This window comes from Lynx canadensis, chromosome D1, assembly GCF_007474595.2.
Source record: "Lynx canadensis isolate LIC74 chromosome D1, mLynCan4.pri.v2, whole genome shotgun sequence".
In the NCBI taxonomy this organism is placed as follows: Eukaryota; Metazoa; Chordata; class Mammalia; order Carnivora; family Felidae; genus Lynx; species Lynx canadensis.
In genome coordinates this window covers 65,110,017-65,225,016 of record NC_044312.2, presented here as the reverse complement: position 1 = coordinate 65,225,016, position 115,000 = coordinate 65,110,017, and the positions used below count along the sequence as shown (strand labels likewise).

Here is a 115,000-nt window from a genome sequence, read left to right as displayed (position 1 = left end):
ATCTTATCGCTTCAGCCACCAAAGAGGGACGAATTCAACTCTCTTGGCCCCCAAGTCCAAAACTCTAAGGAGGAGACCCATCAGCCTAGCTTGGATCAGGCACTCATTCCAAGGGTCCACTGGGCCATCGGGGTGGGATTATGTAGGAACTGGATAGCTTTCGCAGGAGATATATGAATAGAATGATGGATAGGGGGAAGTATTCAGAAGTTGGAAGGAGGGAGGATGCTAAGCAGACATCCCACAATTGTCTACTACAGTGACCATGAATTCTAACGCGCAGCGTGGAGCCTGCCCATTGGGGCACAAGACATAATTGTCTGTAGACGGGGGAACAGGAGACAGGATGGGAGGCTTTTTTTTTTTTTTTTTTAATTTTTTTTTCCAACGTTTTTTTTAATTTATTTTTGGGACAGAGAGAGACAGAGCATGAACGGGGGAGGGGCAGAGAGAGAGGGAGACACAGAATCGGAAACAGGCTCCAGGCTCCGAGCCATCAGCCCAGAGCCTGACGCGGGGCTCGGACCGCGAGATCGTGACCTGGCTGAAGTCGGACGCTTAACCGACTGCGCCACCCAGGCGCCCCTGGGAGGCTTTTAGTTCAAACTTAACAGGCAGAAGTCTCAGCCCCACCTGTACCCCTTGGCAGTGTTCTGCTGGTCTAAACAGGTCTGGGCTTATCCTAGGCCGTTTGGTTCTAGGACAGAAGCTTGAAGCTCCTGAGCTTCTGTCAGGATCATCTCTAGGCAAATGCTCAAGGTCAGATTGAGCTGAATTGGACTAGGGGGCTACCCTCTGGGGCACAAGTTTGTGTGTTATCACATGACCCTAAGAATTGCTAAACCAAGTGGCTGGAGCCCCCAGGCAAGGTATAAGATAGGAGAGCGCCACCTTAGCCAGGGACCGTCTGGGGTCCTTTTGAGATGGAGTTTGGGAAAAGCAGCCCCTGACCTTTTTGTGTCCACAGGCCTGGACCACATCTTCGAGTTCAGAGAGTCTGACCTGTAACTAGCAGAGAGTTGGGGTGGGGGTGAATCCTGCCAGAGGCCATACAATTAGAGCAGCTGGTTGGGCTAAAATGACCAAGGGTAGGGTCAGGGTTAATACCTGACTCAGTTCATACCAGGGAGGTCCTGAAATGTTAGGCAGCCTTCAAGACAGGCAGCCGCCTATCCTAATTTCCCTGCCTTTGGCTTCTTCTCCAGCTGTTCCCTCAGCCAAAAAAGGAGAGGCTTTAGATGCTTTTGCATATCCTTTCCCTCATCTCTCCCAGCATCAGGCCCTCAGGTGAATGTCAGGAAACCTCCAGAAGTAAGAAAGCAGGGGGTACAGCAAGGCTTAGCCTTGGCTTCAGGGCAAGGGCCAGAGATCCCCATCCTGGGCGGCAGGTTTCTCAGAAACCAGCAGCCTGGCAAAGCAAAGCCTGGAATTGGAAATTTGTAACTTGAAGAAACCGTAGAGACTATTGTATTGATGGGGAATCAGGCTCAGTGTATTCATCAGGGGGAAACACTAAGCTGCTATAACAAAGACACCCCAAACTACAATGGCTTAAACAAAATAGAACTTTATTTTTCTCTCTTGTTAACAGGTAATAAAGAGTCCAGATTGTCAGGGATGTCCCACAATGTCACTCAGGGAACCAGCTTCTTTTCATCTCGTTTTCCTGCATTCCTTAGCATTTTGTTCTTTTTGGCATAGTCAAATCCGAGTGTCAGAATGTCCACACTCTAGCTCGTAGGAAGACTGGAAAACAGAAAATTTCCTTTTAAGCAAGAGAGGCAAAAGTAGCTTCTATCTCTCCTGCCTACAGATGAGAATAGTAGCTTGTCTACACCCGCTTGCAAGGGAAGCTGGGAAAGATAGTTTCCACTAAGGCAGCCATGTGACCCATACAGAGGGGAGAGCAGAAAACGGGGACACCACCAGTGGTCTGCCACACTCCAGAAGGAAAAGTTGCTTGTGATCTGCGAGAAATGAAGTCAGAACTAAAATCAAGATCCAGACCTGAGCAGTCACCACCAAGTCTGAGAGGCCCCAGGGCTTCACTGTAGGCTCTGAGGGTTTGAACTGGCAGCCTGTCCCTAGCCAATACACCCCCAGGCTTTGCATGACTCATTTTGCCGGGTTTGAGCACATCTAGTAAAGGCCCTGAGTGATGGCTTGCTGTGACCTCCAGCCCTGACAAGACTCAAATATTTTTATGGCTCACTACAAAGAGTGGCCTGAGTGCTGGGGCTCAAAGCCTGGCTTGGAGAAGCCCAGTCAGGCCTCAGGTAACAGTAGCTGTGGAGGATTATGTGTTTCAGGGGGGCTTTTTTCTCCAACTTCGTATCATTTGGGAGTTGGCAGGCCCTCTCAGACAGGTTGGGCACGGGGTGAGGAGGAACTCCTCAGGCCTCTTGGATCTAGAGGCAGAGGTAGGACAGGAGGGCCCTACTAGAGACTGGGGGGAAGCAAACCAGGAGGGCTCCCCCGTCAGCACCACATACCTCAGCCCCAGCTTGTAGCATCCAGGACTGCTTCTGAGATGTGTGTGCTGTTGGGACATGTGGTTGTAGCTCCAAGGGGACCACCTGCATGTGGGTGTGTTCACTCTGGTAAGTTTGTTGGGAAACAGTCTGCTATCTGGGAGTGAGTCACGGTGCTCAGCCCCACAGGCCCATCGGTCAGACTCCATGAAGCTCATGAACCAGCACCAGCCTCAGAAGCGGGTGGAAACACCTGGCCTCTGAGACCCAGCCCAGGATCGCTCCAGGTGTCCATTCCTCAGTGGGAAGGTGATCAGTAGGAAGGGAAAGGGTACAGATGACCCCTAATTGTGCAGAATGAGGACGCAGATTGAGATTCTGAAGCCACCGGTCAGACTGTGGTTGCTGGAGTGTTTGTACCCTCAGAGGAACCTGTGGGCTCCGGGAGTTCATTTCGTGAGGGTCTCTGAAGGGTAGGATGTGCGAAGTAAAGCCATTTGGAGATTCGGAGAGTCCCATACTCTAGCTGTGCCTCACTCTAGCTGGCTGGGGAAGCCTGAAAGCTCACCAGCACCTCCAAGGGCTTTGTCACAGCCAATTCTTGAGACAAGCTAGCTGACTAGATAAATAAGAGAGTATAGGGAGATATTTGAGCCAGACAAATTCTCCCAGTTGGAGGTAGGATGATGGGTTGAGGAGGGCAAGAGCAAGTTCAGAATCTCAGAGTTGAGTTAGACCCTGAGAGCCTTCTTGTCTGACCTGTTTCTCTCCCAAAGCAGGGGGTTGGAGGAGAAGATGCAAACACTTATAGCTTAATAGTTTTCCTTTTATCCCTGTCATACAAATAATTATACAAATGACTATGTAATTAACTAGATCATTGTGATAAGAGCTATGGAGGAAAAGCACAGAGGGCCATGCCAGGCTGTAACAGGGAGGTCTAACCTAGTCTTGAGGGGAGAGGCCACCCTGAGAAAGGAAGTGACATTAAATCCTGGACCCAAGAGGTGAGCAAGAGGAGGTCCAAATGAAGAGGAGAAGAACATTCCATGAAGAAGAAACAGTGCGTCTGCAGGCCCTGAGGCAGGTGTTGGTTCAGGCAATGTCAAGGGCAATCTGCTGCAGTGTGGGAGCAAGTGGTGGGTGTCAGTAATGGGAGAAGCTTCAGGAAAGCCTGTGCATGCAGAGCCAAGGGACAGGCAGAAAATGGGGGCTTTCTGCAGAGAGCAAGGGGAAGCCATTACATGTTTGAGGGTGGGTTGACAAAATCGGATTTGCATTTTTAAAATATCTCCTGGCTGCATCTGGAGTATGAAGGCTGAATTAGTGGGGCTGAGGGTAGATGCACGGAGGCCAAAAAGCTCTTGAAGCAGTGTGCGAAAGATAATGATCACTTGGATACGGCAGTAGCGGTGACTATGTGATTGGAGGGAGTGTCTAAAAGTGACTCTGACTTAGTTCCAAAATTTTTTTTAAATCACAGATTAATGAAAAGACTCTAAATGTGTATAATAAAGAAAAGTAATACTTTGCCCTTAATTCCCACCTTCCATACTCACCTGCTAAGGTCACCATACTGACAGCCTGAACAAGGGCAGCCTTGAACATCTTTTCCTTATGTTCTCATCAGAAAGAGGTTTTCTTTGAAATGGGTGATATTACTTGCTACTCCGCAACCTACTTTTCTCACTTAACAGTGATCACAGACACCCTTTGCAAGTCAGTAGCTTTAGCTCCAACTCATGTTTTAACAGTTGCATGATATTCTATATGAAGCTGTAAGACTATTTAGTCGACCATTGATTGATATTGATATTCAGATAGTTTCGTTTTCTGCCATCTCAAACAATGAGAAATTACGGGGTTATCCTTATATACAGATGATTTCTCCCCCCCCCCCATAAGATACATTCCCAGATGGAGAGGATTTCTGGGTCAAAAGGTACATGCGTTTTTAATTTTAATAGATAGTGCCAGGTTGCTTGCTCCAAATTGTGATAGATAGTGCCAGATTCCTTGCTCAGCAACAAATGAGATTACCCGTTTTCTCAAATTTTTAGCAGACCCGAACATTTTACTCTAAACAAATTTTGGCAACCTGATGAATTAAGGTAATGAAAACTGATTTTGCTTTATTTATTTTATTTTATTTTTTTATTGTATGAAATTTATTGTCAAATTAGTTTCCATACAACACCCAGTGCTCATCCCAAAAGATGCCCTCTTCAATGCCCATCACTGACTCTCCCCTTCCTCTCACCCCCCATCAACCCTCAGTTTGTTCTCAGTTTTTAAGAGTCTCTGATTTTGCTTTAATTTGTGTTTTCCCTCATAATAATGAGGGAAAGCACTTTGTTGGCCAATTAGATTTCCTTCTCCCAGAATGGCCTCTTCATACCGTTTTTCTGTTTTTCTCTTGGGCATTTGTCTCTTTCTTTCAATTTAGAGAAACTCTTTGTATATACAGCATATTTTCCCTTTTCCTGTGAGATATTTTGCAGATATTTTTCCAGTAAATCATTGGTCTTATCTCTTGCCATTGAAGTTTTAAAACTCAAATTAAGTATTTCTTTTTTAAATTTAATTTAATTTAATTATTTTGAGGGTAGGGGAGAGGGGCAGAAGGAGAAAGAGAGAGATTCTTAAGCAGTCTCCATGCTCAGTGCAGAGCCTGAGGCAGGGGTCAATCCCGCGACCCTTGCATCATGACCTGAACTGAAATCAAGAGTTAGACACTCAATGGACTGAGCCTCCCAGGTGCCCCTCAAATCAAGTGATTGTTTTCTTTCGTTACTCTCACAAGTATCCATCAAATTTATTCATATTATCCAAATCTATTTTTCTCCTAATATCTCTAATATTTTCACTGTTCCATTTTTATTTCAAAATCTCTAACACCTATTAAACATAATCTTTATATTTGGGGGGTAGGGACCCCTTTTGTTTCTTCCAGATAGATAACCAATTATGGCAGCACCATTTTTTATAAATTTTTAAAAAATATTTTATTTATTTTTGATAGAGACAGAGCACAAGTGGGGGAGGGGCAGAGAGAGAAGGAGACACAGAATCCGAAGCAGGCTCCAGGCTCTCAGCTGTCAGCACGGAGCCCGACATGGGGCTAGAACTCACAAATTGTGAGATCATGACCTGTGCCAAAGTCAGATGCCCAATCGACTGAGCCACCCAGGCGCCCCAGGCAGCACCATTTTTAAGACAACTTTGTTGAGATATAATTCCCATACCATAAAGTTCACCCATTTAAAGTGCACAATTCAACACATGTTAGTATACTCACAGATATGTTATTAACCACAATCAATTTCAGATCATTTTCACCACCTCTAAAAAGGAACCCCAAACCCTTTAGCTGTCATACTTCTAGAACTCCCAGCCCCTGGCAACCACTCATCTTCTTTTTGTCTCTATAGACTTGCCTACTCTTGGCATTTCATATGAATGGAATTGTATAATATGTGGACTTTTGTGACTGCCTTCTTTCACTCAGCATAATGTTTTCAAGGTTCATCAATTTTGTGACATGTATCAGTACTTTATTCCTTTGCATGGCTGAATAATACCCATTTTCTAGACATTTGCTTTTTTCCTCATCTTTTGACTATTATGAATAATGCTGCCATAAACAGTAGTGTACAAATTTTTGTATAGATGTGTGTTTTCAGTTCCCTTGGCTATAAACTTAGGAGTGGAATTGATGGGTCATACAGTGATTCTGTTTTTAAATTTTGAGGAACTATCAGACTGTTTTCCAAAGTGGCTGCACCATTTCACATTCCCACCTGCAGTGTGTGAGTTCCGATTTCTCTACATATTCACCAACATTTATTATCCAACTTTCTGATTCTAGCTTCCTAGTGGGTGTGAAGTGCTATCTTACTGTGATTTGATATGTATTTCCAATGATGTTGAGTGTCTTTTCAGGTGTTTATTGGCTTATTTGTATATCTTCCTTAGAAAAATGTCTATTTGGATGGTAGTGCCATTTATTAATTTTTTTCTGATGAACTGAAATGCAACTTTTATCATATACGAAAGTCCTTTCTGGATTTGGACCTACTTATTCACTTTCTGTTGCTCTGATCTGCTGATCTCTCCCGGTTTACACCATGCTGCTCAGATTCTGGTGGCTTTGTAGTGTGGTTTATTATCTAATAACACATGTTCTCTCCAACTAGTCTTTCTTTTCATGTTTTCTTAACTAGCTTCAGATATTTATTTTTCAAATGCACTTCAAATTGAATTTTTTACAGTTCTAAAAAAGCCTTTTTTATTTGGGATTCTAAGAGAAATTGCATTAAATCTATATATTAATTTTGAAAGGATTCACTTTTTATGAGAATAAATCTTTGAAACCTGGCTGTGTTATACATTCAGGTCTTCTTATATGTCCTTCAATATGGTTTCATGATTTTCTTCAAAGCAGATCTTTAACTTTGGGATGGTTGCTGTTGTTATAATTATTCCTGAGTATTTCATAGTTTTGTCACTGCTGCAAATTATCTTCATTTCTATTTCTAATATGTCATTGCACTTAGGAAAAAACACATATTTCTATTTACCTTGTTTTTAGCTACCTTCCCAATGATCTAATTAACCTACTAGCTTTTGAACTAAATTTTATTGGATTTTCTCAATAGATAATCACATCAGTTGTAAACAAACATATTTCTGTCCTCTTTATAACAGGCTATTTATTCTGATTAGTTCATTTTCTTGTTATTGAATTAGTTAGGTTCCAAAATATGTTGAATAATAATGATGATAATAAGCGTCCCTTCTTGTTCCCAATTTCTGGAAATACCTTCCGAATATCATTGTTTATATGTTTACCATTGGGTTTTAGTAAACAGTCTTTGTCAAATTGAAGAAGTTTTCTTCTATTTCTGTTTTACTATTTGATTAGCAATATTTGCTGATTTTTTCAAGTGACTTTTTGGCATCTATTCCTGTAACCATACTTTATTCCCCTTATTTATTGATGCAATGACTTATATTGATAGATCTTCTGATGCCAAATGATGTTTTCAGTGTTAAAATAAACTCTCCCTTGTATAGGGTATTATTCTTTTGATATTTTCCCATATCCAGTTAGCTAACATCTTACATCAGATTTTGCATTTAAACTGCCCCGTGATTTATTTTCTTTCTTTTTAAATTCAATCTTTAGAAGCTTTGGGAATTAAGAAAATGCTAATTCATAAAACAAACTAGGAAGGTTTCTAACTTTTTCTCTTTTCTGGAATAGTTAAATAACATTAAAGATCATCTGCCTTTAAAGATTATATAAAACTCACTTTCAATATAATCTGTGCCTTGTGACATTTTTTATTTTATTTTTAATTCTGGTAAAATACATGTGACATAAAATTTGTCAGCTCAACCATTTTTAAGTGTAAAGTTCAGCAGTGTTAAGCATATTCACATTGCTGTGTAACCAATCTCCAGAATTGTTTTCATTTCGTCAAACTGAAACCCCACCCATTAAGCAAAAACTCCCCATGTCTCCCTCCCCCAGCCCCTGGTAATCACCATTCTATTTTCTGTCTCTATGAATTTGACTAATCTAGGTACCTCATATAAGCAGAATCATGCCAAATTTGTCTTTTTGTGACTGGCTTTTCTCACTTAGCTTATTGTCTTCATGGTTCATGTTGTAGCATGTGTCAAAATTTCCTTCCTTCTTAAGACCGAATAATATCTCATTGTGTAAATATATACATTTTGATTATTCGTTCACCCATTGACAGATACCTGAGTTGCTTCTACCTTTTGGCTATTGTGAATAATTCTGCTCTGAACATGGCTGTACAAATATCTCTTAAAAACCTTGCTTTCAATTCTCTTGGGTATATGCCCAGAAGTGGAATTGCTGGATCATATGGTGTCTTGTGATATTTTAATGGCAGAGTTTTCATTTCTTTTTAAATCTCTTCTGTTTATTGGCCTATTCAGAATTTCAACTTCTACACTCAATTTTATTAATTTTGTACTTTGCCTGGAAATCATCCACTTCCTCTTGGTTCACATTTATTTTCATAGGCTTACACACGTTACTGTTATAATTCTTTAATCTTTTCTGTACCTGTGATATATCTCTTTTCTTTTTAAAAAATTTTAATTTAAATTCCAATTAGTTAACGTACAGTGTAATATTAGTTTCAGGTGTATAATATAGTGATTCAGCACTTCCATACATCACCGGTTCTCCTCACAACAAGTGCACTCCTTAATCCCCATCACCTAATTTACCCAATCTTCCCCATCCCCCTCTGGTGACCATCAGTTTGTTCTCTATAATTAAGAGTCTGTTTCTAGGTTTGCCTCTCTCTTTTTTTTTCCTCTTTGCTCAATTGTTTTGTTTCTTGAATTCCATATATGAGTGAAACCATATGGTATTTGTCTTTCTCTGACTTACTTATTTGACTTAGCATCATACACGCTAGCTCCATCCACATTGTTGCAAATGACCTGATTTCCTTCTTTTTTATGGCTGAGTAATATTGTATATTTTTGTTTTTGTTTTTGTTTTCCAACCAGGTTTGCCTGGAAGGGTTTATCTATTTTGTTGGTCGTTTCAAGGAACCAGGTTTGGGTTTTAATTTTTCTTTTAATTATTTTTTTCTATTATCATTTGTTATTTTGTTAATTCCTGATTTTGACTTTATTAATATCCTTCTACATTCTTTGGGCTTAGTTTGTACTCTTTTGGATTTCTTAGATTAAATACCAAGTTCATTTGCTTTAGTCTTTTTTTGTTTGTTTAATATTAAAAGCATGTAAGGCTATATTTTTTCCTCTAAGTACAGCTGTGTCCGACAAGTTCTGTATGGTACTCTGTGTTCTCCTTTTCATGACTAGACGATTTGCAATTTTAGTTTTGATCTTATTTTTGATCTAGTAGTAATTCCAAGGGAGTGTTTCTTCATTTCCGAGCAGCTCATGTTTTGGCCCTCGAGGTTAGCTTTGTTTGCTATGAATATTGCTGTTTCTGTTCCCTCCCTGCTTGCATTTGAGAGGTGTATCTTTGCTTGGTATATCTTTGCCCATTGGCTTTATTTTTACTCTTCTTTGTCACCTTGTTTGGGAGTATTTCTTATAAATAGCATTTGACTGTATTTTATTTTTCAACTTAGACAATCTGTTTTTTGATAGAAGAACTCAGCCTCTTCACATTAGTGTAATAAACTAATATACTTAGTTTTACTTTTTGTCTTTTTTTTCTTTTCTTTCATTCTTTTTTTTTGTACTTTTTAAAAAATTTTTTTAATGTTTATTTTTGAGAGACAGAGAGAGATAGTATGAGCAGGAGAGGGCAGAGAGAGAGAGAGAGAGGGAGACCCAGAATTGGAAGCAGGCTCCAGGCTCTGAGCTGTCAGCACAGAGCCTGACGCGGGGCTCGAACCCACAAGCCATGAGATCATGACCTGAGCCGAAGTCAGATGCTCAACCGACTGAGCCACCCAGGTGCCCTTTTTTTTTTTTTTACTTTTGCTGCCTTGAGGGAAATTCTGGTATTAAGAACTGAGTGGCTAGTTTACTAAAACAAGATGAACAGAGATTTGGAAGAAATATCAAGAGTTCAATTCGAATTTCAAAATTTAAGACACCTTTGAGACATCCAAGTGGAGATGTCAAGAGGGCCTTTGGAAATACTGGAGTAGGAGTCAAGGGAGAGATCCTGAGTGCAGGTGACACACAAGGACAACCGTGGATGGCACCCCACAGGAAGGTGTCATAAGAAGGCCTTGGACCCACGCCTCAGGAAGGCCAACAGTTGGATGAAAGAGGAGAACTGGCAATAAGTATGATGAAAGGGAATGTCCACGGGGGAATGTGGAAAACTCAGAGAACATGTTGGTTTATGGAAAAGGCATGCTCAAATCACAAAGCTGTGGGCCCGGAATGACTCGGTTCCTCATTTGTACTACTGTTCTCTTCTTCCTGGGGCGCGGGTTGGGAGTGCGCCAGGCCCAGCTTAGCACTGTACCTGGAACTACGAGGTCCCACCAAACTCCGGGCCTTGCAGTTCAGTCTGGTCCCTCATGACGATCTCCTCTCAGAAACCTCATCCTGTCCCCTCCAACATGGCCCCTGTTAGGGACCTCGGTCCTTATGGTGGGTTTGTCCATGTCCGAATCTCGCTGTGGACTGATTTCAGTGTCTTTCACCAGGGCTTAGGGCCCATATACATTCAGAAGTGGGGCTGGACTTGTGTTTCAGTATCCCTGACCACTCCGTGATGATTAAGTTCTCTGAACACTCTCTTTCTCTATGAAAACCAGAGGACTGGGCTTCTAAGAGCTCACCAGATCCTTGGTTCAAGGGAGGGTGGCTGCAGGGGTGGCTGGGTGACCTCTCAGGCTGGCATCTGTGGGTGTGAACTCCAGCCAGGCAGAGATTCCCAACTGCAGGGCCACGCTAGCCCACATGGTGCCTTTGCACAAATTAGAAAAAGTGCTTTCTCTGGTGAGTGTGGCTTACACCAGGCACATGGCTTATAAAGCAGAGAGAGGGCAGAAGTTCAGCCCCCTCTTGCCCCCTTGGCCAGATGCCCTAGTGTAGGGAACAGCCAGCACTGATGTAGGCAGTGGCCATGTCTTGCTACACAGAGAACTAAACAGTATGGCGCTCTAAATATGGGGCCTCCAGAAGAAGCATGTGCCTGGGTTCTGGCCCCATGCAATCTGAGACCCTGGGGGGAAAAACATGATGCCCAAGTGTCTCTCTTTCTGAGCCACCATTCTTGTATCTAAAGTTCAGGAAAGCAGAGTTCCTTCCCCTGACTCTGCAGCTCCCATTTTCTCTAGTGACCCGGTGTCTTGATTCCATATCTCTCCTCCTGCTCCAGGGGAGGGCTGAAACACCCCCCTCAAGGGCTGATCTTATCCCCCAGGCCTCAACTAAATAATCCACATACCCCTCAGCAATCCAGCCTTCACACAGTGACACCCACTCAGAAGAACATAGAGGGGCTGTTTCCTTAGAGGATTTGGAGGAACGGATAAGGGCTTTCTAAGCACAGGGATCCCATGAGAGGAGTCACAGGGGCCAGAACCTGCAATTCAGGGTGTGTTCAATCACGGCAAAGCAGTCCAGAGGTGGGGCAGGGGTGTAAAGACTGTTGCTGGAGATCAATAAATATCAGTTGAGGCAAGGGGTAGTGGTGGTCGCAAAGGCTTCTTCAGATCTTGTGAAAGACCTGAAATGATGAGTAGTTAGGGTTTTGCCACGGGGACATTGGAAATCCATGGAAGATTTTTGAGAAGGAGTGAGGCAGGGTCAGATCCTGGCAACAGGAAGGTGACTCTATGGCTACTACAGGACAGTGAAGAGGAGGATTTGCCAACCCTGGGCGTAGCGTGGTTACATTCAGCCCTGGTGGGAGACTGCAAGTAGCAGATTTGGAAGATGATTCTGAAGAGCATCTCTACACACCCCTTTCCTTCACCAAATTGAGTATAATGCAATCATTTCACAAACTTTTCCAGATACTGTGTGGGTCCACATGCAAGGACGGATGAGGGCAGGGAGAATCAGGATGAGCCTCCCCTTCCCCCCCTACCCCTACTCAGCCTTCTCTCCGCCCCTCAGTCAGAATGTGTTTTGATAAGTGGTGGCTTGGGAACCGCATAAGGGTGACAAACTGTGCCCCCCCACACCAATTAAATTTTTTAAAAAGCTGCTATGGAAGGAGCGAATATTAGTTTCCTGATTTATAAAGCCAAATGGATTAAGCTCATTCATTGCCTGAGGAAACAAAAAGGAAATCTTCAATACCTCTGTGCACATTGAGAACAGGAACAATACTGGTCTTTAGAAAGCAGAAACCTAATTTGGGGGAATCAATTACCCTCTGTGTCCCTGCCTCTGTGGGCTCTCATACCGGCTCTCTCTCAATAGAGATTTCCTGGGAGGTAAAATGTGAAGTTGGTCAACCACACAGACACACCCTCGGTTCAGCCTTGCAGACAGGAGGGAAGAACTAGGCAAAGGGTGGGTGGAGTTCGGTGGGGGTGTGCCTGGGTGTCAGGCACCTGTGGAAATAGGGGCAGAGGCTGGGAGGGCTGTGGAATAAAAGCGGGGGTGAGGAGGAGGCAGTACTGAGATGCGTCAAGGACGGGGGCAATGGGAACCTGGGGTTCAAAACAGGGGCGGAGTGGGGGGGGGTAGTTGGGGTTGGCGGGGGAGGGGGGAGCATAGCCCAACCACAAACAGCACCCACCGCTTCCTGATCCTCTCGTTTTCTCTTCAGTGTTCTGCACTCACACCCCATGGGCTTGAGTGTGCAGCGGGCAATGCTGGGGCAGTTATGAAAACAGAAAGGAGATGGGGCGCTCACCACAGTAGCCACCGAGTCACGTTCACAAAGTCACGCACAGAAACACCCACAATCTCACCATTCCTGTGCTGGATCTCAACCCCGAACCCTCAGTCCCCAGACCCAGAGCCACACCCAGCCCGATGCACTCATGCAGTCCCTCACCATCACACGCACGGATCCCCCATTCACACCCGCGCGGCCACAGACTCAAAACTCCCACCCGCGATCGCAACACATTCCGCCACCCCCAGGCTCGTCTTCGGCTCGCACAGCGGCTCATCACCCCGCGCAGCCCTCACTCTGGCATGCGGTCACACACACACACACGCACACACGCACACACACGCACACGGTCGCTCACACGCACACACTCTGGCTGTGCTTTTGTGTTTTGTCAGAATTAATGAGAAAAGTTCCCGTGCCCTGCGGGTAATTAGTGTCCTTGGAGTTAAATAAGCTAATGGCGGGCACCTCTGGCCCAAGCAATTATGTTTGTGTATTGAATAATTGATTCAAAGGGGGGAAGGGCCGCTAATCAGATCTGAGCATAATGAATTGATTTAATTAACAGGGGAACTGAGGGGCCCTGGGAAACGCAGGCTGCACTCAGCTGAGGCGAGCGCGGCCCGCGCGGACGGAGAACGGGCGCGCGGCGGCTGCGGCGGCGGCTCCGGCCCGGCCCGGGCAGCGGCTGCTCGCGCGGCTCCGGCGACCCCGCGGCGGACCGACGCGCCCCCGCCCCCGGGACGCGCACGCCCTCCCGCGCTCCCTGCCCGCGGGGCTAAGCTGCCGGCGCCGGTCCGCCCGCCCCCGTCCCCGGCCGCCGCTCGCGGGGCGCGGAGCCCGCGCGGGGCCGGCGGGAGCAGCGCAGGCGGACGGCCGCGGAGTCCGAGCCGCGCGCCCCTCCGCGTCCTCGGCCCACGCCGGGCTGGAGCCATCGCGGGACCATGGTGTTGGACCAGGAGGACGGTAGGTGCCCGGGGCCGAGGGCCGCGGCGGGCGCGGGGCGGGGGCGGCGGCGCGGGCCCTGCGGAGGCCACCCCGCTCGCCTCGCGGAGGCAGCGTCCCCCCGCGCCGGCCTCGGCCGGCTCGGGCCGCCTGGCCGCTTCCCGGAAGCGCGGCCCTGGGTGTGCGCGCGGGAGAGTGTGCCGGGGTGCCGGGCTCAGCCCCCGGCGTTCCTCAGCGGGGTTGGGAAGTCCCCCGGGCCGCCCCGGACTCGCCAGCCCCGCACGCTCTGGCCCGGAACTTTCTCTCTGGCTCTTGCTGCCTCGCAGACACAGGGAGCGCCTCTGCGACCCGCGCCGCGGGCTTCCCCGCAGTGCCCACTGCCCCCAGGTCTCCCAGGCTCCCTGGGTGGGTGTCTGCACGTCCCCCCTTCCGCACCCGACTGCGGAACGGCTCCCCCAGGGGGATGTCCTGAGAACCTACAGTCAAACCGGCATGCTCCTGGGGTCGCTCAGATCTGGAACTTCATAGCTGCGGGATGGGTGACATTGCTTCACCCCTGGCAGGGTTCCCCCAGCCAAGCGTGTCGGGAGGTGCCCTGCTGGCTAGGGTAGGGCTCCAGATCCAGAATATCAGGGGCGGATTTACCTTGAAGCTAACGAAGTTTAAGCTTCATAGTCCTTCAGTGGTCATTTGGCGTTAGTAATCTTGTATTCCTTTTCTTAAAGAGCACCCCAGCCCCCAAATTGCATAAGTAAGCTTGGCTCTCAAAAGATCTGGATCCACCCCTGAGTCCAACTCACAGCTTTCCCATTGTAGCTGCCAGTCTGGCAGGAGCACGCACAGCCACGCTGCCAGGCTGCCCCCATGGGATCATTCCCCAGGGGCTAGGGCAGTTCCTTAGTGCCTGGGAGATGAAGCTCTGAAGCGTGAGGCAGGGAAATTTGAGGCTGGGAGGCAGCTGCTGGTCTGCAGGGAAGGGTCTGGCTGCCTGGCCTTTCTCTCTGGCCTCACTAGTCCCTTGTCCCAGCCTACCATCTTACCCTGGGGTAATCAACTGTCCTGGTTTACCCAGAACCATCTGGTTTTAGCACTGAAAGCCCTGTATCCTGGAAACCCCTCAGTCCTGGGACAAACCAAGACAGTTGGTCAGCCTACATCCACAACCTTCTCAGTGCTGTTGTGCAGGGGTGGATTGGCCTTCATTAAGAGGGTGGGAGAGACCTGCTTTCTGGTGTGCAAAATTGGCCTAGGCTTCCACAAGGCCTAACAAATTATAACTGCAGCTTCCTAGAGGGGTTTCCAGAAACCAAAAGAGGAAAGTTTGTCAACTGTGTACTTCTCCACTCTAGCTGGTTGCAAATTCCTGTGTTTGGACTGCTTTTTAGGGGGCAGGGCAGGGCATCTGAACTTGGCCAATAGGCATCCTGATTGTGCTGCAAAATCTGTAGGGTCACTCTGTCCTGTCAGCTGTGGCGGCCACAGGGAAGGGGCCCTTCTCACTCCAAATACCTTTCTGAGCGCCACCTGTGAAGCCAGCTTGTAACCCCACCTTGGAGACAGCTGCACTGTGTTGGAAGCAGGGCCCTTGGGCTGAGGCACATCTGACAGCCTCCACTGAGTTCTGGAATATCTGGTCTGCCCAGGCCCTCAGGCAGAGAGTCTCCTCCACTGCTACCTACACACACACACACACACACACACACACACACACACACACACACCACCCCCCCCCCCCCGACCCAGTGCACGAACCCTTCCTTAGGACTTTCATTCCAGGTGCAGTGACAAACTGCTAGGACCTGCCCAAAACTTTGAAAGGCAGCCAGTAGAAACCCCTTTCTCCTCACCATAACCTGGGGGTTAATCAACTGGTCTCCCTCTGCTGCCCTCAGAGGCATTTCAAGGACATTCTGGAACACTCTTGGCAATGTTGGCTTGAGAGTACATGCTCATCAGCTGTGGACTGTGTTGGATTCCCACTACCTCCCCCAAGGGATTGAGGATTCCACTCTGGTGTTGCAGGTGTGCCTCTGGACCTGGGGGCGGCTTAGGTGGGGGAGGCCTGGGCACAGGAGTTACCTGTGCACCCAGCAATTCCCCATGCGCTGAGAGGGTGGCTGGCTGCTGGATGAGGGTGAGGCTCATGTCTGACTATGTCAGCCCAGCAGGCCCCTTCCTGGCTAGAAGCTCAAGTCACCTAAACCTTACTCCAAGGCTTGCTGGGTAGCTCTATAAAGTGGGAAGGTCTCTGCAGAGGCCCTTCTCCAGATCACTGTGGAAGCTCAGTGCTGACAACAGAGCGTGCAGAGAGAGCTGTGTATGGACATGAGCCGCCCTTCACACACAGCACCGATCTGCTGATCTATCCTACCTGCTTCTTTAGCTCAGCACCCCAGGCCTGCTCCAGTCCCTGAGTTGGGGCACAGGGTCCCTGACTCCCCAGAGGGATGCTGGTTGGGTGGCTGCTAATTGGGCACGTTGGAGTCTTGGGGGAGCTGTGTTGGGACACAGTCGCCAGCACACCACATGAACAAGAGTGGGAAAGTGCCTCCAGCTAGTCAAGTCCTGGTTTGTGGGTCAGGGCCAGACCCTGAGAGTGAGGAGAAGCGGGCCCTGGAACTGGAGAGTAAAGCCACGGCCTTGGTGGAGCGAATGCCTCCAGGTAGCACAGAGGCATCTACAGCAAGAACCTAGCCCTTGCCGGCCTGTCAGGCCCATTGCTTGTGACACTGTCTGGCCCCCAGCTCAGGCTGGGGTGAGGGGTTGTTACTAAATGGGCCAGTGGCAGCAGTGCCAAAGCCTCCCTCAGACCCTCGGGATATAGCTCTGGCTGCGGTGGCAGGGGAGAGATCAAGCTCGCAGTCCTGAGGGACAGTGAGGCTGAGCAAAATGATATATTTAACATCAAATATACTCAAGGACTATTAGGATTAAGTATTCAAGATGAAGGGGAAAGTGAAACCCTCGGAGCTGTGGATGAGGCATCTCATTAGAAGCAGCCTCTTCTGTTTTCTCAAAGCCTGACTTCCCTGCCTAGGATGGAGGAAGATGGGCCTCTGTACTGCTCCCGCATTCCCCACCCCGGTCAAGCACCTTGCATTGCGGTCTGCCAAGGCTTAAGGGGCACAGCCTGGCCTCCAGGTCTCATTTATACCCAATGAGTCCCCCCACTGTTGGGGCGCCACAGTTTACAAAGCACATTCACATGCATTAACTCATCCCCACAGCAACGTGGGATAGCAGAACATGTCTCCCACTACACAAACAGGGAAACTGAGGCCCAGATAAAGTGATTTTCTAAGATCCACCATTTGCAATAGGCAGAGATGGGATGAAATCCCAACTGGCGGTCCTTTGATCCTCCAGGGACTTCGGCTTCCTTCTCCTTGGCTGGGTCTAGTCCTCAGAAGTGTCTGCCAGGGATGAGCCTCTGACACATCTATCCGAAGCCATCTTTGGGTTAGAAAAAAATCCATTAAGATTTCCATCCCCTCCTGGAATTTGGTACTGTCGAGACAAAAAAAAAAAAAAAAAAAAAAACAAAAAACCCCTCTTGGTATTTAAGAGTGGCCTTCCTAGAGTAGGCAGTCTGGACACTAGCAGAGAAGAAGGGTTCAGGAGAGAGGAGATGGGCACTGTATTCCCTCCTGCCTCCTGAATTACAGAGGAAGAATTTTCAATTCCTAAATAGCAGGAATCTTTTGTTCACTGCTGTATCACCAGTGTCTTATAATAATACATGCTCAATAAATAGTTGTGCAATGAGAAAAACCTTCAAGGCCGTGCTCCGCTTGTTCAGAGAGAAGCTGAGACAGGATCCCACTTCCTATGGAATTAGGATGCTCTTGCTGGTAGGGGAGGGGGGTGCTGGGGTCAGGGTGGTGCCCTAAGACTCAAAGTGGGAGAATTTGTACCCTGCAGAGGGTTAACTTTGCCAAAAATCCGGGAAGCAACCAGAAGCCTCTGGCAGAGCAGGTAGGAAGCGAGGGCACGAGGTCAGAGAAAGATCTGCCCGGGGCAGAAACCAAGGCTGAGGGGGTGTGAGTGACAGACCAGAGTGGTACACCTGACCAAGGGTCTGGGATGAGGACCCTGGGTGCTGCGCGGAGCCACGCGCCGAGCTGGGGCCGAGCTACCTCCAGGTGGCGCTGCGGAGCCGGGCACCCGCGCGTCTCCACTCCCCATTAACCCAGGAGGGAGGGGGGCCTCGGGAAATGTGTGCATTTATTCAGTAGCAGGAGTGCAAACCTCATACATTGAGGGAGAAAGGCAGCGGGAGACGGCCGCCGAGATTCCCCCATCTCTTTGAATATAATTTTAGATTGAGATTCAGATTAAATCCGAGGGGAAAACACTTTATGAGGCTGAAAGCTGTGTCGTTGCCAGAGCCAGGGTTATGAGCTATCAAATGCAATTACATTAAGACAGATTATACTGGGCAAATTGAGCCATTTAGAAGGTGAGAATCAAAGAAACGGCTCTGATCCTCTCTTCCCTGTTCTCTCTCCCTCTCCCCCCCTCTTTAAATTGCAGTTCGTAGTTCCTTGCAATTCTGAGGCACAAAAGTAGGTGAGACTGCTTTTGTATCTGCGAAGTGCTTCACTCCTGAATGTAATTCTAGCTGAGTGCAATCTAGGTTAAGAGCCGGACAAGCGGGTAATTAGAGCCCGCTCGCTGCCCGAGGACCGGCCGCCCCGCCGAAGCGCGCCCGGAGTCGGCGCCCTTCTCCCGGCCGAGCCGAGCTGCGGCTGGACACGGAGCGCCCGAGATGATGGTGCTGGACAAGGAGGACGGTAGGTGGCGGGCGGGGGGCCGACGCCCCGCACCCCTTGGCCCCCCGCCGCGGCGCGCGGGAGCACACGCCGGGACGCTGGCTCACACACGCCGGGCGGTGCAGGGCTTCCCGGGCGGGCGGCGCGCGGGGGGGAGAGGGGCGGGGGCGGCCAGGTGGGGCCGGGGGAGGGGTGAGTGAGCCCGGGGCGGGCGGGCTGTGCGCCGGCCGCGTGCTGCTCTGCGGGGCCGCGTGCAGGCTCGGGTCCCCTCGGATCTCGGCGCAGTGGCGCTCCGCGCGCGGCGTTTCGTCTTTGCGGCCGCTCCTCTCACCGCAGCCATCTCCCTCGCGCCGGCCGCATAACCCGAGAGGGGAGAAGCGGCGGGCAAATCAGGGGCTTCGGGAGAATCGGACGCCAGAGCTTGCGGCCAGCGGGCGCGCGGGAAGACCCTGCTTGCCCCTGGGTGCCCGGCGGGCGAAGGGAAGGCCGGCTGGACCCTCGGGGAGACAGACGTCTCAAGTAGTGGCCCACTATCTCCCCATCCCCGGGCGCGGAGGCGGGAGTTTGGCCCAGAGGAAGCAAGTGTCCCGCCACCGGCCAGTAGCACTCTTGCAGGAGCGGCCCGCAACAGTGCCATGACCTGCTGTGGTCGAGAGTCCCAGTGCGCCCTAGAGGTCAGAACAGAGGGGGCCAGGGTTGCTGGAAGCCTCTAGAAGGTGGTCCCACATACCCCAAAGCCTTCCTGACTGGTAGTGCCCTGCAGGGTGTGTTCTGGTATGTTTAGGAGAGGTTGGGGAACCCGTTGCGCTTGAGGGTAAAACCAAGCGGGTGCCCTGTGACCCAAACGGAGTACCCAGTGTCCAAAGAGTAGCAGTTCCCCGGCTGGCCCAGGCCCCCCTGCCCTATAGGTGAGGGTTGCCTGGTGTGTTGGTGTTGTAGGGAGATTAGTATGTAATTGTTGGCACCCCTGCTGTCACCTGACTTCTGGTAAGGAACTGAGAAGGTGGCTTTGCTGTGTGTCAGCAGGAATCCTCTTTGATTGACCATGGTGGCCATTCTCTGACCTTCTGCTAGTGAGTCTTTACTGGCCTGGGCCCTCTGCCCACCAGGTCAGTGGTGGTGTTGACATGGTCACTTAGTAAAAATTCCAAGTTCAGTGACTTGCTCAAGGTCACACTCACACAGGGTGTGCCCTTTGCTGCTACCACATGCTGATGCTCCTAGCCTCCCCACCGCCTCTAAGACCTTCATCAGGGAGGGGCATTTAAAGGGTCTGGTCTGGGAGTCGCGTGTGGAGGAGCCTTGTGGCCAGTAAGCCCACGAAGGCTATTTCTCAGCATGTATGTAGTAAGAGAGGCAAGGGGGAACTAAGTGTTTCTGGCCAAAAGAATGTATTTGCCAGGGTCTGGCTGGGATGGATGTAACCTCCATCTCTAGTATGCTCTACTTCTCTCCAGGATCCCCATGTGGGCCGTCATAGGACTAGGCTTCTACAGGTCTGTGTAACGAAATGGAGGAGGGACCGGGTCAGGGCAGGCCAGGAGGGAGGAGGCTTTTTGTCGTGCCCATATCTAGCCTTCACTTTCCCTCTTGGTAAAATGAGGGGCTTGCAGAAGATAGTGCAGAGGGTCATTCCTTGGTGTCTGGAGGTACTCTCATGATGGAAAGCATGTGGAAATCAAGGTATGTCTTCAGCCATGGTTATTTGGCATGCTTGGCTCCTCAGGCCCAAGCCAGAAATTGAAAACACCCAGGCCCTATCCTTGGGAGGCCTTAGGGAGATTGTTCTCGTGGGACAAGATGACCTCCACCACTGCCACCTAGGTAGTGTCCTGTGCAGGCATCCCAGATTTCCTTTGAGCTCTGTGATACTCAAGATTTTCAGATGAGCCCTGAATGGGAATAGATATCTGGAGGTCATTTTAGCCAGTTTCCTGCCTCCAGACTGCAGTGCACCTCAACCACCTTGGGCATATGTGTTTCCCCTAGTCTCCACCAGATCTGCAGAGGGGAGCTCAGGATGCCCCTTGGTCCCCTTCTCTGTCCAGTCTAAGCAGTGTGGTGCCCACTACAGTTCATACCACTGAGCTCTGGGGGCCCATAACAGCACAAGGAAAGTAGACAGCTGGGGCCCTGAGGAGCCATTTGATTCTTGTCCTGCCCAGCCCAGAGGTGTCCTCCAAAAGCAATCTTCCTGCTCGTAAATCTCCCCTCCACTTCATATTAGAGTCTGGCTTCCTCCAATTCCAAGAACCCCTGCGGGTGGCACCGTCAGTAGGGGAAGGGAGAAAGACTCTAGATCCGCTCACCTGCTGCCTAATTTCTTCCTGGCACTTACCCCTTTCAGCAGGTGGCCCTGTGAGCTGGGTGGCAGCATTGGCCCCCAGGGCCCCCAAGAAGCATGTCCCTCAGGGATGCAGCACTGCACCCTTTGTCTGGCTGCAGCAGGGACTCGGGCCCTTATTAACCACCCCCAATGCCTTTTCTCCACCTGACAGCATCTTGTTGGAAGGGGCTGGGGCTCCTCTGGTTGAAGTCAGGTCTGCCAGCTACCGAGGACCAAAGCTCTTGCTCTGCTGGGCTGCGGGGCTTTCATGTTGCACTTCTGAAAGATAATAAAATATCAATCGCTTTGCCGTAGCAACGGGTTTAAGAGACTTTCTGAAGTATTGAATCGTCAGAAAAAAAAAATTTTTTTTTTTTTTTTGCTTTTAAGCACAGTGCATTATTAATAAAGTAATCCATTAGGTCGAGCAGTGAAGGGCCACCACAGAGAGGAAAGATCTGTTTTGCAAATGGTTAAACTTCTGGTTTTAAGATTAATTGCTTTCATTTGGACGCTTGCTCTTGGCCTAGCCATCTCCACTTTACTGGAACTCAGGGTCCAGGCTTTCTAAATGCCGTCGGGCCTGCCTGTCAGCAAAGGAAGCCCTGCTCCAACTTTCCCGGAGAAACAGCCCTTCTTTCCCTGGCACCTGTGCCTGAGCTGGCACTAGGCTGCGGGCCTTCCGGAGAGGCTTGCAATCTAGGAGAGCAAAGGGAGCTCTGAGCACAGAGAGTCAGATTAGCCCTCAGGCCATTGGAGAAGAGACCCTTGAGTAGAGGCAGGCAGCAGAGGGTCCAGCAGCCCCAGGAGCAGTGAGAGCCTTGGGTTGTGGGGGACTGGGCAGGAGAGGATGCAGAGGGCACCCTCTCGGGGGTGTTGGACCAAGTACATGCTAGAGAAGGGCAGGTAAGCTGCCTCTGCAAAGGCCCAGCCGGAAGACTGGAGTGACCACAGGGCACAGCAGACAAATTGGAGAACTAAACACCAGACATGATCCTTAGAGCATTTTTAATAAGTGAAATTGCCTAAGGACAGTGGAGCTGGACTGAGGAGGGCCAGACAGCGAGTCTTCAATTGTTAATAACCACTATGAGTGTGACCTCCACAGTGGACCTGGTTGATCCACCAGGGCAGGCTCTTGGCTATTCTTGGGTACTGACCAGCTTTTGCTCAGCCATTGGCAAGGCCTCCTGGGATAGCCCATCACGCTCTGGACTGAGAAGAGTCCTTGGGGGTCTCTCCTAGCAGAGTATGGCCAGGACCTTTCTGGCCCCAGAGATGGAGGCAGGGAGTGGGCCCTGGTGCTGTTCCATGCCAGAGACCCCAGTGGGTCAGCAGGAAGTCAGAGTCCAGGAGATACTGGTGCCTACTGAGGACTGGTAAAGGCCTTGTAAGGCCAGTAGCATGGGGCCCAGGCCTGACACTTGCCTGGTGCCTAGAAGAGAAGGGTCTCCATCTGTAGCTCCCATGCCAGCTCTGGCCGCAGCTACCTCCTCGCTGCTGAAAACAAGGCTTCACAGATCTTGAGCAGCATGTACAGCTGCTTACCCTTCCTGCCCCAATTCAGCCAGGCAGAGAGCCTGTAAAGATGGGTCTCCCTCACCCCCTCCCAGAGCCTTGGGTAAAGAAGCAGGTGCATTTCTCTGTTCCCTGCTCTTCCGTTCATTTGCCCACATGGAGCACTAAGGGGGGGGGGGGGGGGGCCAGGGAAACAACATAAATTGGTCTGTCGTCCAGAATCCATGTCTCGCTAATGTACCCAGATTAACTCAACTGTAAATTGTCTCCTTGGATGGCAGTGTCTTGCTAAAAGTTTCCCATATGATTCATGATTTGGATTGCTTTTAACGGCTATTGGCTAAGCAAGCCGGTGACTGTACAAGGTGATGCAATTGGCATTAGTGAGGGGAGGCACGGGAGCGTGTAATGCAGTCAATACTGCATTAACTACTGATGCCCAATTACAGGGAGTGGGAGAGAGCCTTTCAGGAGCATTAGGACTGGGGGAAGCTGAGATCACTGGCCGCTGCTCGCCTAAAAGCTTCACCCTTTGCGTGCCGGGGCTTGGCGCTGACGTGGCCGCTCACTTGGCCTCTGTCGCTGCAGGAGCTGCCTGTCTCTCTTACGGTCTCTCTCTCTCCCTTTCTGAACATGTCCCACAAAGATGCTTTTAGCACATGGAAGTGCGCATTTTCCTAGAACCTGGGCCTGCCTTTCATCCCTCAGAGAATTGATTCCCCACCCCAGCCAGTGTCCCAGAGTCAGACCAGGTGGCTGCCCCACCCACTTCCATTTAAGGAGCCTCCCAGCAGGCCCCATTTGTGAGCAGGACCAAGAGGAGATCTATTTTGGTCTCTCTCCCTTGGAACAGATGAATGATTGCCAGCAAGCATTGGCGGCTACCCCTCTGTGGTCGTGGGCAGAGGAACATGAGGTTCGGCCTCAGAGCAGTGGGCCGCGGGCACCTGGCTGCCAGAGTTGAGAAGTGGCCACGGTTGGACAGACCAGGCCTTCTCTGAGCAGGAGACGGAGCTGGAGAGCCTCCCAGGGACACGACCCAAGCCATGTTGGGGTCCCCACCAAATGCGGGCCCCCTCCAGAGCTATATCCACCCAGGGCAGACCTGCCCATAAGTAGCCAGCAGGCCAACGCTCTTGTTCAGATCCACCTCCAGGGACCAGAGGAACTCCTGATCAGGGGTGCTAGGAGATTGGAAGGAATTAGGGAGGAAGGTAGAGGAAAAGGGCATTGGTTCCCCAGTGTGCCAGGCACCACTGGGCTCATTGCTGCCTCCACCATTCTGCTAAGCTGTGCAGGTCCAACGTGCCCACTGTGGTTTTGTGTTCCATGCCCACCTGATGTTGAGGTTACTTTGCCTCCATACCATCTCATCTCCACAATGAGAACAACCATGTCTAAATGGTTGGGTTGTTAATGAGGATTAAATAAGATAATATCCGTGTATACAGTTGATAAACCAGGAGGCCTCATGCCTGTGGGAAGTGTTCTCCACACAGCTGGAGTATGATCAAATAATCTGGCACCCGATTTGGTGCCTTGTTCACTCACTCTCCCTCTTCCAGTTTACCCATCATGGCCATTGATCACTGCCATCCAGGAGGCAGGCTGTCTTCACTACTTACCACTGTCCAGATCTCCAAGGCAGGTAGCATTGTAGGAAGAAGCCTTCAAGACCACTCTTTGCAAGCCCATCCATTTATAGGGGGACAGTTGAAAATGGGCAGGAGAGTTGCCCAGGGCTCTGTAGGGAGCGCAGAGCTTCAGCACCTTTCTGAGCTCTGTGCCCAGCTTCCATGACCTCTGACCCTCTCTCCAAGGCATGATGAGGTGGTAGAAAACTCTGACTAGGTGAGACATCAGCTATACTGGCACCGGGTGCCTGAGCATCCCAGTCGTGGCCCCAGCCAGCCTGCCGACAGCCCACAGGACACGATTCTGTCCTCAAATGGAAGTCCTCCTGGCATGTGCTGATGGGCTCTAACCTGGCCTGGGCCTTCATGGACCAGAGCACCCCAAAGGTGCATATGGCATGTACCCCATCCTACCTGCCCTGTCTATAATTGAAGGACACGGAGGCATGCAGGACATCCTCCCACCCTCACGCTTAACTCTTCATGGTATTATTGCTAGGGTGAGTTTTCCTGACAGGTCTGCACTCAGGATAGGACCACACCAGTGGAGCCAACTTGCACTGGCCTACACATCTCTTCCCAACTCTGAGTTCCGTGGCATCAGGTTGATAGCTTGAAATCAGCCATGGTGGGAGTACTAACACCGTGGAAATCGGCAAACCGTACAAATAAGGGCTTTTTCTCAGAGAGCCAATTGTTAAGTATTTATCAGCACACCCCTGGATTGCATTCATTTGGGGCTCTGGACCCACCTGTTTCTTTTCTGCCACTGCCATTCTCCCATCCCACCTAGCATCCTTCTCCTGGTTCTTGCTACAACCAGGAACCCAGCCTCTGCTATCCTGACATGATGCCTGAGACCCTCCGCCACGCTAGCTGTCCAATGCGGGGCTAACGTATTCGCTCTGCTTTTGTGTTGCAGGAGGACTCCGGCATTTACCACTGTGTTCTTGTTCATGTTGTTCCCCTCGCCTGGCATGCCCTTTCCCCTGTAGATGAACTTGCAGGAGCCTACAGGTGGTCAGAGCCTCTTACAGACCATTCCAAGCCATGCTCAGAGTCGCATCCACCCTACCTAGCAACAAGCTGGTCTCTTGTTGGAGTGTGTTCATTTTGTGTTTTGTCTAAGGTAGGAGTCCACGGTGGCTGACACAACTTGAGGCAAATTAAAGGCAGGTGATGTGACAGGAGTGAGCAGGCTGGTCTAGGTTGCAGGGGCAGATGCCTCAGAGTGCAGGCCTGCCGGGTCAGAGTGGGTCACTGGCTCCTAACTCCAGCCTCTTCCCGAATGAGCTGTCTTGAGTGGCCTGCTGTCTTCGAGTACAGCCTGATTCGGGAGACCTGCGTGCTAGGTCCCAGCTGACTGCCATGTGACTTCAGACAATTTACTGGGCTTCAGTTTTCACGTCTCTAGAATGGGAACAATAACATCCATGTACACACTTGATAAACCAGAAAGCCTCATGCCTCTGGAGCAACATTGCTTTGTGCAGAGCTTACAGTCTGATCTCTTTGGCTGCAGCTTCTCAGTCTTCAGGAGTCCTAGAAACACACTTGCTATTGTTTTACTGAACCCTTACTTGAAAGTGAGGCATTGTGCACTGTGTGTGTGTTAGTAAGTCATTGCTATGTAACCAACCACCCCCAACTCAGAGGTTCAAAACAACAAGTATCCATTTGGCTCTTGAATCTGTAGGTCAGTGATTTGGGCTGGGCTTGGCTGAGCAGTTTCTCGGGTCTCAACTGAACTCTCTCATGCCTGGCAGATGGCCGATCCAGTGGACACCAGGGATACAAGTCCCTCATCATCCAGCAAGCCCTTCCAGCCTGTTTTCATGGCAGAGACAGGTCAGGAGGTAGAGTGGAAGTCTACAAGGTTTCTTGAGGCCGAGGTTTGGTTCCAACAGGTTTCGCTTTTGCCACATTCTGTCGGCCAAAATAAATCACAAGGCCAGCCCAAGTTCAGGGACTGGGTGGGGGTGGTCAGATTCTGCCCTTAAAGGAAAGAGGTAGAGACTCACATTACAAAGGGTGTGCATACATACCAGCAGGAGGAGTAGAGAATTGGGGTCATTTCTGTACTCAGTCCACCAAAGCATCTCCCATGTAAGATCTCACATAATACCCTGAACCACCCTAGAAAGAGCTGCTCGTATTATCCTCATTTCACAGATGAGAAAACCGCCATCCAAAGAGGCTGTGTAGCTGGTCGCAGGTCCCCCACCTGCAAGTGCCTAAGTTCAGGCCATCTGACTACAGAGTGTGTCGTCCTTCTCTGCGCTCAGCTGCCTCCCTGTTCCAACTGACAGACTTGGAGCTGGGGGAGAAGGACACCCAGGGAGGGTTCACGGGAGAAGAGGTGGAGCCAGCTGGTGTTCCAGCCAGCCAGGATGCCTGGGGACAAGGTGAGGGAAGCTGGCTGTCTGGGTGGTTTTTCGGGGCTGCCATTGGAGGCGGCAAGCCTGGAGGGGAACCACAATGAGGTCAGCCCCCCGCTGCCTTCTCTGGCTTTTCCACTCTGCCCTGCAGTGCCCCTGGATGGTTGGAAGGGGTGAGAAGCTCCGTGGTTACCAGGGCTGACTCCAGCCTGGGCGTGTATGCAGATGCAGTCAGGCAGGAATCAATTCATTGGTTAGCCCCTCACCTCAAAACGGGGCAGTAAGTGGGCTGGTGAGAGGCCTGTGTACATTCATAAACCAGCTGATTGAAAAGCAATATTTCAGATAAATACAAGCCAGCGATCTATCAGTGGTTGTAATAAAACCCAGGCTTCAGGCTGTGATTTTATTTTGAAATAATAAGAATTGCTTGATTCTTTTTACTTGAGTTACCATGGTAATTCCGGCGTGGAGCAGTGTTATATTGATTTAGAAAGTGGACAGTAATATTTCTTTTGTGTTATTCTGTTTCTAGGCCTTGATTTCTAATTTCCACTTGGAGATTACTTTTATAAATTTCTTAAGTCCTTCCACTTTTTTTCCTCTCACAGTATAATTTTCCTCTCACATGCCACTATGTTCTGAGCTTATTGGTTTGCTCTTATTTTAAATTAAACTTGCTGGTTTCAAATATTGAAATGACATCTTTGTCTGTGTCTGTACTTTGGTTTAGCAAAATATTACAGTCTGACGCTTTCTGCTTAATAATTTAAGGGAGGCATTCTGTCGGCCCTCACTGGGTGCTGATAACTTATGACTCAACCAGCGCAGGCCTTAAACTCCTGACATTTTAATATTGTGTGGCGGGAGCAGCCACCCCTCCGCTCTGAGTCTCAGTGGAGAAAACCTGTGTGGCACCCCAGAAGGGAGGTTTAATAACTCAGCCTCACCCGTTGGTGTGATGACTTGATAGAGAGGGGACGGAGACCCAGTCTTCCCACGTAAGTGGCCGCCGCTCGGGCCCAAGCACCTGCTTTGTCCTGTCTCTCCCTTCCCTGAATCTTTACAAGGCCCAATTCCTGATCCCTGGTGTCTGGGAAGGACCATGCAGGGGACTGCCTGCGGGTGCCATCCGGATGCTGGAGCGCCCTGTTTCTCAGCTTTCCCTTTTGTAAAACAAGGGGAGCTCACGTGGGCTTTGAGTCACACAGACTGGGTTCAGATCCTGCCTCTGCCGCGTAGTGATTCTGAATGATAAATGGTAATCGTAATTCTGACTAGTCAAACAGGTGTGATTAAGACCGTCTGCTAGGTCCGTCGAGGCTTCAGTTGGCCAGACTCCTGATGGTCTTGTAGATGACTGGTACGGTTCCCTAACCTTCCTTAGGTTTTAGTGAGGAACAGGGGAGAAAGTGGAAGTGGTTGTGCTTTGAAATACTGACTCTGCTCCAGACATGCGTGGGGTTCAGAGACCCAGGAGAATTGCTGTTCGGAAAGGACCTAGGGCTATAGCGTGGTGAGGTGGGTCAGCTCCGCCCGCTTTCCTGGTCGGCCCAGCAGAAAGCAAGCGGGCTCTGTCCTCTGGGCTCCCCCGAGTACTCCACAGCAAGGACTGGACTCCATAGGGAAACTCACAGCAACGTGGATTATAGGGCTGGGATGGATCTTCAGGGTCCCCTCTCTCTGGCCTGAGGAGAGGTCCCTGCCCTGTGTGGTACGCCAGTGAGGTAGTGTATTAGCTACCTATTGCTGCGTAACAAATTATTTCACAATTTACCGTCTTAAAACAACACCCATTTTTTAATCTCATGGTTTCCATGGGTCAGGGGCCCAGGTGCAGCTTAGCGGGGTCCTCTGCTCAGGGTCTTTTTTACAGACGATAATTACGGTGTTGGCCGGGGCTGTGGTCTCATGTCGGGATTCATCTGGGGATTGAGCTTTCCCATTCACTTATTTGGTTGTTGGCAGGATTCAGTTCCTCATGGGCTGTTGGACTGGGGGGGGGCCCATTCCTAACTGACTGTGGATCAGAGACAGCCCTCATTTCCATGCCACGTGGGCCTCTCCAACATGGCAGCTTGTTTCCTTAAAGCCGTCAAGAGAGAGTGTCTGCTAGCAAGCAGTAGCTCACAGTCTTTTATAAGATGTGACACGTCTAATCACAGATGTGACATTCCATCACTTTGGCTGCATTTTCTTCCTTGGGAGCAAGTCCCTAGGTCCAGCTCATACTCAAGGAAGTGGGAGGATTACACAAGGGCATGGATATCAGAAAATGGGATCATTGGGACCATGTTAGAAATCAGCCTACTGTGAGAGGTGAGCCTCTGGCACAGCATCTCAGGCCTCAGGTGTCCAACAGTTTAGCCGCCCCCAGAAAGAATGAAATATCAGCTCCATCCCCAGGAGGCCCATTGCCTCTGCCTCACACCCGGGAAAGCCACAGATGTCTCAAAGCCTTTCACTTAATCTTCACGGCTCCCTTGGGAGTCTGGAAGATCAAACACTAGACCCATTTTGCAGAGGAGGAGGTTGTGCTCAGAGAAGGAAAGACACTTGCCTAGGATAGCCCAGCAAGTTGGTATGTGGCAGACTTGAGATGAGAACCAGGCCTCTGCCCGCCATAAGCTTGGGGAGGTAGTGATAAAGACACTCCTAAGCCTCCCTGACCCGAGTGGTAAGAGGCAGTAGCACTGAATGTAAGCACACACAGGGACCAGGGCTAGGGATGGAAACCTCTGGATTCCTTGTTTGACAGATGGTAAGTTTGAGGACACTAGGAGCCTACAGAGCAGCTGTTCATTACCTAAGGGCCTCTCTTCTCATTCAGTGGTGACTCTGGGAGGAGGTGAGGGTGGTTCCTCCTGAGCCAGTCTTTCTGAGGCTATTGGACTGAGGGCCTCAACCTCCCCCTGGCTGTTGCCAGGCCAGGGGGGGCCAGCATCTTTGGGGCAGCCTGGGTGGAGACCACTTGAAGAGTTCTTCAATGGGAGCAGGACTAGAGGAGGCGCTCCTATGAGCTGGAGCACAGGGCCGAGCCAGGACTCCTGCACCCATAGCCTGGCTCTGTCCCCAACTCACAGTATGTCCACGGACTGGCCCCTTCCACCCTCTGGGTCTGTGCTTCACTATTTACATTGCAGGGGCTGCTGGCGGCTTGATGCCTAGTGGTACTGTGTATGGAGACATAACTGTGGGGAACGAATGTTTTGAGGCCAAGGCCAGGAGCAAGAAACCATCCTGACAAGGTTTCTTTTTCCTTGGTGTCCTGGGGTCAGAGAAGTAGAGATTCCAGGCGAGGACATCTCTGGCCTCCGGCCCTCCATACTTGGTCTTGCCACATTTGAATCCAGGTGGATGGTCTGGTTTCCAGCTGTTCCCAGGCAGATCCACAACTAAGAGGCAGAGGGGACCCCTGAAGCAAGCCCAGAGCCTGGAGGCCAGTGAACACAAGTCACAGCCTCAGGCCTGAAGGGATCCTGGTTAGTTACCTCCTTTTATGGCAGGGAAACTAAGGCACCAAGAAGCATCTATTCCCTCTCTCAGCTGAATGTCTCTAAGATACTTTCTGAGTAGAAAAGTCTGAGGCCCAGCAGAGGCTGCCTCCAGCCCACGATGGGATGCCGGGGCTATACCCCATCTCTTTGCTTGTCAGTTAGAGGCTGTCTCCAGCAGTCAACGGTTCTTACTCAAGCCAGAAGCTGTTTTCCATCTGTGAGGTGTCTTGGCAGGAGCTAGGGCTCTGGAGGAGCAAAAGGCAGTGGACAGGTCTCCCGCAGGTACAGGGTTCTGACCTGGTAGTCAGCCCAAGTACAGAGTGTCACCTGTCTTTTTGTCCCCTGGATGTTTTCACACTGCTCTTTGATCCCCAGAATTTTTTATCAGATCAGTGCCAAAATATGCCTTACATGTGAGAATAACATCTTATTAATATTATTGAAAATGTAACAACTAAAAAATATGATCCCGGGAAAAAAAAATTGGTTGAAATAATTAACACAAAGCAAAACTGGCAGCAGTTAAGATCGCACCTGGCAAAATATGTTATTGACTAAGATTTGATGGAGGAATCAAATCTTCCTGACAAAATTTAGATCTGCCAAAGTTGGCTCAGGAAACATTTTTTGGTAGAAGTAATTACCACAAAAGAAATCTCAACCATGTCAAAAGCTCTAGTTCATAAGATTTAATATGAGCCAAAAACTGATCATGAACCAAATAGTCACTTCAAACTTAAAAATAATCAATCCCAATAAAAATAATTCCAGTAAGGTTGTTGAAAAAATAATTTTTTAAGTGCTAGGAAAAAAAAAAAAAACAAAAAAGAATTCTAGTGAAATAAAAACAGGAAAGGGGGCAAATCTTGGTTTAACACTAGTGAATAGAAAATTGATCAAGGAATCAAATTGACTTAATAGAGCTCATTAAGAACTACTTTCTTGATGAAAAATCATTAATGTTAGTATAATTATTATCAAAATATATGTATTAGGGGCTAGTTCCTAGTAGCAGATGCTTAGCAAATACTTATTAAGTGAATAGTGAGTGAATGAATGAACGAATGAATGAACGAACGAACAGGTGAAAGAGGTTGGAGAGGAGCAGAGAAGATCACAAGGATTGCTGTGTTCTAGAGAGAGGATAGAGTTACACTTTATTAAGATTGTTTGTACTGCTCTGGTATGTTTTCCAACACCACCCAGCAGTTCTCCAGTTCTCAATGGACACCGACTAGGTGTCCTACAATTTAACTCAGTTCTGACATTCTCTGGCATCAGCTCCCACAGATTAAGGGCTCAGTCTCACAAGACTGTCCCCACTTCAGAGGCCAATCACAAATCCAGGATGTCATCTATACTTCTGGCAGGCCTGCTCTAAATCAGAGTTCCCATTATCCCCTCCTCAGGTTAGAGAATTTTCCAGGATGGCTCACAGAACTCAGAGAAACACTTTCTTATACTGACCAGTTTACTATAAAAGCTACAGATGAAGAGGTACATAAGGTGAGGTCTGGGGAGAGGGGTCCTGAGCACAGAAGCTTCTGTCCCTGGGGAACTGGGGTACATCACCCTTCTGGCACACGGATGCATTCCTCAACCTAGAGCTCATCAAGTTTTGTTCAAGAGTTTTTTTTGAAGCTTAATCTCCAGCCCCCTCCCTGTCTTTCCTGGAGGTCTGTCAGTACACAGGGCTGAAAGTCCCAGCCCTCTAATTGCTGGGTCTTTCTGGTGACCAGCCCCATCCTGAGGCTGGCTGACGTCCTCACCTTAAGTCACCTCAATAGCATAAACGCAGGTGGGCTCAGAAGGGGCTCCTCAGGAATAACAGAAGATATTCCTATCACTCAGGAAAATCAAGGGTTTTAGAAGCTCTGTGCCAAGAACCGGAGACAAAGACCAAATATATTATTAAACCACAGCTACTCTGGGGAAAATAAATCAGAGGGGTAGAAAAGACAATGCATAATGTGAGGGGGAAGCATTTTTCCTTTTGAGCTTCCCAGAGTATCTGCTCCCCACCCCTCCAGCATCAGACTGCTCCCTGCTCCCTCCTTCCTTCCTTCCTTCCTTCCTTCCTTCCTTCCTTCCTTCCTTCCTTCCTCCCTCCCTCCCTCCCTCCCTCCCTCCCTCTCTCCCTCTCTCCCTCTCTCTGTTTCCTCCCATTTCCTCCATTTCCTCCCAAGTCTGCAGTCTGCACATGTGAGGTGATGGGGTGCAAATGGGGGTCTGGATGGTTAAGAGAGGAGGCAGTCGAAGTCCAGGAAAAAAAGGGTAGAGGGCATGACTGGAAGTGTGGCCTTGGAATGTGATGGCTCATCTGAGGTCTCCCAGTGATGAAGATCCTGGCTAGAGCCTCTTGGTTGCCAGTAGCGGGGCCTGAACTTCTGGAGTTGAGCCCGAAGGAAGGCAGACTAGAGGACCTGGCTCCAAACCTGTCCTAACCTACCTCTGTCCCAGAGGCCCTTGCTTGTCTGCCTGTCTTTGGCCTGAGGCTTCCTTTGACCCTACCCTTGCTCTTCTATTGCTTCCTCATGACTGGACCAAGATCCTGACTTTCCAGGTTCCAAAGGAATGACCTGAAGCCCGTGGGCCTGAGGCAAGCAGGAGCATACCAGGATGGGGAAAAGCAGCCAGTCCAGACCTGCCCAGCCATCCATGGGCCATTTCCTAACCCCTCTGCCTCATGTGATCTTTCTGTAAAGAGTTTCTTGGCCTCCTAGCTCTGGGCCAGTTTTGTCTCTCTCAGACTGGCTTCCATGAAAGCTGATTCTGGGACAGAGCTAAGTATTTCTACCTTGCCTGCGTCTAATATAGTCTACTCCCCAATTATATATAGCTAAGGTAGGCCCTGAAAAGAACAGAATTCGTGTCTCAGGGCACCTCCATGTGGTACAAATAAAACAAGGTCTTGCCTGTGCAGTGAGCTGACTCTCAGGGGCATCTGTGGGTGGCACCGCTCCTGCCTGGCTGCCCAGGGGTGACTCAAACCACCCCCACCCACCCACTCCATCCTGTCTCCAGCCACACCCTCTTCTCTCCAGGGCCCACACTCCTAGGAGCTCTGCCTTCTCTTCCAGGGTGAAGGCTTTGGATTCCCTCCCCTAAGAGGAGAAAAACCCCAAGAGCATCAGCCCAGACACAGGCAGATGTGAAATCTGTCAAATTTTCTAAAAGCAACAGCAGCTGCGTGAGGGTGTGACAGCTTACCGCAGAGGTGGCTTTCTTTTGACTTCGGAGGGAGGTTATAAGCGTGGACTTTGGATTCCAGCCCTACTCTGCCTTCCTCTGACAGTGAGACCTCAGGCATGTCTAGTTCTTCTACCTGCTGCTGTGTGACCCTGTGCAAAAGCACGCATCCTTTCTAAGCCTGTTGCCTGACACGTAAATTAGGACCCACAGCATCCTCCTTGTCCTTTGCAGAGAACTCAGGTGGGAGAAAATGTTTTTGTGTGTTTTGCCCACTAGAAAGCACTGTGCCCACCTGCAGAGTTGTTAGTGAGAACATGGTGGCTGCGTAAGTGAAGGGTGCCTGCCACCCCTTACCCCTGAGACGTCCTGACCCGCAGGGCTTTGGAAGAGAAGTTTGGAGAAGCTAGGGGATAGTTTCCCTAAGGGGCAGCTTCCTGAGACAGCAGCCCATGATGCAGCCATGAAGACTCATGGAACCAGCCTCGTGCCTAGGAAATGGGCCTATGTCCTCTTGCCCCACGGCACAGGTACCCTTCTCTAGTGACCAGAGCTGTCCTGTCCCCTCTTGGGGGCTCTTTCCACATGTGGGAGACTTGGAGGCTGGTTTGTGCGCTCAGATGAAGCCTGAGGTGCCCTAACAACCTTCAGCCTAACCTTGGCCATCCTTCCAGACCCAGGAGGGGGGTGTGGCTGGGTGTGCCTGTCACAGTGCCAGCCTGGTGCCCCCTGTTGGCCAGGATGCTTCATCTTTTTGAGTCACCCTCTCAGATTAGCCACGAAGGGCGCTCTCTCCTTCCAGTGGTTTTCATTTGACCCAGAGGCAGCCTCTGTGGCCTGGATCCAAGCCTTCACACCCCTGTCCCAGCGGGAGAGGGCAGCACTCCTTAACTGAATCTGGGCTGGGGGGCCTGGAGGGCCTCACTGTGATCTTATTCGTTATGCACGTACCATAACTTGTGGTGCCTAATGTAGGACAGGCTCAAGGTCTGAGAGAGGCACCGTCCCCCCACGGGCACTCCCAGTTTTTGGGTCGGGCGTAGGCCTCAGAAGATGCAGAAATTCCAACAAAAGACAAAACATGAATGCAATAGTGGAAGCAAACAGGTCAGAGAAGAGTGGTAGATCCAGTAGTGTCTGAATTTCCTGGGAAGCAGGGCTGGAAAAGTGGGCACAGTCAGGTTTCCGGATGGGGAGGGCTGGGAGGAGGCAAGGGGGCACTCTGGAGCCCTGTCCTCCCTGGGGAGCATCCGACTGCAGATGGGGTGAGCAGGGCCAGACCTCCCTGTGAGGCCTGGCTGCTGGACCTCCCAGGCCTCGTCCCCTAACCCTAGGACTTGACTTTTGTCAGCTGGTTTCTCCTGTTCTCAAAGGGGTATTTGTTTTTGTTGTTGTTTGTTTTGTTTTCCTTTATAACAGCTTTATTGAGACATAATTTGCATGCCACACAATTAACCTTTTTAAAATGTATAATTCAGTGGTTTTTAGTATATTCACAGTTGTGCAACCCTCACCATTACCTAATTCAAGAACACTTCCATCACCCTAAAAAGAAACTCCATACCCATTAGCAGTCACTCCCCATTCCCCCCTCCTTGGCAACCACTAATCTACTTTCTGTCTCTGTGGATTTGCCTGTTCTGGACTTTTCATATAAATGGAATCATACAATATGTGGTCTTTGTGGTTGACTTTTTCCCTAGCCTGATGTTTTCAAGGCCCGTCCATGCTGTAGTGTGAATCGGTACTTCCCTTTATGGACCAATTAATACTCCACTGTATGTATGTATCACATTTATTTTTCTTCTCATCAGTGGATGGATGTTTGGGTTGTGTTTCGTTTATAGCTGTTGTGAATAATGCTGATATGAACATTCACATACAAGTTTTTGTGCAGGCACATGTTTTTGCTTTTCTTGGGTGTGTAGTTAGAAGTGGAAGTGCCAGGTCATGTGGGAACTCTGTGTTTAGGGATATTTGTAATTTCGAATAAGCAGTGCAGGAGAGTTTAGGAGAGAAATCCTTTGTTGTCTGGGCTTCCTTGCCTGGTCCTTTCTGGGCTCCTAAGGTTTGGAGGAACCTTGGGTAAGTCATTTCCCCTGCTGGCTTCAGTTTTCTGATCTGTGAAATGGGGTTCTCCTGGATCCCTGCTCACCCTGAGAGCTTTTGTTAACAATTACTGCTCACACAGTATGTCAGGGATTGCAAAGCACTCTGTGGGTTTAGCTGCTTTGGTTCCTTAGCCCTGTGAGATGGGTGCCACACTCCAGTTTTGCCGACGGGGAAGCTGAAGCTCAGAGAGCTTAAAGGACCTGACTGAGTTTACATTGTGGGTCAATGGCAGAACCTGACCTTGTACTGGACTCTAATGAGTCCAGGTCCCTTGCCTGAACTCCTCCCTCAAATGTGTCTCTGGGTAGGGCAGGGCTCTATACTCTGGAGGGGCCTGTCTGAGCCGCCATCATGTCGTCGGCCCCGTCCTGGGCACTGGGAAATCAGGGCCCAGACATGGCTGGGTATGGGCTCTGAGGTAGAATGGTGCTATAGGAATAAGGATTCTGCAAAAAGTCCACTTTTTAGCTGTGTGTCTTTGGATAAGTTGCTCCACCTCCGTGAGCCCCAGTTTCCCATCCATAAAACTGAAACAATAATTGCTACTCATAGCACTGGAGAACGTGGTAAGATGTTGGATGTGAAGCGGCAAGCATGAAGCCAGGGAAACAAAAAGTGTCACCTATACACCTAGCACGTGAGGAGAACTTGGAGAGGGCATGGGGTATTGTGGGCCCATTGAGAGGAGGCCATGCCAGTCGGGACCAATGTTAAGGAGGAGACATCACTTGGGCTGGCTGGGAAGGTGGGAGGTGGGCGGTCCCAGCGCTTTCCAGCCTGGGGCTGCCAGAAACCAGGAGGGGCTTCCGAGGTCTCCTGAAAGATCTCCCATCTCGAGGAGAGTTTGTGGACAGACCCCGCTGGTGCCCCCAATCCTCCCCCCAGCCTGGCCTGTAGATGCCTGAGAGGGGGCTTGCATGACTGCCTTACTTACCCCGAGTGGTAATAAAACACTTTAAATTTATTGTGACATTTGGATTTAATTAAAAAGTACACACTTAGGGAAGTAGAACATAATGGGGAGAGAGGCAGGGTGGCTTTTCCCCTCCTTTCTTCCCCAAACTAATTAGCGTTGTATTTTAAATTGTTTATGTGCCGCTAATCATCGTAATAAATCATTTATACTGAAAAAGACACACTCGGCTGTGCCCGCCGCGCGGGTTCCGCTCGCCGGGCTCTATCGCGAACAAATTGATCTGGAAGTGAATTTATTAACCACTGGGGAAGAAATCATTAGTGCTTTCTCTAAACATTCCCCAGGTACGCTTTATTGCCGCAGTTTATGCTGTAACTAAAAGGAGCATTACCCAGGCCCATGTTGTAATTTCCTTGCAGAGCTGACAGCCCACTCCCAAGCTGGGGGAGGGGGGGGGGGCCCTTGCCTCCCCTCCCATATGTGGTCCAGTAGCCCCAGCCCTTTCCCTTTGCTCCTCATTCCAAAAGGGGCTCCCTGTGAGGTCTCCGCAGGCCCAAGTCTTCGGCCACCCTTTCTGCCACCTCTCAGCTGAAGAGTCGTTCACAGTCACTCGTGTTTGTGTCTCAGGAGTGTGGCTTAAAGCAGCAGTGGTCTGAGAATTGGAGAACTGGGGAACGGGGGTTGTGAGGTCGCTGGGGCCAGAGTCTCGTCACGGACCCGCTTCCCCACAGAGATGGGGGGAAGGCATCAGTAGTGGGTTGATCCTATGCTCGGAGGAACAAATGTGGCTGAGCCGGGACCCAGGCAGGAGGGTGGGGACCATAGCTGAGGCTGCCAGGAGCATCGTCTGCCCTCCTGAGCTTCCCACGGCCTTCCCGCTCCTAGCCCTGGGGCCTTTTCTGGGGTTTGGCTGAGCAGGCGGTCCCACTCAGCTTCCTGAGGAGTCCCAATTTCCTGTGTGTCCCTGTCCACCTCACCATGCCAGGCCCAGAACTGTACTCAATACTCCACACACGGTCTGTCAGGTGACAGACAGCATGATTGTCAGCTCTTTGGCTGCAGCCACCATGCCTTGGATGATGCAGCCTGTGGCAGCCACACCAGCTCTCCCGGCAGCCAGCCTGTCCTGCTGACTCACACACAGGATACTTTCTTGTCCTTTGTACTGGGGGGACTTCGGACCACTCTGACTTCACAGGGCCTGCCCTCCAAGACACTCACCCTCACAGCAAGCTTTCTCCCACCAGGTTTCTGGGAGGGAAATTCACTCCTGAACCAAGATCTCTCTGGGAGACCGTGGCTGGTCTAAGATACAAACCCTGCCCGTCTGACTCCAAAGCTCTTATTCTAAATGGCTTCATCCACTGGTGCCCTGTGAGCCTCCTCAACCAGGTTGGGAGGTGAATAGGGATCTGGCCTTGCCTTGCAAGACCTTGCCTTCAGCTTCTCTCATCCAAGTCTATAGAGGAGGGTGGAGCAGGCCTCAAGGCCTCACCAGGGAGCTCCAGGAAGGACCCCAGACAGGCACCCCAGAGGTCATGCTGTGTCAGCAAGAGCCGAAGGGGCTCCTGTCCCTGTGGCTCCTGGGTACGGGGCACTGGAGTCTCCCTCCTAGTCCCCTTGTCCTCCTTTCCCTCATCCAGCCCAGTGGCTAGCAGATAGGTTCTGGATGCTTCGAGAAGGAAGCAGAACCCAGCATCTGGCTAGGCTGAGCTTGCCTGGAGGGTCCCCTCCTTATGTCTGGAGAACACATTTAAAAGTTTGAATTCAAAATTGATTTTGAAGGGCCCTAATCTCTGATCCCCTGGCGCTCACGGTGTGTCTGCAGCTCCTGCCAGACTCTCGTTTTCTGGTTCAGCGCGTTGGTGCTCACGTCCCTGATGCTGTGAAATTGAGACTCGTCTGAGAGTCCGTGCTCTCCTCCTCCTCTGCAGAGATTGCAGGCCCCTTGGGAGCCCTGTTTCATTAGATGGGTGACGTGGGCTTTGCGGGTGCCCAGGGAGCAGCTGAGTTGCTGTCTGGGGAACACAGCTTCCAGACGCTTCCCTGCTGATTTCCCATAGCTGTACAGCTCCAAGCAGCATTCTGTCAAAGGACCTGGGGGCTTGCTCCAGCAGCCCTGGATGGGAGGGGGCTTGGCAGAGGCTACAGTTAGAGAAAGGCTTGGGCCTAGGTTTCTTCTGTAGTAACCTTTGGGGGCTTTTTCCTCCCACTGTCCTCAAGAGGCTCAGACTTGGCTGGGAGGTAGGAGTGGTCATATCATAGCCAAGAGGACCCTCAGGTGGGGAGTAGGGGAGGCTAGGTCTGTGCCAGGCAGGGAAGGGTGCCCAGGCCACAGGCACAAAGGGAAAGATAGAGCTGATGAGATTTCACAGATGACTGAACTTTGGGGCTCTACCTCCACTCTCTGAGGGTTGGGATGGAGCATTTGTGTGCAAGGGGACATTCAAAGGGGGACTTCATTCCTCACAGGTCTGAGGGGTTGGAGAAGAGGATTGATGCCCCTTAATCTAAAGGGTAGAGGGTTTATATTTGCAAAAGAGCTGTCATTTTGCAGTTGGAGCCCTGGGTAGGCCTCTCAAAATTCCAGATTGAGGATGGCAGGACCTAGGCACTGCCACAGATCTGCTGTCTTAGGCCACATAGGTATAGGTGCCTAGCAGTGTGTGGCATGGGGCAGCAACAAGCCTGGTGGGAAGGCTCCCATCTCTGGGTAGCCTGCCTGTCTGCATTTAGCCCCCTCTGGCCTGAAGACTCTTACCAGTAATATCTGGATAGATTCTGCTTAGTCTTTTTATTCATTAACTGAACTGATGGTTAAAAAGTGCTATGAGGCTCAGTGCTGGAGACACAATGGTGAACAAGGCAGGACTAAAAAAATAGGCCTTCATGGGGCTTTCGTTCTTATGAGCGAGGCCAATCATTTGTCTTTAGTACAATCACAAAAAAGTAAAGCAATTACAAGTTGTGATTAAAAACTCAGAAGGAAATGACAAGGGAGTCATGTAAATAAGGAAATAAGGTAGTCAAGGAAAGCCTCTCTGACGAGGTGACATTTAAGCTGAAGCCTAAGGATGGGAAGGAGCCAGCCACACGAAGAGGCAGAGAAGGGTATTCTGGGAAGGAGACACAGCATGTGCAAAGGCCCTGAGGCAGGAGGGAGATCTGGAAGGAATGTGGCTGGTGCACAGTATTGGAGGGGGAGGCAGGAGCCAGACCACATGAGGATAACATAGGCTTGTTGAAGAGGGTGGATGTTATTCTCAACCCACTGGAAGTTATGGAAGGGTTTCAAGCTGAGCAGTGACCTGACCTACTTTGTTTTGAAAGATTTCTATAGCTGTTATGTGAAGAGTGGAATGTAGATAGTAGACATGGGAGGCTGGTCAGGAGCTCTGCTGATGGGATGTGAAAGATGGTGGTGGCTCTGGAAATGGGAAGAAGAGGCAGGATGGGAAGTGGGAATCAGCGGTGGGAGAGAGTGAGGATGATGGAGGGTCTGAGGGCGGCTCCCAGTCTCTGGCCTGAGCATCTGGGTGGATAATGGTGTTAGTGTGGTGAGGGGAAGCCTGGGACAAGGGTACAGGGACCAGGTTTTGGGGAGGACGTCCAGAGTCCTGTTTTCGACCTATTGCTTTTGAGATATGTGTGAAACTTCATGGAAACCGAGAACTGGAAGAGAATGCCTACACTTGTTCTGCGGATAGCTATGCAATTAACTGAAGCATCATTGCCCATGACAGACTCCAAAGAGCACATGCAGCTTCTGATGTTTCTAAGTCCCCTTCACTGAAGAACGGCAGAAAATTATGTGTCTCTGGAGAGCAGATTCCATTTGCACCTGCTCCAGTGTCTCTCAGTGCATCATCCAGGCCCCTGCAAGGTCTACGCTGGGTCCCCTAAAGCCATTGCCAGACACCAGGCTGGGCTGGGTCTGGCTTCTCTCAACCATGAGGGCCCATGAGATGTGTGTGGAAACTCCTCAGCCCCTTCATCTCCAAACACTCGAACGTCATTTGCGGGTTCAGGCTTTAGGACACACCATTCTAAGGAGGTTTGATCCACCAAAAACACACTGCAAAGATGCCTGCTGCTTCCTACACCTTCACAGGAAATGGCTCCTCTGGGAGGCACTGGGGACCAGAGGCTCGTCCTTCCCCTGCAAGGGATCTTTAGAGCTTTCTTCTTTTGGCAGGCATCAGATTGGGCCCGAGCAGAAGTTTGCTTTCCCCATTGCTTAGGAAAAAGATGATTCCATACTGCCTCTGGCCAGGACGTAGAACAGGAAGAGATGAGGCCAGCAGCCTGGGTCTGAAGCTTACCCTTAGGCAGGTTGTGTGATTTCTCTGACCTCAGGGATCATCATGAGGAGGACAGTTAATGCATGTAAAGCACTTGGCACATAGTAGGCATTGAATAAAGGATATTATTATCATGCAGTTGAACGTGACTGTACTGGCTGCAGGTATATGGGGACAGCACTGGGCAGTGCTTTCCTTCTGCCTTCCTGCGGTGGTGGACTGTGGAAACCTGGAGGGACTTAACACTTTAGAGAAGGCAAGAAATGCTGGACCTCCATTCTCTTTTCTTTTCTTTCCTTTCCTTCTCTTCTCTTCTCTTCTCTTTTTTTTATTATGAACTCTTTTTTTTAAATGTATATTTATTTTGAGAGAGAGCATGTGAGCAGGGAGAGGGGCAGAGAGAAAAGAGAGAGAGAATCCCAAGCAGGCTCTGCTGGAAGCACGGAGTTGGATGTGGGGCTCAAACTCATGAACTGTGAGATCATGACCTGAGCTGAAACCAAGAGTCGGATGCGTAACCGACTGAGCCACCCAGGTGCCTGGACCTCCTTTTAATTTCTTATCCTGAGTCTGGCCCCTCTTCTAGGACTCCCTCCCTCCCTCCCCCCCCCCTTCCCTCATTCACACACAAGCCCCTGGCTGTGATTGAGGCTCAGCCCAGCAATTAGGCTCTGGGCTAGAGCCCCCAGCCTGCCCCTCACAGCTTGGCTCAACCCCCTGAGGTCATGTGCCATCTCAAGGCTTCTATGTCTCTCTCAAGACTACAACGCAAACATCTTAGGTCTGCCTCTACACGGTTCTCCTGCTCCCTTTTTCATCCTTAGTTTCTGGTCCATGTCCCCTTTCTGGCCCTGCCTAGAAGCTCTTTCAAGGTTCCACAGCAGCTGTAGCTTCTGCAGGGCCACCAGGTGAGCAGAAATGGTCTATGACACACAAGAGCATGGAGACTGTGCCCTGTCTGGGCCATCATTTCTCCTGTTCTTCTTAACCTAGGCCCTGCTGTAAGCATGCCTCCTGGCATCATTCTGGCATCTAGGCTGCAAGGGAGAACCCAGATGCTACCCCAGTGAGCTTTCCTCAACCAGGCTGCGCAGAGAAGCCATGGGGCATGGGCTGGATGAGAATCTGAACTCTGGAGTCAGGCCGGTGGGGACTTCAGTCCCTGCCCTGCAGCCTTCTAGCTATGTGACCTTGGGTAAGAACTTGAACCTTCCTAAGCCTCTGCTTCCTCATCCGTTGAGTGGGTGTAATCATTTAGTACCTCAGAGTTAATATGAGGATTCACTGAGATAACAGGTGGAGTGAGTGCTGAGGAAATGGGAGGGGGCAGTTGATGAAGAGGTGTCCAAAGTCCTGACTGAGAGGTCTCCATTTTAGTTTATTTTTTTTTTAATGGAGGTATAACATCTATGCAGTAAAATGCAGAAGTCTCCAATGTTCAGTGCAATGAGTTTTTACATCTATGTGTGCCCCTCTAAACACCACCCAGATCAAAACCTAGGACACTTGCAGCTTCTCACCATGCTTCCTCACGCCTTCTGCCTCACGGTAATACACACCATCATTCGGACATTTCTCACCACAGATCAGTTCTGCCTGTTTGGGTGTTACGTACAAATAGAATTATACAGTGTGTACCTTTGCCTCTGGCTTCTTTCATTCAACATTCTGCTGTCTGATTCACCCTTGTTGTTATGTGTATCAGTGTATGTGATCAGTGATCAGTTGTTATGTGTATCAGTGTTATGTGTATTAGTCTTTTTCGTGGCTGCGTATTATTCCATTGCATGACTGCACAATAGTGGATCATCCGTTTTACTGTCCATGGCCATTTGTGTTGTTTTCATCTGTGGGCTGTTACGAAGAAAACTGCTCTGGAAATCCTTGTACGTCCCCTCTGGTGGACATAAGCTGCCATTTCTGTTGGGTGTATACCTAGGAAGAGAATTGTTGGATCATAAGACGTAATTTTTCATAGCTGATTTTCTTAAGCTACTGCATCAAATCCTTTTATAAATCATGTCCATTATCTCATTTAATCCTCGGAATAATTCTTTAAACTGGGCAGTCCTCATTTAGCAGGTAGGTAAATCGAGGCAGAGCTGGGCGGTGTTGGAGCCAGAATTCAAGCTGAGGCCGTCTGTCTGCAGGGCCCACAGTCTTCGCGTCTACACAGCCCCTCTTCTCCCAGACCCCCTTGAGGGGCAGTGCCAGAGTGAAAGGGGCCGGTCCTCTGGTGAGCTGGCCACCGCCGCCAGCCTCCCTCCCCTGGCCCAGTGGGGAGGTGGAGGCCACGGGAGCCCGGCTTCTCTCTCTCATCTCGCACGGTGAGTGCGCCACCTGCGAAGGGGTGCGCAGAGGGGTGGTAATGAACGTGCTCTAGGTGCTGTAGCCACGCGTTTCAACAGTTGTTCTCGTTGGCTTTTGATTCCAAATGAGTAGGAAATGCTATTAGTTCAGGCCTCGCCTGCCGCATGGCAAGGCCCTGGGATAGAAGTGCAGTGAGACGAGAAATTGTGGAGATAAAACTGGTGTGAAATGGAGGCCTTCTCACAAGGCTGGATGTGTCCGTGCGAAATGAAGTTACTTCTGAGAAAACGAGATTTAAAGAGATTCTGCAGAATTAGATTACACTTTCAAATTTCCTCATTAAACAGGGTTGGTGCCACGGAGGGGCCGCTGGCTGGCCCTGTGTGGAACCCAACTCTGTAGTTCCAGGCCCAGGTGCGGGCCCACGTGGGCACAAGCACCTTGCAGGTGGCAGGGACCCAGATCCCCAGAGACTGCAGACCCCTCCCCCCAGCAGCTGGAGTGGGTGTAAGAAGTGTGGGACTGACTTTCTGGATGTTCACCACCACTTCCGTGGGTCCCTGTGGGCGAAACCCAGGGGGCTCTCACTCTTCCATTTCCTTGGGAAGATGGAGTTGAGAACAGAGCACCAGGCCCCTTACTCATGGGTTTTGCTTATGTCAGAGCTTGATTTTGAGCTATGACCCATTTTTTGGAAATGTTTTTTAAAAGGCAGTAAATGCGCACGTGACTGCTTGTGCATGGATGTGTATATTTACATGTGCACACCCATCATGCGTGTGCTCAGATGTGTGATGTGTGTTTTCATAAAACTTCCTGAGTAGCTGCTGTATGCTAACACTGCTGGCTTCTGGAATAAAACTTGTGGAGAGAGTCAGTAGACCCAGTTCTGCCTCTTGCAGCCCCGGTGTACACGTATGTGATTATGTGTCAGGCACAAGTACTCGTGTGCCGTTGTGCACATTGGTAGCCGTGTCCTGCATCTGTGCACCCTCTCTGTAACGCCTCCCTCCTGGGTCTGCCAGCTCCTCAGAGCTTAGCAGTGCATGGCCTGGCAGCAGGGCAGATGAATCCAGTACTTGGGCCCAGAAGACAGACTGCCAGGATTCAAATCCCAGGTGTGTCCCATACTAACAGGGGCAAGCTGGAACCTTTCTCGGGCCTCGGTTTTCCCGCTGTTAAAGTGGGAATAATAATGGTATCCATCTCATAAGGCGGTTGTGAGCCAAGCGCTTAGAAGCCGAGCGCTGCCAGCAGCATCAGGCGTTACCTCCCTGCAAGTTGCCCTTGGCCCCGGGAAAGCCCAGCTTCCTTCCCAGAGGAGGAGAAGGGGGGCCCATGGTGAGGAAGAGAAGCCCCGGAACTGCACTGGGTCGCTGTGGTGTTCTGTGTGGACACAGATTCAGAAGCACTACTGAGACACATGCAGAGGTTATGAGCAATGCTGAGGCCACACCCATGGCCCCAGAGGAGCCCGCCCTGAGCTGCCACAGCAGTCCCCTCCAACTTGATGGGTCACCGAAGTAGCCTGTTGGACAGACGGGGCTGCTTCCTTCTGCACACCTCTGCAGTGACCACTGGACTGTCCTTTGGGTATCGCTGGACTCTAGCCAGCGCCTGTGTGATCTTAACCATGGTGGCACATTCAAATCCGTTTATTTGCCTCAAAGTGAGTGATCTTCGCTATCTGAGGGACCTGAGATGGAGCTGTAAGGTCACCCCTTCCCGTGTGCCAAATGGGGTGACACTGATCAGAGCTAACTTTTGACTGCCGGGTCCAGTTAGTCCTCAGCTTCACATAGATTTTCTCCCTTATTCCTTAACTGACCGAGCCACCCAGGCTCCAACTCCCTTATTCCTCCTGGAAACTCTATGGAATAGGTACTATTTTCATGTTCATTTTACAAGAAAGAAAACTGAGGCACAGAGGAATTAAAGTCACACAAAGGCATCAGACAAACCCAAATTGAAGGATGCTCTATAAAATAACTGGCCTGTGTTCTTCAAAAATGCTAGTATCTTGAAACACAAAGAAAGGCTTAGGAAGTCTTTCAGATTTAAGTGGACTAAACTGGACAAGTAAATACAATGCATGCTCCAGAATTTATTTTGCCGTAAAATATATTACTGGGGAAACGGGTAAAATCTGAGTGAGGTCTGTTGGTAATAGAAGCGATACATCAATGATCATTTCCTGGTTTTGTTAATCGTAATGTATGAGAATGTCCTTGCTTTTAGGAAACACACATCAAAGTATTGAGGATTATAAGGCTTCATGTCCGAAGCCAACTCTCAAATGAGTCGGAAAGAATATTATAGATATTATAGGGAGGTCTGTAGGGAAGGATAAAACAAACATGATAAAATGCCCATATTTAGGGAATCTACACAAAAGGTATACAGGAATTCTTTCTATTTTGCAACTTCTCTGAAGGTTTGAAATTACATCAAGATAAAAAGTTAAAGGAGAAAGGAAACAAGTGTCAGAACAGGGGGAGGGCATCCTGAGATGCATATTAGTAATACTATCCAGTTCTGGTGTGTCCCCCGCTGGATGCCAGACTCTCCTGTGGCTTCATATGTATGACCTATTCTGTCCTCACCGTCATCTGTGTGGAAAGAGACCTTTATTGGCTCCCATTTCACAACAGCAAGTCAGAAAGATGAGGGATTTGCTCCAGAACCTCCAGCTACTTGGAACAGTTCTCAGGCTGGAAAGTAGGCTCTCAGAGTTCAAGCTCAGTGCCCTGAGCCTCAGCCCCAGTGCTGACTCTGAGTTTTGGTCAAGGGTGGGATGGGCAGGACCAGGCCTTTCTTCTGGGAGCAGCGATGGAGGGAAGGTCCTGGGACAGAAGCAAACAAGGTCCATTTGCAGGATGGAGAGGGATGCTATTCCAGGATTCCGCAGGGAGCAGATCCAGAGGGCCAAGCAGGATGTGCTGGATGTGGGAGGGAGCCTCACATGCCAGGTGGAGCTGCCAGTGGTGGCTGCAGGGGCCCAAGGCATAGCTCAGAGTGACCCAGGGCTGGATGGGGTGGGCATTCCAGGACAGAGGACTGGCTTTGGAGGAGCTCAGCCTGCTGTCCACGCTGGAGGCATCAGTGGGACTGGGAGCAGCGGGCTTGGCAGTTTGGAGAGGTCCGCATGCCGAAGGTGAGGGGCAGCGTGGCCTGGGGTGGGTGGGCGGGGATTGCCTAGGACTTGGGTCTGACCTAGCAGACCACTTGGGGGGTCCCTGTGAAGAGGAGGGCTTCTCTCCTGGCTGGCGGGTGGGTGTGGAAAGAGCCAAATGACCTCTGGCAGTCCCTTCTGGTCACTGGGACTGTCTGGCTTGTCCTCAGATTAAAGAGCTAAGGGTAAGTGTCTGGCAGCCGGATGAGTCAGACTGGGAGGCTGCCTCCTTCCACTATCAGCCTGCCTGGTGTAGAGGCGGATAGGGGTTTGGCCGATCTCCCCTCAGATGTCATCCCCCAACACCCTGAGATTGAGGAGGAGCAAATAGGCTATGTGAACTGGTTTCTTTGGCTGGGTCCCCGCGTATGTCTGAGCTTGTGCCCGCGCGCGCGTGCAGGCAGGCTCAACATCATCCATTGTAAAATATCAGTGTTTTCATGGGTGAGTAGTAATTACTGGGTAATGCTTTAAAACCTTTCCTGAAGGAGCGCAAAGCTGTTTTTTTCCTAAAGTCAGGAGTACATTAAAAGGATTACCATGTAGATTTGATTTTTAGATAACACTAAAATGGATCCCAAATGGACTTCAGCAAAGGGATGCTATCTCCTTAATGGAAAGTGCATGGCCCGAGGCTCAGCTCCCAGAGCCAGGCAGGGGAGGGAGGGAAGAGGTGTCTGCGGGGCTGACTGGCAGGCTGGGTGGGGGCTGGGGAGGCAGGGCAGGGAGGGAGAGCCCTGACCCTCTGGGGAGCATTTCACTTCATTTAGGGAGCAGGAGACCAGAGATGCCCCCTTTAAACCTCCTTGCCTTTCCAGGAGTGTTTTCAAGTCTCCTGAACTAACTCAGTGAGAGCAAACAGTGTGGATGCTCCCTAAAGAAGGAAGGGGTGAGTCAGACTTCTCCCAGGACTTCAGCCTTCCTAGGCAGAGAAGGCTCAAGGTCCCTGTGCCCTGGGACCTCCTTAGGCAGGCTGGCCCTGCAGTTCTGTGTCTCAGTGGGTGTCAGAAACTGGCAGAAGCCGTATGGTTTCTTTTTTTGTTTTAATTTTTTTAAAGTTTTTATTTATTTTTATTTTTGAGAGACAGAGGGGGAGAGAGAGAGAGAGAGAGAGTGTGTGTGTGTGTGTGTGTGTGCGCACGCGCGCGTGTGGGCAAGAGGAGAGGCAGAGAAAGTGGGGGACAGAGGATCTGAAGCAGGCCCTGTGCGGACAGCAGAGAGCCCAACACAGAGCTCAGACTCGCTAACCGTGAGATCATGACCTGAGCTGAAGGCAGATGATTAACCAACTGAGCCATCCAGGCACCCCAAATCTGTTTGACTTCTTAAGAGTTCTCCAGGGCCCAGGAAGCAGAGTTCAGTACCCTAGAGCAGGGTTCCCAGGCCTCGCAGAGCACTGCTGAGTGCCAGGCCCAGCCCAACCACAGGCAGGGGACAAGGGACCTGGGGGCAGCTTGTGACTTCACGCCTCATGGCCTCCCTGGGTCCTGTAGGTTCAGGGTCCTGTAGGTTCAGGGTCCCACTCGCGCTGCAGCTCACAGCCCTGCAGGCTCTGGGGCCTGCTAGGCGTGCTGGGGCCTGAGCTTGGAAGGCCAGCCTGTCCAGAAGCCATGCCAGAGGGAGGATAGAGCAGGACAGACACTTTCAGTGCTGGAGTCCTTCCTTATTTGGGGGTATAACCTAGTGGATCAGGTGGATCCCCTGAGTGTGGCTTTTCCAGTTACTCACACACCCCCTGCTACTGAGAGCACAAGCGTAGAGCCCTGGGGGGCTCGGGCCTGCTGCCAGTCCAGGTGAGCAAGGGGCAAGCCAGCCTTAGTGGAGCTATCCTAGGGGCCTGGCCTGAGATTTCCAAGTTGGTGTGCGTGTACAGGTACAGCTGTGCTGGCTGGCTGCTGCTTCCACAGGCTCCGGGGACAATAGCCCCACCCTGGGACCCACACACCTCCTCACCTCCAGCTGTCCTGACCCCTCCCCCATTTGCCCACACCTGATTCCTCCCTGTAGGCCAGACCTTGGAAAAAACACTTCAGAGCCCCCTTAGCTCTCGGGGATGCCTGCTCCCCAGCTGGCTTCCACGGCCTCCTCAGAGCTCTGTGACCAGGCTGGACCCGGCCAGAGGAGACACAGGCAGGCCTGAGGACGTAGTCATCCTGGGCCTCATCACTCTCTCAGACCAATTAACCTTTAGAGCTGCATTAAGGAAATTAGTCAGCAAGCTTCCCAGCTAACAGCCAGGCCCTGCGGGGACTGCAGGAAGGAGGAAGGAGGAAGGCAGCCTGAGCTGCCTCTCCCCTGCCCTCACCTGTCCTGCTGCTTCTGGCGGGTCCCCTCCCCAAGAGAGACACAGGAGGCAGGGAGGACCCCCCAGGGCCAGATTGATTAGTGGCTTACACTAGATTTTACCTTCAGACCTTCTGTGCCTTGGTTTCTCCATCATTTCTCAGAACATTTGCCTGGAAGAATTCTGAGGGTCCTTCTGACCTGACATCTGTGGGTTTTGAGACTGGGGCCCTTTGGAGGCTGGTCCTCCTCTGAAGTCGGAGGAAGGGTCACGTGCCAGGAAGGGGGAAGAGAAAGGGGGCAGTGGGCCGGGGGTGGGGTAGGAGGGATGCCAGGAGGTGGGAGCTGAGCCCAGAGCCCTGGAGAGTGCTGGGGTCGCTTGGAGAGGATGGGGCCAGGAGAGGGGTAGACTCCAGAGGCTTGGTGGGGAGCCAAGGAGGCAGGAAGGGGTGGGCTGTTCCCCTCCAGAGTGGACTCCTCCACCTGAGCTCATGTCAGGGAAGGCACCCCCCACCCCCACTGCCTTCATGAGGGGCTCTCAGGCAACTCTTACAGGCATTCCCACCTGCCCCCAGCCTGGGCCTGGCTCTGAGACTCCCTGCACGTCCCTCGGAGCATAATCTTCACCACATTCAAGCCTCAGGGCTCTACACACATGTCCAGACTCAGGACAACATCGGTCCCCACCTCCTCCTCAACTTTTTCTCCCTGTGGTCACTCCTTGTGGCCCCAAGGCCAGAGGGTAGGAGGCTGTGCCTCTGTGCACATGCCTGCATGCTATGCCTGTGTACGTGTGATGTGCATGAGTGCATACACTTGCCTACTGGGAGGTCTGCCTCTCCTTCCAGGAAGCTCCGTGCTGAAATTCCTGCCCTTGTGTTTTTTCTTGTATGTTGAGAAGCACCCATGGGCCCTGGGAGCTTCCCTCCAACCACCCCCACCACCCCCCCCCCCCCCGCCTCCCCCTGGCCTGTCACCCTCCCTACCTTGGCTCAGAGATTCTTATCCTGGTGGGAGGAGGAAGGATTGAGAGACTCTGAACCTCCCCTCCCTCAAGCCAGGGCAGGTAAAAAAGTTTGAATCTAGCCAGAAGTTTTCATAAGGAGAGCCCCAACTAGGCCAGGCCCAGCTGCAGGCATCTGCCGGATGACCCAGAGCTCCTGCACCCCACTGGGAGTGTCATGGGGCACCCCACTTTGTTCCTGATACTGTCACAGGTCTACATGGATAAACCAAGAGGCTGTCGCCTGACATTTTAGGTTAAAATGGTCAAAGGCACAAACAATGTGAGGAAGTCTTGAGGTCGCAAAAAGATCTGTGAGAGATCTGTTCTAGCGGACCCAAGCCCATTATGAGATTCAGTTCTTCGGGCCACTGAAAGAGCCAGTCAGATGGTGGCTGCGTGAGGAGGGTTTCAGGCCTCCTATGGAGCAGACCACACAGGAGGCAGTGGCAGGATGGACGGGAGACACAGCTCAGGGGGGCTGGGCCTTGGGGCTATGTGTGTGCCCTGCAGCACAGCAGATGCGGGGCTCCCAGCTGCCGCTGCAGCTTCTGGAGGGATCTTCTCAGGGCAGGGAATAGACTGTGCTGTACAGCTGGAAGGACAGGACCCGGCGCCAGGGGAGGAGGCTGCTGGGGAGAAAGTGAGGATGCCTGGGAACCCCCAGGAGGAGCAGTGGGCCCCTATTCCCAGAGGGATGGCTCCCGGGGCCTGGAGCCACAGGGTCCTTCCTATGTCCATCTGTCTGTCATCTGTCCATCCACAGGCGTGCCGATGCTCTCCGTCCAGCCCAAAGGGAAGCAGAAGGGCTGTGCGGGCTGCAACCGCAAGATCAAGGACCGCTACCTGCTGAAGGCACTGGACAAGTACTGGCACGAGGACTGTCTCAAGTGTGCCTGCTGTGACTGCCGCCTGGGCGAGGTGGGCTCCACCCTCTACACCAAGGCCAACCTCATCCTGTGCCGACGCGACTATCTGAGGTGGGCCTCCTGCCAGCCCTGGCTGCTCTGCTCAGAAAGCTCCCATCCCCCAGGACCCAGCAGGGCTCTGCCCCTACCTTCTGACCTAGGCCCTGTCTGTGTGCACTCGTCCCAGACAGTCCTGGCCCAGCCCTGCTCCGCTGGATGCTCGCGGAGCCCTGAAGACAGAGCCACGCATTAACTCCCTGGCCTCCATGCCCAGCACAGGTCGTGGGCAAGCCTTTGCAACCATTGGGCACTGGAGATAAGTTTCCCTAGGGCACCAGTCTGGTTTGGCCCCTGTCTTTGCCAGGTGCTTCTGACCCACCCTGTCCCTGGAATCTGGGAAGGGACACCTCAGAGGGCTTCCTGGAGCAAGTAGGGAAGCTCTAAGTCCCCTGGGTCCTGGGTTTGAACTATGAACCTTCTGGCTTTTAACTTTCTCCAAGCCTTGGTTTGCCCCTCCTAGAATAGTATGAAGACTAAAGCTTCAGCTCACATTCCCTGGAGTTCTAACCCACCCTCCCCCACAACCTGGATCCTATTCCCTGGGGCTGTCTCCCCCAATTAACCCTCCCTTAGGCCATTTATGACATCAGCAAGGTTGGAACGAGGCCACAAAGTGGGGGCCTTGGCTGAGACCCAGCATCTACATTTGGCTCCTACACAGGCTGCTGGGTAGTGGCTGGGCCTTGTGAGGAAGGAAGGCCCATTGCATTAATTAATAGGTCAGGGCAAGGGCTTTGTGGGGCTCCCTCTGTTCATGTCTGGGCCGTGTGGGGGTGGGGGGCAGGGTTATCAACAGAGTCTCTCCTACTTTGGGGAAGAGCCTAAGGTTTACCTGCCTGCACCTTCTCTTTCTTCTGCCTTCAGAAGTTTTTTTTTTTTTTTTAATTTTTTAAAATGTTTATTTAGTTTTGAGACAGAAAAAGAGCATGAGCGGGAGAGGGGTAGAGAGTGAGAGAGACACAGAATCCAAAGCAGGCTCCAGGCTCTGAGCTGTCAGCACAGAGCCTGACGCAGGGCTCCAACTCACAAGCTGCAAGATCATGACCTGAGCCAAAGTTGGATGCTCAACCGACTGAGCCACCCAGGGGCCCCTGCCTTCATTAGTTTTTAAGGTATAGCAGTAATCCAAGATCAGTGACCCAGTGCTCCTCACTGGGCTAGAGGAAAGGGCTGAGGCCAGAAGGAGGAGTTAAGAAAAGTTCTTTCTGGGGACTTCCCCCTTGATGACCTGGAAGGGGCCTCCAAGTCTGAAGGTTTCAGGCATCCTTGGGGGGCTGAACCTCCCAGGTGGAGGAGAGGTGTCACACCAACTGATGAGTACAGAGGGCCTAGAGAGAGGGGACCGCAGTGAAGGATGGGTTTGTCAACAGAGCCAAAGCACCCAGAAGCATTCTGTGCTCTGCCAGCTACTGGAGCCTGAAAGTGTTTTTTTCTGGGCTCTGACAGAGGCCAAGGAATGACTTTGGGGCCAGGTAGGTCAGTGGGCTGGGATGGGGGCAGACTTCCTGGGGCTGCTCAGCCCCAGATAATGACTGTCCAGAGCCTGCCACCTCTGCAGCCACTGCTCGATGGACTGGGGGCAGTGAAGCCCCCGCCTTGGCAGGCAGATGTTGTGGCCCAGCCTTTGTCTGCCTTAATCTGAGCCACCAGGCAGCTCAGGCTGATGAATAATGGAGCCAAGCTCATCCGCAGGCGCCTGAGCTTGAGCTGGACAAATCAGGGATTAGAGGGTCTCCTGCCTGCCTCTCAGCCCCCTTGCCTCACTCAGGGCTTGCTCAGCCAGTGTACAGAAAAGGAGCAAGGAAGAGCCTGGCTGGCTCAGGCAATTGGAACACCCTGCCAAAGATTGGCCTGCACTGGGGAGAAAGTGTGCACCCCACCCCTTGCACTCTGCAACCAGCAGCTAAGAGGAGGGGCGCTTGCGTGAAAGAGGCATCATTCCAGGTGTCCTGGGAACTCTCTTTGGGAATCAGTCCTATTTTAGACTTGGAACAGGATCACCTAGCCCAGCATCCCCATTTTGAAGAAGGATAAACTGAGATCCAGGAAAAGGAAAAAGGGCTTTAGGCAGATCACCCAGTGAGTTGGTAGCAGAAAAAGACCACCCCACAGGGTTGTTGCCACGATTAAGTGAGTTGATCTTGGGGAGCACCGCAGTGGTTCAGTTGATTAAGCGTCCATCCTACTCTTGATTTCAGCTCAGTTCATGATCTTGGGGTTCAAGACCCACCTAGGGCTGCACGCTGGGTGTGAAGCTTGCTTAAGATTCTCTCCCTCTGCCCCTCCGCCCACTTACATGCGCTCTCTCTCTTAAAAAATAAATGAGTTTATCTTGTAAAGCCCTCAGAACAGTGCATGGCACATAGTAAACACACACTGTTATAGGTGTTCACTGAATGATCCATGACCGAGAGTTTATAAAAGTTCTCACAACAAGCCTGCAAAGGATGTATTTCAGTGTCCCTGTTTTACAGTTGAAATAAGTGAGGCTCGGAGACTCATGACTTGCCTGAGGGCAGGCAGACTGCCTCTGAATTCCTGCTTGTGTGAATCTGGGGTCCTCGCTCAGGGCCCAGCCCAGTGTTCTTCCAGTGGCCCTGGGTGCTAGCTGAACCCTGGTGGGAGCCGGGGAGAGGGCTTTGCCAGCCCAGCCCAGGGATGGGCGATGTCATCCAACCCCTGGAGCCCCTATGCTCCTCTCCCTGGATCGCTGTGCCGATTTCTCCAAAGCCTGATCTCTTAGCAGAATCTAGATGCTGCTGTCTGTGCTCCTTCCCCCTTGCCTAGGCCCACCTGCTAAGCCCACAGGAGTAGGGACCAGCGGGGCCGTGGGCAGAGGCAGCTCCCCTGTCCCCCAGCCCCCTACACCCTCTGCACCTTTCCCTTGGCAGGCTTTTTGGCACCACAGGAAACTGCGCCGCCTGCAGCAAGCTGATCCCAGCCTTCGAGATGGTGATGCGGGCCCGGGACAACGTATATCACCTCGACTGCTTCGCCTGCCAGCTCTGCAACCAGAGGTGAGTGCTGAACGGGTAGCAGACCCCGCATTCTCACCAGACCCCAGCCGATGCCTGCTGGCACAGACCAGGAGTGCTGTGGGCATGTACATGCAAATGTGGGTCCTGCTGTGCATCTGGTGGTACGTCCGTGCTGTCCTGAGCATGCACGTGCATGCGTGTGTTTTGTGTGTGCCTGAGTCCTGGAGCCAAGTGTGTGTCCTCCAGCACCGTGTGTGCATATTTGTAGGGCACAGATCTGTATGAATATAATGGGTCTTGCGTCAGCTTACTGTGTGTGCACGCTGTGCCATGGACATGTATGTATTTGTAAATGTCCCTGTACAAGGTAGGTATGCGTGTGTGCTCTGTGAGCAGGTGTGTGCATGATGGAGTATGCACATGCACACGTATTGAATGTGCACGTACAAGTGTTCTGAATGCATGCCCTGTGCCCTTGTGTATGTGCCATATGTATGTGCATGCATGTACATTTCAGTGAGAAGGTGTTCCCAGACCCGGAAGGTGAAATCCATTATGGGAATGGCTACTCACTCTTGTGATTCTGGTTCCAGTCTGCCTCCTTTATGGTGTTTGGCCCCTACACAGTGTCCCAGCCCTGTGGGAGGCCCCAGGGACCTAAGGAGCCAGAACCCTCTGGAGCCCATGTCAGGAAGGAGCTAATACAAGTGTTCCCAGAGGATGAGGTCCAGAGGGAACGCTGAGGGGATAGCTGGGGGCTTGGCCAGACCCTCTGTTACCAAGGCCTCGGTGAAGTTGCAGTGCCACCTGGTGGTTGGATTAGAATCTGCTGGGACTGGGCCTATGACCCTGGGTCCCACTAAAGGCCTAGCCACCTGGGGGACATCTTTGGGGAAGGGCTAAATCCTCCAGTACTTGAGGAGGGCCAGAGGGTGGGGGCAGCAAAGCAAGGCCTTCTTTAGGTGGGAGGGAAGATGGTGGACAGAGCCACCTCCTCCTGGAAGGATGCTCCTCCAGGAAACCTACAGATTCTGTTCAAGAGTACCCTTCACTGAGTCATCCTCTTAAGTTGGGGAAGGGAACAGAGGGATGGAAAAATCAACCATATTGCCCCTTCCTCCTTCCCTACTTCTACCTCTCTCCTTTCTTGGTCTTTTTCTGTCTCTTTGTCCTTCTCTCTCTTTCTCCCTCTCTGGGACTGGGGTAGGCTATTCCTATACCTTCCCACCAACCCCACCCCTCCACGGAGACCTGACTGTGGCCCAGACTTGTCTGTCTGTCCTACACCCCAGACTGCAGGGCCTGGCTAAGGACTGGGCTGACCCAGGGTGATTGACCAGGTTTGCTATGAGACTTTTGGGGATCCCTTCTGGAAAATTCAAGGAGCAATCTCTCCAGGACCTCAGTTCTCACATGTCCACCTCCTGGGCTGGGCTGGGGCCTGTCTGGAGCCTCCACCATCCACTGGGACCCCTCCATGGCCTCTTTCTCCTGCTTGGATTTTCCAGATTTTGTGTGGGAGACAAATTCTTCCTGAAGAACAACATGATCTTGTGTCAGATGGACTATGAGGAGGGACAGCTCAATGGCACCTTTGAATCCCAGGTTCAGTAATGCCCGGCGCCTGGCCTCCAGGCCCGTCTGTCCGTCTGCCTGTCTGCCCGTCTGTCCACCCGCCTGGCCGGCCAGCCACTCTCCTGCCGATTAGAACTCCTCCGTCCTCGATGGGAGGGACGGCCCTTCCTCCGCCGCCCGTCTGTGTGTGACCCCTCCTGGGGCCAGGCTGGGCCTGTACAGTCTGTCTTCTGTATATAAATGGGAACATTTATTTTATGAGAAATGTAATGCGATTTTATTACTGGCGTGGATTAAACTTATGAATGTTTCCGGGGAGGTTACTGTGCGTTGATCACATGACTGACACAGACCTAGGGTCCCTCCCGTCTGCCTGGGAGCAGAACAGGGCCCCTCCCTTTGACCCCTCCAGAGAGGGGTGTGGAGCAGGGCATGGGGCTCCAGCATGTGCTGTTGCTGGGTAGAAGGTGGAGGGAAGGGGACAACTCCAAGTATCCCACAGCCAGGGGTGGGCTCTCCCCCGGCAGAGCATATACCCTGGCTCCCAAGATACAGAGAGGCATGATGAAACCCTCCCTTCCCTGGGTTCCTGTGTTACATCCCTCCACTGAGACCCCCAGCCAGGAACCCAGCCCTGACCTCCCCCACAGCAGGACCCCAAATCCTGAGCCCCCTACCATGGGAATACCATTCTTAAAGCCCTCTTCCCTTTCAGGGTGATGGACAGCGTTTGCTGTCTCCTCCCTGCAGCTTGGGCCTGACCTGGGGCCCGCCTTTCTGCTCTTCTGGGTGAGCGAGAACAATCCTGCTTGCCTGTATTCAGCCCACACAGGCTAGAGGCTTTCATTCATTCATTCAGCAAACCTTAATCCACTCTGTCTCAGCCCCATGCTGCAAGCACCAGACATGCGGATGAATCATGGATCGGACACAGTCTCTGCCCTTGAGGAGGAGGGAGAAAGCCAGGAAAAGAAATGGAGCACATCACAGTGAGGACGAGCACCGCAGGGAGACCCGGGACAGTCCAGCTCCCATCAGCGGACAAGGGCCACTTCTGAAAACTCCGGAGAGTCTGAGACAGGCCATCCAGTGAACACCCACAGTCAGACAGATACGTGTGCTGGCAGGGAGGAGACATGGACACACCAGCAGTGGGGGTGGAGGCAGAAATAGGCAGGGACAGCCAGCCAGGCAGACACCCAGGGCGGTTTGCATTCACCGGCTGGACCAGGCCTGCCCAGGGCAGCAGGGACGCTGTCTCACTCTTGGCCGCAGCCCCAGCACCAAGCACAGAGCCTGGGACTGTGAACGTGTCACTGAGCGGTATTAAAAATAGGGACTCCTTGGATCCAAAGCCGGCACAGGGAAGGCGGTATGGACAGACTCCTCCCACTAGCAGTCATTTGCTCTTCCTTCTCCAGGGACGGTTTTCACCCTGGCCTCAGACGAGAGCCCGGGGCTGATGGAGCCTGCCCACTGCCTCAAGCCTCACCCCCTCCTGGGCTAGGAACCTCACCTCACCCTGCCCCAGGCCTGCTCCTCCACTTTGAGTGAAGTTGGGGGTGGTGGCTGGGCCCTTTGGGCACTTGGAAGAGGCTACCTCTCCACGTTGTGGTTTTGTGGCCAGTGGCCCAGTCCATGGGAAGGGATGGCTAGGACCATGGATACTGGGGTAGGTAGGGGTCCTCAACTTTGGGACAACCACCTTCTGTGACAGAGCTGTATGACAGAGGGGAGGAGCAGAGAGCCAGTCAGCCTGGCTGCAGTAGGAATTTTTGTGTGACGTGTCTGGTGTGACTGAGACTGGGGAGGTGTGTGGTTGTACATGGCCGTATGAGACAGTGAATGGGTTTGAGTGCGTGAGTTTGAGGGCTGGAGTCTGTCATGAGGGATTTTCTCACTCAGCTTGGAAAAGCAAATCATTTTCCTGGATGTTAGCAGAGACCCCAGCACCAGCCCCTCCCTGGGCCCTTCTACCAAGGATGGCTGTGCCCCCACCCCAAGGGCCCCAACTCCTAACTTCAGAGTTTACTGCAGATGAAGTTGTAACACAAGTTAATTACATGGTTATCGAGAGATAACGGAGCCACTCGAATGCAGTTTCTGGGCAATTACAATTGTTTCCAACAGAGTCCCCATATTGCAGCCATGAAATAGCATGTCGTTTTGCAGTAATTATGTAATTAACTCGTCTCACCGCTCTAGGTTGCACAACAATTAATTCACTCACAATGAGATAGACTCGACATCAGGCAGCCAGCCTTTGAAAACTCCTGAGAGCAGAGGTGGCCTTCTAGGAGGCCCCCGGCCCTGCTCTGCCCACTGCAGACCTTACCAGGGGACTCCTCAGTTCAACATGCCATGGAACATGCCAGATCCAGCACCATGGCCCCAGTTATTGCTGTGTCTTTTTCCTCATCCGGGAAATGGGGACGATCTATTTCCCAGGGTAGCCACGAGGCTGAGATCTACACTGTGAAGTACCGGGCCTGCATGAGCTGGGTTCATCATCCTGGACGTCATGAGGTGCTGAGCAAGAGACTTTCACCCAGGAAATCCCGTAGCAGTCCGCAGTTGCCCCCAAGAAGAGGCCACACAGGCCTTGGCTGTGGCAGGTGTCGAACCAATAGGAGGACAGAGGGAACAGAGAGGAAACCAGGCTCTCCCTGTAGCAGGGCAACCAGGGCAAGGCCATAGTGACTACTTGGGGCCAGGGATTATGTACCTGGTGAATGTCACACAGGCTCCCGAGAAAAGCCTGACCTAGGAAGTCCCCGGCCACAGGGGCACAGGAGAAACTTAGTTAAGTATAGGGCATGCATGGCTCTGACCTGGTTCTCCTTGGGACTGCAGAACTATTGAAGATTAGGGAAAGGGAGAGACAGGAAGTACTGAACATGAAGAGTTGGAGGCTGCAGCAGCTCGAGCCTCAGCCTGGGCCATGTGGGCGGTGGCAACGTGGACGGGCATGGGACTGTAGCTGAGCGGTCCCCTCTTCCTCCAACCAGCCCATGGGACCCCGTCTTCCCTCCCTGTGTTCCTTGGTGGCCAGTGTCAGAGATACCCTAACAAGGGGACTGGTACCCATGGAGTATGGTACTTGCTTATGCCCCTACTCCTTGGCCTGAAGCTGGACCACATAGTCTGCGTGTGGAAAGAAGTTTGATTCCAATCTTGACACTGCTGCACGGCCAATCATGAAATCTCACCTGGGTCCTCTCTTCTGGGCCTGGTCCCAGAAACTGCGCCACATCCTGAGATACACAGGATCCAGGGGAGAACCCACGTGAAATTCCTGCCTAGGAAGTCTCATCTCTGCGTGAAGACAATTGCTGTCTCCCTTAAAGCTGTCCGTGATCGTCACAGCCAGACTAACTACATCTGGCACAGAGTGCTTCCCAGCACCACCCATCTAGGGATGCTGCCACCAAGTGAGGGTAGATTCAGAAAAGATGCTTTGTGCTGCAACTCTACATTACCTCTACAACTATGATTTTGCCTAAAACTCAACAACTAAAGATGGGCTGATATGAAGATCAGTTGTCCACAAAAATAATTGGTCAAGCCTGGTTGATCATGAGAAGACAATCAGATCACACACACACACACACACATAGCTAAAGAGTGCTAATTAATCAGAATCTTATGAACAAACCTCATCCCTGCCCCTGGGGCAGACTTTCATACTGCCTTGTCTCAACAAGCGTGGGAGTCTCTTGCCCCCTAGACATGAGGTTGAAGGGTATCCCAGATCTCTCAGACTCTTGGAACCTACAGAGTAGATTGTTCTTGAGCTCCCTCCTCATTGGTGCCATATTTGTCACCCAGCAATTATCCCCCAACTTAGCAGCACCTCTGTGCTCCTGCCTGCTCTCCCTGAGGCCCCCGTGGTCTCCAGCACTCAGCACCTCTCCCCTCTGGTCTGGGCCCAGTGCTCACATAAGTTTCACGTCACACTTCCGCCCTGTGCTTTCTCCTTTTCACTACCTCTGCTTACTTCATGGAGCAAGGGACCTCCCTTGCTGGGGCTTGTCTGAGGACCCTCCCTCTCCAGTGGCAGGGCCAGACCCAGGAAGGGGAACGCAGTTGCTGCTCAGGACATCCATCAGGGCGCAGGGCAGAGGCGAAAGACGCTTTACTATGGAACTTCCATAGCAGGAAGAGAAAGAGTTGGGGGGGGGGGTGCGTCAAGGGCAGGTTTAAGGGAAAAAGGAAACCTGCAGCTCAGAGATTAGCTTGTAAAGCCTATTTCCAGTGAAGGAAAACAGACTTGGATTCAAATATTTTGGACTCTCCAAAGTGGTTTTTATTCTAGGGCACCATCCTTCCCCTTTATGAAATGTGGTGAAAATCCTCTGTGCTGCTGGCTTCCTCCAAACACCAGCTTCTTCCCCTCTTGAGCCCCAGGCTGCACACCTACCCAAGGTTTCCAGTGGGTGCTGCCTGGACCCCTCTTCTCTGAGCTTACATGCTCTGAGCCCAATCCAACAGCCCTTTCTCCAGACTATCCCCTTGGCATTGGGTTTTGCAGACCTTGTGGCCTCTGCAGGAAAAGCATGAGCCCCTGAGGGGCTCAGGAGCCCTTTGGCTGCCTGTGGCACAGGATTGGGGTCTCTATTCCTTCAGTCCCCTGCCTTATCTGGGGATACAACTAGATTCCGGAGAGGAACTGGTCCAGGGACTCCTGCCTGGGGCTTGATTTACACTCTTACCTCCCGAGTCTGCTCTGTGAGAGTGGGGAACCCCATTGGGACCTGTGGTTTCCTACGGTTCTGGCAAGTGCAGTTCTGTCTTTCGGAGTCTGAAGGTGCTAAGGGATAGAGGCAGTTCCCAGGCCACACCTCTTGTTGTAACAGGTCTCCCTGTTGCACTTGGGTAATATGGGGCTCTCCCCACGGGGGTCTCAGGGCTCTTCAGAGTGACCCAGGGCCCCCTACTTCTGCCCCCCTCCCTATCTGAGGTGGCACAGTTACCTGAGGTAGAGGAACAGAGAAGGAAAGATGGGAGAGAGTAAGAGAGGGGGGAAGGAAGGAAAGAGGGGAGATTGAGAGAGAGAGAGAAACAGATGGGAAGAGATGAGACAAGGTAGGAGAGCAGAGGGAATGAGCAACAGGTCTGGGAAGAATCTACAGGGGAGGGGTGGAGTGAGGACGGCTGTGGCGGCAAAGGACAGTGTGGCACAGTGGTGGCATGTGGCCCAGGAGCCAGATTAGGCGGGTTCAGACCATAGCTCCTCTGCCTGGCAGCTGCATGGCCTTGAGCTGCTCGCTTCACTCTCATCTTACAGGTGAGGAGTTTCTTCATCTTTCCAAGAAGGGTGCAGATAGCACCTACCCTCAGGACTGCCCTGAGCATTAGATGAGTCGTCACACGGCACCTACTCACAACTGCAGCTGGCTCGTGGTAAACGCCAGAACATGTAGCTGCTGCCGGAGCATTGACTTGATACAACCCGCATCAGGCCTGCCGCTTCTGAGGCCTGGGGCCCTCTTGCAGGAGGCCTGGGCTCCCCATAGCAGCCTCTTGCTGCACCCCACGGGCTGTTTCTGGGCCTCAGTGCGTGCTCCCTGGAAAGGGCACGGCGCCCTGGGACTGGTGGGGGAAAACAGCCAGGCAGACAAATGAAGCAGGCTTTCATAAATAAAAACAGTGCCCAGTAACTCTGTGAGGGAGGTGAGATTATCATCATCATCCCCATTTTACAGCTGAAGAAACTGAGGCTCAAAGTAATTACTTACTCCAGTAAGTAATAGGACTGGATCTGAACTCAGGCCTGGTCTGACTCCAGATTCCAATCAGGTAATTCCCATGTGAAACCGACACCTAGAGACAGCCCTTGTATGGGGAAGGGCCTGGGAGCGCACAGGCAGATGGTACCCATGAATAATCCTCTAGACCCCCCACTTTGCCCCTGTTTCTCTCTATGGCCCATCCCCCTGCTGAGAAGGTGGTCCTTGGGTAAGAGAGGGAGAGACGAGGAGGAAGAGTAAGTGACTTGGACGCTTCTGTCCCTTGAGCGCATCCTAAATGAGCCTGTTGCTGGGCCTGGCTTCTGCGGAATGCTGGGTGGAATGAGCAGTTCCAGATGATGTCATCAGAGGCAGTGCAGGCTGGAGCAGCGATCTGACATGGGCAGTTCCACCAATCCCTGGGCCGGGGTTTTATCGGCGAGGCAGGCCCCAGTGCACCAGCATTCAGTCAGTCAGGAAGCCAGCCTGCTCTGTGCCAGCCATGGCGGCAGGTGCGGGGGAATGGAAATCCCAGTGGAGAAGGCAGACAGGGTCCTTCTCCATGTGGGGTTTATAGTCTAGTGGGGGAGATAGGCAATAAATAAATAGGTCAGTAACGAGCTGAAGATAGTGTGGAGTGGCCGGAGAGAGGCCTGCTTTAGATAGAATGGGAAAGAATGATCTTTTCTTACCCACCTTTAGAGACCATCTTATCTAATGGGCTTGCTTTGGGGAAACTGAGGCCCAGAGTGATGGACAGGGGCACAGTGAAGCCAGCCTTGGTTCGGAGTTTGACCTTCTGGCCCTCAGCCTGGCTCAGAGCCATGTCTCCTGCATCCTGAGGCCTTCATTCCCGCAGGGATCCTGCTGGGGCACACAGTGCGTGGAGGAGAGGAAGAGCTGCTCAATCCTGATGTCTGCTCAGTGCTTCTCTCCCTTTACTTTCTGGGTTAATAAGAAACATTATTCCTTAAGATACCAAGAAATTGGGCTTGGGTTCTTGGCTGCCATCGCCAGTCTCCCTGCCCCATGATGCCACTAACTTGGGATATGTTGGCTGGATCGTGGTTTCTAGGGAATCTAGCCTGATTATTCTGGACACTTGGAGTTACTGTCCTCCACAGAGGATGCACCAAGAAAGTAGTTTCTCTGCAGACTCTGCATGACCCGTTTTCCAGGGGAAAAGACAGTTTGTTGTAAAAGCAGGAATTGGCAATGCCCGGAGGGCCACGGGACAATGGGGCTGACATGACCAGTCCTTCTTTCCCTTTCTCCAGACCTCACTGCCTTCAGCCTGCTGGCCTGTTCTGAGGGGGGAGGTACTCCAGGCTTAGGCTCAGCCTCAGGGCCCCTATTGGGCCTTCCTGCTTCCGGGGATCGAGAGAGAAGCCGAGGCAGGTGGGTTTCTCATGGCTGTATCCTGGGCACGGAGGTGTGGGGGCCCCTGTCTGCTGCCAACAACACACACCATGAGGTGCCCCTGGGAGAAGGGTTGTTTTGTGTGCCCTGTGATACTTCCCTACTTCACCCTGGGCTTTTGTGCAGGGCTATGGATTTCCAGAATGTGGCTGACGATAGAGCCCCTTGCTTCTAGCCTGGGGACATCAGGCCGGCCACCCACCCCTAGCTTCTCACAGTGAAGGAGTGAAGGGAACTTTGCCCAAAGCAGGGTTGGGTGGGCACTGGTTCTGTGGGCCTCAGGAGACCCTGGACCCCTTCTCCAAGTTCCCATGGGCTGGCCTCCCCTCAGCCGGGGCCCTGATGACCCAGTCCTGTCCTTTACCCCTTCCCCTGCACCTGCCTACTTACTTAGGGCTTATTTGGAAGCTAATCCCTGTATTCATTAAGTGACCCCTCCTCCTGGCCCTCTGCTTTCATTAGAGACATGAGAGCTAATTACTAGCCCCTCTGAGGCTCCACCACAAGCCATTTTAGAGCTGACACCGCCCTTTAAATGATTTAAAAATCCTCTTTCCCTGCAATGAAATGGGCTACTCTTCCCTCCCTGTTCAAACTAATTACTGTGCACTTCCCATCTGAAGAGGGACCCTACTCCTTGTCCTCCTCAGACAGTGGCTCCTCACAGAAGCCTTTTCGGGTTGCTGGGAAGGGAGGAGGTAGAAGCATCTGAGGCTCTTCTCTCTCCAGGCACACATCCCAGTGAGTTCAGGAAAGCTGAGCCTGATGGAGACCGGGCAGGACAGGCTCAGGCTGGAGAGCTGGATGGCGAGAAATTGTTAGCGAGTAGGGAGAAAAAGCAGCTCTCAGTGGTGGCCACCAGCCCCTCTGGGGCCTCAGTGCTGAAAAAGGTCCCCACCCAAATCTAAGGCTTGAACATGCCCTATGGAGACCAGGGCAGGGTCAGAGAACTCTCTGGAACTCTCCGTGGTTCTGGAGTTTTTGAGCCTGAACCCTTGGGCTCATGATCGGGTGCACAAAATGAAAGGGGTGGTGGAAATGACCCCTGAGTATTATGATGTAGGCTATGCCTGGAACACAGGAGTTCATCAACTCCAAAAGCAGTTCGATTCTATGACGGGAGGCCCCTGCTCAGGCCCCTCTGACTCCAGGAAGTGATGCCAACAGTGAGCATCGTGACCCTTGTCTTCTTCCCCTCTGGCCCAAACCAAATGGGCGGGGGGAGGGGGGAGAGAAAGACTCTACAAAGGAGTGGTCTTAATTTCAGCATATATATAAAAGCTTCTTTGAAGAATATAATTTTATTCTGCAATTTAGATGTTATATTTATCTAAATCACATAGGGGGGTTCCCTAACATTTTTTCTTTAACTTAGGGCCTCTAACTTGAGCTCCAAACTTCATGGGGCTCTGTTCACTGGGGGCTTTGCTATGTAATCTTAGAGGTCACCCCCCCATACACACATTCTGAGTCCCCTCCCCAGCGACATGTGGTGGTGGCTGTCACTACAGGCTCTCTTCCCACCCCTCCAGCAGTGGATGCACACCAATGCTCAGCCCAGAACCAGAACCTGTTAAAGTGGGAATATAAGGGGGAAAAGTGGCATGATCCACCCTCTCAGGGACCCCAAGTCCTCTGCAGTGTAAGTCCTAGGCCCTCCTCAGGTCAAGCAGGACTCAGGCTCTACCTTCTGCCACTGGCCTTGTCTCTGATGGCCCTCACCACTCGAAGCATGAGGCACCATACTGCTGTCCCCCTTCTTCCTGCACTCTACCAGTCCTATACCCCTTTAAGCCGTGCTTTCTTATTTTTGGTAGGGAAACAGACATTGATAAAAACTCCATACAGAGAAAGAGGCACAGATTTGAGCCCTACGATAGATTTAGGCTCCAGGCTTCTGACCCATCTGGGTGAGGATCGGATCCCGATTACACTTCTGGTTGCCTTTATTCCCTACAGGAATGCTCACATTTCCACCTACTCCCCGCTGCTCCTCAGTAGCCCCTTCGTGCAGCAAAATAATGCCCTTGGGCCTGGAGAGGTTTAAGAGGAAGGATATCGAGGGCTCCTTGCTCCCTGTGGGCAGTCTAAATTCCTGAGGTCATAGGTCTGTACCGTCTGGGAACTTGCCCCTAACAGGGCCAATGACAGCTCCGCATAACAGAAAATTTTTCTGCTTATTAAAAACACGTCACCTGTTTTGCTATATTGTATCTCACAGTCTCCCTGGGAGTGCATAGGTTAATGCCCCCCCCCCTTTACAGATGAGGAAATAAAGCACATTGTAATGTAGCTAGGTGGTGCAGAGGAGAGAATTCAAGTCAGCTCTTCTGCATCTGGGGACAGGGTAGCTGCTCTGTGGTATCTCAGGAATACACATCCATGTAAGCAGTACGTGGCAAGAATGAATGGGTGAGTATGATGTTGTCAGCACTCTGAAGAAGGGGCGGCCCACGTGGCACAAAACACCTGAGAGGAACCTGATATTGAGTTGCTTCCTGCGGAAAGAATAGCCGGAGATATGAGGGAGGCCTTACAGGTATAGGGGGAAGTCTGGGATCTCGACTTGCTGAAACGCAAGAGGGGACGCTGGAAGTGGAGTGGGTTTGGGGTTGAGGTGGGGGATAGGAAACAGGAAGCTGAACAGAAGAGTTTAAGCCCGGACTTGCAACACAAAGAGCTGTTATAGGTTCTTGAGCAGGACATGGGACACGAGCCCCTGTTTTCCAAGCCATGGCCACTTTCAATGTGTCCACTCCTGCAGGCATGTAGAAAACCTCACTGGCCACTACTCCTCAAAGCTCCACCTTAGTAAGGAGGGTGGGAGCCTGCAGTGAAGCAAGAGTACCTAGGAAGAAGGCTCTTGGTGGGTCAGGTTGGGGCCCAGGAAAACAGAATTATTTGAGCTGGGCCTCAGATTCATCTGGTGGAGACACAAGAGAAAGGACACTTCAGGCTGAGACAAAGCAAGTGCCTAGAGGTGGGAGCTCCTCCCCACCCGGGGAGCTCCAGGTGGAACAGGTAACCAGGGATGCTGCTAGAAGTAGGGGTGGAGGGAGCAAGTAAAGGGGTGCAGTTCTTGGAGACGCTGGATGGTCTCTGGGGAATCAGGCACATGATCAAGGTCAGGGGTGCCCTTTACTGGGGAGAGCTCCGAGGCCCGATAGACCAGAAAGGTTCTGCAGGTGGCAGAGTATAGTACGTGGGGTGACGTTTTTTCAATGCCACCTCTGCCAAGGAGTAATAACGCCAATTAAAAGCAGAGAGGACCATTTTCTTGGCTAAACACTGAGCATAACATGGCCCAGAGCAGAGCCCTGTGGCTGACTACTAGGCACCTCCTATCAGATTACCATTATTTAGTGATCTTTGGGGGCGGTTCTCCAAACAGCTGACTAGCACTGCGTCAAGCACGGTTTTCCATCACAGGCACGGATGAAGTTATGAAAGAATTTATCAAAAGTCCAGACACCGCAAAGCATCCCTGATAGCCGTCTAGTGACCTAGGCAGAAAAAAGTAACGTTGGTTTAATTCATCTCTCCCTCCCACCTTCCCTCCTTATGTAACTCCTGTTCCTCCTTCTGCCCACCTTTCCATCTCTCCAATGTATGTTGAGTGTCTAATGTAGGGTAAGGCAAGGGAGTTATAAAAGAAATGAAGCAAAGTCCCTGCCCTAAAAAACTCTCACAGAGAGGAGGAGAGTCAGGAGCCAGCCTGTGAAAAAGTCATAACTCGGTGTGGTCGGTGTCACGACAGCTTTAGAAAGGGGAGGTAACGAACTTGGCCTGGGAGACAGGGAAGGTTCTGGGGAAAGGACACTTGAGCCATCAAACAAGGGAGGATGAGCATAGCAGACAGTGGGTACAGGCCCAGAAGTGGGAGAGAGTGGGGCCTGGGTGAAGGGTGGCCCGAGGTTCAGTGTGCCTGCACAGGGATGCAGAGGCCCTGGAGGAGAGCAGCAAGGCCGCATGGGGCGGGAGGGTTGGGGGGGGCTGTCTCCCGCTGGGCTGGGAGATGGGCCTTTATCCTCGAGGAACAGGGAAATGTCAGAGCTTTGTAAGTGGAACAAGGCATGATCAGATCTGCACTCTTTGAAAGATCACTCTGGGGTGATATAAAGGGAGAATCAGAGGGAGCAGACACCAAGGGTGGGGACACCTGCAGTTTCACTTGCCCAGGTGAGAAATGAGTTTTGCATGGCTCGCTCCTCATGACCCCCTGCCGGGCTTTTTTTATTTTTATATCCATTCAAAAACATATACTAGAAGCATTCTGGGGGTGCGGAGGTGAAATGCTCCACCCTGCCACAGCCTCCAAGGTCTGTTTTTCCCCTTTTCAGAAAACCCAGCCTCCCATAGACCCTCCAAGGACTTTCACCCTTGATCTGCTCCTAGGGCATCTTCCAGTACAGAGAATAAAATGGCCAAAGCAAAAGTGTACACATTGGGCAAAGAATTTCTTACGAGTTGAGATGGGCTGTGGCCACCTCCTCCATCCTGCGGTTAGCAGGGAAGACATCTCGGCCTCATAGAGAAATGAACTGAGAATGGTCCCAATATCCCAAATGACTCATATGAGGGCATATTCTGTGAGCGAAGGGTCCTGTGAAAGCAGGGGCAGAAATGGGTCAAACACTTCCTTAACCCAATAATTCCAGGTCATAATGTTTGGAGAGAAATAAAAATCAGGTTACTAGCAGGCATATGCATCCCTCTGGTGAGAACCAGCTTGTGGTGGTGGTGAATTTCTCTCAGGTTTACCCAGGAGGAAGCAACACAGGTCTGGTTGAGAGATTGTACTAGAAAGGGTCAAAGCGCGGACATCTTCTCTCTCATATAGACAAGGGAGCATCTCCCTGAGACACCCTCTGTGGTGGACATTTGGTTAAGGTCCAACCTCCATTCTGTAGATGATCAGTCTAAATCGAATGCTCTCTGCACCTCTTTTTTCTTATTATTCGTCCAGGGTAAGTAGGTATCCAAGTTATCCTGGTCAAACTAAGGACTTATATTTATGATTGGAGGAGAGGTTTTCTTTCTTTTGGTGTGTGAATAAAGAAACAGGTAGCCCTGTTTGCCACTGGTAGCATCTTTTTTTATTATTAAATTTTTTGATGTTTACTTATTTTTGAGAGAGAGAGAGAGAGAGAGACAAAGACAGAGACAGAACATGAGCAGGGAAGGGGTGGAGAGAGAGGGAGACACAGAATCGGAAGCAGGCTCCAGGCTCTGAGCCGTCAGCACAGAGCCCCACGCAGGGCTCGAACTCATGAACTGCGAGATCATGACCTGAGCCAAAGTCAGATGCTTCACTGACTGAGCCACCCAGGCGCCCCGCCACTGGAAGCATCTTAGGACCACAAGGAAAACCAAGAAGGCAGAATGACACCAAGGAAGGTGGGATGGAGGAATGGGAAACTCCCATGTCCTTGACAGCTTCATTCAGCTGCTGGTAGTTCGTACTTGGGGCCTGCTGTACTTCCTATACTCTTATTCTTCAAGCCCCTTTGAGTCGGGAGTTTCTGTTACTTGCAGCTCAAAGCATCTATACTAACACACTCTCCAAAGGGCTCCAAAGGCGGGGTCTTGTACCCCCTTGGTGTAGTACAAGGGAACTTTTTGGTTGCCTAAAATCTCATGCCACTGTCTTCCAGCTTCCCGTATGATTTCAGGTGCTTCGTTAAACCCCTCAAGAGCAGAACAGCTTATAACCCCGTCCACTGGAGTTAAGTATGTATTAGACCAGGAGAAGACAAGGCAGAGTAGCACTCAGAGTAGAGGCAGGACCTTCTTTGTCCTCAGATGGGCCACTGGCCCTACAGCTCCCCAGGCCTGAGGGTCCAAGGGCCAATTTCCCAATTGTCCTTTCAAGAGAATATCAACAGACTATGCACTTGCCTTACCTGAGGGCCAGGAAGGAGGGCCTTGAACAGCAGGTGAGGGGTGGCTGTTCTCTCCTTAGGCAGCAATATATTCAGTCCCATCCAACCCTGCATTTCACCCCCCTCCCTGACCCTGTTGCTTGAGGGGAAGGGCCATGTACACGCAGGTAGCAACTGGGAGATCCAATGTGCATGGGCCCCAAGCCCAGCCGAAGCCCGAGGCCAGTGTCCCAATGGGTCAACTGGCAGGCAGGCAGGCAAAAGCTGGAAGCTGTTGTTTTCTTGTTCCCTCAGGCTGAGGCATCAGCTAGAATGGGCTCTTGAAAGCTTCTGAAGGGAGCTTGTGCAGTCAGCCTGCCCTAGCTCCAAGGCATGGCCTGGCTGGGACTAGGAAACCTTCAAAGCTGTTCTCCTTCCCATCCCCTGCCTTGGAAACATGAAAGGGATTCTGATGCCCCATGCTGGTTGCTTTGATATTCAGCCTTGCCCACTGAAAAGACATTTCCCTGCCAATGCTCTCTGTCTCTCCCCTGTGACTCTTGCCCTGTCTCCTCTTTGTCTCTCCCTCTCTCTTTTCCTACCTTTCAGTCTCTGTCTCCTTTTGACTCTCTCTCCCTCTGTCTCTCTCTCTCCCTCCCACCCTCCTTCCCTGGTTCTATGTAGCTAAGATATTTTTTCTCCAGTAAAATCTGAGTCACCCTGTGTAAGATGGTTGGGCTCACTGGAGAGGTTGCCACAGGGCCTTTGCTGGCCCAAGCCTGAGGCTGCACAGCCCCCACCCTCCTTTCTTAGAAAGGACGTGAGCCCTTTGATGTTTATTTATTTATTTATTTATTTTAAACGTTTTTATTTATTTTTGAGACAGAGAGAGACAGAGCATGAACGGGGGAGGGTCACAGAGAGAGGGAGACACAGAATCTGAAACAGGCTCCAGGCTCTGAGCTGTCAGCACAGAGCCTGACGTGGGGCTCGAACTCACGGACTGTGAGATCATGACCTGAGCCGAAGTCCTACACTCAACCAACCAAGCCACCCAGGCGCCCCGTTTATTTATTTTTGAGAGAGACGGAGACAGAATGTGAGTGGGTTAGGGGCAGAGACAGAGGGAGACACAGAATCCAAAGCAGGCTCTAGGCTCCAAGCTGTCAGCACAGAGCCTGACACCGGGCTTGAACTCACAAACTGTGAGATCATGACCTGAGCCGAAGTCAGACGTTCAACCGACTGAGCCACCCAGGCGCCCCAGGAAGTGAGTCCTTTGAAACGTGGGTGCTCACAAGTGGTTCTGCCTAAAGAAGTGAGAGCCTCTCTATGTCATCTGGGAGGCTCCCCCAGACCCCAGAATATCCCCTAGCCCATCTGCCTAGAGCCTAAAACCATCATCATTAGTCAAGCCACTGGGAGTCCCCTTGGAGGGGTGTGGTCTGCCATACGCACAAGATTGTGTTTAGGTCTCGTGTTTTGTCTTGAAAGTTCACACACATCTTCATAATTCAGTCTTTTTAAGGTACGCTTTTAATGAGATGTAAACAGAAGTGCTCCCATCTTAAGTGCTCTGTCCCATGATTTTTCAAAAGAAGCACACCTGTGTCACCAGAACCCAGAGTAAAGGGTTCATCGTCAGCACCCTAAGAAGCCCTAGTGCCCTTTCCAGTCACTGTCCCTGAAAGGCGACCTCTATTCCGCCAGTCCATAATATATGCTTTTCAAAATATATGTTTTAAACTCCTTTCTACGTAGCGAAAGTGTTGTTTGCAGAAGCCTGTACTTGTCCTGTGGCATTCCCAAGTCCCAGCATAGCACTGGGTGCTCCAGATGAAAAAGCACAGAGTCTCTTCTTGCCTGTCTTCCAGAAACTTCAGGAAATGAGGACTAGCTTTACTATTACCACCACTGAACAGTTAAGAAACCAATGTTCAGAGGGATGTGATTTGCCCAAGGCCACTGAGCCTGAGTGATAAGTCAGGGATTTGAGACCCCTGCCAGGACCCTGAAGCTCTAGGGGGAAAGATATTTGCTCCCTGGAGCCTGAGTTGTCCCATCTGATGAAAGGATTCCTGTTGAGAGCTTGATAACATCATATTAGAGACGTACAGGGGGTAGGGGACTAGGGTTTAAGCAATACTGACTCCTAGAATGTGGTCATGACAATGAGGGCAGGATCCCAGGAAACCTGACTGAGATGACCAGTGGGCCAGTGGGTGCTACCTTCAGAATCAGGCTCCCGAGAGGAGGTCACCTTAGTCTTCTGAGCCAAGCATGACCTTGGGCTCCTGGATCCATTACCAAATACTCAGTGGCCCTTCCCGAGGGGCAGAGGAGAACAGGACATGGTCCTGCCTCCATAGTGTGGCTGGGTGACCTTGGACAGGTCTCTTCCCTACTCTTATTTACAAAAGAAGAAACTGGAAGAAATTTCCCAAAACAGCCCAATGTGGCTTGCAGCCCCCAGGCCCCTCCAGCAAGGTATGCTGCCAGGGCCGAGGGTCCTGCCAGGGTCACATTAATAGAACAGGACTCAAATGGTCTAGAAGGGGAGAGCCAGATGGCGCAGCCCCACTGCCCCCCCACCAGGCTGGAGGCCTCCATCTCACACACCCCTAACACCCTGAGGAAGGCTGCATGCAATTCTCAGCTCGCAGGGCTCAGAGGAGGGGGTCCCTCAGCAGATTCTGGGGCTGTAGGAAACCCACTTGGCGAGGATCACACCAAATTTTTCTAAAATTCAGAGAACTGGAGAAGGTGATCTTTTTGGCTCCCTTTCAGAACAATGAGTGTGAACCTTAGTGGACGGGAGGGGTTGTGGAGGGGGTTCTTGCCAAGAACCTTATTGCCGACCAGAGTATGGTGTCTAACATGTGGCACATGACAGACTCACTCTGCTCTCTCCTGGCCAGACCACTTCTGGTCTTTGGAATTCAGGAAGGAGGTTCAGGGTGGGAGGGAGAAGACAGACCATGTAGGACAAGGAGCCTGTGCTGCAGCTGAGCTGGTTTACCCTACGGGAGAGCAGCCTCGGGGGCATGGTTTTCCTGACCGTGGAGCAAAGTGGTCAGAAGCGAGGGCTCAGGTCTGGCAAAGTGGGGTTTGGTGTCTCGTGCTACTGCCCTCACCAGTGACCTTTGCTCAGGTTACGTCCTATGTCTGTGCCCCAGAAACCCACCTACCTCACGGGACCGTAGGAGCACTAAATTGAGGTGATGCGTGACAGGTGCCTTGTACTGTGTGTGGCACATAGTAGTTCAGTTAACATTAGATACTATTATGGTTATTACTGTTGTGAGCTGAGTGGCTCTTCTGGGGAGTGGGAGACTCAGGGTGGGGGTCAGAGAGAAAGGAGCAGGCAGACTCTGTAATAAAGACCACCCTTCTCGGTATGAAAGCTGCCTCAGTGGCTGTCAGCTTCCCACCCCTAGCAGTGTTCAAACGGAAGCTGAATGACCCCCCCTCCCCAACTCTAAGCGCCACTCCCAGCTCTTAGCCAGACTTTTGGGGTCCCTTCCACTTTTGCATCTGGCGGGGATGCCCATGACAATCTGTCTGTCTGTCCCCTGGGCTCTTATTCCAGTCCAGAGCAAAGGAAATGGGCAGGTGGTGTGGTCCCAGCCAGTGTCTGCAGCGGAGGATGCAAAAACTCCTTCCTGATTGATCTCTCTGCTCAGAAAGGCCTTCAGAATTCCTCTTTCTGAGCACAAGCAGCAGGATAGGGACAGGGATGAGGGCAGGAAGAGGTGGCTTAATAAAAAATCCCAATAAAGCTCTGCAGCCCCTGGTGGCCAGGGGCAGGTCCTGGGCACAAGCCTTCCTTGGACCCGCCCACCCGGGGGCCCTGACTAATATTCCTGGAGCCTCTGTCTGCCCTTGGCTTCATTAACAATGCTGAAGGGGCTGAGAGGTCCAAGGGGGCTCCCAAATGCTGCCTGACAATATTGCTGAGCCGCCCACACCAGCCCCACCCCAGTGCACGCACCCCCCCCCCCCAACATTCCAGACCCTCTGCTGAGGAATGGGTTTGATTCAATCAGATATTTGCCTGTGGGACCGGCCGGGTCAATTTATTATGGGCCGATGCCAGCTCCAGGGAGTCAGGCAGCCCTGGCGTGGAATTTGGAGCGAGGACTCATTAAAGAGCAGCTGAGATGTGCAGGGGTGGGGTTCTGTTCCCCCAGAGCAAGCAGACCCAAGGGTAGGCTCTAGCTAGAAAAGGCTGGGCTAGGGTAGCTGAGGGCAGAAACAGAGGCACAGCCCACAGGCGGCACTGCCCTCCTGGTCAGAGCTGGTCTTCCTCCCCTGTGAGCTCTGGGTGTGACAAGCTCGGGCCCTGTTCCCTCTACCTACCCCCTACTCTAACGCTTTAAGGAGTTGGGACTCAGAAAAGCTAAGTCTGGCCAGTTTGAAGACAGCCAGACAAAGGCCTGGTGCGGGACCGCCAGGAGCGCTAGGCCCTCAGCTGCCTACAAAAGGAAGGGAAAGGGAGTGCAGACTTTGCAGTTCAGCTTAAAAAACAAACCTGTGAAACAGAGCCAGGCCCCCCTCCTTCCCCCTCACTCCAGCATTAGCAGGAGGGGCTGAAAACATTTGTTCAGAGAGAGGGGGGGTGAAAAACCCTAAGTGCTTCTGCTTCCTTTTTTTTGCCAAATCATGCAGAAGATGCTGGCAGCTGCAAAGATTCAATTATGCACAATGCGAAAAATCATTTACAAAAATAATGGCACTCGAAAAAAATGGCCTCTCCAGAAATGGCGTGGAACAATAAATCCGTTAATTAGCTAATTAATATTCAATTGGGGTCAGTGGGCTTAATAGAACCTTTCTTGGAGACCCAAGAAATTCTAAACTGCCTCGAGGCGCCTGCCCACTGCCATTATCTCGGGCGAGCAGGCCCTTATCGGGCCGCCAGCTGTCCCCGAACAATGCAGGCCCTTATCAGCTGGGGCAGCAGCCCTGGCCGCTTGCTCGGGCTCCCTCCACCCAGAGGAACACACAGCCTCTTGGTAATTGATATATGGCGCAGCTTTGTCTGAGGCTGTTTGCTCTGCTGGTATTTAAGGCAGCGCGGGCCCCCTGATTGATTGCCATTGGCCAAGTTTCTGCCGTCAATGACAACCTGTCAATGAGGGACCAGCCAATGACAGTGGCTAACACTCCTGATACCCTGGCCACCTGGGCCAGGCTGGAGGCCCGACACATGGCAACATGACCCATTGGGTTTGACTTGAGTTTGTTGCCCTCCTCAAGTGGGAACCCAAACCCTCATAGCCTTGAGTGTTTGAGTGGAGGACCAGCATCCCCTGCCCTGCTTTGCCGAGAGGTTGGGCCAGACCCTCGCTGCTCTAAGTGTAGTACATGGTCTTGCAGCATCTATCGGCTGGGAGATGGCCGAAATTCTTGGGCCTCCCTCAGATCTCCCGAATGTGGCTTTCTGGGGATGGGGCCCAGTAGTCTACGTTTCATCGAACTCCTTAGATGACTCAGATGCATACTGAAGTTCAAGCAGCAGTTGACAAAATAAGAGTTCCCACTCCTAGCTGTGTCTTAGAGTCACCTGGGATGGGGGAGAACTCAATACACACATTCCTGGGTCCTGCCGTGTAGAGTCACTTTTCCCTTATCCGCTGAAAGCACTGGGGTGTACAAGTCACCCTGGGAACACTAGGGCTGGCCAACAAACAGTGAAACAGGCCGCCATGATCATGGCCTGTTGGGAGTCCTGTCCAGTATAGAACAAGGCAGCACACGCCCACCAGGATAGTCAAGCTCTGGCTATACAGGAATTGAGCTCCAGAAAACCCATTGGGAGCCAATGACAGTCCCTGTGGGAGGAAGGGCCCCCAGGCTAGCCCCCAGATATGTGAGACCCATAGCAAAGCTGAAACTCAGTACATCTCTTTAGCAGCAGGTGCCATGGGCAGAGAAGGGAAGAGGAGGAAGTGGAGAAAGGGAAGAAGATTATGGAGAGGGGATTTATCTATTCTCTCCCCAAGGCTCATACCCCAGATTCAGGCCTTGGCTACTTCTGAGTGGGCAAGTGTTCCTCAGTGTCCTGCATTCCCATCCTGCCCTACCTTCTCTCTTCACCCCAATGGCCCATCCTCTATCATGTACCTTCCCAGGTCTGCCCCGTCAGGTAGGGCTCAGTGTTCCATAGCTCACCTCTCCCTGCCTTCCCCCAACCCATACCCCCATGTCCAGGGTCACAAGCACTCAGGGAGCAGCTATGGCTCTCTCCACATGTCAAAGAACAAGCCTGAGTCACTGAGGTAGAGGGCTTTAGTCAGACGTGGACTTGGAGGCAACCAAGGATGAGGAAGTGGGGAAGAGTGCACTCTTCTCTCAGGTGCTATGTGGGAGTCAGTCAAGCAATAGGAACCAGGAGGCCATGGGTAGGGGCAAACACCAGGCATAGCCCAGCTCAGCTTTAAAGCCCCTGACCCCACAAAGTTGGGGAGGAATTTGTAGATCACAGAGCTTGGTGATAGGAGTTCAGGGCTCTGTTTCCCAGAGAGCCAAGGCCAGGTGCAAGGTGGACTGAGCATCAGCAAGTGACAGGGCCCCAGCCACAATGGGGCAAAGCTAATCTGAGCAGAGGGCAGCTCTAAGTAGGAAGGTGGCATCCCTGGACAGGTAACCCAATGGGGCCTTGAACAAGTTAGGATGAAGTGATCAACCCTAGCTGGGGCCTGAGGCAGGGACCAGCTGTGATACTGAGTGAGACCAGAGTGACATCTCTTGAGCCACACTGAGGCCACAGGTAGGTTCAGTGGCTGATGAGAGAGAAAAGAAAGAAGCCAAGGAGGCAGAGATTTGTTAATCTAAGCACTTCCTTTGTTTTTAATGCGATTCCACAGCAAGGGCTCAACGTGCTGCTACTCTGGGGTCATTCCTGTCTTGAGAAACAGGTGCCCTTAGGTCCTTGACCTCCATGTGGGAAGGTTAACAGCTGCCCTAGGCCTCTGGGGAAGCTCAGCGGCTGCACGCTCTGTGTGTGCTGTCACTAGCACTCAGCATGGGACCGGGCATACCTCATGCTCAGAGTCCCAACTAAACCATCTTTTCATTGGTGCCCTCCCTGGGGACTCTTGGTGCATCAAAAGGCTGTTGCATAATATCAGAGGCAGTTATCCATCATCCAACACTCTGCTGCTAGGTTAAGTGACTGCCATTCTGATATGTTAACAAACCCTCATGAGAAAAATAACCTTCCATTTAGTAAGCAAAACATTGACTTGAGAACCCATGGATTAGCCCAAACCCTAATTTACCAAGTTAGCAAGTAACTTCTAAAGCTTCCCAGAATGTCAAAAACAGTCCCTTCCTTCTCCCACGAATGTGCACATACATGACTTTTGCCCTCATAGGGCTCCTGGGCCCTCACTGAGCAAGTCTGTTCCTTTGAAAAACTCGGGTTTGGCTCAGCTTGTCAGATCTTGGGATTGAAGGCCCAAAGTAGGCTACAGTCTTGGCTCCACCCACTTTGGAGAGTGAGCATGTGATCCCAGGTTGGGGGTACTGCCCTGCACAAGATGGTGGCAAGAGCAAGATACCCCCATCCTCCTCTGGCAGATCGAATCTGTCTAGGTTATGTTTCAGGAGGCCACTGGGTGCTGGTCCCCCTCGGAGAGGCTCCCATAGCCAGCTGGTGGTGGGAGAGAGAGACCGTGAGAGTCTCAGAGACAGACTTGGGAGAGAGAGACACCAAAAGCGCTGGTTGGTTTGTGTAAGAATGAGGGGGAGCTCTAGTCATTGGTTAAATTATCTGGGACTCTCCTTTGGCTGCCACAGAGACTTCCTATGTCTATGATGACAGATGCCAGGTGGTGGTGGAAGCCGGGGTGGGCTGGGACACTGGAGGTTTTCCTGACCCAAAGTCCCTATTTTGATCTTGAGTCTCTGGTGTCCTGCAAGCCCACAGTGGGCTCTTTCCTGAGAAGAGGAAAAGCAGAGCGTGTTCCCAATTCCCTCAGCCCCTTGTCCTTGAAACACCAGACATCAGACCAGTGTCCACCGTGACTTTATAGATGAGGGAACTGAGTCTCAGGGTGTGTCCAAGTACACAGTATATACATCGAGTCAGGTGTTAGGCTGGGACTCCAGGAACAGCCCTCTATCTCTCTTCATTTCTCTGCCTCCTGCCCACCACTCACTCCCCTCATCTGTCTCCATTGTGGGGGAGTCCAGGCCCCACCACCAAAGGAAAGAAAGTTTCTGCTCACCTGAAAACCAGCCATAGGAGCAGGAGGCCCTGAGTGCGCCTGCGGAGTTTGGAGCTCCTTCAACTTCACGACTAATTGCAGAGAGGCAGTGGGCGGGCTCTTGGCAGGCGATTAGCTGTCCCACTGCATGAATAATTTGCATAGAAAATGCTTTATTTTGGCAATCTATTAAAGGGCCCACAGTGCTGTGGCTTATCTCAGCCTCACAGCAAGGAGAAGGCTTGGCTATCTCGTTAAGTTCTGTTGATGCATAACAATTTGAAATGGGCACAAGCTAGTATGACATTTAAAGATGCCTTCACTTAATTATATTACACAAACATGGGGTTGTTTATCCTTGGGAATAAAGTCTTTTTGAAGTCAAAGTTGGCATGTGCATAAAGGAGGGCATTTTAACTGATTTTTCAAGAGGGGGCCTCCTCACTTCAAACTTGGGGGGTTGCATTTCCCTAAGGCCTCATAACACAGAGGGTTCTATGGCTGAGATGCAGACTTTGAGATTGGTTCTCTTGTTCTTCTTCTCTGGGGGTGGCCTACAGTTTGGCACTTAATACAAAATTGTGGAAAGAAAAGCTTATTAGAGCAAGGAAAAGAGACTTACTGTGTGACCTTGGGCAAGCCCCTCCCCGTCTCTGAGCCTCTGCTGCCTCACGTGCAACATGTGGGGTGGGGCTTTCCTGCTCTAAGGCAATGACTGGCAAACCACAGTGTATTTTTGCTTTCTCTTTGCCTCTCATCTTGTTGACTCTGTAAATAAAAAGACAGCCTCTTTGTTAAGAGCCAAAGGGAATTCAGGGTCCCATTCATGCTCTTTCTAAGGACTGGAAACATGCTAGGAAAGAGAGATTAGGGAAAACTAGGAAGAGTCTTGCAGCTGTAGAGGTATCAGGTATGTTTTTGCTCTGCCAAGCCAGGAGTCCCCAGGAGACCACAAAGCTAGCAGCCTTGCCTCACTTCCTTGAGAAGCAGGAACTGGGCCCTGGCTGGAGGGAATGAAAGGAAAAGCCCTAGTGGCATTGAGAAAATCTGCAAAGCTCTGAGAAGCCTGCTTTGCCCACAAGGTGCTCATGGAAAAGCTTATGGATCCTGGCTATCTCTTCACCTCTGAGCATTAGAGCAGAGACCAGTGCTGCTGTGGGAGGAGCTCTGGACACAAGGTTAGGTGGGCTGGTTTCTGGCAGGGTAGAGCCTTTGATGTTTCCAGTGACAGTGCTGCCTGAATAAGTCTTTCAAGAGAAAAAGATGCAGAGAAAGGAGGGTTTGTCCAGGGCCCTGACTTCCAGGCTCTATGTTCCTCCTGGAGTTAAGCTTTCTGGAAAGCAGACTCGCATCCCGCCTTCCACTCCCCTTCTTGCCCCCTAGGACTGAAGACTGAACTCTCCAAAGCTCACAGACAACATGCTCCTGCTCTGCCTCTTCCTGGTACTTAAAAAAATAGATTTGTGATTAATGGACACATTATCTGTGATTAACTATAGACAATTCCCATTCCATTATGACTTCCTAGAAACATAACTCTCTGTTAAAATAATGGAGAGAGTATTAATTAGCATTAATAGTTAACCTTATATTTAACTGATGTGTGCCACTTTGAATAAAACCTAAAGAAATGCCACCTCCCAGACACAATTAGGTCACTCCTTGGCTAGTCATGAACTGTTGGTGGTCACTGCCTGCTCTAACATGATTGTCCCCCAGTCTTGGGTAAAACTAACCCATTGAGTATGTAAATCTTGAGTCAAAACCTTCCTGGTGGTTCCTAGAAAGAGCTTCATCTTCAAATGCTAGCGTGAAACTAATAGTTGAGGTGAGAGAACTCACTCTCTGTTAGGCTTGTGCCATCTGGAGAATAAGAAGCAACATTACCACTCACTGAGCAGTTGTTCTGAACCAGACCCTGTGTTAAGCACTTGTTGAGGCTAAACTACATGAAATTAGTGTTTTTGTAGTTCAAAAATGGCCAACTGGTGGCAACTTCCTACAACTCAACCTAATACCTCACTTAATCCTTACCATGACCTTACCATTGTTATTATTCTTTCCATATTACACATTAGGAAAATGAAGCACAAAGAAATTAAATAACTTACCCACATTAACAGAGCAAGTAAGTGAGGCCAGGTGCCATGAGCTTTTGACTCCATATGCATCTAGCTTTGACATTTTACTTCTTACCAAAGTGTTCCCAAAAGTATTTCACATGTTTCAATCAATGGACACATTTAAACTGAAACTGGTACATATTGTGCGCTCAATTAATGTTTATTAAATGAATGGATGAAAAAAAGGATGGATTACAGGGTGCCCGAGGCCCCAGTATCAGAATGGTATATAGGAATGGGCTGGATACTACTTAGCCATGGAGCACTTGGCCAAGGATTCTCACATTCTCTTCTCCCAGTCTGACCCCTCACATCAGGTTCTTTTCCAGAGTCAAATATGTGTTCAGATATGGCTAGAAAGGTGGTGTGGACAGGGGGAGATAGACGAGGAGCTACAGTGCTGTCAAGGCAGAGACCTAGGACAGGGGGGTCATTTGGAGAAGTAGAGGAAAGAAGAGGATAAGCAGAACCATCATGCCTTGAGCCACCATAATTAGGCTGAGAAGCAGAGCCTCCCTAGATCTGGATCCCCCTCCAGTCTACTGCAAACAGGCTGTAAAATGTCCACTAACATCAGAGAGTCCTTGTGCTGTATCCATCACTTCCTGAGCACTTAGAGTCCTTTCTTTCCGACCCAGGCCTATTCTCTGGGCTCGAGTCAAATCTTCTCTCTTACAGACACCTAAACCTCAGCTTGTCTTAACATGGCCCTGTGACAGTGCCCAGGAGACTGAGGTTGGGCATAATTAATGGGCAGCTGTGGAGGAAAGGAAAGGCATGTGAGCACTGGTACAGCAGATCCACAGGGCACCCTGTGGTTCCATGCAGGGTATGAATCAATGGGTTGTACTTTATGTATTTATCAATTTTTGGCCAAACATAACTAAGAAATTGAAAACTGTAAAATGACACATAGATGCACAATAATTATAGCTCCCCTACTGAATAGCTTCCAATAACAAGAAATGGATGTAGTTAGCATAATTGTTGCTTTCGATTTTGCATTGAGTAGTATTTCTGAAAGTGATTGATTAATAGATGCTGATGCCGCACATTGCCCTCCCTTTGGGTAGCAGCCACAATGCACATAGTGATGGTTATAGAAGTCCATGGTGACAGGAGGCACTTGGTGAAGTTGGAGATTCAGATTCCAGGCCTTTTACTTGAGGCCCAGAGGGATGGTAGATGGGTGCAAAAGAAAGAACAGCTAATCCCTGGGGAATGGCAGGTGCTGGAAAGCCTTACCTTCCTTGGGCCTAAAACCTCCAGATCTGGGTCACTACTAAGGATCTTCTAAAGAAAGAAATTCAGTCTCATTTAATGACTTACTAGGCATTTCCATAGTGCCCTTATTGAGCCCTGGGGGACGACAGAGAAGAATCACCCACATGTTTTATCCTCAAAGGGATTTCATACCTTGCCTGGCCAAGACCTTATCTTGGATGCCACACCCAAAATCATTACCATCACAGTCCTAAGCCCATTCACCATGTTTTATGATCTGCAAAGCTGTTTCAATTCATTTGCTCATTTAATTTTGCAATGACCCTATAAGGGCAGAGATAATTATTCCCAGGGGAAACTGAGACCCCCCCCCCCAAGAGTAGGTGACCTTTCCAAGCTCATTCAACAAGTCAGTGATGATGAAGGGACCACAACGCCAGTGTTTAATTTTGAGTCCAGGACTCCTCCCACAAGAACACACTACCTCCTGGGATGAGGTGGTGGGAAAGAGAACCCTGCTTTGCCGAGATTGATTTTCTGTGGTATAAACAGGTTAGAACTCATCTGGCCTTTGGGACTCACACACAGAACATGAGTCTTCATGAAGTCAGTGTGCAAACAGCCTCAGCTGGATAGAAGGGAGCAACAAATGGACAAATCATCTTCCAGACATGCCTACACCTGTATGGGTGTCCTGATTCATTTATCATTCATTCAACAAATATTAACTGAGGTCCTACTGTGTGTAAGACTGTCCTGCAGGATATCCTGGACATGGAAGACATCCTGTTACAATCCCCAGACTCTTCTCCCGCCCTTAGTCTAGCTGTCACAATCCAGAGAGGGAAGACAGACTTTGGTACCATGGACAGCTCAGCGCATGTATCCTTGAGAGGAATAGGCCAGGAAGGAGGGCAGAAGGCCACACGCACCACCTTTCTCAGGAACAGCTTCATTTCCTGATCTCACCCTACACCTCCCTGACATTTAAGACAATCTATACACCCGTCCCTTTAGTGTATGACACCCAAAGGCCACGAAAGATGGTCTGGATGTTCCAAGGCTACTCAGAGAAACAACCCAGACCCACTCTTCCTTTCTCCTTCCTCATCTGCTTTTCCTTGTGATACAATCTCCTAGGACTCTGTGCTCTTGCTTCATAACCCAAACTCTTGATCCTGCCACTGTCCTTTTAGGATTCCAGTTTGTTCTGAGTGTTTCTAGTGCATGAACTTTAATTTTTCCAAAAAATGGGGTCTTATTTAGCTTGCCTCTGTCTTGCCTTGGATAGGAGCTCCCGCATTGTACCCAGACCCCCATTCAGCCATGTGGCTGCGTTCCCTCTATGCTAAACCTGAACAGACAATCAGGGTGGCCATATCTTCAAAGTGGCTCATTAGGAGAGGAAGGAAAAGCTGGAGTTTGAGAACCAGCTAGAGCTAATTGACAGAGAGAGGTTGCAATTTGTAATTGATAGAGAAGCTCATCACAGGAGTTTCCCTGTGAAGTTTCTTATTCCTTATTCTGACATGAGTGCAGTGGAGGAAGGTTTGAGGAGAGGGAGTCAATTCTGCAATAATTTCTTTGGAAAGCAGGAGACAGATACTGGGGACCGACAGAGGGATGGATGGGCAGTGCTGAGGGCTTGGCGGAAAGGAGCCCCTTGTGTGTATGGTTCTGGTCTACTGTCCCCAGTAGCACTCAGCTCCTTGCATGCAGAGAAGATTAGGATAAGGAGTTTACTAACAAGGACAGTGGGAAAACAGAGGTCAATGAAGTTGAGTGTGTCGACAAGACAGTGCTCTCTAGCCCTGCAAAATCATCCATGGGGTATTCCAGAAGCTGTCACTTTGGTTCCCATACATACACTGCCATCTGCTGGGTGGATGGAAGAATGACCCGGAGGCTGCCCGTACTTGAGGCCAAGCCAGAGTCCTGTCCTAGGAAAGCCCCTCTCTCCTGCTAGTCCCAGCCAGATGGTCCCCAGACTCCCTCCCTGACTCCCTGCCTGCTTTCTGTGGCCTCCAAAGCCCTCTCTCACACCCCATAAATGTACTGATCCCTCTCTGGTTTGGGTTCCTCTTCCCCACCTCCCCATCTGATAGAGTTGCTCCTTGAGGACAGATTTTGTCCCCCAGGCGCAGAGCAGGGACCTTGGAGCATATGACCTCTCAGGCAGGAGATGCTACCTGTCCCCTCCAGGCCAGGCAGGAAAGAGGCGGCCGTGGGACCTGACTTGTCATAGGATGACTTACATGGATGTAACCTCCATGCTGCTTCCAGTCTGCCTGAGGGCCGTCAGCCCAGAAAACCAGGCCTGTTCCAGAGCTAGCTGCACTGAAACTGCACCGGGAACAGAGACTGCCCCTCTTGTGATCTCTGGGAGGAAGGCAGGGGAGTCAGAGCCACCTAGCAGACCATCAGAGAGAGAAGACCCTCTGAGACCTCCCATCAGAATCCCCACGTCATGGATGAGAAAACTGAGGCCCAGAAATATGGTGCACCACGCTGCCCCTCCTGATAAGAGGGACTATTAAAGCACATTCCTAAGGGACTCAGAGGACATGTAGTCTAATCCTTGCATTTATAGATGGGGACACCAGGCCTGGGGGGTAGCAGGAGAAAAGGATGCCAACCTGCTACGCATTGCAGTTGCTACGCATCTGTCCTGTGCTTTCTCTGTGCACCAAACTGCACCCCCTTAATGGAAGATCTGCCTGAACGCAGGAGGACTCTGGGGGAGGGGATGGGCAGGGAGGCTGGCCAGCCTTCTGGTGAGGAAGAATGCTGAGACAGCAGCCCCTGGCTGCCCTGTCCCGCTGTGATGTTCCCACCATTTCCTTTGCTGCTCAGAGCAAGGCCAAGGTAGGAGGCTTATTTATTCCTGCGCTTTTATTTATTCATCTTTTATTCATTCACATCCTGTCAGTGTATATTGTTTACATTATAAATCATATGTATTCCCACACTCCCTCTTAAGGAAAAGGCCCAAGAATACAGATTGTTGCAAAGCTGTGAAAACGGTGGCGGTGGCGGCACTCCATCTCCTTCCCCCTCGGGCCTCCCGATGGGGTGTGGGAAGCCCTCATTATGGCAAGGTGAGGGCTGAGACCACCTGGACCTCCCCAGGCACCAATGGCGTGCAGCATGTACTTCTGACTCTCAACAGAGGGAGCATAAGAAGGAAGAGGGATGAGAGAAGATAGGAGTCTGCAGGGAAACCTAAGGATGGCATATTCTCCACACTCACTTCCTGAGCTGGCCAGGCAGGGCTGAGCTGGGGCACCAGCTGTCTGAAGCCATCTGAAGGGAGTAAGCTGAATCCAAGCTACTCCGGAGGAAAGCCATAAGCCACCAGAGAGATGATTGCAAATGCCAAGACCAAAGGAGGAGAAGCAGATTTGTGAAGGAGAGATGGAAACAAGAGCTGGTAACCTGCTAGGGCATGGCATTGGAGCAGAAGCAGGTCAGGAGCAAGTGCAGTAGGCACCCAGGGGGTCTGGCGGGCAATCACAGTTTGCATTTATAGACTGCCCTGAGTGAGTGGGAGGGCCTGGAGTTCTGGCCAGACTGGGACTGGAAGAACTGGACTGAGCAGATGTATCCTGCAGCTGCCAGACTGAACAAATGGGAAGTGGTACATATATCTCCGTGCAGTGGGGGGAAAAATCATTGTTTTAATTGTATATCAAAACCTTTGGATATGTCTAAAGCTATACTCAGAGGAAGAGTCATAGACAAATGCATTGTTGGACAAGGTTAGTAACTAATAGCTAGCACAACAGGCAAACCCCCAAGTTGCAGGGACTTAGCACAGTAAAGGTTAGTTCTTATTCATGCTACATGCCTGTTTCAATCAGTCACTCAGGGGTGCACGCTGATAGAGAATCTTCTGCCTTGTAGCTGGACCATCTGGAACACATAACCTACAAGATTGTGGTAAAGCAGAAGGAAAAGGAGGAAGAAGGAGGAAGAAGACATACCGGCTCATAACTGTTTCAATCCAGACAAAATATAAACCACTTTCTGCTCACAATGCATTGGCTAGGGCTAGTTGCAGACCTGATGCCAAATTCCAAGAGACCCTGTGATATATAAGGGGAGATCACACATGTATCCAGGGAGCGCTGTCTCAGGAACATTAAACATTAAACAAGAAACCATTAAAATCCGTGACTTAAGCATCCAGCCAAAGAAAAAAATAACAAAATCATCCTAAGAACAGTAGTAAGAAGAAATTAATAATAAAATAGAAATCCATTCATTAAGAACAATTTATTAACTGCCCAACTGATGAAAAGACTAACACAGATGAATTACTAGTTAATCAGATTTTTTTTGTAAAAAAGCAAAGAAGCACAAGTAGACAAAACGGGGAAATAACCGCAAATATGTAGAAAATTAAAATAATGATAATTTTATAATTTCACAACCCTGTGTTCATGTATTTTAAAAACTATATGAAATTATTTCTAGGAAAATATTATTACCAAAACTGACTAAAGACTGTTAATAATCATGGAAGATATTGAAAAAAAATTTATGATTTTCTTGTATATATACATACACAAACACACACAGAGCTTCACAAGTGAATTCATTCAAATCTCTGAGGAACAAATAATTGTGGAGTTGAACTGTCCAGGGCATGAAAAGGAAAGGAGATCTCCAAGTTATTTGTTACAAAGCTGGTAAAATACGGATAGTAAAACTGGACAAGGCAAAACAACTACTACGGATTAATCTCATTTTGAATAACAAAACCAAAATCTTCAATAAAATATTAGCAAATAAGACTTAGCAGCATATTTTTAGGTATTAATTACCAAGTAAAGCTATGGTATAGGAGCAACCAGATCTCAGGACATGGACAGGTCACAGGAGCTGAAATGACTGAGATACCCAGTTTGACATGCAAGAAGGTTAGATGAGTTGGGTGGGAAAATGATGCAACACACAATTATGACTCTACTTCTAAACTCCTAGCCAGAGGTGAAGTGGTATAGAGGCAGAGCTTAAATGGGGGTCGTGAGATCACACTAAAGAGAACCTGTGACGTTAGGATCCCTACTGTGAGCCTTCTGGACCTCTAGAAAGCTGAAAACAGATGAAAAACAGGCACCTAGGGCAGGGGAAATAATATTGCTGAGAGTCTGTTTGCCACTACTCACTTGAGTGGAAGCTGTTAACCGTCTTAGCTCTCTCCTCTCCCCAGACTATTATTCAACAACCCACTCAGTTGTAAGATGAGATAGAACCAACTGGAAGTCACACAGGGGCTTAGCAAAGGGCAGGGGGTGAGGAACATAAAAAAAAAAAAAAGAACAGAAACAAAAAAAGCAGATGAAGGACATACATTTCAAGAGGAATTAAGAAAACAAAGGAAGGATGCAAATAATTTTTGGTAGCCTTCATTAAATTATAGATCACATGATCTCTCTTTCTAAAGAAAAGTACAGAGAAGAGACACAAAGGTGTAGTGAAGAGCTTATAGGATAGCAAATAATAAATAAGGTGGCAAAAGTCAAGAGAATAAATAGAAACAAAAAGAAACAAGAGAAACAGGGGTGCCTGGGTGGCTCAGTGGCTTAAGACTTTTAATTTCAATTCAGGTCGATCTCAAGGTCATGAGATTGAGCTTAGAGTGGGATTCCATGTTGAGCACAGAGGCTCAACTCTCTCCCTTAAGAGAATCTTAAGATTCTCTCTCCCTCTGCTCCTCTCCAGTTCGTGCTCTCTCTGTCTCTCTCTCCCTCTCTCAGCAAGCAAGCAAGCAAGCAAGCAAGAAACAGTGAGATATATAGAGCAACCTCCCATTAGAAGCAACAAATAACAGGAAAAAAAAAATGAATGAAAATACAGCCAGAATCCTCGTGATCAGAATTTTAGGAAATCACACTAGATAAAATGGAATAAAAATAAAAATGAAAACATGATTATGAAGAAGTTGATAGGTAAGGAAGACTAAAGAAATCTACTATGTATAATTAGTGTTTCTTAACATGAAAATGTCCCCAAAGAAAATTAAAAATACTTACCTATCTTTCACACATTTTCTCCACCCTCCCCCCCCCACATCTATCTGTATATATGCTCAGAGATTTCTAAAATAGTGTTCATCAAGAATTATAGATGTTTCTTTCCAGGTGGTAGAATTTAGGAGTGAATATTAACTTTCTTCTTTGTATCCTGTATTGTATCTTATAGTAAGCATGTATTAGTTTTATAAAAACAAAATCATTATAGTTAGAAAGGAATTCAAACAATTAAAACAACCTATGGTTCTGAAATATCAAAAATTTAAAACAATCATATACAAAAATTAACTCAAAATGGATAAAGGTCCTAAATGTAAAACTATAAAACTCATAGAAGAGAAACATAGGAGAAAGTTTTCTTGACCTTGCGTTAGGCAAAGAGTTCCTAGGTATGACACTAAAACACAATCCATAAAAGAAAATATCGATAAATTAGACTTCATCAAAACTGAAACTTTTGCTTTGTGAAGGATACTGCTAGAAGAATAAAAAATATCAGCCACAGGTTGGGAGAAAATATTTGCAAATCATATGCCAGACATGACTTGTATGCAGAAAATATAAAGAAACTCTCAAAACTCAACAATAAATAAGCAACTTAGTTGTTTAAATGGCAATGGTTTAAATTGATATTTCACAAAAGAAGGTATATTAATGAATAAGCACATGAAAAGATGCTCAACATCATTAGTCAGATAAATGTAAATTAAAACCACAATGACATACCAGTATGTACACATCAGAATGGCTAAAGTTAAAAACTGAAAACTGACAATATCAAGTGCTGATAAGGACAGGGAGCAACTGGAACTCTCATACACTCCTGGTAGAAATGCAAAATATTACAGCTCTCCGGAAAACATAGTGAGGCGGTTTCTTTAAAAAGTGAAACATTTGGGGTGCCTGGGTGGCTCAGTCGGTTAAGCATCCAACTTCCGCTCCAGGTCATGATCTCATGGTTCTTGAGTTTGAGCCCCCCATCGGGCTCTGTGCTGTCAGCACAGAGCCTGGAGCCTGCCTTGGATTCTGTGTCTCTCTCTCTCTCTCTCTGCCCCTCCCCCCCACTCACACTTTGTCTCTCTCTCTCAAAAATAAACATGAAAATTTTTTTTTGAAAAAAGGAAAGTGAAACACTATTTACCAACACTAAGTCCTTTGCATTCCATTTCTTGGTATTTACCCTAGATAAATGAAAACCTATGCTCACATTAAAAAAATGTACAAAAAAGTTCACAGCAGGGTGCCTGGGTGGCTCAGTCAGTTAAGCAACTGACTCTTGGTTTAGTCTCAGGTCATGATCTCATGGCCTGTGGGTTCAACCCCCACCTCAGGCTTTATGCTGACAGTGCAGAGCCTGCTTGGGATACTCTCTCTCTCTCTCCCCCTCCCCTGCTCACACACACTCTTTCTCTCAAAATAAATAAACAAAAAAATTTTCATAGCAAAATTTTGTAATCACCAAGACTTCAAAACAATCCAAATGTCCTTCAATAGGTGAATAGATAAACTGTGTTATATCTGTACAATAGAATGCCACTCAGCAATAAGAAGCAATGAATTATTAATACACACAATAACTTCAATGAATCTCAAATACATTTTTCTAGGTGAAAGAACCCAATCTCGAAAGATTACATACTGTATGATTCCATGATTCTGGAATAGGCAAAAATATAGAAACAGGGGTGTCTGGGTGGCTCAGTCAGTTGGGCATCTGACTCTTGATTTCGGCTCACGTCATGGTCCCAGGGTCATGGAATTGAGCGCCACATCAGGCACCATGCTTGAGATTCTTTCTCTCCCTCTGCCCTCCCCCCCAAAAAAATTAAAAAATAAAAATAAAATATAGAAACAGAAAACAGATCCATGGTTGTCTGGGATGGGTACAGGGAGAGGATCTGAAGACAAAGGTGCAGCACATGGGAATTCTCGGGGGTGTTGGAATTGTTCTGTATCCTGTGTGAAGTGGTGGTTAAAAGGATCCAAGTATGTGTAAAAACTCATAGAAAAAGTGAATTTTACATTTGTAAATTTAAAACCGTAAAAAAAAAAAAAATCCCCAGTGAACATTTAGCTTTCCACATTCAAAACCTTGTTGTGAACAAACAGTTGTATCAACCCAGACAGAGGGGGAAAGAGTATAATGCTTGGACCTACAGGTTGCCAAGGCTTTATGAAGACATAAGACTGTGCCCTTGTGGTGCCACTAGTTTATTTGTTAACATAGTTCATTAGTTGCATAAGAAAAACAAACAAAACAAAACAGAAAATAGAGAAGACTGTGCCCAAAGTACCACAGATTAAAAAATAATTACTATTTCATGGGGCGCCTGGGTAGCGCAGTCGGTTAAGTGTCCGACTTCAGCCAGGTCACGATCTCGCAGTCCGTGAGTTCGAGCCCCGCGTCAGGCTCTGGGCTGATGGCTCAGAGCCTGGAGCCTGTTTCCGATTCTGTGTCTCCGTCTCTCTCTGCCCCTCCCCCGTTCATGCTCTGTCTCTCTCTGTCCCAAAAATAAATAAAAAAACGTTGAAAAAAAAAATTTAAAAAAAAAATAAATAAAAAATAAAATAAAAAATAATTACTATTTCAAAACAAAATCGTGAAAGCAAGGCTACTGAGTAGAGTTTCTGCTACTTATCAGTTTTGAAGCCCAGTCGATTTCTACCTTTTGTTTTGGTCACATGGTATTGAGAACATTCTGAGGTAATGCAAATGGAAACATATTTTATGCCTTGCATCCTCAAGATTATCTTTAATTAACCTCAGAAGCTTGAAAGAGAATAGTAGAAAATTGGTGTGTTTGTGTCCAATAGAGAATCACCAAAATTACCTAACTGCTTGCATTCCTTATTAAATAAAGTGTCAAAAATGGAGAACTCCAAACTTATTATGTTTTATGGAAATATTTATAAGAAATTCAAATATGTTTGGAGAAATGAAAGAAGAATCTTTATGCTGAGGCTCTACCTTTTAAAAATGTGTTAACATGACAGTAGTAGTTAACACATCAGGAGTTGTCAATATATTCAAATTTAACATATACTACATTTGAGTACGTGTTATTCTAAATATAGTTAGAATATATTTGGACAAAAATAAGAACAAACATTGAAGAAAGCCCTGCAGCACCTGAGTTTCTACAGAAGAGCATTTAAAAACCACTCAGCATGATAAACACCATCTAAGCCAAACATGAGAATGTGGATGATCAATCATTCAATGTAAAACTGTTCCCACTTCATTTGCCCAATTGTAGTTTTCAGCTGCTATATAATATGCATGTAACTTATTTCCAGCCAGTTGAGGGGATTTTTCAAAGCATTTTATCTATAAAATCTATATGTTGTCATCATCATCAAACCATTCAAAGAATATGTATTGATGCCTACCATGTGCCAGGCACTGTTCTAGGCACTTGGGAAGCAGAAGTAAGCAAAACGGACCACATTCCCTGCCCTCGTGCAGCTTACACTCTAGTGGGGGAGAAACAGGAGAGAAACCAAAGTAATAACCTATAGAATGTGATAAGTGTTGCTGTATAGTATATGTTTGTGCCCCTCTGAAATTCATACGTTGAAACCTAATCCCCAATGTAATGGTATTTGGAGGAAGAGCCTTTGGGAGATGATTACGTCATGATGATGGTGAGCCTCATGAGTTGGATTAGTGTCCTTATGAAGGAGACCCCAGAGAGCTCCTTTGCCTCTTCTGCCATGGACACCAGAAGAAGATGGCTATCCATGAACTGGGAAGCAGGCTTTCATCAGACACCAAATCTACCAGTGCCCTGATCTCAGATGATAGCCTCCAGAACTATGAGAAATATAGCTATGTTGTTGATAAGTCACCCGTCTGTGGTGCTTGGTTATACCAGCCTGAACTGGCTAAGACAAGTGCCATGGAGGAAAATAAAGCAGTGCAGGTGGATAAAGGAGTGTTTACCTTACATAAGTTGACCACAGAAAGTCTCACTGAGAATGGCAATGTTTGAGCAAAGACTTAAAGGAGGAGAGAGGTTGAGCCATGCAGATATTTGGGACAAGAGTTCAAAGACTCAGGGTGGTGCTGCCCAGGCCTGTGTGTGTGAGCAAGGAGGCTAACATGGCTGCAGCTCGAAGCACAGACATCATAGGAGATGTGTTCAGAGAGGCAAGGACACTGTATTTACAAATGGCTGCTTTGGGTCCCTTAGCCACATAATAGTAGGGTCCAATCCTTCTCTCTACCACCTTTCCCTTCCAGGATCACTGTCTTCCATTGCATTTGGGAGAAACAGCCTTTGTTTCAAGTGCATTCTTACCAAACATGCAGTAGCCTGCCTTTTCTTTCACCTGGTCACCCCACAGCCCTCCATGCACATTGTTTCTTGTCACCTTGGCTGCTGGGATTAGCATTGTCTACTGATTCGATACTGCTTCCTCAGCCCTGGTCTTAGGAGATGAGAGTGCCTCGCTCCAAGCAGGGACCAATCCTCTCCCATATTCTCCAGCACCAATGGCACAGTCCATTGTGTACCACAGACTTTTCTAAAGGCTCGAAGAAACCATAAGAGGAATGCAGTGCAGGAGGAAACCCTGGATATCACTTTACTGAAACCATAATCTACCGAGCATCTCTCATCATACATAGGGAGCTATTTCCTGGCTGACTCTCTCTTCTACCAACCACAGGCCCTCAAACCCTGCCCTCTCTTCCCCAGTTCCTTGCTGTTGAATTCCTGTCTCTGAGCCACCAGAGATCCCAAAGTTTACAACATAACAGCCTCTCATTGAAGGAAAACATCACTTTAATTTATTCTTAGAAGCCCCTTGTCCTCATTGTCTCAACCCCGACTCCGTATAGATGACTCAATGGACCTTGCCAGGAGATTCACAGGAGCATTTTCCCTGTGCCAACATCAAGACTTCTGGAAACATCTGCCTGGAAACTTTTCTAAAAATGGCAATATTCTATTTCTATGGTACTTGATGCAATGAAAAACAATTATGTGTTGAATTTAAACAAATAAATTTAAAATAAAAAAAAAGTACGTGTTATAGGAAACACCAAGCAGAAGGCATGTTACTAAAATGTTTCCATTTGTCTTAAAACCAGAAGGAAAAATGAATTTTTAGCAGAAAATGCCTTGATATCTAATAGTAACATATTTGTTTTTATACCAATGCAGTCATAAAATGTAACTTTAAATATGTTTTATGGAAGATGGGACCCATCAAGGCAAAAGCACCAATGACCCATGACAATCCTAATGTGGTCCTGTAGCCAGTCAGAGCCCACCATGACTTGAACCTGACTGGGGCATTCGTGCTCAGCAGTTTCTCTATGCCACTCAGATTTGGTAACAAAATTAGAGCAAAGTGAACGTGACCCTTAAGCAAAATAGAATAATTTTTATTTCAAGTTATAAAAAAAGACAAAAGGGAGAAAATTAGGTAGAATTAAACTGACTTCTTTTGTGACTCTTTTCTAGGCTCTAGGATCTGGAACCATATGCCCTTCTGGAAGCAGGTCAGACATTGAATAATAACAATATGCATTTAACAATAATAATGATGATGGTGGTAACAATCAATCAGAGGCAAGTTTTAGTCTAAGTGCTTTGCATGCAAACTCACTTACTTACAAAAGTTATTTTGTAACTTGTTAGGCAAAACTCACTCATTGGGCAAAAGTTACAATACTTTCGGTTGCAAGAAACAAAAATCCAACCCAATCAGGCAAGCTTAACACATATGGAAAAGAATGGGAGGAATGTATTGACTCCTATGGCGGGGAGATTTCCAGGAAACCCACAGAATCAAAGGAGGAGCAGGAAGCAAGAAGGGTCTGGGGTTGGAGCCTGGATTCCACACCAGGCTTGTTCTCCATCTACCTCATTTCTGCTTATTTCTGCTGGTTTCACTCTGTCCTCCAGACAGGCCTATTCCATATGGTGGAGAGATCATCTGCCTGGAGACCCCAACCTTGCATCTGTCTTAGTTTAGTCTCCCCCAAAGCAGACTTCAAGGTAAGACTTTGCGCTACTTTATTTGGAAGATCATCTCAAGAAGGGAGTGGCAAAGAGAGATAAGGAAGGAGATGAAGCCCCAGAATGGGTATGTTAACAAGCAGGTTGTGGTGGCAGCAGTTAGAGCTTAATCCCACTGGGATGCCTGGGAAAGAATGTGCAGAGAACCCCTCAGGTTGTCCACCCTAGGGTAGTTATCTACCAGCTCCCCTCCCTCGTTGTCTGAGAGTTGCTCTGGGGTGATAGCTTCCAGCAGGTCTAGCTTGTTCCACAGTTTAGAGAATGGCCTTATGCAGACAGATGCAGGACTCCAACCTACATACAGGAGCTATCTGCGGGTGACCTCAAAGGTGAACCACTGGGATCTGAGTGAGCACCTGTAACATTCACTACAACTCCTTGTAGCACTGTGTCCCCCAAAGCATCATGGAGCTGCTTCTCCTCCAGCTCCAGCAAGCTCTGTGAAGGATCCTGATCTAGCAGGCCGAGGTTCAAGTTCCCACCATGGGCCAATCACAGGTCCAGAGGAATGGAAGGCTGCTTCCTAGTAAGGGGGCAGCTTTATCTGTTGGAATAGAAAATGTTCCCCTAGTCCTTTCCTCCACTCTCTTCAGTAACTAAAACCGATATTCATTTTATAAGTACTGAGTCCTAAGGCGAAGCCTGGATTGCCTTTGCCCAGCAACCAGGGCACTGACAGACCCCAAACTGCCTGGTTCTCCAGTTTTCACCAACCCGATCCCCCTGCAGGAAGAAAACAGTCGTTATCAAAAAGGCCATTGTCATTCTCCCTCTTTAGAAAAATTCCCATTAAAGATAAAGCAAATTTTAATTAGATTAAGTATCCAATTACTGTAATTACATTTTTTAAAAATTCACATCATGAAGATGACCCTTTTTAAAAGGGTTACAGGAATAATTAGTGTATTCATATTAACCAAAATGTATTGGATAATATTTATACCCAGAAGACAAAGTACATTACACACATTTCACCTTTGGGGAAAGCTTGCAAATGTTTTGGCAGTGGCATGAATATTTATAGGCAAGGGTGTGCTTTAGCAAGATTATGTGAGGAAGCATTTAAATGCTCACCAATTTTTACCCAGGGGTAAAGTATACAGAAAATGTAGCGCAGAGATTATGGATATGCAAAGTGTGACTTAGGCAGGGAATTTCTATCAGTTTGCTTAATTAATTGGAGCCAAAGACTATTTCTTCTCATTCGAGGCAGAAAGGCCCAAGGTATCCAACTGTGACTTCTCTCTGCGCTGCATCCGCCGGGGGCAGGGGCCAGTGAAGAGAGGTGGTAGGAGAGTGGTCAGGACTCTCATACTTTGACCAACCACCAGCAGGAAGCCTGGGGCCTCATGCCCCTCGCCTCTACCCACCCAGTCCTGGTCAGGTAAAGCTTTAGGGTCCTCCCAGTGGGTTTTCGTCTGAAACTGCCTCCCCTTTTCTGATTCTAGTTTTCTTCCTTTTGACCTGCTTTGAGCCACAGCTCCGGCTGTTGTTTCATCTCACACCCAATTGCCTTCCAGGCTCCGTCACATTTGCTAGCTCAGGGAGGGAGACGGCACAACCTCCATTTCACAGGTGAGGAAACTGGGGCTCTGGAGCTTGAAACAACTCCTAGAACTGTGCCGCAGAGCTGGCCTCTCACGGGACTTCTGTTGCCACCGACCCCAGACCTGCTTGTGGTCACCACCAACTGCAGGAATATCCCACCTCTGCTGCCACCTGGGACCATCAGAAAAGGCAGCCCAGCATTGCTGTTTCCTCTCATAGATAACTTCCAAACCAAAGTCCCACATGGGTGTGTCTGATTAGGGAACCAGTTATATACCTGTGCCCCAGTGGCGAGGGGCAATACCATTTGCTGGACTCCGCATTGAGAAAGGGAGGTTCTTGATGCAGATAACATCAAAGAAAGGGTATTCAAAAGATTCTGGACATCCACAATTGACAGGCGATTTAGCACATTTCCTTTATCCTTGATGGAAATTCTACCCTTCTTTCAAGGTCTGGGTCCAGTATACCCTCTGTAGGCATCCTGCCCCATCTTCCTGCCTTTCTTATTTAACCTCTTCATTCTGGACTTGGGAGTTACACACCTTGCTCCCTTCTGCTTAGTGTTCTGGATACTTGGGTCTCATTTCCCTGAACCACCCCAATTTCCTACCTATATTAAGGGTCCGTGACTCTTCACAATGGCCTGCTGTGGTTCTTTGGGCTTTTTTAAGAACTGTTTTCAGAGACCAAGGTGCATCCCTGGAATCTCCTCTGAGATGGAAAAGCCTCAGTTGCAGGGGGAATTCAATTTTGGAAGTGGCCAAAGTCACTGTATTCATCAGAGTTCTCCAGAGAAAGAGCCAATTGGAAGTGTGTGTGTGTGTGTGACTGAGGGTGGGGAGGGGAGGGGAAGGGAGGGGGAAAAGAGAGAGAGAGACAGAGATTTTAAGGAGTTGGCTGATGTGATTATAGAAGCCAGGCAAGTCCAAAATCTTCAGGGTGGGCTGACAGACTGGAGATCCAGGAAGAGTTGATGCTGCAGTTCAAGTCTGAAGAGCTCCTGCTGCAGAATTCTCTCTCTCTCTCTTTTTAATGTTTATTTATTTTCTGACAGAGAAAGAGACAGAGCATGAGTGGGAGACAGGCAGAGAGAGAGGGAGACACAGAAGCTGAAGCAGTCTCCAGGCTCTGAGCTGTCAGCATAGGGCCCGATGTGGGACTCAAACCCATGAGCTGTGAGATTATGACCTGAGCCAAAGTTGGAGACTCAACTGACTGAACCACACAAGTGCTGCCAGGATTCTCTCTTAGGGGAGATCAGTTTTTTGTTCTGTTCAGGCCTTCAACTGATTGGGTGAGGCCCACCCACATTATGGAGGACAATCTGCTTTATCAAATTCCACAGATTTTTAAATTTTTTTAATTTATTTTGAGAGGGGGAGAAGGGGCAGAGAGACATAAAGGGAGGGAGACAGAATCCCAAGCAGGCTCTGTGCTCTCAATGCAGAGCCTGACATGGGGCTCAAACCTATGGGATTATGACCTGAGCTTAACCCACTGAGCCACCCAGGTGCCCTGTCAAACTCCACAGATTTTAGTTACTCTCACCCAAAACACCCTCACAGAAACATCCAGAATAAAGTATGACCACATATCTGGACACTGTGGCCCAGCCAAGTTGACACATAAAATGAACCATCATGGTCACTAAGGGGCAAATTTGGTGGATGGGATAGAGAAACCTATTGTGGACAAAATCAGTGACTTTTTGAAATGAGACTCTTTGGTTTGATTCTTCTTTTGACCATGTCTTTTTAATTGAAATATAAGTATATTGAATATTAAAATTGACATGGAACATAGTTTTAAAAAAAGAACATGATAGTTTCATGTATACAACATGATTCAGTATTTGCATATATTGTGAAATGCTGACCAAACTAAGCATAGTTAACATCAATCACCACACAGTTACAATTTTTTTTCTTACAGGTACTTTTAAAAAATGTTTTTATTTATTTTTGAGAGAGAAAGAGAGCGTGAGCAGGAGAGGGGCAGAGAGAGAAGCAGACGCAGAATCTGAAGCAGGCCTCAGGCTCCAAGCTGTCAGCACAGAGCCTGATGCGGGGCTTGAACCCATGAACCGCGAGATCATGACCCGACCCAAAGTTGGACGCTCAACTGACTGAGCCACCCATGTGCCCCTTTTCTTATGAGAACTTTAAAGATTTCTCTTATCAACTTTCAAATATACAACACATTATTATTAACCATAGTCACCATGCTGTACATTACATGCCCAGGGCTTATTTATTTTGTAAGTGGAAGTTTAAATATCTTTTGGGGTGACTCTTCAAGAAAACTGTTGATTCCTAGGAAGATACATAGTTGCTCAGAGCAGTGGCAAAATCAGTGTGTGTGGGAAGCCAGCAACATCATACTTCAATAACTATCTACTGTGAACCAGTTCTGTGCTCGGCCATGTCAAGGAGAGAAGACATAACCCTATCCTCCTGCGGTTCCTGCCCAGGTGAAAAGACCCAACAAACCCATGATAAATAGTGTCCACAGCAGTCCAATGAAAGAAGAGTCAGCATGAGTTGTGGTGTCCAGGAGAGCTTCCTGGAAGAGGTTCAGACCTGTTTGGGCCTTCTATATTAGGGCAAGGTCAGCTGTGAAAGGGGCGGAGAGAAAGAAATCACTGACAGCAGCTGCAGGTCAGTGGCTCCAGCTGTGGGCTCTCAAGCGCCTCATCTCAGGGAGACCTGCTGGTCATTAAAAGGCGGAGTAGAAGCTTCTAAGGAGAAGGAGACGAACAGAGGTCTTTCCTTTCCTTGGGGTTTAAGGCTGGAAGAGTCCCCTCTCTGCCTCCTACTGCACACCAGAGAAAGGTAGGTTCTCTGTCCTTGGTCTCACGATCCGTGAGCAGTCGTCTCTGGGCTGAAATTGGATGTCAAGAGTAGTGTAACAAAAGTAAATCAGGAATGCTGGAAAGGTAACTAGCATAAGGATAAGAACTCCAGCAACACAGGAGAAAGCTTCTAGGGAGCAATTTACAAGGTCTGTGGCAGTGGGACCACAGGCGGGAGGAAAAGAAGTTTGTTCAAATGTAGGAAAATAAAAAATACAATGATTAAAAAGTACAGTTGTGATTAAGGGCAGGCATTTATTCAGTTTCGTATTATCATCAGTGTGTTTCTGCATGTAAAGGACTTAAAAGTATTCCTCGCAGAGCCTGCTGCCGTTGTTACAACCACTCTCAAAACCAACACAAATCCTACCACTCCTTAGAAGAGCATGTCATCTGGCCACTCATTATACGTTTTGTTTCTGTCACCTTCTAACTTTCTTATTCTAAGTTTCAGTAACTTCTTATTCAAGATTTTAACATCCAGGTCACTATCTTTTCCACCCTATTTCTGTTCTCCTACTTGGGAACTTCAATATCATGGTGTAATCCGAGTTTCCTACTGTGGCCTCTCATCACTTTACATGAGCACTCTTGCTAATGTTATCTTCTCCCAGCCTTCACTTACTATTGATGGACTGATCGCTTCTATATTTGTTTCCGGCCCAAACCTCTCTTCTTAGTTTCAGACTCACATATCCAACTGGATAGCTGTACATGGGTATTTCATGGAACTCAAACTCAACTAGTCAAAATTGGAACTCTTTTTCACAAACCTAATTAATCCATTCTCATGATTCTGTTATATGGAATCAATGTCTATCCAGTCATCCAAACCATAATTTTGGGGGTCATTGCACTTTTCCCTGCACCTCTTAGAAGTCCTATCCCCTCAGTCATCACCTCCATAAACTGCACCTGTTATCCATGAGTCCAGAGCTTCCCTGGTTCCAGAGAGTAAAACTGGTGGTTAAGAGGGCAAGTCCTGGAGTAAGCATGCCCGGGTTCAAATAATGGGTTTTGACTTCTGTGTCATTCGGGGGGAGTTACTTTTAAGTTTTCTGTTTCTTGGTTTTATCATCTGTAAAATGGGTATACAATATTGCTTAGTCCATACAATTGTTATGATACGTAAAATACCTGGAACATAGTAAGTACTCAATAGCTTTTAGTGATGTTGATGATATCGAGATTGATGATGCCAGAGCATGCTGGTAGGGGCAACCACCTGGAACAAGATTGAGGAACAAGATTTAAAGGATATCACCTGCTTCTTAACCAGACTTTCAACCAAACCTTCTTTATGCAGCCCCACGCTACATCTCTGCCTTTAAAGGAATACTCAGTGCCTCCAATTCTTAAGACTTCCTAGGTTCTGAGGGACAAATTAGTTTCCTTTTTAGGGGCTTTCCCTCTGTATGTATTTCACTTTTTATGCCATTATATGGTAGCCACTAGTCACACATGGCTATTAAGCCATTGAAATGTGACTGACTAGTGCTACACCTGTTGAAATATTTTGGGTATATTGGGTTAAACAAAATGGACTAAATGAACTTCACCCATTTTTCACCTTTTTAATGTGGCTACTAGAAAATTTTAAATTACATACGTGACTATCCAATTTCTATTGGATAGTGTTGTGTTTTAACAAAATGTTGACCTTTCTTGTCCCTTGTCATATTCTCTCCCATTCTCCTTAGTCTTGTAGTTGATACACTTTATCTCCTTATTTTCATTTTTGTGAGGTGTCTGGGGGAAGCAAAGATAAATGGATGTGTTCCATCTGCCATGTTGAACTGGAAGTTATATCCAAGCTTCTCACAATCTAGCTCCTGCTTATATTTGTAGTCTTATCACTTTATATTGTCAGCAACCCTGTGGCTCAGCCAAAGTGAATCACTAGCAATTCTTGGAACACACACAGGCTTTCATGCCTTTGCCTTCTTTGCATCCTTTGCCTGAATACTCTAAATCCTCCCACCTGTCTAGTGACTTATTTTTCAAAAACACACTCGAATTTCACGTACTTTGAGGAGCTTGTCTTGACCCTCTCCTTCCAGTTGAGCTGACTACTCCAGAAAATGCAGAAAATATTCTGCATAGATATCTATCTGTCTCATAAGGAAACCCATCTTATTCATTATACTTTGGAGTGCCATTTCCGGATTTGATACATCAGAAGAACTGAATGTTCATAAAATGCTTATTCATTTAGCTAATAAACATTAAATAATAAAGACAGTAATGGAGGACTGTGGGAATGCAGAGGAAGGAGAAGCTGACTAGAAAAGTTTCACGAAGAGAGTGGTTTTTTTTGTTTTTTTTTTTTTTTTTTCCAGTTGTTCTACAGAGAAGTATTTACCCGGTGGAGATGGCGTTAGGAATTTTCCAGGCAGAGGGAACAGGACAAGCCAAGGCCCCCGGAAAGCAAGGAATATGCTGCGGAAAGAGCAAATGATCTAGTTTGGATGCAGCACTGTTAAGACCAAATCATTCAGAGCTTTCAGGGCATAGAAACAAGTCGGATGGCTGTGCCAAGGATAAAGAGGCGTTCTTGAAAGGTTTTACGCTGTGGAGGGGAATCATTAGGCGTGCGTTTCAGCATTCGCTCCTTTGGCTACAGACTGAGAACAGCTGTGAGCAATGGGAGCTGCCTTCGGTAAGGGGACGGACCGACGGACGGACGCACGGACGCAGCCACTCAGTGAGCGGGATGCGCAGAAGGCCGGGACCGCCAATGCCCCGGGTCCGAAGGACGCGCCCCTGGGCGTGGGACGTGGAGAGGGAGGAGTTTCCAGTTGGCAAAGACGGGAGGCCGCGGGTGCGAGTACTGAGGCCGCGACCGCGGTGCGGGCGCCTGGCGCACTTGTCCCTCGCGCGTCGCCGTCCGCGCAGCCCCGGTTCGGTCGGAGGAGGCCGCCGGCGCTGCGGTTCCGGTTCCGGCTGGCGTCGGCACCTGTGGCGAGGGCGGCGGCCATGGCGTACTCCACCGTGCAGAGGGTGGCCCTGGCCTCGGGGCTCGTCCTGGCTGTGTCGCTGCTGCTGCCCAAGGCCTTCCTGTCCCGTGGAAAGCGGCAGGAGCCGCCGCCGGCGCCGGAAGGTGAGCAACCGGGCTAGCTTCCCCTCAGTCTGCGAAGAGCACTGCTGCACTGAGGGGTGCTCCAGGTCTCCTCGAAAGGGCTAGAGAGGGCGGACCTGGCGGCGTTTGGGAGGTGCCAAGCCCCTGCGGGTCCCTTGGCGTCAGCGGACGACTCCTCCAGCTGTCTGGTCCCTTCGACCTCCTGACGCAGGAAGGGCCGGGAGTGCTGGCGTTCGCGCGCGCCTGGGCACCCTCTCGGTGGCCCGTCGCACACCCGTTCGAAGCTTTCCCCCTTGCCCTCACTGCCTTAACCCAGCTGTCGCCATCTGCTCAGGTGCTTTGAGTCAGGAGGGCTTCCACTTGCATTCCCCTCTCGGGGGTTTCCGTGTGCTTTCTGTCGTGCTTTTACATAAAGTCAATTGATATCGGTGTGGTTAGCCTTAAGTCGTTGTGTACTTCCACCGCCCCGCTTGAGCCTGTTTTTGTGCCTTTTTAAGTATAATTTGAAATTTTTAACTGAAATTTCAGTTACTGAGATGAACAGATTACTACTTTCCCCTTACTTAAATTGTTTGGTAATCCTTTGTTATTGGTATGATCTTTGTGGTGTTTACAAACCCACCGTGTTGGTTGCTTTCAGGGGCTTTTCCATAATGAGTGTAAAGGGATGGATGTCCAGGTTGAGAGAAGGGACTAGAACAGTTCTCTGTAGGTCTTGAAGTTCTACTAGGAACTTTCTCCTGTAAATAATCTCTGTAATACCCTTGATGGTTTTATAGTCTCCAGACACTTGCACTAATATTCAGCCCTTGGTGATTGGACAGCTCCTTTTGAACTGAGATCCACTTCCCTGTTATTTGTGCACACTGACTATATAGTTCCACTCTCTTGCACATCATAAATTAGAAATACTATAGAATGCAAAGCACTAAATTCTAGGGGTGGAGGACATATTGAACCCAGAATTCTCTTGATAGAATTTGCTTGATAAACTTTATGCTTGTAAAACTATCTACCTGGAAGAGACTTCCAAAAAATTATCACATTATTTTTTTTCTTTCTACCTTGTTACAAAATCCTAAAGGTTTTGCTCACTTTGTCTAATGATCCTGTCTTGTCTGCCTTGAAGATTAATTCATGATGATCTTGAGCAGTAAAGATTCTTCTAAAATGGTATTTCACTGAATTGAATTCCATTATGCTGAATTATCTTGAATAAGTTCCATTGAATGTGAGTGGGAGATACTCTTATACATGTTGTAGAGAGATTAAATGTGGCTCTTTCCCTTGAGAACTCAAGAGCTGATATTCAATGTTGTCATCTTAGAGATGAGAACACTTTCTGTTCTCCTTATTCCCTGGAATGTTCTTACCTCACCTTCCTTCTCCTTACTCAAGTTTCAGCTCAAATGTAATCTCCTCAGAGAGACTCTCCCTAGCTAAGACAACTCCACCCGAATCACTTCCTAGTCCTTCATGTTGTTTTATTTTCCTTTTTGAAGGAATTACTATATGGTATGAAATGTTCTTATTTGTTTACTCACTTTTTTTCCGTTTCTACTTTCGAGTATGTAAGCTTCATGAAGACAGGGACTTTGTCTTATCTACCACTAACTATTTCATTTAGCATTTAGCTAAAATGGCAGTCAATAAATAATGTGAATAAGTTAAGTTCATGAAGCTACTAATATTGTGAATTCTCTTTTTGCATTAGTTACTAAAAGAGTATAATCTAGGCAAAAACTTACCTTGAATGATCTATGCCAGTAACTGAAATTTTGCTAACTAAAACCTCTGCCCTTTTATGGACCTAGAGGGTATTATGCTAAGTGAAATAAGTCAGGAAGACAAATACCATATAATTTCAATTATATGTGAAATGGAATCTAAAACATTAAACAAATGAGCAAACAAACAGACCCATAAACCTAGAGAACAAACTGATGATCCCGAAATGGGAGGGGTGGGGGAGGGAATGGGGAAAACAGACGAAGAGGAGTGGGAGGTACAGGCCTCCAGTTTTGAAATTAATAAGTCACAGGATGAAAGTACAGCACAGGTGTTACAGCCAATGGTGTCACAGGGCTGTGCAGTATAGATGATAGCTGCACTTGTGAGCATAATAATGTATAGAGTTGTGGAATTACATTAGTTTCAGGTGTATGACATAGTAACATTGTATGTCAACTAGACTTCAAAAAAAAAGAAATTAATTAAAATCCTCACACCGGTATGTCACATTTTTAAAATAGTGATTTCAGGGTGCCTGATTGGCTCAGTCCCTTAAGTGTCTGACGCTTGATTTTTGTCTCAGGTCATGGTCTCCTAGTTTGTGGGTTCGAGCCCCGTGTTGGGATTTGTGCTGACAGCATTGAGCTTGTGTGGGATTCTCTCTCTCCTCTCTTTGCCCCTTCTCTGCGTGCTTGTGTGAGCACATCTCTCTCTCAACATAAATAAACATTAAAAAATAAAAACAGCCATTCCTATTGTTGATAATGCTGCTATTAACATTGGAGTGCATGTACCCCTCTGAATCTGTATTTTTGTATCCTTGGGGTAAATACCTAGTAGTAAAATTGCCGGGTCATAGGGTAGTTCTATTTTTAGTTTCTTGAAGAACCTCCATACTGTCCTCCAGAGTGGCTGCACCAGTTTGCATTCCCAGTAGCAGTGCAAGAGGGTTCCCCTTTCTCCACATCCTCACCAGGATGTGTTGTTTTTTGTGTTAATCTTAGCCATTCTGACAGGTGTGAAGTGATATGTTACTATGATTTTGATTTGTATTTCCCTGATGGTGTTGTTGAGCGTCTTTTTATGTGTCTCTTAGCCAGCTGGATGTCCTCTTTGGAAGAGTGTCTATTCATGTGTTTTGCCATTTCTTAACTGGGTCCATTTTGTTTTTTTGGGTGTTGAGTTTGAGAAGTTATGGATTTTGGATACTAATCTTTTACCAGATGTGCTGTTTGCAAATATTTTCTCCCATTCTGTAGGCGGCCTTTTAGTTTCGTTGATTGTTTCCTTTGCTGTGCAGAAGCTTTTCATCTTTGTGGATTTTTTAACGTTTATTTTTGAGAGAGCATGAGCAGGGGAGGGGCAGAGAGAGAGGGGAACAGAGGATCTGAAGAGGGCTCTGCGCTGGCAGCAGTGAGCCCCATGCAGGACCCGAACTCATGAACCATGAGATCATGACCTGAGCCAAAGTCATATGCTCAACTGGCTGAGCCACCCAGGTACCCCCAGAATCTTTAATCTTGGTAAAGTCCCAGTCGTTCATGTTTGCTTTTGTTTTCCTTGCCTTCAGTGATGTGTCTAGTAAGAATTTGCTCTGACCGAGATCACAGGTTGCTGCCTTTGTTCTCCTCTAGGATTTTGATGGTTTCCTGTCTTACAAACGTTTAGGTCTTTCGTCCATTTTGAGTTTATTTTTGTGTATAGTGTAAGAAAGTGGTCCAGTGTGTCTTCTGCATGTCGCTGTCCAGTTTTCCCAACATTGTTTGCTGAAGAGACTGCTTTGTTGAAGATGAGTTGACCATATGGTTGTGGGTCCATTTCTGGGTTTTCCATTCTGTTCCATTGATCTATATGTCTGTTTTTCTGCCAGAACCATACTGTCTTGATGACTACAGCTTTATAATATAGCTTGAAATCTGGAATCATGATACTTCTAGTTTTATTTTTTTTTTCAGAATTGCTGTGGCTATTCAGGGTCTTTTGTGCTTCCATACAAATTTTAGGATTGTTTGATCTAGCTCTGTGAAGAATGCTGGTGGTACAGGTATTTTGATAGGGATTGCATTAAATGTGTAGATTGCTTTGGGTAGTATAGACATTTTAACAGTGTTCTTCCAATCCATGAGCATGGAATGTTTTTCCATTTCTTTGTGTCCTCTTCAGTATCTTTCGCAAGTTTTCTGTAGCTTCCAGAGTACAGATTTTTTTTTTTTTTTTTTTTTTTTTCCTCTTTAGTTAGGTTTATTCCTAACTATCTTCTTGTTTTTGGCACAGTTGTAAATGGGATTGATTCCTTGATTTCTTTTTCTGCTGCTTCATTACTGGTGTATAGAAATGCAACAGATTTCTGCACAGTTGATGTTATATCCTATGACTTTGCTGAATTCATGTATTCTAGCAATTTTTTGGTGGAGTCTTTTGGGTTTTCTACATAGAGTGTCACATTGTCTGCAGAGTGAAAGTTTGACTTCTTCCTTGCCAATTTGTACGTCCTTTATTTCTTTTTGTTGTCTGATTGCTGAGGCTAAGACATTCAGTACTATATTAAATGGTAATGGTGAGAATGGGTATCCTTGTCTTGTTCCTGATAGTAGGAGAGAGGCTCTCAGTTTTTCCCCTTTAAGGATATTAGCTGTGGGTCTTTGGTATATGGTCTTTATGATATTGAGGTATGTTGTATCTATCCCTACTTTGTTGAGGGTTTTTATCAAGAACGGATGCTCAAGCTTTCTGCTGTCAGTGTGGAGCTGACTTAGGATCCTCTGTCCCCCAGTCTCTCTGCCCCTCCTCTCTGCTTGTGCACTTGCTCTCAAAATTAAACATTAAAGAATTCATGGGGCACTTGGGTGGCTCAGTTGGTTAAGCGTCTGAGTTCGGCTCAGGTCATGGTCTCATGGTTCATGAGTTCAAGCCCAGCATTGGGCTCTGTGCTGACAGTGCAGAGCCTGGAGCCTGCTTCAGATTCTGTGTCTCCCTCTCTCTCTCTCTGTGCCCCTCCCTCGCTCACGCTCTGTCTCTCTCACTCTCTCAAAAATAAATATTAAAAAAAAAAAAAGCATGCTATATTTTTTTCAAATGCTTTTTCTGCATCTATTGACAGGATCATATGGTTCTTATCCTTTTATTAATGTGTATCATGTTGATTGATTTGCTAATATTGAACCAGCCCTGCAGCCCAGGAATAAATCCCACTTGATTATGGTGAATAATTCTTTGTCATGATATCACTGGATGTTGTATCTAAGTAATGAATCACTGAATTCTACTTCTGAATCCAATATTGCACTGTGTATTAACTAACTAAAATATAAAAAGCCAAAATAAAAATTAAATAAAAAGGAAAAAAAGACAAACCACAAAACAGACTCTTACTATAGAGAACAAACAGATGGTTACCAGAGGAGAGGTAGGTTGGGGGATGGGTGAAATAGATGAAGGGCATTAAAGACTACATTTTTTTTAATGCTTATTTATTTATTTAGAGAGTGTGGGTGCATGTGCACACAAGTGGGGGAGAGGCAGAGAGAGAGAGAGAGAGAGAGAGAGAGAGAGAGAGAGTGTTAGAATCCCAAGCAGGCTCTGTGTTGCCAGCATGGAGGCTGACGCAGGGCTCGATCCCATGAACTGTGAGATCATCCCCTGAACCAAAACCAAGAGTCAGACACTCCACCAACTGAACCACCCAGACACCCCAAGACTACACTTTTGATGAGCATTGAGTAATACATGGAATTGTTGAATCATTAAATTGCACACCTGAAACTAATATAACCCTGTATGTTTACTGGGATTAAATTTAATTAAAATCTTGTTAATGTTTATTTTTGAGAAAGGGAGTGTGAGCAGGGGACGGGCAGAGAGAGAGGGGGACACAGAATCTGAAGCAGAATCCGAAGCATCTCGAATCTGAGCTGTAAACATAGAGGCTGACGCAGGGTTTGAACCCACAAACCATGAGATCATGACCTGAGCCTAAGTTGGATGCTCAACTGACTGAGCCAACTAGGCACCCCTAAAATTTTTTAAAAAGAAAAAAAATAGTAATTCCTACCCATTTTGGGGTTACATACCCCTTTGAGAATCTGATGAAAGTTAGAGTTTCTCCCTAGAAAAATTCACATACTATTTACACATACATTCACAATTTGAGTGTCAATTCGGAGAATTCACAGAACCAAGAAACCTTTGTTTTAGAGAAAGACAACCCTGATTTTTGAAAATTCTTAAAACCCGTCATTGTAACTTTCATTTCTGCCCATTGGAGTATGTGAAACAAGTACAGTCCCTTTTCCACATGACCGCTGTTTAGACCATCTTTTAGTAAATATTCATGATGTGCTCTTTCACTTAGTGTGTACACAGTGTACAGATAACTGTGGATTCTAAGAAAAATGAGCCAATTATCTGCCTGAGGAATGCACACTTTAGTAGAGGTAAATGGACAATAAATAAGTGAAGAACAATATCAGTTGCATATACTCAAACACCTTGCAGGAAACAGTGGGAACTCATGATTAGAATGATCAGTTTTATTGGGAGCAGGAAAAGTGTCCTAGAACAGGAGATTTTCTTTTCTCCTAACGGCTTTCTTAAGATAAAGTTCACATACAGTTCATCCACTTCAAGTGTACAGTTCAGTGATTTTTGTTCTCTTCTGAGTTGTACGGCCATTACCACAATCAGTGTTAGAATATTTACTTTGTCATCCCCCACCCATCTCCATCATACTCTTTATCCATCACCCTCCAACACCCCCCACTCTGCCTTCAGCCCTAGGCAACTTTCTGTATGTATAAATTTTCCTGTTCTGGAAATTTCATATAAATGGAATCATACAATATGTGATCTTTTGTGATTGGCTTCTTTTGCTTAGCATAATGTTTTCAAGGTTCATCCCTGTTGTAGCATGTAACAGTACTTCATGACTTTATGACCAAATAGTATTCCATTTTGTGGATATGCTACATTTTGTTTATCCATTCATCCATTGATGGACATTTAGGTTATTTATGTATTTTTTTATTATATACGTAATGCTGCTTTTAACATTTGAATATAAACTTTGATGTAGACATGTTTTCATTTTTCTTGGGTGTATACATTTGGGAAACATGAACATTTTAGTGTGGCTAGAACTAAAAGTGAATTTTTTCCCCCTTTGGTCAAGTTAGCTAACGTACAGGGTAGTCTTGTAGTCTTGGCTTCAGGAGTAGATGCCGTGATTCATCACTTACATGCAACACCCAGTGCTGATTCCAACAAGTGCCTTCCTCAGTGCCCATCACCCATTTTCCCCAACCTCATCAACCCTCAGTTTGTTCTCTGTATTTAAGAGTCTCTCTTATGGATTGCCTCACTCTGTTTTTAATCTTATTTTTTCTTCCCTTACCCTCTGGCCATGTGTTAAGTTTCTCAGATTTCACCTGTGAATGAAATCATGTGATCTGTCATTCTCTGACTTATTTCACTTAGCATAATGGCCTCCAGTTCTATCCACGTTACTGCAAATGGCAAGATTCATTCTTTTTCATTGCCGAGTAGTATTCCATTGTATGTATATACCACATCTTTTTTTTCTCCATTTATCAGTCAATGAACATTTGGGCTCTTTCCATAATTTTGCTATGTTGATAGCGCTTCTATAAATATTGGGGTGTGTGTGTCCCTTCGAATCAGCACTCCTGTATCCTTTAGATAGATTCCTAGTAGTGCTGTTGTTGGGTAATAGGGTAATTCCATTTTTAATTTTTTGAGGAACCTCCACACTGTTTTCCAGAGTGGCTGCACCAGTTAGCATTCCCACCAGCAGTGCAAGAGGATTCTCTTTTCTCCACACCATCACCAACATCTGCTGTTTCTTGAGTTGTTAATTTTAGCCATTCTGACAGGTGTGAGGTGGTATCTCAGTGTGGTTTTGATTTGTATTTCTCAGATGATGAGCGATGTTGAGCATCTTTTCATGGGTCTGTTGGTCATCTGGGTGTCTTCTTTGGAAACGTGTCTATTCATGTCTTTTGCCCATTTCTTCACTGGATTATTTGTTTTTCGGGTGTTGAGTTTGGTAAGTTCTTTATAGATTTGGGATACTAATGCTTTAATATGTCATATGTCATTTGCAAATATCTTCTCCCATTCCTTCAGTTGGCTTTTAGTTTTGTTGATTGTTTCCTTTGTTGTGTTGAAGCTTTTTATCTTGATGAGGTCCCAGTGGTTCATTTTTGCTTTTATTTCTCTTGCCTTCAGAGATACGTCAAGTAAGAAGTTGCTGTACCCAGAGTCAAAGAGGTTGCTGCCTGTTTTCTCATGTAGGATTTTGATGGTTTCCTGTCTCACACTTAGGTATTTTATCCATTTTGAATTTATTTTTGTGTATAGTGTAAGAAAGTGGTCCAGTTTCATTCTTCTACATGTTGCTTTCCAGTTCTCCCAGCACCATTTGCTAAGGAGAATGTCTTTTTTACTGCTTTGTTGAAGATTAGTTGGCCATATGTTTGTGGGTTGATTTCTGGGTTCTCTATTCCATTGGTCTCTGTGTCTGTTTTTGTGCCATTACCATACTGTCTTGATGCTTCCAGCTTTGTAATACAGGCAAAAGTCCAGAATTGTGATGCCTCCAGCTTTGGTTTTCTTTTTCAACATTACTTTGGCTATTCGGGGTCTTTTGTGGTTCCATACAAATTTTAGGATTGTTTGCTCTAGCTCTGTGAAGAATGATGGTGCTATTTTGATTGGGATTGCATTGAATGTGTAGATTGCTTTGGGTAGTATCGACATTTTAACAATATTTGTTCTTCCAGTCCATGATCATGGAATGTTTTTCCATTTCTTTGTGTCATCTTCAATTTATTAAAAAATTTTTTAATGTTTATTTTTGAGATGGGGGGGCAAGGGGCAGAGAGAGATGGGGACACAGAGTCCAAAACAAGATCCAGGCTCAGAGCTGTCCGCACAGAGCCTGATGCAGGGTTCGAACCCATGGACCATGAGATCAGGACCTGAGCTGAAGTCGGACACTTAACTGACTAAGCCACTCAGGCACCCCTTCTTCAGTTTCCTTCATAAGCTTTCTATAGCTTTCAGCATACAGATTTTTTTTACCTCTTTGGTTAGGTTTCTTCCTAGGTATTTTATGGTTTTTGGTGCAATTATAAATGGGATTGATTCTTTGATATCTCTTTCAGTTGCTTCATTATTGGTGTAATTGCTGTATAGAAATGCAACCAATTTCTATACATTGATTTTTATATCCTGCGACTTTGCTGAATTCATGTATCAGCTCTAGCAGTTTTTTGGTGGAGTCTTTCAGGTTTTCCATGTAGAGTATTATGTCATCTGCAAAGAGTGAAACGTTGACGACTTCTTTGCCAATTTGGATGCCTTTTATTTCATTTTATTATCTGATTGCTGAGGCTAGGACTTACAGCACTGTGTTAAACAACAGTGGTGCTGTCCTGTTCCTGATCTCAGGGGGAAAGCTCTCACTTTTTTCCCCATCGGGATGATATTAACTGTGGGCTTTTCATATATGGCTTTTATAAATTTTTTTTTTCAACGTTTATTTATTTTTGGGACAGAGAGAGACAGAGCATGAACGGGGGAGGGGCAGAGAGAGAGGGAGACACAGAATCGGAAACAGGCTCCAGGCTCGGAGCCATCAGCCCAGAGCCTGACGCGGGGCTCGAACTCACGGACCGCGAGATCGTGACCTGGCTGAAGTCGGATGCTTAACCGACTGCGCCACCCAGGCGCCCCCATATATGGCTTTTATGATGTTAAGATATGTTCCTTCCATCCTGACTTTCTTGAGGCTTTTTATTGAGAAAGGATGCTGTATTTTGTCAAATGCTTTTTCTGCATCTATTGACAGGATCATATGGTTCTTATCCTTTCTTCTATTAATGTGACGTACCACACTGATTGATTCATGAATATTGAACCAGCCCTGCAGCCCAGGAATGAATCCACTTGATCGTGGTGAATAATTGTTTGATACACTGTTGAATTCGATTTGCTAGTATTTTGTTGAGATTTTTGCATCCATGTTCATTAGGGATATTGGCCTGTAATTCTCCTTTTTAGTCGGGTCTCTGTCTGGTTTGGGAATCGAGGTAATGCTGGCTTCATAGGAGTCTGGAAGCTTTCCTTCCATTTCTGTTTTTTGGAGCAGCTTGAGAAGGATAGGCATGAACTCTGCTTTAAATGTCTGGTAGATACCTGAGTGTGGTTTTGATTTGTATTTCCCTGATAAGGAGCGACACTGAACATCTTTTCATGTGCCTGTTGGCCATCTGGATGTCTTCTTTGGTGAAGTGTCTATTCATGTTTTCTGCCCATTTCTTCACTGGGTTATTTGTTTTTCGGGTGTGGAGTTTGGTGAGCTCTTTATAGATTTTAGATACTAGCCCTTTGATGAATGGATAAAGAAATTGTGGTTTATATACACAATGGAATACTACGTGGCAATGAGAAAAAATGAAATATGGCCTTTTGTAGCAACGTGGATGGAACTGGAGAGTGTAATGCTAAGTGAAATAAGCCATACAGAGAAAGACAGATACCATATGGTTTCACTCCTATGTGGATCCTGAGAAACTTAACAGGAACCCATGGGGGAGGGGAAGGAAAAAAAAAAAAAAGAGGTTAGAGTGGGAGAGAGCCAAAGCATAAGAGACTGTTAAAAACTGAGAACAAACTGAGGGTTGATGGGGGGTGGGAGGGAGGGGAGGGTGGGTGATGGGTATTGAGGAGGGCACCTTTTGGGATGAGCACTTGGTGTTGTATGGAAACCAATTTGTCAATAAATTTCATATATATATAAAAAAAAAAGAAATCACCATAAAAAAAATAAATAAAAGGTTAAAATAAAAAAAATAAAAAAAATAAAAAAAATAAATGTCTGGTAGAATTCCCCTTGGAAGCCATCTGGCCCAGGACTCTTATTTGTTGGAGATTTTTGATAACTGATTCAATTTCTTTGCTGGTTATGGGTCTGTTCAAATTTTCTATTTCTTCCTATTTGAGTTTTGGTAGTGTGTGGGTGTCTAGGAATTTATCCACTTCTTCCAGATTGTCCAGTTTGTTGGTATATACTTTTTCATAGTATTCTGTAATAATTGCATTTCTGTGGTGTTGGTTGTGATCTCTCCTCTTTCTTTTGTGATTTTATATATTTGGGTTATCTCTCTTTTCTTTTTGAGAAGTCTGGCTAGGAGTTTATCAGTTTTGTTTATTCTTTCAAAAAACCAGCTCTTAGATTCATTGATCTTTGCTACCTTTTTTTTTTTTTTTTTTGGATTCTATATTGTTTATTTCTAATGTTTATTCTCTTCTGCTGGCTTTGGGCTTTCTTTACTGCTGCCTTTGTAGTTCCTTTAGGTGTGAGGTTAGGTGGTGTATTTGGGACCTTTCTTGCTTCTTGAGAAAGGCCTGAATTGCAATATATTTTCATCTCGGACTGCCTTTGCTGCATCCCAAAGGATTTGGACTGTCATATTTTCATTTCATTTGCTTCCATATATTTTTTAATTTCTTCTTTAATTTCCTGTTTAACCCATTCATTCTTTAGTAGGATGTTCTTTAACCTCCATGTGTTTGGGGGCTTTCCAAACTTTTTCTTGTGGTTGATTTCAAGTTTCATTCATAGTGTTGTGATTAAAATATGCATGGTATGATTTCAACCCTTTTATATTTGTTGAGGGCTATTTTGTGACCTAGTAGGCGATCTCTTTTGGAGAATGTTCAATGTGCATTTGAGAAGAATGTGTATTCTGCTTTGGGTTGAAAAGTTCTGAATATATCTGTTGTGTCCATCTGGTCCAATGTGTCATTCAGAGCTGTTATTTCCTTATTGATTTTTCTGCCTACATGATTGGTCTATTGCTGTAAGTGGCAATCACTGTATTATATTATATTTATGGTTGTGATTAGTTGATTTATATTTGGGTGTTTCATGTTGGGGGCATAAACATTTACGATTGTTGGCTCCTCTTGATGGATAGACCCCCTAATTATGGTATAATGCCCTTCTTCATCTCTTGTTACAGTCTTTGTTTTAAAATCTAGTTTGTCTGGGGCACCTGGGTGGCTCAGTCAGTTAAGCATCTGACTTCAACTTGGGTCATGATCTCACAGTTCATGAGTTTGAGCCCTGTGTTGGGCTCTGTGCTGATAGCTCAGAGCCTGGAGCCTGCTTTGGATTCTCTGTCTCCTCCTCTCGTTGCCCCTCCCCCGCTCATGCTTTGTCTCTCTCAAAAACATAAACCTTAGAAAAAATAAAATATAGTATGGCTACTCTTGTTTTCTTTTGATGTCCAGTAACATTATAGATGGTTGTCCATCCCCTCACTTTGAATCTGCAGGTGTCCTCAGGTCTAAAATGAGTATCCATTCTTAAGCTCTTTTGTCTTTTGATTGGGGCATTTAGTCCATTTATGTTCAGAGTGATTATTGAAAGATACGAATTTAGTGTCATTGTGTTATCTGTAGGTTTTGTGCTTGTTTTGATGTTCCTGGTCCTTTGTAGTCTTTGCTGCTTTCCGCTCACAGAGTCCCCCCTTAGGATCTCCTGCAAGACTGGTTTAGTGGTCATGAACTCCTTTAGTTTTTGTTTGTCTGGGAAAGCCTTTATCTCTCCTTCTATTCTGAATGACAGCCTTGCTGGATAAGGATTTTTGGCTGTATATTTTTCCTATTCAGCACATTGAATATTTCCTGCCATTCTCTTCTAGCCTGCCAAGTTTCAATGGACAGGTCTGCTACTTCCCTTATGTGTCTACCCTTGTAGGTTAAGGTCCATTTATCCCAAGCTGCTTTCAGAATTCTCTCTTTATCTTTGTATTTTGCCTCTTGGACTTGGATGCCTGTTTCCTTCTCTGCATTAGGGAAGTTTTCAGATATAATTTGTTCAAATAAACTTTCTGCCCCTTTCTGTCTTCTTCTTCTGGAACTCTTATGATAATGGATACTATTTTGTTTCATTGAATCACTTAGGTCTTTAAAATTCTCCCCTTGTGGTCTAATCATTTCCTTTCCCTTTTTTTTTTAGCTTCATTATTTTCCTTAATTTTATCTTTTACTTCATCTATTCTCCTTTTGCTTCTTCCATCCTTGCTGTCACTGCATCAAGTTTATTTTGTAACTCATTTACAACATTTCTTGATTCATCATGACTTTCTTCCTTGATGTCTGCAGCAGTAGATTCTCTGGTGCCTTCTATGCTTTTTTTCAAGCCCAGCTATTAGTCTTAAGACTATTATTCTAAATTCTTGTTCAGATTTATTGTTTATATTTGTTTTGAGCAATTCTCTGGCTGTCATTTCTTCCTGGAATTTCTTTGAGGGGAATTCTTCCATTTTGTCATTTTTGGATAGGAGTCTGTCTTCTCTGTATTTTAATAGCTTGTTATGTGTCCTGCACCTGTGAGTATTATTATATTAAAAAGGGATCATACATTGTCCAAGGCCTGGCCCTTCAGGAAGTGTTTCTGGAGTGTATGGCATGCTTTCTGTGTAGTTGGGTGCTCTATCCCACTGGTCAGTCCTCTATAATGCTCTTCCTTGTAGTGGTGCATTATTTGGACCTTCCACCAGGTGTGCTTTGATTTGTTCATTGAAGTAACCCTAGAAAAAAGGAAAGGGCAGGGAACCTGATCCCGTACAAAGAGTAAAATGAAAGGGGCAAAAAAAAAAAAAAAAAAAAAAAAAAAAAAAAAAAAAAAAAAAAAAAAAAAACAAGCAGAGAATCAAACAATCTATAAGGCTTAATCCAGAGAGAGAGAAAGGAAAATAAAGAAGATATAGAAAAGGTGTAAAAAGAATAGAGTAATGCCTGATTAAGCAAACAAAACAGAGAAAGAAAGAAAGAAAAAAAATATATATATATAGTAAGAATTGACCAAAAGTCAAATCAGAAACTGTGAGCCTGATTTGCAAAGGAAAAAGAGGGTAGAAAGGAGAAGAGAAGGAAAGAAACGGGGAGGGGGAAGAGCAACAGACTAACACACAAGACCCCGGGATAGGTGTCTGTTGGTGCCTTGGACTGGTGGCTGTGCTGGTTCGGAGGTGAGGCCGTCTGGTTGGCTCAGTCTCACTCCAGTAGGTAAGCAGTTGCCGGCACAGAGGGGTGGGATTTGGTGTAAGCGGGTCCCGGCTCCACTAGGGGCCGCTGTCCTGTTCCCTGAAGCCCTACCTTGTTGGTGAAAATGGCAACAACTCAATTTCACCTCCCCCAGCCAGGGTCCCAAACCATGCTGTTCAGGCAGCCCACACGGAGTAGTACAGGAAGTCACCTTGCCCTGCTCCTCAGTCTCCTGTGCCTCCTAGACATTCAGCTGGGATTCAAAACCGGATGTCTTAAGGGGCTCTGCACTGAATGGATTCTGTTCTGGTGTAATACCACTCTGCCCTGCTGATAAAGGGCCTTTGGCGCCTTGTGTGGGGGGGGTGGGGCGGACGGGCAATAAACCCTCTTCCCACAATACTCGAGGGAGGGGACTGTTCTCTCCCAGTGTGCCCTTGAGATTGCTACAGCGCCCAGGGCTGGCTCCTGTCCCCCAGGTGTGCACACACATCGATGGCTCCAGTCCAGAGAAAGTCATGCACTTTTGAAAACTGATCTTCAGCACCTAAGGCTGTTGGCAAAGTAGAAACTGGCACTCACGGTGTTTCTTGTTCCTGAGTCCGTGGTCTGGAGAGGTTTTCCTCTTCTCCTAACACAACTGCAATCCACAGCCTGTCTTTCTCTCTCTCTCTCCCTTTTGTCTCTCCACAGAAGCAATTCCCTCCCCTCCATGCCTACACTATTTAATCTCTCCCAGTTTGCATACATGTACCTCTGTCCTGCTAAACTGTTCCCTCCACCTGGGGAGATTTTTCTGTCACTCCACAGATTGATTTCCTGGATGTTCCAAGTGTTCTGACACTTTATGGCTGTGTTTGAGGGACAAGGGACATCCTGGTACCCCTACTTCTTCTCCACCATCTAAACTTCTCCTCTGAAATATTTGGGTCATATAATTACTCTATTTTCAACCTTTTGAGGAACTGCTAAACTATTTTCCAAAGAGACTTGCACCATCTAACATTCTTTCCAGCAGTGTATAAGCATTCTAGTTTCTCCATATCTTGCCAACACTTGTTATTGTCTGCCTTTTTTTAAATGTTTATTTTATTTTAGAGCGTGAGCAGCAGACAGGCAGAGAGGGAGGTGGAGGATCTGAAGCAGACTCTGTGCTGACAGCAGAGAGCCCAGTGCAGGACTTGAACCCACAGACTGGGATCATGACCTGAGCTGAAGTTGGACACCTAACTGATGGAGCCACCCAGGTGCCCTGCTGTCTTTTTGATTATAGCCATCCTAGTGGGTGTGAAGTGATATCTCACTGTGGTTTTATTTGCATTTCCCTAATGACTAAGGACATTGAGCATCCTTTTGTGCATTTATTAGCTTTTTGTATATCATCTTTGGAGAAATGTCTTACTCAGATCTTATACCCATTTTTAAATTGGGTTACTTTTTGTGGAGTGTTAAGAGTTCTTTAGATAAAAATCAGTTATCAGATATATAATTTGAAAATATTTTCTCCCATTGGGTTGTCTTTGATTTCTTGCTGGTGTCTTTTTAAGAAGAAAAGTTTTTCATTTTGATGAGAGATGAGACTAGACATGTTAGCAGGGGCCACACTGAGAAGATTTTTTTCTGCCATATTCAAGGAGTTAGGATTTTATTCTAAAAGTAGAAGAGGCCATTGTAAGTTTGTAAGTAGAAGGGAAACATCCAGTCTGGTTTTGGAAAGCACATCCTGGCAGCAGGAAAGGAGCTGCATTGTGAGGATTTCTTTAGGGAGAAGATAGTTGCAGAAGTCCAGTTGAGACAGTGTGAGCATCATTAAGTCAGTGTTGGTGAGTTCATCAGATAGAATATTCATAATAAAAGACAGAAAATTCAGCTTGAACTGTCTGAAGACAAAAAGGGGATTTACTGTGTTGTGTACATGAAGAGATTCTGTGTTAGAACTGGCCTTCAGTGTTGTTTGATCCAGAGATTGACATTCTCATCAAGTCTCCGGCTCTGATTTTCTGTGTCCCATTTCACTTCCAAGTTCCTTCTCAAGTCAGCTCTGTCCTGACTGCTCTCACAGGGTAGCAACAATGGTTGCAACAGTTCCAGACATCACCTCTCAAATTCCATTGTCCAGAGAAAGAGGATGTCTTTTCTTTTAAACTCTTCCTTCACTCCCACCTCATTCTTATCCCCCCCACCCTCGTTCTGTCCCATTCGTTCCAGCTAACCTATCCACCCATCTTAATGGCCTGAAGTAAGTTACTTGCAGTGCTTTGGGTAGAAAGAACATACTGATTAACCCCTCTGAAGTTGAGTGTGATTCCCAAAGGGATATAGAGGTATTGGAGGAAAGAGGAAATAGAGCAGGGGAGGCTGTTACCATTGGGTAGGGAGGAGAA

The 115,000-nt window shown here is 48.3% G+C and overlaps 2 protein-coding genes and 1 long non-coding RNA gene across 3 annotated transcripts in view; 2 read left to right on the top strand and 1 right to left on the bottom strand.

Annotated features, from left to right (window-relative positions):
* Positions 1-18,502: 18,502 nt before the first annotated feature.
* LMO1 (LIM domain only 1) lies at positions 18,503-54,766 on the top strand. The gene is made up of 4 exons (XM_030333174.1): positions 18,503-18,554; positions 49,939-50,152; positions 53,032-53,157; positions 54,627-54,766. The coding sequence occupies exons 1-4, from the start codon at positions 18,530-18,532 to the stop codon at positions 54,730-54,732; spliced, it is 471 nt and encodes a 156-aa protein (XP_030189034.1). The 5' UTR covers positions 18,503-18,529; the 3' UTR covers positions 54,733-54,766.
* A 3,088-nt stretch (positions 54,767-57,854) lies between these two features.
* LOC115525802 lies at positions 57,855-76,020 on the bottom strand. Its single transcript, XR_003972469.1, has 4 exons — positions 75,937-76,020; positions 66,306-66,444; positions 61,119-61,286; positions 57,855-61,000 (listed from the first exon to the last, which is right to left on the bottom strand). It is a non-coding gene; the product is annotated as an uncharacterized LOC115525802 (long non-coding RNA).
* Positions 76,021-98,690: 22,670 nt separating this feature from the next.
* Positions 98,691-115,000, top strand: part of RIC3 (RIC3 acetylcholine receptor chaperone) — a 50,887-nt gene continuing 34,577 nt past the window's right edge. The window contains exon 1 of the mRNA XM_032595073.1: positions 98,691-98,843. Coding sequence (XP_032450964.1) covers positions 98,708-98,843 — 136 coding nt within the window. The 5' untranslated portion in view covers positions 98,691-98,707. The remainder of the gene's footprint in view (positions 98,844-115,000) is intronic.

Excerpts from the sequence above, each read along its gene's own strand:
- LMO1 (XM_030333174.1), top strand. The coding sequence starts at position 18,530 with ATGATGGTGCTGGACAAGGAGGACG. Across the intron at positions 18,555-49,938 it reads GGTGCTGGACAAGGAGGACG|GCGTGCCGATGCTCTCCGTC; the intron begins GTAGGTGGCGGG and ends GTCCATCCACAG. Across the intron at positions 53,158-54,626 it reads TGCCAGCTCTGCAACCAGAG|ATTTTGTGTGGGAGACAAAT; the intron begins GTGAGTGCTGAA and ends TGGATTTTCCAG.